The 144,179-nt window shown below is 38.3% G+C and overlaps 1 pseudogene; it reads left to right on the top strand.

Annotated features, from left to right (window-relative positions):
• The first annotated feature begins 27,983 nt into the window (after positions 1-27,983).
• Positions 27,984-108,451, top strand: LOC146601062 (uncharacterized; annotated as a pseudogene).
• Positions 108,452-144,179: the final 35,728 nt, after the last annotated feature.

The following is a 144,179-nucleotide window of genomic DNA, read 5'->3' as shown; positions in this document are numbered from 1 at the left end:
AGGAACTTGAAGCGATTAGTTTCACAGTGCATGAAAATTCCTCAGGTTCAGAGGGATGTCCAATCTGTTACACCGTGAGCTGTTGACTGGATGAGAACATGAGCAGCTCGGAGCCATAAGGAGATTGTGTTGAGTTATTAAACACTTGTGGTAAAGCTGCTTATTGTTAATTCCCCAATGTCCTGCTGAAGCGATCGGATAAGATCAGATCGGATTAGATCAAAGAGCCTGGGAACCAGCCTTTCGAGCAGATTCATTTAATCAATAAAGAGGGCCTCCAAAGAGAGAGAGAAGCAGTACCAGGATCACAAGAGATTAGGGCAGGGAAAATAAAAAACAACAGAGTATTTTCCTCTTATTTTTGAAATGTAATTCTGTAAGCCAAAGCATGATTGTGACTGCGTGTGTGTGTAAATTCTTATAACTGCACCAGCCAAAAGGATATAAATGCTCCCTTAAAACTTCATTACCAAGCAGACAGTTTAGAACGAAGTATTTTCTAATACAGTAATACTTTGTAAGTCAAGAGACTGTAAAAGTATTATTAAAGCAATCAGCACCATGAAATACCTACTGTGAAAAAAGGAAGTCCTATTAAGAGTATTTCTGCAGAAGCAGTTTTTATTTTAATGATCCCCTAAGAAAAAGGGATTCTGGGTGGGTTAATCTGCACAATTTCTGATCTCTCCTTCGTGCTAAAAGAAAAAACAGAATCAAAAAAAAATCCCCACAAGAAACACAACATCACATCAAGATATAAATGTACTGAATTAATAGCACTGGCAATGTTATGGAATGTGCGTTGTTATAATACATGTAATTACAGCACCAACGCTGCTGTTAATGCTTGTACAGTGAATAGATTCACATATAAGTACTTACAGAACCTTGCTAAATCTGTACTAAAAGCTAGAAGCTGTCGGTAAATGATGAGAAAGTTAACCCACAGGGGGRAAAAAAAAAAAAAAGGAAATTATGAAGAACAGAGAATCAATTGTTGGTTCTAATGAAGTCATGTTATAACTGCTTTCCAGTTACAGAGGGCTGGAATTTGACCCAAAACGATCTGGGGAAAAGGACAGACTCCCCTCAAGGATTATTAACCCAAATAGCATTATATATATATATATATATATATATAAAAAAACACTTGCTCTTATAAGCTGTAATTTATATTCAGAGTTAAATAAAGATATATATCTATAAATCCATTCTATAAAATGTAATTTTCCATCTAGATATGCTGATGACTTCAGGTCTTTACATACCTTTACCGATTGTTAATTACTACGGGATGGTTTAACACTATTTTCCAAATCATCATGCATGCATAAAATGACTGCAATCTAATTTGACATATTATTAGTGATGATTATTGTCATAGATAAATTAGATTGAACAGAAAATAACCTTCATCCTTAGCATGTTTTAGCTCTCAGAATTAATGTGATTTGGTGAACACATATAAATAAAAGTCTGATGAGTCCCTGCTGACTGCAGGCCTGCTGGTGCTGAAGTGTATCAATTTCGTGCAGATGATGAATTCCTTAAGCATTCAATGATAATCATGCTTGATTTGACAAGACTTTCTCATGCTATTTTAGGGCCTTAATTTTCTGTGAAGTTCTGTCAAGTGTTCATCAAGCACCCACTTATCTCCCGATCTTAACCTGGCAGCCAATCCCAAGGTTGCCTCCCAGTGCCGCCACCAGTCCCAGCCCATTAATATTCCCGCCACGTGACTGTCCACGGAGAGAAGCCAATCAATGGCTGATTAACATGCGGGTCACGTGGCTCCCAAGGAGAGTAAATGAGTTACACAGTAAGACATCAAACAAATTTTCATCTTGAAAGAGTGATTGCTTTTTCTGCTGCTGTGATGTTTGTCAAATTCGCTCTAGCCTTGTCCAATTAAGCTCCATGAGCTGAATGAGTAATGAAGAGACGTGAGCGCTGTGCCAGCACGACAGCTATGAGGAGTACCGCTGAACAAGAACCGCTACAGGAAAAAAAAATTACCAAAATGATTGAAAAATCACATCTGGATAACTGGAATAATTGCTTTCAAATTTCAGACGCTGTTTAGTAATCTCTAGTGCAAAATGTAAATTGCAACTTGCTGTATAGGGCGTTTGCTTTCTGTCTAACTTTGCACAGGAAAATGAGTTTGCTTTTTTCCATAATAAAATTATTTTTACAGCTTTTAAATAAATATACATTAATTGGATTATTGCCATAAAAAGTGCYAATGAACTTCTTTTGCAGCCTGTTAGAGACACGCCGGTGGCAGAAGAGCTGATCTTAAAGCATCAGACAGTATGGGTGAGGCTACTCTTTACTTTAAGAATCCGAGGAAAAAGAAACAGAAAAAGAAAGAGATTTAACAGACGAAGTGGGGGAGGGAAGCAAGTTTACACAGTGGATTTTAAAAGGAAGAAGCTTTACAGGACATCGATTTAAATATTGGGTGAGATCCTTAAATAACATAATTTGGCAGAGCTCCATTTACATCATTTGAGAAGCGGATCGAGGGTAGATTGATTATGGTGTTTGATTTAATTTGATTTTGTTTTATTTTATGTAACTGCTATGTATTTGTCGCTAAATTAAAATTGCTCAAGGAAACAAAAATGAATGTTTGAATAAAATTATAAGCCTGTTTAGCAGAAAGCTTTTAAAGGGGATTTCCAAAACTACTTTCTAGGACATCACTGAAAGTCTATTTAGTCAGAAAGTCAATTGCATTTTAGTGCTGATACTGTATTAAATTCTGGTGACATGTTTAGAGACGAGACCCTATGACTAATAAAGCTTTCATCCAGTCACTGGAAGGAGTTACAGTCACCTAATGGATTACTGGAGATATGAAAGAGAGTGTCGGATCCTACTTATTAGGTTCTAGCATGAAATTAGTTAAATTCCCAAGGCGTTCTGAAGCAATATTTTCAAGTTGGCTTAATAAGGGTGTTAGAGCATGCCAATTAACTGGCAGCCCGAAATAAACAGTCGTTGGAGGCATAAGACAGTGTTTGTATCTGCAAAGTTAATAACATTTTAAATGGGACTTCTTGGTACGGTGGCTCAAGGTGCTGTAAGGAGGCAGGACGTGGAACATACTGTACTCAAAAGACCGTGAGTCAATTCGCAGCGCTGCTAGCCAAGGACGGAGACTGCAAATGGAGGAGCATTGAATTTCTAAGAGTCAGCGAGAAGGGAGACGAGGAGGTAGGGGCCCACAGCTCAGCGCAAGAAGGAAAGCAAGCGACTCCAAGGGGGTGCAAAGCGGCTGAACCAACCTGGGGGGATGACTTGGCCCACGGCTGCCCTCAAGGTGCCACAGCAAGGACATGCACCTGAAGAGACTACGCGAAGGGGGCAGCGTGCAGAAAGCAAGGCCCCGGCATACCAACCCGCTCAAAGAGCAACTCGCAGCACTCTTTGCATAAAGCATTGYTCGTGCTAAAGCAGCGCGGTAAACTTCAGCGCTCAGCCCTGCCTCGACATGAAATATTAGCTCATTAGATTGCTGTTTTACTTGTTCCTGCTGCAGCCATGCCACAGAGAACTGACAAGCTTGAAACCATTAGCTGCTCAAATGTTAACAAAACAAAAAATGGTGAATATTATTATAAGCGACACCACTTGCTGACACCTTTAAATCAACAGCGGAGAAGGTGTCTAACTTTGTGTCAGTCACATTAGGCGGTTATGAATAAAAGAGTATTATACTTTCTGCATAACTTTGCATAATTAATAGTTTTCCRTGCAAACTATTGTTTGCCTTAATTGTTGTTTCAACAGCTGTTTTCATTAAATTGTAAAGCTCTTTGTGTCTAATCCTTTGAGCTGCACTATTGATAACAAGAGTGCTCTGAAGCTAGCTTTAGAGGAAGAGAGGCCCTGCCAAGCTGGAAAGCAGTCATAAAGTTACTTGAGAAATAAGGCCTACAGTGGGGCTGGTTGTGTAGCTAATCCATTAGGGCTTTTCAAAAGGACCTTGCTCTGTGCCCTTATGGCTAAATTGACCCAACAACCTATCAATGCCTTTATTTGCTGAGTGGTTGTCCATGAAAGGTCTCCGCGCCGGATCCAAGCTGTAATCAAAGCTTCCATCAGTACCAGGGCCCTGATGACACAAATGGCCAAACTTTCGACGCGGCTGGCCCGCTTCCAGCCACACCATTTTGAAGATACAAAGAGGCTGTGTTGTGCTGTGGAATTCATTTTCTTGTTTACTTCCTACAGAAACAAGAGCATAATCAGCACTCAGTGCATCGGATCAGACCGCTGAGTTGTTGACAGAAGCTTGGAGAGGCTTGCCAGCTTTCCACATGAAACGCCGGCTTTCTTCTCCGGCACCCCCTGCCGCCTGCGTCCCTGCCAATTGTAGCACATCAGAGCGGCCATTGAGATAATGACCGTGAAGTCTCATGATACACTTTGATGAAGTGTAACATTTTTTAAAGGATTTTTGTCTGTGCCAAAATGATAGAGACAGCTGACTAAAAATCACCCCATCAAAATCAAGGCTGATGAACAGCAGGCAGAGACATGTGCTTCCACAGAGAGAAGGGAGGGGAATTTACAGCCAAAGACTCTCTCAGTGACTACGTGCACCACAGATTCCTTTATTTTGCTTTTTAAATGATCCTTTGTTTCAAATGAATGTATGTGACTTTGCCAAGAGAGCAATTTCCCTAAACATTTTTTATTTTGCATCAAAAATGATTCAGCATTTCGCCTTTTCTGTGCGCAATAAATACCTTTATCACACAAATTATCTTTATTTCTTAAAGATCATGTTAAAGCAGCAAGGGAAGAGCTTTGCTCGATATTTCAGTGCGACCCCGACAGGCCACTTTTGCAACCTCCCCGGGTTATGTTTCGGAACAGCTGGGACTGAAATATCTCATCTACCACCCCTGAATTATCTGGTGGCAATTGGGTCAATCAACTCAGTTTATGGTAAAACAATTGGAGATGTGTTTTCCATGCAAACCAGAGGGAGAAGAAAAAGCAAGAGAGTCACTTCAACTTTTACCCCAATTACATCAGGAATACAATATTTTTCCTAACAGGAAATTCATTGCTAGCGATGGATTCATTGACATATACTGCTGGTTAGGAGCCTTGTTTTGGACTTCAGAGAAAGCTGCTAAAATATCTTGAACTGTCCATTTACTATGGATCTAGACCACCCCATTAGGCTGATGGAAGTGCAGTTAGGGGATCTTTGGGCTGAATCAATTTGAGCTGGAATTTTCCCAGTGTATCACAGTTACATAAACACCTGTGCAAAATATCTTTGAGCTGAATTAATAGCATAGGGGTGCAGGATGGAAGGAAGGAGAGAAAGCTCCTGTTTTCAGGAGCTTTGAACACTTCCTGCTTGTAGAAAGTTGGTATGAGGGTAGTATATTATTGTAAATTAATATAAATTCACAAAAATCCATGCYACTGTCTTTACTGCTACCAGTACAAGAGCTCACATATTTATTTTTGTGTCTCCCCAGTACTGTAATCATAGAATGATGCTACTTAAAATCTCCTTCTCTCTTTTGCTGCATTTCRTACTTAAATGCATTTTTGCCAAGCTCAAATTCTCAAAGCCTCCTGGAAATCTACAGTGGCAAAGGAAGATGCGGTACTCTTCTGGAATAAGAACACTGGCAAGACAACAAAGGCACAAACTTCRCTTTGAATCCAGGTATACTGCACGTTGCAGCCACCAGTCTTATTATAAATGAGCAGAACACGGAATTTTCCACAAGGTGTATGTAGAACATATACAACTTCGTTTGGTTCAGTTTTCTGAAAGCCCATGCTTCCCTTTGAATAAAGAGTACAGTCAATTAAAAAAAAAAGTTAAGAGGAAACTTTTGCAGCTAGCATCTGYGGAGTTTTAGCAGTCTTGTCTAGCTTTCTGGGGAATACTTCATTAAGGCAGAATATGCTACTTCAGTAGAAGAGGATACTGCTTTCTACTGTGCTAACATCTCTCCAGTAGAGTATATACACATACTGGCGTTTTGCTTTCTCTGGAGACTGTCTCCCTACTCTGCTGTTTTGATACAAAATAAGGTACTTCAGCCTGACAGTATGCATTCCTTTTCATATATGGGGGAAAAAAGGGGATAAAAAAACTAGATTTCATATGGTTTGTGCACAGCAAAAATGCAAAACTTTTTTTTCCCCTCCCCCCTCCAACAAATGCAAAGCAGCTAAGATTTGCTAAGCAGTGGACCAGAGCCAGTCTTGATTAATAAGCTTTCAGATTTGGCCAGTTTTTCAGCAGGTTTCAATAAATCAGACTCCATTTGTCTATCTACATTTCTAAGTGAGACCTCACCCAAGGGATGTGCTACGGCCTCCCACGAATGCACCAACGGATGCGCACTGGGCAGCTAAGGCCTACAACAATTTGAGCCATTGGGTGTTTTAGCATGCGTTACTCTAAGAAGCCCATCCGGGTCATGTTGATTGCCAACCTGGCGAATGGCCTGCACGCATAATGCAGATACCCTAGCACCAACAGCGGACAAAAATGAGCTGTGAATGCAAAGACACATTGACCTTCTTGCCTTCTCGGGGGCAGAACAAATACCCATCAGCTGATAGCCCAAGTGCCTCACCATCCACAAAAGGCCCACAGGTCTATTGACCATGGCACCTAAAACATGAAGTTTGCAGAAATGATGGCTAATTTGTTTAGTGGCATTAAAGCARGAGAACTTTGCTATTTTATAAAAAAGCTAAAGGAGCCAAATATCTGAACCCATTGTTCAGGAAGGTGCTGGTTTTGCATCCTGTGTGTGTGTTTGTCTGTGTGTATGCACAATAGTGAACACTATTCATATTGATTAAGAGTGTTATTTCTCATCTCCTTCCTTTCTTGAAAGAATGTCCCGAGAGTATTAATTTTGGAAAGCAGTTCAAACAATGCAGTTATTCAAGCTGGCCTCGTTTCTGCTGGCTAGTGGATGCCAGTGCACATAGAACAGGTAAACTTCCAGCAGCCTGGATGGAAATCAGAATAATTAGAACACTTAAAGATTTGTACCTTAGAGGCAAAGTTTTTCTCCCTCCCACCTCCATTTTTATTCACTTATCACAAAAATGGGTAGGAAAGGAAGGACTGAATTAGGCAGTTTTGCATCTCTGGGTGGGCATCTGTCACTGATAAGCAATTTTGATGTAACTTTGCTGCAGGGAATATTCAACAGTAATATATTCCTAGCTGTACCAGTGAATTTATTCATTATGGGTGCCAGCAGGAGAAAGCTGAATGAAGTCAAGGGAAATGAAGAAAAGGTTGTAGGGAGAAGATAATGAAAGGAAGAGGGGGAAGAAAAGACAATTAGCAATGTAGGCACATATGTTTCAGTGCTTCTCAGATTTCCTGAAACTGAGCCTAACTGAAATGAGTAATAGTTAGGATTCAAATGTAGTATCACGGCAATCCAGGCATTTTGGAAACCACTTCCCCACAGTGTCTTTAAGGACTACTTGACGTTGTGGATTATGGTTGGAATAAGTAACATCTGTTGTATTCACCCAAAGCCATGTATATTATTTCATTTTTTTAACTTGTGGTTTAATGATGAAGATTTTCCTCTTTTCTCGTATTGAATCTGAGTATATCAATTAAAAATAATTAAATGCACTCATTTATTTCTGGTTTTCTCTATACAAATAAACCCACAAATTCACAGAAATAGAAATCCTTGAGAGGAAAATAATGAACCAAGAAGTGCTAAGCACTTGCAATTTCTACAGAAAAGAGTCATATCTCAACATATGGTATAAAGTTAGTCTGGAAACCTATTGTGTTATGCACCTATGAGTATGCACTCAAATTGGAATAATTTTAACATAAAATGAAGCAGAAATATACTTGTTCATAGGGTTTTATGAACACTATTATTTAAAAATTTTTAAAGCGATCAATTGTTATTCACGGCACTGAAGATTAATTTGGAAACAATTCAAAGTCATCATAATTTAAAGCAATGAATCATAGTCATTACATTAAAAAATAAAATTCACAAAAATCTATGCTACTGTATTCAAAGGAGGCAATAAAATATTTTCCATAAATAAGAACCTTCTCTTTCCCCATCCCACTTTGCATGTAACTTTGCCAAATAAAACACTCGGCTACTAAAAGACACAGTATTCTAGAAAACAGTGTGGTCTTAATGCCAAGTTGATTGTATTTACCTTGCTGTGGACTTAAACCCTATGACATAAAATACATCCAACATATAGTAATGAAAAAATTTGAATATTTTTTCAGTGTCAGAGGCAGAACCTGCTATGTAAAAGATGCAGCAACCTGATCTCATTTTAGACTCTAATGTTATAAAATATATTGAGTACTTTAAAACTAGGTAATGTGTGATGTTATGTCTTTAATATAAAAAACACTCGAGGTCTGCAACTTCAACTCATACTCATAGAAAGTAGTGAGGGATATGACTGCTCTTCCCACTTCTTTCCCCTCCTTACCCCCGTGCACATACACACACATCTAAGCAATGCTGCCAGCTAGTAAGACCCTTCATCTATTCAACTATCACCACACAAAATACACAGTCATACACTTTGTATGTATATAGAAGTCATAGGACTGTAGAGAGAGACCTTTTGATTAGAGATGAACGCGTGGATATAGAGACATTACGTAGGTTGGTTTTACAAATCCTAATACCAGTACTGTTGATCTTTATTGAACTGTTTTGAATCGTTGAAAGAATCAAGTCTCTTCCCCCTGCTGTTTTTAGGCATTATAGTGGTATTTCAAGATGGAAGCAGAGGAAATATTTAGTCTTTCCTCAGTAATAGATGCTGTATTTTTGTCCAGTTGTCATTTGAATGCCAAAATTCTATTTCCAAGAATGAGATTAAGGCCCCAACAGGCCAATCCTTTATGCCTCCTCTGAAAATAAAAATGTCACTCACCAGGATGCAGGCTCACATTCCCTTCTCCTGGCTCTTATCAGGACCTACAATATGCCCCAACCACGAGAATAGGATTTGCTACAGACTATCAGTGCCTTGGCACTCAAATATCTAGACATAGTGACAGTGGGAATGAACTTACCCACTGACCTGTTACGCTCAGGGGAGGATTTGAACCTTTTCATTTATATTATATCATTATTGGTTATTTCAGCATTATCTGAAGTTAAACTGGAGTTATTAAGTGAAGGCAAATGCACATTTGCTAAGAGCAAAACAAATCCCTGGTGAGCTGAAGCTTCCCTGGAAGGAAGTGGAGCTATCAGCAGCACCAAACTGCAAGACAACACTGATTGCAGATCATCTAATTACATTCTTAGGAACAGCAGCTCTCAACTGAATGCCAAGAACAGGTTGTTGTGATCCAATGAGAGATTACAGTTCATATACACTATAAATCCCTTGAAGATACAGTGAGAAAGATTATTTGCTGTTGCACTCATTACAACGAAAGATTTCTAGTTGCTAGGAAAACAATAGGTTTGTCTCCGTGTTTTGGTTTTAAAGAATTATTTGTCTCTGAAGAACTGTATGCCTCTAGCAACTTCTGAGATAAAATACAGAGGCACTAAATGAAATCCTGACCCCAGTGAAGTCAATCGAGTCTTGCCATTGAAGTCTGCCAAGGCAGGATTTTGTCTTCTGTTGGGAAACACTGCTTGCAGCAATCAGATAGCAACCATTGCTGACATCTAGCAGAGGAGGCTCTAACTACTCAGCTGTCAGTAGCACTCAACTGTTTCTTCTTCTCTTCACGCAGACGCTAGGTTTTTGTTGCCAAAAACAGGTAAGTGCTTAGAAATAATCAGTGTTCAAGCTAGCAGAAATCATATGGCTGAGCCTGTTCCCCACACAATTTCCTGTAATGTAGGGACCACTGCCACCTTRTACCTGTTCCTTTAGTCAGATTTCTTAAGTTGTACAATGGCAGCATCTGTTCAGGACTAGGTTGTAGGGCTTAAAAGTCTCAGGAGAGACTTAAAAAATCTACCGGTGTGTTGACAAGCATGAGCATTCTTGCTCAAAGTTATATAGACATGGTTTTGGCTTTGGGACACACAATTAGCTAGAACAGCTTTGATGGGATAACTCCCCCATTTATCTTATGAGAAATCTATCTTAGCAAGAATCCTTTATTGCTGTGAAAACAAAAACACAAAAAACAGATCACTTCACTTTCCTTTATAGCACCACAGCTTAGAAGGAGAGGGAGTTGTTCACCAGAGGTTCAGGCTCTGGAAAGCATAAAAAATGTGTCTTGTTTATGATTCATTTCACCTTCTTCCTTTGAACTGTGCCTGCTCTTGCTTAGACAAAGCATCTAGACTCCACTTCAGCTGTAATATGGCCTGAAGGGGCTCATCTTTTTTATTTTATTTATTTTCTTTTAAGAGTACCTTTTGCCATTGAAAATTGTTTTGTGAGAGAATTACTGAAAAAGTCAGATCTTTTAGATGGTTGCATGAATTTGGGAATCCTTACTCTTAATCCTCAAATTAAKAATGCTTCTGTTCTTTACATTGTTTGTCCTTGAAAATCCTACACATACTTCGGTGCTTTGAGTGAAACAGATGCACTGAAACAGCACTGCAATCAAAGCAGGCCTATTTTTAAGAGACAGGCCTCAATTTAAAGAGTACTACAATTTGTTACATGAAATGATTTAGACAATTCTGTGAGCTCTAAAATAAGATGATAGAAGATAGATTCCTTTCAGTAAGTTCTTTTAAATCCCAAAGACTTCATGAGAAATTGGAACCTTCGCTAGAAAATTGGATATAGCTTCAGTAGAGAGAATGAGAATATTCTAAAACTTAAATCAATACTTTATCAAATTCGATTTAGGTATGTGTTCTGAAAGCTTCATCTTTCCAACTGTGGCAGCCAGATCACATTGTGGGCTGCTTTTTCTTTTATTTTTTTTTAGTTAAAAGTCTCACAGATTTAAGAAAAGGCGTATTACTCCATGCACACAAATGAGGATTTATGAGCACAGGGAGCAGGTAAATAACTTTGAGATTGGACACTACTTTACAACAAAGAGATTTTTAAAGGAATAAGGCTGTGAAAGTTCTGAATCTCTAGTCTATAATTAATTTGATAATTAATGGAGATATAATGCTCCTACACAGACTGCTCTTTCTGTATGAACTGTGCAAGAGATCGTCTTATTTGTAAGCCATCATCTTCACTTAGCTCTTAAGTTAGATTCTCAATAGATTTCATTCATTTAGCAGAGTTAGACTGATTTATTTCATCTGTGGATTTGGTTCTTCCTCTGTGCAATATGTTGAACTCAGTAAAAAGACTTCTCTCACTGCCTTGAAGTCAATGCAAACTATCACCTGTTTTCAAAGGATCCGGCCAAAAATTTTTCTGCATGTATTGTGATTAGTCTGATGTTAGTTTCTACATTCTGAGAAAAAGTCAGGATTAGTTTACAGGATTTTTCCCTTTACTCTAATATTCCAGTATTTCATAACCTTTCATTAAACTGCATGTGTCTTTCTCATCTTTTGCCTTGTTCTGATTACATTTAAATTCGTACAGTATGATGTTTTCTCTGCTGTTACTTGCTCAACAGAAATGGAGCGATTGCTTGCCTTTGTGATCTGTAAGCTCTTCCAAGCATACATTTGCTTTCTGCCAGCCACCCATATTCATTTGTTAATGCAGCTCCTTTTGTAGAATGAATATTGATTTAGAAATTCCCAATTAGAAAATCTGTGTGCCACTTTATTTATCTTGTACAAGAATGTGGAGCAATTAATCTGCTGAAATCATAAAGTCAGGTCACATCATTTATTCAGCTATAATGAGACAACTCATACAGATCAGGAGACAGGTAGTGAATATTTCTATTGACTCAGACCTCTGACCCCTGGCAAACAGAAGAATCTCATGGCTTGTCTTCTGTCAAAGCATCACATTTAGCAATGTGGCTCAGCATCTTGTCTCTCAAAATTTAATGTGGCATTTTCTTGCCAGAAGCCCAGCAAGTCCTCTGCTTTCCCTGAATATGTATTCTACCAATGGTTTGCAGTTTAGCAGGAAAATCTTGGAGGGGCACTTATTAACAGCCTCTGAATACATACCTATAGTGTACTGTTACACAGGATGGAATGATAGCCAATTGGCTTAAACCATTGAAGATGAATATTAATTGGTTATTAATCCACACCTTAGAGTATCTGATCAATAAACAAGTTATGTTTTTTTCCTTTTAAACTGTTGGATTTCAATTAATTTTTTATATAAACAGATTTACCATTCATGTAGATATACAGCATTTGATTAGCAGGATGGAATGGCACAAGGGAAGAAGGAAATGGTTAAAGATGGGGGAAAAAAATGCAGCAGGCTAAGCCCATAATAAGCCATAGAAGTAWTATATTAAATATTAGGAAAATATGTTTCAAAAAAGTTATGGAGTAAGGCAATTTGTCATGAGAGTTTGGGAGGCAATACTGCTGAAGAAAGTCAATGCTACATCAGATATCCAGTTATAGTGCTTGATGAGAAATGTTGAAATCAAATCTCATAGAATACGTGAGTCTTAGAAGTTCCTTCCAGGTTTATTATCATACTTCATTAGTAGTATATGATGAAAAATCAGGGAGAGTAGACAAAGGCGTAGACTATTAAAATCGATGAAAAAATGCACCAATAAAGTCCTATAATTTAATCAGCCCTTTCTAGTCCCTATTAACTAAACTTGGCCCATGATACCAAAGGGCAGAGCACAAAGAAGAAAATGAAATGTAAGTAGAATTATCATTATTGTTATGCTCTCAATTGCGGGTATTTGCATATTGGCATCAAACCTTCCTTTCTGTAGTGTTCATATTCTACGTATGCAAAGAATTATATAGTCTAAGGAATACTTTTACCTTCCCACCATCTAATCTTTGTGCACAGCCAATATCACTTTGCTCAGGTAGCTCGGGGCTAGCTTCAAAATAAGGAATGGCTATTAACAAAAGGGAGGACTCCGAGGCCTATTTGCCTTKAGGTCTCATTTCAAAGGGAAAGGGAATTAAGCTAATGTGCACAGCTTTGCCTCAAGCACCCACTCTGGTTTAGGGAGATCAGGTATGAAAGGCCATTCCTTTTACTTCTAATTTTCAAGGAAGGGAGGTTAATTAGGAAAGAGTGCTTAATTGGAATCTGCCCTTTTGCTTCTCCTTTGCATGGAGAACAGGCAGATGCAAGGAGGCCAAAAGGAGTTTCTCGTCCTTCTTTTTTATTGTTTGCTTGTTGAATTTTTCAGAAGTTAGACTGTTGGAGATATTTGTGGAGGAAGAAAAACTAAATGAATGAAAAGACTTTTCCAAAAGCAGAGCAGTATGCTGAGGAAGTTGTACTGTCCTAATAAGCTACAGGGAAGTGCTGGGATGGGAAGGGCTGCACTCAACACTGTGCTAAATAGAGCATCTTCCTCATGATGKATCCAGATGTCCGAGCACTACCACTCTGAGATGTGTTAGTATAACGTAAGAAGTACTTTAGCCATTTCAATTGTGAATGTTAAATAAATATTTTAGGACTTGAAAGGGAAAGCCTGGCTACTGGCTACCCTCTAGCTTTTTCTCAGGAGATAGGATTGAAAGTTGACCTCACATATCTTCTCTCAGAATAGCCCTACGAGCAGAGTTTTGAGGTGCTTTAAATGAATGCAGTAACACCAGTATCACTTGCATAGAACACAGCAGTTCAGCTCTCCTTACTCCAGTGTTCAGCTAGACCCTTTCCACATTTCTCTCTTTTAAATATTATTTTGCCATTAGAGTAAATCACTTATTAAAGCAGGTTAAACAGAAATATTGAATTAATTTTTGCTGCACCATCCAATCTCATTTCATAAAATATATTTAGCTATTATTTTCAAATAATAAATTTAGGAAGGTGAACAATGGCTACAGGTTTTCCTCCTACACTAATACACAAGTTTCTTATTAAAGAAATGCAATCTAACTTCCAAGAGAACTATGTTATTATATTTCTGCCAGGCATTTGTCTAATAGTTACTAACTTAGTGAAATCATTATCAGCCCAGCAAAGTTCAAACAAAGGGAACTGCTCCATCTAGAGTTCCATCTTGCACACAAGCATATTAAATATTTTAATCAATTATTTTACTGGCTGTCACTACTTATAACATTAGGTTTCTCTGACTTTTTTATTTAAATACTTCAGGAACAGTGAAATTGCCAACATTCTAGAAAGTCAGTGATTAATGTGAGCTAGTGGTCTCAGATTAATTAAAACTACCTSAGGGGAAGGTATATGCATAACAAAAGATAACTAATTTTGCAGTACAATGCCACCAGACAAAATTTTTTCCAGATGTGAGGTGCTCAGATTCTGATTTAAAGCATGAAGATGACAACTCCAGTAATGTTGTCAAAGCTAGTCTAATTACAGCACACGTTTCTGCATATAATCTATTTTCTTGAGAAGTTCCATTGGAAATGAATTCCATAGAATAGGTAGATATCACAGAAAACTGCCCTGGTAGATGGACAGATGAATGGATAGATGGATGGATAGACAAAACTTGCATTTTAACTTAACTGAAAATCCTTTAGATCTTGTACTCATGAAAAGGAAAATAACATTCCTGAGTTGATATCCTTTATGCCACTTAAGAGATCTGAATCTCTTCCTTGCTGAGAAAGTTTAATTTCCAAATAGAAAAAAAATATTCTTTTCAGATTTCTGCTTCCGCTGTACCTTTCCTCTCAATGCTTTTATCTTATTTTTTCTATTCTTCCTATATCYTTTTTTTAAAAAAAATAGTTGATCGGAACTGAATGTACCCATCAAAGTCAGAAAATTGGTAAATGCATTTTAATTAGCCAAATCAAGCACAGTACAACATCAAGGCAGTTATTTTAGAAGATATCTTTATCCAACTTAGAAAGCAAGGAGAGGAAAAGATCTGGCTCCAGAGATTTCCATAAACATATAACAATTTTTAGTAACTTGTGATAACTAAGAGATGAGATAACCCACAGCTCACATCAGCCATACCACGGCAGCCATCTCTGCCTGCTGTCAGTCTGTGCAAATAGGAGGCAATCTAAACTTACTTAGCTCAGTCAAGCTGAACTGAATTATTCGCAGTTGCAAAGGACTATTTGTGTGCAAACTGCACAGATCAGCTGGCAAATTATAGCTTGGATGCATGTTTCAAATTTATGAGCTAAGAACAGCAAAGGCTACTTCTGTACCGAGTCAACTGGGCTGCTGTGGGTAGTGTGTGGCTCTCACCAGACTATTGCCATTATTGCTGTCTTAGAGCTTGCTTATATCTTTAAACAATGGTCTTACATCTCCTAATCTGACAAGACTGTCTAATTTTGTCTTGTTGCAATGTGATTACAGCTAAACTTAAATATCTATGTCCTTTCAGGAGGCAGAAGATCCTCTTAGTGATACTCCAAAATTAAGCAGAAAAAAATGTAACCTCTGTCCCCTGTGGGATTATTGGAGATGAACCACTGGCAAAGGAAATAATAGAATAAATCTGTTACATTTTTGAGCCTGAATGTTCAAGCATGGGGATACCTAGCCATCTATTAATTTTTCTAAACGCCCAAGGCCTGATGCAAGCTGAGATAATTATTCTGAATCAATGCAACTACATAAAGGGACTCACTGCATAGATAGAGCTCATCTCAGATTCGTAAAGTCCTGGGTAGATATACACAACTGAACTATACAATTAAAAATGGCACTGTGCTTCTTACAGTTTTTAATCTTGCTCTTAATTGAACACAACAAATCACAGTCTGCACAAGCAATTATCTAACTGATCTCTACCATCTTTCCAAAAACGAAAAGCAAAAGTGTTTTCAGCCTTTCCTCTCACTCTCAGGATCATCAGATAGTAAAATAGCATGCAGCTAATTTAAGAAAAAATGGTAAGGACCCAACCAAACATCGAATTATGCAGGTGGTTCTTCAATGTTTCCATGGAATATTTATGCAGAAGTGAAAGCTTGCCCATTTTACATGCTGAATAAAAATCAAGTGTTAATTTATTTCACTACACATTTTCTAATATAACAGTAGACACACAGACACTTCAGAGGAGTTAAGACAAAAAATCCACCCTAGTGTCTTCCTTTTTTGTCTATGTAAAATACAACAAGGGCAACATACTTTATCTTTCTTGGAATTACCAGCAAATGGCTTTTTCTTTTGTTATATTATGGATGTCTTTTAATGCTATCAGAAAGGAACAGATACAAATCAGTAAGCAGAAGCTAGGAAAATGGATTGATGTAACCCCCTGACAGTATTGATGGAGCAGGGGCAAGCCATATTCAGATGCCCAGGCAAATAACAGCCTGGCCTGCATTTCTTTTCTTTTCTTAAATTTAGCTTGTCCTATTATAGATAAAATACTGCCTGGAAGAAGGCCAGCCTGTGGTCTTTTACAGATAATTTCATTAACGTTTCAAAGAATCCCACAATAAAACACAAACTTTATCTGCAACCAACCTACTTGCATTATGTTTGCCTCACAGAGTAGTTTTACAGGTGTGAGAAAACACTCTCACATTAGTTGTGATTTATTGACAGAATCATACTGAAGAACCCAGCTGACAGACTAGGTTTCTTTTAGAGAAAAAACAGAAAAGTTCATGTACGGAAGAATCATGTAAGCACAGGCAGAATACCTGTGAAGTTACTTGCAGCTACTGTGAATTATCCCGTGCTTCCTTAGTCAGAAACAGCAGCCCGGTAAGATTCAGACCCATTGCTCTTCTGAGGGATGGCTGYTCCTCCCCAAAAAAGGTTGTAAGACTCTGGAGAATGAGTTAAAACAGACTGGGAGCTGCATATGGGTTAAAATTTTTCAGTTCATAATGAACACTCAAGGATTATCTTGAAACGATATCTGCCTCGCAAACACATCCACTCCAACCATCGTGTCATTCCACAAAACATCTGCTTCAGCTTGACATCAACACAGAGGCAGGGCATATTTTAAAGTGGCAGTTTTCAATAATTTTGTTCCAAATAAAGTCATTTTTATGGGTAGTGAACCCAAGAGGTAAGTTCACTGTAATTTGATCCTCCTACACTAATTGAATCCTTTGTTCGATTGCTCATTTAATCTTTGATACTAATTTTGATACTATGAGAGGAGGGGGTGGAACCTTCTCCCTGCCGACTGCCAAGAAAGCTTCTCAGAGAGACTTTGCAGTCACTAACACACAATCCAGTAATACCCAATAATAGTGCATAAAAAATGATATGGCAATGAGGCCTTAGGAAATGGGCATTTTATATATATATATTTATTCATTTATATTTATATTTGTATTTTWTATATATATATGTATGTATATGCACACACACATAAACATACACACATATATGTACATATACACACAATCATGAGCTATATCCAGCCTCTGGTCTCAGGTTCTCCTGCTTTGTGGTTTACAGTAAAGAAAAGATTACTGATGATGGCTACTGATTTGAGTACTAATCCTATCTTTAAGTTTACTTGGCATTTCATAAATTCAAGAAAACACAGCTAGRTCTTACAAACATGATGAAGGAAAAGGAAAACAGAGTGAGCTGCTGTAGTAAAACTAGAAGGCCCTGTGTGTTAAGCAGGAGGTATGATATTTYGCCACATTATTACTTCTGCTAGTCCTTAGCTTCTGGCTTGCACTGAAAGACAGAGATTTGATTTGAAGGACTTCCTAGATTTCAAGACAAGGGAATCAACAACAGTCTAACCATTAATGAGTTACACACRGTACAGTGCTCTTTAAAAGACATACATGTTGCCTTCCAAAATTATTTGAATGTTGTTTGTATATTAAGAAGAAGCAATTCAGCATGTTTACAAAACYACGGTGACATTTGTGTTTCTTTCCAGCTAATACACCACCAAGAATAAATTAAACAATGTATAAAGAACATAAAGATCCAAACATAGGTTTTCTTCCTCCAATATTCCCCTTTCATAGTATAAAGACAAAAAAAAAATACTAGAAAAGTATCCATAGTCTGACACAAGTAGAAATAATGCTTTCTAAACTTCATACACTAGAAATTAGCCCCTGAATATTGCTTTATATTGGGTGAGTAGCAACCACAAAAGATTCACTAATAAAATCTTAATGATTTCAGCAAAGAGGGTACATATTTGACTTGGGTAGTACTAATACTGCACGAGTATTCACATTGCACTGAATTAACATGTAAAACTGACCCATTGACTTCAAAGGAGCTAAAACTGCACCAAGTAATACTGCAACAATCAACATGAGTGGGAGATTTCACTTACCATTTGCTTYGGGTCTTTATTCTTTAGTAGACTTGGAGGATATAGGTATTTTTTAAACATGATTAACATCCAATAAAAGTTAATCAAAGAACACAAAGCACAACATCATTAGAAATACGAATTCTTATAACTTAAGAGAGAATTACAGATAGATGTAAAACTTACTTGTTTGCAGGTTTATGTATTTCAGTTTTCACATGGCATTTTTAAACAATTGCTGATATTTAAATAAAAAATGTAATCAGAACTTTTGAATAAAACTCTTATTGATACATAGAAATTGGTCTCCAGCTGTGATGTATCCAAAATATTTTGAGTTATTGAAAAAATAGGTATTTTCAAAAAATAGTGAAGGTTTAAAGATGTATGGCATCACTATTTTCTAACTATATTTTGGGACTATGTTGCGATTTATAGCAGGACTCTGGATTATGATACTGTACAGTCACAGTCACGTTTGTGTTTTCTGAAAAACATTTCATTGAAGTACCCCACAAAAGTATAAATCATGTTTGTCAATCATACTTGTAAAATATTATTTYTGATAAGATACAGTTATATCACCCTATAATTTGGTAATATCATTAACATATGTACTCTTCCAGTAATTACACAGTCTATGATTTACAACAATTAAAATGGAGTTAGATGATCAATAATCTGCTTAACTCCCTCTTCTTTTTTTGATATGYCAGTCTCAACCAACTAACGTTCTACAAAAACCTGGGTTTTTTTCACTTGAATTTTCCTTTCGGTGTTATTTTTATAGATTAAATAAGTTATGTATGAGATCTTGAAAAGCACTTGCAGTTGCACTAACYGCTCTCACTCAAGTCAACTGACTCTTCTAGGAGCAGTTAACCGAAGTTTTGGCTGATTTCATGAGGAACTTCTTTCCTCATGTCACTTAGTTTTCTATTGCTATCATGCTTCTTCATGATCAGAAACTTATTTGCCCACATTAGTGTTTTAGAGTCTGTTATATTCAAGAAATTGTTTGTTATTTAGCACATTTCCCTTAAAATTAGCTAGATCAGAATGTTATTTTTTTGCTTGTCTAATTGTTTTGAGGGGTTATTTTTTTCCCATCTCAGGTTGTTCTGAAGAGTTTCTTACTGTTATTTCTGAAGAGTTTCTTATTGTTATTTCAACTAATCTTGCCCATTTTAGTCTTGCAATACTTGCACCTTTTCTTGTTTAACAAATAAACCAAGATACTCCTGAGCAAGATGTGACCATCAGGCAACGCAGCTCTTTATGCTTGCTGTAACCTYTTCTTGCTCTGTCACTGCTTCCTTCAATCTCTTTCCTCCATATAAAAATGTCTACTTGACCCACTTAAACAATTCGCAGCAAAAAGCATAGCTAAACTCATAGCATGTGTCAGCTACACTGCTAATGAAATAATTCCTTCTAAATTTCTTGCTTACTCTTCCTTTACTAACTGCAGACTGTTATATCAAAACTCAGTAACACCTTCACTCAGTTCCCTTAAAGCTCTTTTCTCCAACATAAGTAACTRCAGCACCTTCAGGACATGTCTGTAACAAATGCTTTCTGTTACCCGCTCACAGTGACATGACCCTGCTGARTACCTCACATGTGGAAGTACCACATGATGTTCTCCTGTTACCAAAGGTTGAACTACAATACAGTGAAGAACAGTGAAGAACAAGTGAGTTTGTGGTTCAACAGGAAATGAACACAGAGATCAATAAGAGACATGTTACCTTCTGGAAGTGTTACTGGTGACGTTATACACATCTTAACGGGAGGGCAGGAAGGGAAAAGGAATTTTTTTTAAAAAAGATGACACTTCCTCTCTTGGCCCAAATTCTAGGTCAAAATGGATTCAACATCCAATAACATAAATAAATAAATAAATAAATAAATAATCATAGTATATATATATATAAAGGTTCTGCAGTTTGAAAAATGTTTCTGACTGGACCAAAGGCTATACTGTTCTTTTTCTTGCAGAAGTCAGGGAGGAAAGGAAGTATTTGTTACACTTTGTGCTTTGCAAAATGTTGGTGTGGAGAAAAGGGTCTATTCAGTTGTCATGATTCACTGCATTTCACAAATGGCTACTTTCCTGGAAAGGAACAGCTGGAATATACAGTTTTTCGTCATTGCCTCTCCTCATATTCTTTAGCTATCCTATGCTAGAGACTGGTGCAAGGAAATTATGGCAGATGAATTTCTTTAGAAGCAAAAAAATACTTAAGATTGTCTATTGAACTACACTAGCCATCAGCTACCATAACCCCATTGACTATTGCACCAAAAAGAGTTTCACAGAAAACAATGTGTTCCACACAAACTCTGCTTTATTGAAAGAGTTTAATCTCTGATTTTTAGACCATGGTATAAATCTATACCAAACAACTGAAAATGGCAAGATTTCATACAACTACTAGATTACTAATACAGAACCTTCCTGYTTATGGATTACACAGCAAATTTCTTAAACAGAGAAATTTAGGATATTTAAAAGCTAAAATTCAAACTAAAATGAAACCCTCTACAATTCACCTATTACTAGATTGGCAGAGTTTCAGGCAAAACAAGAATTAACCATAGCAGGTGACTCCCAACTGCAACTTGTTAATCATTCTCTGACTGACTCATATTATTCAGGCTCATGCTTTGATATAGAATATCTTTGTTGTGATTACAACACATGATTCTGTAGTAGTAATTACACATGAATTGATTTTTTCAAAATATTTCTTTATTTTTATTCGTATAGTGGTTAACAGCCTGGACAAATACACCTTACATGAAGGCAGTTTAATTAAACTGTGGTTAAATCAAAACTAAATAAGCAACGAAAATGCAGTTATAGCTTTAAAAAAGTAAGAGTTACCGGGGCAAAAAATATTTAAGTTTGCCAATTCACCTCTMATGAAATCACATTTCCTGACGAGTTAGTGTGTAGCATAAAAACAAGCATGAAAAACCGGTAGAGTTTATCCTTTAAAATATTTTAAAATTAGAAAACAAATATGAAAGCAGCTGTACATGTATCTCTAGTATAAACTAAAATATATTTATATAACTTGTATTTATACTCTGGTATAAATTTTGACATTTAATACAGACCGTAATCACAAGTAACGATAATATCACAGAAATACACAATGGTTGAGGTTGAAAGGGACCTCTAGAGATCTCTTAGTCCAAAACCCCTACTCAACACAGGTCACCTAAAGAACCTTGACCAAGACACTGTCCAGGTGTCTTTGGAAAATGAGTGAGAATGGAGAATAAAAGCATTGTAGCAATGAAAATCCGCTCTCCAGCACAATAACCAGCTAGAACTCCGTCATTGCCGTGGCCAAGGAGTCCCTCTTGAGATGAGCAGTTTCTCCTGGCAGCTCTTCCCTCCTACAAGGGCTCCGTCTGCCCTTGCCTCTCTCACAGACGTTTCTCCCTGCCCCTCTGCCCGCCAGCCCRGGCGCGGGCACTGCTGGGTGCGCCCCTGCGCTCCCGGACCTCACGAGGCAGGGCCCACCGGACTGCTGCTGCCCAGCCAGCTCGCTCGGCCGGTGCTGACATCCCAATCAGCACCCCAGTGGAGGCACCTCTGCCCCCGCCCCCGCGCCCGGCCTCCTCCCACCTCTCCCCTTCGCTTTGGCTCTGGGCAGTTTCCGGGCCACCTCCCGCATGGGGTTGTCCAGGAGGCTGTCACCGCCCGCCTCCTCCTGCCTGTCGCCCGCACTCTGTCCACATCCCTCAGGAGGACCGGGCATGATCTCTTCAAGTCCTGCCTTCTCCTGCTTTTTGCCCTGAGCCCTCCTTGCAGCAGCAGCCCCAACTCCACCATTGCAGTGGCCGTGGAGCTCCTCTTGAGATGATCAGTTTCCCCCGATAGCCAACAGGGGCTAGAGGGCACTACACTGCTGCTAGTGCTTTTCCTTTTTTTTAAACATACTATTTAAAAATTTCAGTCATCTGATCTGTTGCTCTTTCTAAGAGCAATCGTTTTCAGGCCATAAAACTTAGACAAGATTCAGAGTCTTGCAGGGAATATAAGAAACAGGGACTGACCATCCTTCTTTTTTGAGCTGCAGCTTTGGAGGAGGAATAGGAAGATTTCCCAAATCAGCAACTGTCTGCGCCGTTGGTGTTGGCAACAGGGTTTTGGATTCTATGACCATGGAACATGGTCTGAAGACCAACAACTGGTGGGGAGAGATGGGATTCACCTCAACAAGCAGGGCACATTTGCCTTTGCAAACAGGTTGGCCAGCCTAGTAAAGAGGGCTTTAAACTAGGTAAGAGGAGGGATGGAGGTRTCATAGAGACAGGGTAGACAACAAAACACAAGTTGGGTTGGGGGGCCTCCAGCAGGTGCATGCAGCTGGGGATGAGCGTTTGGGACATGGCTGTGGGTGACCCCCATGCACCCTTCCTGGGAAACCTGCAGGCATGACCACCTCTTTGAAATGCCTGTACAYCAATGCACTCAGCATGGGGAGCAAACAGGAGGAGCTGGAGATCTGTGTGCGGTCGCAGGGCCATGATCTCACTGCAGTCGCAGAGGCGTGGTGGGATAGCTCTCATGACTGGAATGCTGCCATGGATGGMTATGTGCTTTTTAGGAGAGACAGGATAGGAAGGCGAGGTGGTGGAGTTGCTCTTTATGTGAGAGAGCAGCTGGAATGCATCGAGCTCTGCCTAGGGGTGGGGGTAGGAGGAGGAGGGGGAGGCASTTGAGAGCTTATGGGTAAAGATCAAAGGGCAGGCTAACACCGGGGACACTCTTGTGGGTATCTACCCAGGCCACCTGATCAGGAAGAGAAAGTTGATGAGGCCTTCTATAGACAGCTGGAGGTAGCCTAATGATCACAGGCCCTGGTTCTCATAGGAGACTTCAACCACCCCGACATCTGCTGGAGGGACTAAACAGCAAGACACAAACAGTCCAGGAGGSWGCTGCAATGTACTGATGATAACATCTTGTCACAAATGGTGGAGGAGCCTACAAAGAACAGTGTCCTGCTGGACCTTGTCCTTACCAACAGAGATGGACCRGTTAGAGACGTGAAGGTTGGGGGCTGCCTTGGCTACAGTGACCACGAGATGGTGGAATTCAGGATCCTGCAGGAAAGAACTAAGGCAACAAGCAGGATTGCAACCCTGGACTTCAGGAGAGCGGACTGTGGCCTCTTCAGAGACCTACTTGGAGGAGCCTCATGGGTTAAGGCCCTAGAAGGAAGAGGGATACAGGAGAGCTGGCTAGTTGTCAAACATCACTTCCTCCAAGCTCAAGAGYGGTGCATCCCTATGAGTAAGAAGTGCAGCAAAGGGGGCAGGAGACCTGCATGGGTGAGCAAGGAGCTATTGGCCAAATTCGGAGAGAAGAAGAAAGTACAAGAATGTGGAAGAGGGGACARGCTACTTGGGAGAACTACAGGAATGCAGTCAAAGTATGTAGAGATGCTGCGAGGAAGGCTAAGGCCCATCTGGAATTGAGTCTGGCAAGGGATRTYARGGACAACAGGAAGRGCTTCTTCAAATACATCAGCAGCAAGAGGAGGACMAGGGAAAATGTGGGCCCATCACTGAATGGGACGGGGACCCTAGTGACAAGGGATACAGAGAAGGCAGAATTACTGAATGCCTTCTTTGCTTCAGTCTCCACTGCTGAGGGCAGCCCTCAGGAATCCTGCAGCCTGGAYRYGAGGGAGAAAGTCYRGAGAAGGGAAGACTTTCCTTTGGCTGAGGAGGACAGGATTAGAGACCTTCTGGGCAGGCTAGACATCAACAAAGCTATGGGCCCAGATGCATTGCACCCACAGATCCTGAGGGAGCTAGCGGATATTGTTGCCAGGCCACTCTCCATCATCTTTGAAAGGTCCTGGAGARCTGGAGAGGTGCCTGAGGACTGGAAGAAAGCCAATGTCACTYCRGTCTTCAAGAAGGGCAAGAAGGAGGACCCAGGCAACTACAGGCCGGTCAGCCTCACCTCCATCCCTGGAAAGGTGATAGAACAGCTCCTTCTGGATGTCATCTCTAGACATATGGAGGAGAAGAAGGTGATCAGGAGTAGCCAGCATGGATTCACCAAGGGGAAATCCTGCTTGACCAACGTGGTAGCCTTCTGTGATGGAATGACTGATTGGGTAGATGASGTGAGAGCAGTGGGCATTGTGTACCTTGACTTCAGCAAGGCTTCCAACACTGTCTCCCATAATATCCTCCTAGAGAAGCTCAGGAAGTGTGGGTTAGACGAGTGGACAGTGAGGTGGATTGAGAACTGGCTGAAAAGCAGAGCTCAGAGGGTCGTTGTCAGTGGCGTGGAGTCCAATTGGAGGCCTGTGGCTAGTGGCATCTCTCAGGCCTCAGGACTGGGTCCCATCCTGTTCAACTTTTTCATCAATGACCTGGATGAGGGGACAGAGTGCCTCCTCAGCAAGTTTGCTGATGGTACCAAGCTGGGAGGAGTGGCAGATACAGCTGAGGGCTCTGCTGCCATTGAGAGAGACCTGGACAGGCTGGAGAGCTGGGTGGAGAGGAACCTCCTAAGGTTCAACAAGGGCAAGTGCAGAGTCCTGCACCTAGGGAGGAATAGCCCCATGCTCCAGTACAGGCTGGTGGAAAGCAGCGCTGCAAGAAAAACCTGGGAGTGCTGGTGGATGACAAGTTGACCATGAACCAGCAATGTGCCCTTGTGGCCAAGCAGGGCAATGGTCTCTGGGGGTGCCTTAGGAAGAGCGTTGCCAGCAGGTGGAAGGAGATGATCCTGCCCCTCTACTCAGCCCCAGAGAGGCCTCATCTTGAGTACTGTGTCCAGTTGTGGGCTCCCCAGGACAAGAGAGACATGGAGCTACTGGAGAGAGTCCAGCATAGGGCTACAAAGATGATCMGAGGGCTGGAGCATCTGCCCTAGGAGGAATGGCTGCGAGAGCTGGGCCTGTTTAGCCTGGGGAAGAGAAGACTGAGGGGGGATCTSATTAATGTGTACAAGTACCTGAAGGGAGGGTGTCGAGGGAACAGGACAAACTCTTTTCAGTTGTCCCATGTGACAGGACAAGAGGCAATGGGCAGAAAMTGAAGYRCAGGCAGTTCCRCCTGACCGTGAGGGGGAATTTCTTCCCTGTGAGAGTGAYGGAGCACTGGACCAGGTTGCCCAGAGAGGTTGTGGAGTCTCCTTCTGTGGAGATCTTCAAGGCCCGCCTGGATGCAGCCCTGTCTAACATGCTGTAGGTGACCCTGCTGAGTCAGGATGTTGGACTAGATGATCTCCAGAGGTCGCTTCCAACCTTACTGATTCTGTGATTCTATGATTCTGTATTTCAGGACTAGCTGCAGTGCTGCTACTGACTGTGCTGACGTAGCAGCCGGTTGCCTTCTACCACGTCTTTTAAGTTCCGCCAAGACCAAATAAAGAATGTTGGGCATAAGCAATCGTTTTTACTCTTAGGGTTTATTTGCTTTTATTTGTAATTCTCCTATCTCACCCATCCCTTAGCTTTTCCAGTCTTCCGTGACTCTTCAACTTCTGYTTTTGCAAAAAGATTTTGATAGCATGCTGAGGGTCTGTAGTGATTTCCTGAGCTTACATTGATCAGCAGCACAGTGCATCTTCCCCACTTAGTAGGGCATGGAAGAGCTTGCATTAGTGGTGTCCCTTGCTGGTAAGTACACAGCACAATACGTAATACAGCAGTGTAAGACAGTCCCATCTCAACCTGCCAATGTGTACCTGAGTGAGGCGTATGGGCAAGAGAGAAGCATATCCTTGATGTAAAAGGAAAGTCTTGGCCCTCTTCTCCTCCCACAATAGGTCACAGTGTCRGATGGACACATATAACAGAAACAAGTTTAGGGGAAGTGATCAAAAGTGTCATCATGAGGATCCCAAGCATCCTGTAACTTTCCACTAAATGTGTTCCTGTGTTAGCCTTGGTGAGTCATCAGGCTTTTGTGGCTACAGTGCTTTGCGATCTGAGCTTACAAAGCTGCATGGTGTATGACTGCGGGTAGTGCAGACAACAGTACCAGCTCATCCTCTTTTCACAAGAGCTGTAAATGTGTGTTGAAGTGCTTTTAAATTCCATACTCACAGAGAAATACAAAAAAAGTCCGTTATATTAGAACCACAGCTTAAAAATACAAAAAAAAATAAAATAAAATAAAATAAAAGTTGCTAGCCCTCCAGCTTAGGGAAAAAAGCTCAAAAACCCAGTCTCACAAGTCACAAGTCAGAAAACAGCAAAGCTCCAAATTAGTTATTTTTAAAACTCAGAATTTTTAAGTCAAATTTATTTTAGAGAGTCCCAAGTGTGGAATATTTGGAAATTCAGGGTGAGCAATACACAATAAAATATTACAGAACTCACTGAAATTCCGTACTGATTACATTGCATAATGCTTGATGTCTTTTATCTGTTTTTACTTTCATRAATTTCTAGGACTTTAGATGTAATTTAATCTAGTATGGATTGACCAGGAAATAAGTATCAGTTTCATGTTTTGCTCCAGTGTAACTAATAATTCACTTTTTGTACATCAATATATGGTCTTCTAGCATTTTATTCCATGCATGTGCACACTTACTGTTTTATTTGCTCTAATTTACAGCACCTATTGTATATACCAAATTTTACATTTATGAATCCACAGCCTATGGCTGCCAGTCTTTGAACAACCTCTCTGCTTTAAAAGAAGACTGATGAAAACTCCTACAAGCAATCAGCAGGAATCTGTATTCATAGTGTCAGCAACATCAATACTCTCTTTGCTAGTAGAAAAACTGAGTTTGATGCAAACTCAACAGGAACTGTGACTGCTCAGCCCTGTAGTAAATGGACCTTAAGACTGTTATAATAATAACCTTGGCATATGCATCAAATTCCCTGTGCAAGGTAACTGTGAGTATAGTACTAGATTTAAATAAATGTCATACTTTGCACTGCCAGTTAATCACTTTGCAGCTCATTGTGGTTCTATCTGCTATAATATGTTTCAGCAACAGCCAAAATTACAAATATAGGCCTCCCATCTTTTATTAGTGATATATCACATGTCTAGTGGGCCCTCTTGACTTTGAAACCATGATGTAATCAGCTCACACAAACCATTCAGAGTCATTAGAACTGTTCAGAAAAAAATAAGTATGTTGTGTATTGATGCGGCATATATGAATTAGTTTACCTGTGTAGTCTTTAAGCAAAAAAAAAAAAAAAAAAAAAAAAAAAAAAAATTCCAAAAATAAATCTTGAAGAATTACTTTAAAGCAAAAAAAAGGCACCAAAAACTTAAAGGTGCTTGTAGAACTTTATAACAACATGGGTCATGCACCAGTGCTCATGTGTGACAAAACTACGACTTGAAAAATATCAAGCCTCTAATACCAGATTTTCTAAATATTTGCAGAATTGAAAACAAAGTAGCTGCAACATAATCAAATATTTCAAACATTTGGTATCTGAGAATTATCTGAGAATTAAGGATAAGCTTGAGCCTTTTTATCCTGAATATTACTGATATTAGTAACAAGCACTTTGGCAACACTCTGAACCAAAGCCTTTGACTTTTTCTCCAGGCTGCCTAAAATCTAAGCTCAAATTCAGCTCAAACCTGACAACACTTTTGCCTGATTTTGTCTGTGTAGTCAATTACTCCATTACGGAATATGACAGAAGACAAACTGACAGCTGTGAAGGCAAGAAAATACAACCTCCTAGCTCTCATCAGTAAAGCAGCTGTAAAAGGTATGGTCTTCAGAGAGCTCAGCATTGTATCATATTAGCTGTACRTGGCTGGTACACTGATATTTCATGTTATCTTTTGGTTAGGGAGTCAGGTTAGGGAATCATCTACACCAGATTTCTARGGGATCAGAAATAGGAAGAGCACTGATACTGTCTTTCTTCCACTTCTGACTTGCTTTTGCTCCTACCCTCCTCGAAAAGAGCATTTAATACCATTTATTCCGAGTCTGACATGAACTGGCTCCCCACAGAGCTCTCATCTCCAAGAAAGAAGACCTGTTCCAAGCTGCTTTGTTCCTTACAGAACACTAATTTTTCATCTGTGGGAAATCTTTCCACAGAAGGGAAATTTATGCCTTCTATCATACAGAAAAATATGCTGTGCCTTCTCTTTTTCTGAAGAGAGAATGGAGTTAATTAAAAATCAAAATAAAAATTAATGATTGCTCAGGAAAATGCTTTTTAGGCTATGATTTTATGATGGAAAGCACTGAAAAGAAACATGACCATCAGTTCATATGACCTGTCTCATGAACGCACACACAATAAATACAGCTGTAAGCATGAATAAGTTTGTGACACAACCACCACCAGCCAGCATTCAATAAGCCTAGAAGGTCACCTCCCACTAYCACAAGTGTGTTTGCAGCACCTCAAAACCTTGATGCTTCACAAACCRAATAACTTAGTTCCTTGACTAATTTGAAGCATTAAATAGTCTTGCTCCTGCTTCTCTCCATTCATCTTCTCTGCTGAATAATACAGCAATCACATTCTTTTTGTGTGGCTAGCCTTGTAAATCAGATTGTAATCCAAATTTGCTCAGATCCATCAATTTTTGGTTCTGCATTGTAATGGCAGTGGCACTCCATTTCCATTTCTGCGCAGCAGAAATTTATATGTGTAAAACCAAGTGCATTTATGCAATGTAACCAACAATATTCAGTCTCTTCTCTCTCTTTCCCTTCCTCTCCCTTCCTTCTACAAATAACCATTACTGGCTCCAGACAACTCCTGAATTGTACCTGACAGTTAAAAACAGGGATCAGACAGGGTGAATGATTCCACTGAAATTTAATCTGATCTCATCTTTCCTTGTGTAGGAAATGACTTGATCTGAACTGCAATCAGAACACAAAAAATGATGTTTCTTTTTCAGGATTTCTTCCTCAGTCATGATATATTCTCACTTGAAATGCTTGAATTTAGGACATCTACCAGATGGAGGCTTTCAATCACAAGGCATTTTTTCTCTTTTTCTCTTTATAAATTACAATTAATAGGACAGTTTTATTAACATCCTATACTAAGACAGTGATGATTTTTTTCCTTGTAAGGAGTTGTGAAGATTCTGTATATGTGTTTATTAATAACACATATAGCAAAATAAAATTTGCTGGAAGGTATCATATAGCCACTGGCAACCTTAGCCGCTGAACTTCAAACGACATTGAACAAAACTTTCTTGTRTTTCATTTTTGCATTTGACATTTCTAAAGTTTTTTCATTTGATTTTTAAATTCAGTTCACATTTGAAGCGGTGCTGTGGTGCAGGCACACAAAAAATGAGCTTAAAAGCAGTACTCAAACTACAATTTGAAATGGATCCTTACATTCCTGGCCTGGTTGGTACTTTTTTTTTTCTCAGTAGTCCTTTTCTAACAGTTCTCTGGAGGTCTCTTACTTCACTGCCAGCTGCTTGGCAGCAATTTTCAGTGTGTTTTTGCAGTAACACTGCATCGCTCTAGTCTTAAATCTTGAAGATAATCATGTGGGTGAAACCTGTGTGTTCCTGTGTTTGGTACCCCAGAATGAAAGTTTAAATGAATGAGATAGCAGCAGAACAATTTGTAAAGTGACATTCAACATTTAAACTTGTATGACAAATTCTAATGCTATAACCACACAGGAGAAATTAAAAGTGTGAAACTTGTCACAGTCTTAGTCAAATCTTCTTGAACTTGAAAATTCATATGAGGCCCTAACGCACCTGACCAATGTTAGCGGGCACTGTGCAGTGCTGCTGCTCCTTTTAGCAACATGAGCTACAAAGCTACATAGAAATGGAAGCCCTGCAAAAAGTACTGATGAAATTTCCAGGATCCTCTATAGTTTAAACGAGCTCCTTCACATGATTCCTTCTTTATGGTCTTTCTGAGCTTCCAAACTAACTCCTCTGGGTATCATGACAACTGGGACCAATAAGCAATATAGAAATAGCTCTCACACATTTTTAAACTCCATGACCCATTAAATATGGAATTTTTTATCAGTTATGTATATATATTTGCATATTCATATGTATTTATTTTGTATATTTAAACAGCACGCATGACAAATGTAAATATATACTTATATGTGTCAATATACCTAAGTCTAACATGTGGAATATATTACAGTTATATAATTTTATTTCATTATGTAATCTATATTACATAAAGATGTATATATTATATAAATTGTATGTATAGGGAAAGTCAGCGCAATAATTTTTATATATCCTCTCTCCCAAACTCCTTTATTTATTTATGACTAAGGGTCAAATGTTGACCCTATACACACAAAAAATACAATCTCTATTACTGTCAAAAGGAACAGTACTTTAGGACTATTAGCATACATGAAATTAATCAACTCGAAGAATGGTAGCCTGAAAAATCAGGAAAGAAAAAACCTACATAGAGGTCAGAATATGAATGGGATAAGGGAGCGAAAGAAATCATAGTACCAAAATTATAAAGGAGGGGGGCAATGGAGGAAGAAAGAAACAAAGAAATGCATCTTTTCCTCAATATTTCCTTCCCAGTTATTTTTAACATAACCTGAGTTCTAAGCAACATATGAAATCATTTAAAGTAGAACTTGAAAACTGTCATGGACTATTGGCCATAGATACCATGACTCCTGTTCTCATACAAATTCCTCACTTACTGCATTGAGATTCTGTCAAAAAATAAAAGCATAAAAACAGCAYATCTTTGCACACTAGCTGGAATTTTTCATTCTTTAACCCATTTCCTTGTACCACCTATAAATGGAGAAAGAGAGATTTTTCCACTCTCTAAAAAACTTTTTTTAAAAAAAGAAAAAGAAAAACAATGTATATATATTCTTCTGGAGTTCAATGACCTGAGGATGTTTCTGATTCAAAACTGGCAACCCTAAACCACATCAGATATGAAGTTCATTTATTCTATATAGAAATCCACTCTCTCTTTGTTCTCAAAATTTTAAAGTATTTTTTTTTCCTTTACCTGTTGATAAGGAACATTTATTCTGCTGCCATTCCAGCAGGAGGGCATAAATGTGACTCACAGGGAGTTCTACATTTGGAATAAAAGCTAAACATAGTCTATTGCTTTTTAGGAATGACAAACATCTGCAACAACTGCTATTTCTTCTTGAAGCAAGGGGATGGATTCCAGTTATTTAGAGTGTTCATTTTCAGTATTTATATGGGAAGTGGAAATTTTTAATGTATTTTCTGTGACAAAGGAGCATTTCTGAAATATCCAAAACAATTTGATCTGATCTGTAGATGAAAAGTCGGAAAACATTTGGTTCAGAGTGTACACATAACAGGAATGTAATAATATTCATATCGACAATCATTTAAAAATTGTAAGAGAAACATTTTATCCTTGTTTTTATCGAAATAGAAAACTTAGACAAAAATTATGAAACAATCCTATATCAGAGTACTTTTATAAAGGTGGATTTTATTTCAAAAGAAAATATATAAACAAATCCACTTATTTGTCTGACAAATATTTTAATACTCCAAAATTAAACAGTTGCATTTTGTATTTTGCAATGACATTTTGCTATTTTTAAAATATAAAATACATGAACTAGAAGAAACCAAAATGAAAACAAAACATTCTGACAAGCTTGAAACAGTTTCAAGTCTGTTAAAATTTCAAAGGGAGAAGGGCAAACTTTTCCTTATCTAGGGATTTTGAAATGTTTATTTTCACTACAACTCATTAAATCTGAAAATTCTTCACCAAACAGAGCTTTCAATCTCCCAGCAATCCTACTACCCAGCAGGAAAACAGGAGGGATGTCTTAAATGGTCACAGCTGTTTTTTTGCTATTTACTGATTTGATTTAACTAGTAATGATTTAATGGGTGTTAATGATGTGGGTGGAGAGGACCTGGGGAGGATCCCACATGAGCTGCTTTCATGAAGCTCACTACCAAACCCCCAAGTCTGTGCAACAGCATGTAAAACACTGGAGAAATCAAAGCAAAATAAAGCCTTCCAATATCCTGTTGTTTTTTCCCCATACTTGGCATAGGGAGGGAATAACACTTCCCCTGCATGCTTTTCACTTTCCCTGTTGCACTCAGGAAGTTCAAAGGAACTTCATAAGGTGGACAAACGCTCCCCTACCTGTGCACCATCTTCATTTGAGGTAGGTAAGCAATGGGCTGTGAAATGTGAATATTCATAGTTAACAGCAGCTGCTCTTGCACTTTTTTTGGCATTTGTCACCTTCTCTGCACTGCCCGAACACCAGCACTGGAAGATGAATGTCAAGCCCCAGCTAGGGTCGTTACACTACCATTTCCTCTCATGCAACAAAAACAAGTTTTTAACTCATTTGGTGACTGGGGAAGTTCAGCAGTCAGATTCCTCCTGCAAGTACAGCTCTACGGAAAAGGCCTCAGAAGAGTTTCCAGAGCTTTATACCAGACAGCAAAACACGGTCCCTTAAATTTCCCCTTATTTTCTTTAAGAAACTAAAATGGATTTGAATTAACTCCATCCATAGTCCCTTGCTTGCAGTTGCATTCCACATCTTTACTAGAAGGCCTATGTCAAACTCATCTAGTACTATTTCATATAGCAGCGATCTGCCCTGCCAAACAAAGCTTGTACCAAAAAAGCATTTCAGTTTCTGCATTCTCCAAAGCATGCCCTGGGAAGTAAGGCTGGCTCAAAATTTCCCTGAGGTCTTTGGTTTCCTTTCCTTTAGCAAGGATAAAGTATAAACAATGAGCGGGAGAGTGTACTTGCAACACAAAATTAAGTTTTCAGTCTCAGAAAAAAATGGCATTTTTCTGTACTTGGTTGTTTTGACTCTTGCTGTAATTAGCCCTGCTACAGTATTAAGATGGTCGAAGATCTCGTCCTGCAGAGATTTAAGTGAGGCTTGACTTCAAGCAGCTCTTTAGTTCCATTAAAGTTAGTAACACTCCTAAAGGACAATAGATAGAAGTAATACGTTCAGAAAGCATCATTATAGATTTTTAGGAAGAAATTCACCCCTGATGCTATAAGGACTTACAGAAAATGATTCAAGAGATTTCTTCCAGGTACAAAAACAAACCAAGACAGTATCTTTCTCTGTGTCAAGCYTGGTCTGTCAGTACTGCTTTGGCCCTACACAGCCAAACAGTATTTTAGGGGGAACTGGGCAATATAACTTAAAAAAGACTGAGCTAGGAGTTAGGTTCTGAGTTCCAATCTTGTTCTGCTACAGGCAAGTCACCTCTGCTCTCTGGACATCTGTTTGTAAAAGCGGGTTATGATTCTTGCCTTCTTCAAAGTCCAATGATAAAAATACACACATATTTTAGATAGCTCGTACGTAAGCAAAGAAAGTGCCTTTCTACTGTTCAACACACCATGCAAAGCAGAAACTTTTGCAAAAGGAACAAGCCTAACATATAATTATTAATTGTAACTTCTGTACGTGCTACCTATTAACCTGAAAAAAATGGAGAAAGAGAAGAATAGAGAGATTAAATTAAAATCAAGAGTTGATAAAATTATTGATATTCTTTCAAAGTTATAACTATTATTATAAAATAAATACACTCCTATTAAAGAAAAATCAACACGAAGAAATTATAATCTTCATCATTTTCAAGTGAGAGTTTCAGAATCTTTCTCACTTACTAGACATCAATAAAACTATGTGGGTAAGGGAGGGGGAGAGAGAGAGAAAAAAAGTAGGAACAGAATCTTTGCAAGCAGGTCTTTYTGCAAGAAAGTAATTGAGCCAAATTAAATTATATTACATCTAATAAATATGCATATGCACAAATTAATATATATAATATGTACATATGCATATCCAAATCTGGTAAACACTATGCATTCCTGATTTACCAAATATGGCATAATATTCAGAACCTCACTAGGTACTTTTAAATAGCAGAAATAAAAACTTTCAGCAGAATTATGCAGATAAAAGATGTCCTAATGTAATGCAGGTATAATATCTTGTGTGAATACAAACCTGAAAATATGTTCTGTACTTTTAAAGATATTTAATTTGCATCTAACTGAACCTACATGAAACTATTATTTTATGCATTTTATACATTGTTTTTTAAAACTCTTCTAGAGTTTTATTTCTATTTGTTTCAGCTTAGGGTTTCTGAAAGAGAACTTACCCTGAAAAACGGGTGAGTAATAACACCTGTCATGTTTACCTGGAACTTCTTTGAAATTCAAGGTCACTGGTTGATGTCTAGTAATGATATTTTTCATTGATGTCAAATATGTTGATAACATGAAKAAAATTAATTACATATTTAAATGAGTCCAAAGTTGTCCAAATAAATGCCCATTCTACACTGTCTAAAACTTTTCTTTGTCAATTCTATTGGCACYGACAAGGAAAAGAAAATTTTAAGTCTTCAGTATTTTCTCGTGTAGCAGCTATTCATGATATATATTCAGAGGAGATAAAAAAACTGGTTCAGTCTGAATGAAGAAAGATAGAATTGCTAAATTATTTGATTTTATGCATTATTTTTCATCGTTGCATAATAATTTGCTGTTATCATTGGAGGTAGTATTTTTAATAAAGTTGGGGGGTCATTTTTAATAAGGCATTAAATGACTATAAACTTACCAGATGACTTTTTWACATTAGTGAAAGATCAGAAGTTCTCAGAGAAAAAGAGGTATCTTGAAAATTTGCTAGCAGAGGCCCATTCAATATTTGTTTCCACAAAGTCTACTTCTTCCTTAAAGAACCATTTGTACGTTCTGAGGGTTACTCATAGAAGTGACTGTTGAACATTACTATTGCAGCTTCCATGTATTTAAAACAAAATGCAACAACATTATGCTAAAAAAATTCTTAAGGCGGTAAAGTCAAACACACAGTTATGCTGTCCCAGAGTYTGAGTCAATATACAATCTTAAATTTTGCTATTTTACAATCCCGAAATATACGAATGAGTCTGTCCCTTCCAAAGGGCAAAGGACTTTCTCTGTTCCCAGGTTCAAGKGCCTGCTCCAAAAAGGAGACAACAGAGCTTCCTAACGGAAGGSTTAACCATCTTTTAAGGAAGGAAGACAGTATTGGATATCTGAACTTTTTTTTTCAGTAAAATTATAAAAACAAACTAAAGAGACCATTCTATAATAGAGATTCAGTGTGGAAAATTTCAACCCAGCTGGTTAAATTTTGACAAACATAGCATCAAATAAGAACAGTTTAGCCATGAGAATTTTTGGACAGCCTTGATGCTGGCAGTGTTACCAGTTTTGTTTATAATGCTTCATATTGTCAAGCCCATGAGTAAAGTTAAGCTTCTGAAATAAATGTCCATGGGATCAAAATCTTATTTTAAATCAGCTGTAAACTAAATTTGTGCCTTAACTTTTTATTCGGTATAACATGATTTTTTATGAACTTTTTCTCCAAGAAGATAGGTAATATCCAAATATAAACGTGTAAATATTACCAATCCCTTCTGTCAATTTAAAAATCAAGCCATGATAAATCTGACTTTTAGAATTTTTCCCCTTCTGCCGAAAGTGTTCAGAGAACAAGGCCATACAAGCTCCATCCTTTTCTCAAAATTCATGTGTTTGTTTCTAGTAAAGAGGAAAAGCTTTGTTTTTTCATTAGGAGATGGATCTCTTGCTGTAGAGATCCAATTTAATTATTATTTACCTCTGAGTACAGATTGCAGAGGAACAAGAGAACAATTAACTTGAGTAAAGAAAAATAAGTCCCATATAGAAAAGAATAACTTACATTGAATTAAAGGGAGAATAGATGAGCTCTGTATACATTCATTCCGGGTATCGAATGTCATTTCCATTGATCCCTGCCTAAGGATGCTAAAACGCTTCAGCCAAACTCTCCTGATAGAAGCCACTACATTGCCCCCTGATGATTCTTTCCGTGCTGCCATTATCCRCCATTGTTTGCAGAGAATATATTAGAATATCAAGACAAGCATTTCCAATATGTGTAGAAAGAGAACCAGCCCACATGCAAACTTTTATCTGGCCTGAAATAACAATTGCACAATTTYAATGCTAAACCACTGAAATCTTCTCTAAAATCTGAAGTGCAAAGCTTTTTCTCCATTTTTTCTAATTGAGTGTAAAAGTCTTGTTTCCCACTCAGAAATCAGTCACTTTAGACAGGACACTCCTTCAGGAACTTCATCAATCCAAGCAGTAGGTGTCTGGCCTGGCTTACTTGTCTCTTCTCATTAACAGACTAACGAAAACTGCAGAGGCAATTAATGCATCTAGGATAGCTATCCAAGACAGTCAGGATGAAAACTCCATATGGCCCCTTATAGGGCCCTTCTTTTTCTCTCCCTTGACTGTGCAGGAGTCTAAATGTCTTAAGCCCATAGCTAGTTAAAGATACACAACATGAACCAAGTCATTGATTTGGATGAGGGAGAGTATATGTATTGTACATAATCAAAGAGTGAGATCTTTAATAATTGTCTCAGTATTATTCTAGGAAAATCTTTTAGCAGTATAATTTTTAAACCACCTAAAATTGCACTTAAATATACTCTATCTTACTTCTAGTTTCTCTACCTTATTTCTACATCTTATACATTTCACATATTAAAGCTTGTTTAAAATTTTCCTGTATTTTTTCAATTATCTAAGGCTGTAAGCTTGTTTTCATCTAGTACTATTTGATCCAGATCAGGATTGACCAGATCATTAACAGACCATTGATCCAGATGTATTGTGCTTGACTTTAAGATAATTTGTTCTATTTATTTCCAATATGAGTAGYGGTATTTTGATTATCATCTTCCAAAAGAGTTTTTGCAGAAATTTTTGTATGTTCAAAGTCATAACACTGTCTGGCCATGCTTTTCYGTAGCAGCCAGGCTGGTCTCCAAAGAATCCTGCCATAATCATCCTGTCSGTTCCTCCCTAATATCTCATTTTTTCCTTTGTTCAGTCAGGAGATCTATAGTCATTTATTTTTCAGTGTTTTTTTTGGGGGGAAGGTCTATTGGAGACAATTGGAGACAGAYCACAGTAAGTAGAAACAAGCCTTGGATTGCTCACCTACAAAAGTTATTCACAACATTGATCTCCAAGGGAATTATAGGTTAGTTTAGGTGAAGTGGGTAACTGTTTTACAGAATGAAGCAGTTTTCTGCCTGAAAATGTAGCTTTATGGAAGTCAAACCACTTTGACAGAGAAAACTTGAAATGATTTGTTTTTACTCTCTTTTTATTTGTATGACAGAAAATGTTGTTTCCACAATGTCAAACTCTTAATTTAGACTTTATCATTTTGTTTCATTCTAGTTTAACTTTTATGCTACAATTTGTAATACATTTATATAGTTTAAAATCAGGCATATATTTTAGGCTTGACATTATTGATACTTCCTACTAAAATTTTTCAGTATGTTCAACTAAGGAAAATTTTAACACATTTGCATTCGTTCCCATTCAGAACTTTAAGAAAATCCTACCAAGAAAAAAAAAAACTAATTAAACTCATAAAAGAGAAAGGATAAGGGACAAATGGTCCCATAATTTGAGTTTGTAATGCATCCAAATTAAGGGCCACAATTAAGATTGTATCCTTAACTTCAGATTTCTTTTGTCTTGCGTTATAGTGCTCTCATGTTTTATTACTGTGTTCTCTTCAGGAAGTTTTTCACTGCATTTAGTATACAGCTATATTGATTCTTATTTAGAGATCTACCTTTAAGAATCAAGTCCATCATTATCAAACTTCCATGTTTCAAATCGAATACAGGCATATGTATACTAATACTCAGTGATACTAAGTACTACTGCTACAATCAACTCAATAAATATATATTATATATATATATATATATATACATATCAACAAAAATGAACGGTATTAATTTAGGAATTAAGCATACATACCTACCCATACATATAAAAATGTCTCTAAGAAGCAAAAATGAAAACCTAGACTGTGAAATTCCATAAGTTTTGGGTTAAAGTCGTACAGAGATGAGTACTGAGAAGAGAGATTTCAGTTGTATTTTGGTGATTTGAATGCTTTACAATTTTCATGGAATAAGTTTGAGAAGATACCGCTTCTAAAATGCAGCATGCTAAACAAGTGAGGAAGTGCAACTGTTTCCAACTGACAGCAATCCACAGGGTCTTTGCAAAAACCGAGCAACCCACTGCCTTCGCATGGCTAGTTTCATTACCTATTGCTCCAGTTAACTGGAAATCTGTATCTTGAGAAGCATTGTATTTCAATTACCACAATTTTGATCTGCAGTATTTTGGGGACCAGGAGGTGCGAGGTGACCATTGATCTCTAATTTTTTTAAATTTGTGCAAAATAAAACAGATGATTAAATTAAAGGTGTTTTCACTTCATRCTGAAATTTTATCACAGACTATTTGCCTTTCCTTCATTATTCCTGCATATGTGCATGGAAATGGCTGAAAAAGATTAAAAAAAAATAATTTGTGGAATGTAAATGCATCCTGCCAACTTTGAGCTCGTCTGTTTGTTTGTCCCAAACCTCTTTATGCCAGTTCTACAATCATCTCCTGCCAAATTTGGCTTTCAAAATTAACATATTTTGTATATGACATATGTTCGAAATTAGCACAAAATGCAGCCAAGAACTGGAAATTAACAGGGAAAAAAAGTTATTTTAGCAAACATTTGGGAGTCAGGGAACACTTTGTTGGCTTAAAACATTAGGACAGGCTATTGTCTATTAAATTAAATTATTTCAATACGTACCCTACAAATTGTCATCACCACACTATCTGTTTTGTTAGGCATGCCTCATTGCTCCCCTTTTTCATACATACATGTGTATACGTACTTTTGTAGCTACCAACAAAGAAAACCATCACACACTTTTCTCATGTTAAAAGTAGCTGCAAAATCTTGAAAATCTTACAACCATGCCAAAGCCAAAATCACTGCTTCTTTCTAAGAGCTGGCATATTGTTCGTGTCACACACATGCGCCAGGCGCGCCACCATGGTCACTGGGCATTAGCTCTAATCTTCATCACTGCTGCCGGTTTGGAAACAAAACAGCATTTTCTTTTGGTCACATGAAATCCCTCCAGGCACAAGAACTTGGACACTTCCCCGTGTCTTGCACCAGGGTGGGTGCAGTGGGCAAGTGCCAGAGCCCCCAAGGCTGCTGCTGCAGGTGGGCGAGGGGGTGGGCAGACGGACGGACAGCACAACCCCAGCTACTCGCCTTGGCATCCTTCAGCAGAGTTTACCCAGACATCTAGTGCAGAAGTTACCTTCACGTATTCTGGCTGAATTTCATAATCCTCCTCTCTTCTCGTTAAAATATGTGAATCATGACACTGGTGCTGGCGAGAAATAGAAATAGAAACTAGGGTTTTCAGAGTGACTAGTTAGTAAATGTTTTCTGTTTCTGATTATTGTTACTTATTGCACCTTCTCTGGCCTTCAAAAGTGCAGTAAACATTACAGTCCTCTTAATTCTGATTCTGGGCACAGGTTAAGATGGAGAATCAAAGCTTGTCAGGCACTTTATAAGTCAAATTTTCATCCAGCCCATCTTTTCTCAACTGTTCTGGCTCACATTATAATCACATCTCCTCTCTACCCCTGTTACAAACAGTCCTGCAAGCAGTATACCAGACTTCTAGCTAAGTCCTAAGTATAGAGGAACTAGAATGATTCCAACAAATTAAGGCATTTAAGGCCAAATCATCATGGGGTTCAAATTTGGTGCCCCTACTAAATTTAATGGAACTGTGATGATTTAAACCACTAAAAAAAAAAGGGGGGGGGGGGGGGGGCTGTGCATTCTGGATAAATCAAAATTCAAATTTGTATCAGCTGGTGTATTCTAACAAATGCTCCCCTTCTGTTGTTAAATAATGTTTTGGGGTATAAAATTTACAAGTTTGCATAGATACAATTGCAAAAGACCTCAAAACCCTACAGAAGAGCAGGAAATATTGTTTTCTTTATATTTGCTTGTTTCTCCTATCCAAATGTATGTTTTAAAACATCAAAAACATACACTTATACCTATACATATATATACTTATATATGTATATACATATATATGCATATACATATATATGCACAGAATGAACCTGTGCAATTCTGCTAACTCTATTAGAGTTTTCTAGGGTTGAATGGCAGCATATTAATTTTAAATGTATGCACCTCAATGGCCATGTGCCTCTGGCAATAGCAGCAAACAAAGAGGAAAAACTTTTTTGATTAAAATCAGATCAGTTGRTAGACAACTCTGAAGAAGAGGTGAGGGAATAATCACTACTTCGTAGCAGATGGAGAAGACTCCACATTCAGTGAATTACACTGACATGAAGAAGAGCCTTTGGGAGAAGCAGCAGTTCATCTGACTGCACAAAAAGTATCACTAGCCTCAGACCTCCCATTACATACAGAGCTAAAAACAACAAAGTGTTAACACAGTAGTACATACAATTCCTCCAGAGAAAAATAGTATCCTGGGCTGCACTGGGAAGAGTGTTGCCAGCAGGTGGAGGGAGGTGATCCTGCCCCTCTACTCAGCCCCAGGGAGGCCTCATCTCGAGTACTGTGTCTAGTTCTGGGCTCCCCACTACAAAAGAGACATGGAGCTACTGGAGAGAGTCCAGTGTAGATGGACAAAGATGGTCAGAGGGCTGGAGCACCTGCCCTATGAGGAACGGCTGCGAGAGCTGGGCCTCTTCAGCCTGGGGAAGAGAAGCCTGAGGGGGGATCTCACCAATGTGTACAAGTACTCAAAGGGAGGGTGTCAAGGGGACGGGGACAAACTCTTTTCAGTTGTCCCGTGTGACAGGACAAGAGGCAATGGGCAGAAACTGAAGCACAGGAAGTTCTGCCTGACCGTGAGGGGGAATTTCTTCCCTGTGAGAGTGACGGAGCACTGGCACAGGTTGCCCAGAGAGGTTGTGGAGTCTCCTTCTGAGGAGATCTTCAAGGTTCGCCTGGATGCAGCCCTGTCTAACATGCTGTAGGTGATCCTGCTGAGCAGGGAGGTTGGACTAGATGATCTCCAGAGGTCCCTTCCAATCTTACTGATTCTATGATTCTAATTAGCGTATTTTATGGATGTTAAATCTTCAGGCTACATTCTGCTCTGATGTTACTTGTATACAACAAGTCTGCTGCAGGGATGAGCCTGTGCCAGCTTTGGTCCTGATGTTCAAGGTACACAGATGGATCATTGTGAGATTTCTGTTTGTTTTTTTAATTAAGGGCTTGTGTGAAGTAGGTGAGTGTATTTTTGGTTAAATCCTTTTCTCACATAGGATTAATCCATCTATAAAGCTATGGTRAATGAAAGAAGGTTTGAACACTTTGTTTGATCAGCAAGAGCAAGTCAGCTCACATTAAAGCCACTTTGGAGATACCATTCTCTGTCATGCCCTCACAGTGTTAGTGTATTCAAGATAAGAATGATACAGATGCTATCAGAAGCACAATCCAAACCTGACAAAGTGACAGAAAGATCTTAATACAGTTAGGGATGCTGAGACCATGCTCTGAATAAATACAGTTTGATTTCTTAAAATTTAAACAGTGAGTTTAGCAACAGCTGTATCTTATTTTCAAAAAGTATATAGACATTGTGCATTTTCCTAATGCAATAGAGTGCTTTCTAATACATTATGCAAACTCATGTTTAGTTCACTTCCTGAACTCAAATGGCATGCTGAATATTTGGCTTCAATTCATTGAACTCCTATTCCTACTTAGGAAGATTTATCTTTTCGTATGGAGCCTTAATTAAGACAAATTCTACCACAACAGTTGCCACACATTTTTTGCCATGTGCTGTGTATTTAGTTCACCCAGAGCCTACTTCAAAGGAGTATAATTTGAGCATTACATCACTTCTGTCATTCTGGCATTATCTGAGGCCTGTTTTATTTTCCATTTCTCTCCCTCCCACCACCACTAACTTATTAATACATAGGAGAGTGCATGTGTCTCTGTTTCATGCTCCGATTACCATCTTGCTTGCACTGCTGGTTTTGCATATACAGTAAATTCTAAGAGGACAGTCTTTGCAAAATGTGAAAAAGCAGAATGACAGTGCAGGAGATGCTGGGCTAGATTCATAAGCAATAATCAGATTTACTGGCTCCCCAATATTTCTTATATTGAATTTATTTAAATCTCTGACTCACACATCACTTATGAAATGGTGACCAGAAGCCTATGAATCAGCCTGTCTGCTATCAATGCATTGTTATGAGCTCATTATCAAGCTGATTTTGGGGCACTTCAAACAGATTCCAGCTGGATCCTACAAATTATTTTCCAAAAGCTGTTTAAATATTAACCGAGGGCTGTCCACCTTCTTGTTTAATTCAGAGCTGAACAGTGCTCAGAGGTTTTATGTTTTCTTACTGATAGAAAAATCAGAGAAACTGGAAAAAAAGAATCATGAATGCCATTTTTGCCTCTGCCAATAGGTCTTCTCTACACTAAGGATGTTTGCGGTGTGTGGAGGGGCTGTACTACCTTACCTGCACAGATGTAAATGTCCAGGCTAAATCTGCTTTGATGCAGACATGCTCTATTATCAAGCACTGCAATTCTGCACCTGAGTCACATATTTTAACCTGCATTAAGCCCATTCAGATGTCCCACAATATTCCAGTATGACAATCCACTTGCACTCCTTCTTCTCTCAGAGAGTCTCCTTCATGGGCTTTTGAAAACCAGAGAAACTAAATACAGAGACACATATACAACATATTTTACTGTAACAAGATCTCACAGACAAAAGATTTAATGGGTTGCAGAATACGTCAGGGTACTCCTTTGCAAGGGCTGTGGGGCAGGGTGGATGTGGTGGAGGAGCAGAAAGAAGTGCCATTAGGAAGCTCTTTACTTTCTGGCCTGTAAGGTATACATTTCTTGGAATTAAAATACAATCTAAATTATCACATAGACAAAGCCATTAGGAGCTGAAGAGCCTACAAGAGCTACTTCCAACAGTGCAGTTCTGGCTTATATGAGCTCCTGAGTAGGTGCAGCTTATCCCAAGGCACACTAGGGAATGTTATCAAGACAGCTGCTCCGAGGCAGACCTCCCCCAGTTGGACTACATCTGACTTGGTATGTGCCTAGGCAAGTCACAGGAAGCCGCATTTTCAAAAATATCTGAGAACCTATGATGCCAAGGGGGATTTTAAAAAGCTTCCAGGAGCCTAACTGCCACCACAATTAATTAGGTACTTGTCAAACTCCCAGCAGGAGACAATCTGTGTCTTAGGCATCTCTGTATCTTTGAAAGTCAAGCCCCACACCTCTTTGTGTCTCTGCTAATCCTCTCTCATGGGACTGCAACATTTAACTATCACAAATAGATACAGTGATATTTAATTAATGTTTGTAACAGGCTGTTAAAGATTATAAAGTCTCGTAATACACACAATGTTGTTGTTCATATTYTTCAAATAGCTGGAAGAATTTCTGATGTTCCTGAACTGGCAATCCAGATTTATCTATGCTGTTTCTTTTCATTATATCACAGAATCACAGAATCGCTAAGGTTGGAAAGGACCTCTGGAGATCATCTGTCCAACCTCCCTGCTCAAGCAGAGTCACCTACAGCATGTTAGACAGGGTTGCATCCAGGCGGGCCTTGAAGATCTCCACAGAAGGAGACTCCACAACCTCTCTGGGCAACCTGGTCCAGTGCTCCATCACTCTCACAGGGAAGAAATTCCCCCTCACGGTCAGGCAGAACTGCCTGTGCTTCAACTTCTGCCCATTGCCTCTTGTCCTGTCACATGGGACAGCTAAAAAGAGTTTGTCCCTGTTCCCTTGACACCCTCCCTTTGAGTACTTGTACACATTGGTGAGATCCCCTCTAAGTCTTCTCCTCCCCAGGCTGAACAGGCCCAGCTCTCGCAGCCTTTCCTCATAGGGCAGATGCTCCAGCCCTCGGATCATCTTTGTMSMYCTACGCTGGACTCTCTCCAGTAGCTCCATGTCTCTCTTGTCCTGGGGAGCCCACAACTGGACACAGTACTCAAGATGAGGCCTCTCTGGGGCTGAGTAGAGGGGCAGGATCACCTCYCTCCACCTGCTGGTAACACTCTTCCTAATGCACCCCGGAGACTATTGCCCTGCTTGGCCACAAGGGCACATTGCTGTCTCACAGTCAATCTGTCATCCAGCAGGTCTTTTTCTGCAGAACTACTCTCCAGAAGGTCAGCTCCCAGCTTGTACTGGTGCCTAGAGTTATTTTTCCCTAGCTGCGGGACTCTGCACTTTCCCTTGTTGAACCTCTAAATGGCAGCACAGTCCTCAGCTGTATCAGCCACTCCTCCCAGCTTGGGATCATCAGCAAACTTGTTGAGGAGGCACTCCATCCCCTCCTCCAGGTCATTGATGAAAAAGTTGAACAAGATGGGACCCAGTCCTGAGCCCTGGGGCCACTAGCCATAGGCCTCCAACTAGACTCCATGCCACTGATGACGACTCTCTAGGGGGGCGAGGGGAACTGAACTTTCAGCCAGTTCTCAATCCACCTCACTGTCCACTCATCTAACCYACACTTCCTGAGCTTCTCTAGGAGTATGTTACGGGAGACAGTGTCAAAAGCCTTGCTGAAGTCAAGGTACACAACATCCACTGCTCTCACCTCATCTACCCAATCAGTCATTCCATCATAGAAGGCTATCAGATTAAGCAGGATTTCCCCTTGGTGAATCCATGCTGGCTACTCCTGACTACCTTCTTTTCCTCTATTATCTGGAGATGACATCCAGAATGAACTGTTCCATCCCCTTTCCAGGGATGGAGGTGAGGCTGACTGGCCTGTAGTTGCCTGGGTCCTCCTTCTTGCCCTTCTTGAAGACCGGAGTGACATTGGCTTTCTTCCAGTCCTCAGGCACCTCTCCAGTTCTCCAGGACCTTTCAAAGATGATGGAGAGTGGGCTGGCAACAACATCCACCAGCTCCCTCGGTATCTGTGGGTGCATGCCATCTGGGCCCATGGATTCGTGGATATCTAGCCTGCCCAGAAGGTCTCTAATCCTGTCCTCCTCAGCCAAAGGAAAGTCTTCCCTTCTCTGGACTTTCTCCCTCACATCCAGGCTGCAGGATTCCTGRGGGCTGCCCTTAGCAGTGAAGACTGAAGCAAAGAAGGCATTCAGTAATTCTGCCTTCTCTGTATCCCTTGTCACCAAGGCCCCCGCCCCATTCAGTAGCAGGCATTTTCCCTGGTCCTCCTCTTGCTGCTGATGTATCTGAAGAAGCTCTTCCTGTTGTCCTTGATATCCCTTGCCAGACTCAATTCCAGATGGGCCTTAGCCTTCCTCGCAGCATCTCTACATACTTTGACTGCATTCCTGTAGTTCTCCTAAGTAGCCTGTCCCCTCTTCCACATTCTGTGTACTTTCTTCTTCTGTTGGAGTTTTGCCAGGAGCTCCTTGCTCACCCGTGCAGATCTCCTGCCCCTTTTGCTGCACCTCTTGTTCATAGGGACGCACCACTCTTGAACTTGGAGGAAGTGATTGAATAGTAGCCAGCTCTCCTGGATCCCCCTTCCTTCTAGGGCCTTAACTAATGCAAGCTCTTCCATGCCCTACTAAGTGGGGAAGATGCACTGTGCTGCTGATCAATGTAAGCTCAGGAAATCACTACAGACCCTCAGCATGCTATCAAAATCTTTTTGCAAAARCAGAAGTTGAAGAGTCACGGAAGACTGGAAAAGCTAAGGGATGGGTGAGATAGGAGAATTACAAATAAAAGCAAATAAACCCTAAGAGTAAAAACGATTGCTTATGCCCAACATTCTTTATTTGGTCTTGGCGGAACTTAAAAGATGTGGTAGAAGACAACCGGCTGCTATGTCAGCACAGTCAGTAGCAGCACTGCAGCTAGTCCTGAAATACAGAATCATAGAATCACARAATCAGTAAGGCTGGAAGGGACCTCTGGAGATCATCTAGTCCAACCTCCTATTCTGACTGAATTCCTGTAATTCTCCCAAGTAGCTTGTCTCCTCTTCCACGTTCTTGTACTTTCTTCTTCTCTCTGAATTTGGCCAATAGCTTCTTGCTCACCCATGCAGGTCTCATGCCCCTTTTGCTGCACTTCTTACTCGTAGGGATGCACTGCTCTTGAGCTTGGAGGAAGTGATGTTTGAATACAAGCCAGCTCTCCTGTATCCCTCTTCCTTCTAGGGCCTTAACCCATGAGGCTCCTCCAAGTAGGTCTCTGAAGAGGCCACAGTCCACTCTCCTGAAGTCCAGGGTTGCAATCCTGCTTGTTGCCTTAGTTCTTTCCTGCAGGATCCTGAACTCCACCATCTTGGCTGGTCACTGTAGCCAAGGCTGCCCCCAAGTTTCACATCTCCAACTAGTCTTTCTTTGTTGGTTAGGACAAGGTCCAGCAGGACACCATTCCTCGTAGGCTCTTCCACCATTTGTGACAAGAAGTTATCATTGATGCATTGCAGTAGCTTCCTGGACTGTTTGTGCCTTGCTGTGTCATCCCCTCCAGCAGATGTCGGGGTGGTTGAAGTCTCCCATGAGAACCAGGGCCTGTGATCATTAAGCTACCTCCAGCTGTCTGTAGAAGGCCTCATTGACGAATCAACCATAGACCTCATGCCCCAACAACTTATCAATCCTATCAAATTCACATCCAATCTCATAAAGCAAAATTATGCTCAAAGGATTTAAGTGTCTTGGGTTGTACCATACGCTGTGAAAGTTATAATAAATGAGGTACCTGAGTTGCAACCACAGCCACTGTTGAAGACTGTATTTCCTGTTATGCTTTTCCTYCTCTGCCCCACTTTTTTTTACTATCCTCTTTATGTCCCATCTAATGTACTCTCTTTCCTGTTCCCACACACCAACAGCTTTAATACTCTTTTGGAGTTTCCAGCAGCCCTAATAGAAGGGGAAAGAAATCAACCCAAATCAAGACAGCACAGCTGACACCTTTGCTTTGGGAAAAAGCATTCTGAAATGAATACCAAACTTTTAACTTTTTCTACTTCCAACATAAATGCTTATTCAGTTCCCCCCTGTCTGTCCACCCTTCCTTTCCCCAGCTGTGCAAAGAAGTAGCTGCATCTGTGATCTCTCTTCTTAGACACCTCTTTGCAGTGATAAGCCACCATATATCTCTGGAATCCCACATTCTGGCTTTTTTTTAGAAAGGAGACATGGGTTTTGTGGGGAAAGTACCTGTAATAGAGTGAAGGAAAGGAAGAAGGAACCCATTTGCAAGACAGCTGAAAATATCTAAGAGCAAGTCAAGAAACTAGTATAAAAGTCTTGGTTCATTTAAGGCATTTCTATTTTGGATGTCACAGTTCAATTCTTTTTTGAGACTGGGGTGAGCTTCAGACTTCATCTATGGAACAAACTGTAAAACRTTAGCCCTCATAACAACCAAACAGTAGGTTGAGCTGAGCACTCACTGTAATAGAGGCCTTTCTTCTTTTTTTCCTCAACATATCTCTGTCTTGGCCTTTAAGTTCACCTGCCAAGCTACTTTCATTTATCAGACCTTTTTATCACCTAGCCCTGAATGTTTCTGTGATGGAGTGGTGCACTAACTGATCATCCATTGCTTGGAGTGTTCAAGTATTTGCTGTTAGGTTAGAGAGACCAAACAGGTTTGCTACCTTGTTAATTTAGTTTTTTAATTTTACAACCTGCTCTCTGTTCAAGCAAACTCCTTGAATTTATGCCCCTTCATCTCACTGGAAATCCTCAGATCTCAAGATCCCTAAGTCTTGCTTCTAATGTWCTCAAGGGATAGTTTTTACTTTGCAGGCTCAGGCAATGAGTATCAATTCAGGGCTAAATGTGCTGCATCAAAAGATAATGGTCTGTGATAGGGAGAAGGAAAAAACACCAACTTGGAGAACAGCTTCAGAGTAATTTGCAGGAAGTGCATTTACAGAAAAAAAATCATTAATTCCCTGGCCTAAGAAGAGTCTTCCCAAAAGTGCCTTCTTAAATAGGTGAAATTCTTGGAATACCTCGTATCATGATGAGTTGCATGAATCCAGGGTACAGAGGGTGTAGAGCTTATTTCTGAATAAGCTAACTGTAAAAAGAAAGTTATAATATTGGCATTTCATAGTCAAAAATTCCGCAGACTGAAAAGCAAAATCCCAATAAAAGTGAGATAAATAGCACTTATATGGAGGTATAGGTTTTTCTTTTATATGCTAGCTACATTAGCACCACCTAGACTGGCAGCTTTCCCAGATCAAAAGCTACTAATAGCATACTCTATTACTTTAACCAATACATTTTTTTCAAATTATCCACTGTGCACTGATGTGCAAAAGAAACATCAATTTCTGATAAAAAAATGTCTGATATTATCTAATGAGTCGAAGCTAGAGGTCATCTTGAGAAAGCAATGTTTAATAGCAGCCTTAAAGTACTGAACTAAATAAATATCCTTCATTGTAGCAACCTCATGACCATATTTATTTTTAATTGCTGGAATAAATGACTTCTGCTTAGATGGTTTAAACAGATATGCTAAGACTTTTCTAGGTTTATTACTTAGTGCAAGTGCTGATGTGCAAACTGCAAGACCCTGAAGCGCATGCATAATCAATAATACATCCAGCTTCTCTCTGACTGAGTTCAATTGTAGCATCTATCAGACCCTGCCTCCCAATATCTTACCTTGAAATAATTATTCAGGCATTTCAGGGCAAGCTGCACTACATTAACTTCTTTCTGTTAGCAAGAGCACAGAAAGAAAACACTGCATGCTGTACAGATACAGTGTAGTGCAATGTCTTCAGTAACAAAATGACCCACCAAACTATTACTACTCATTGGGAACAACAGTTCTGTGCTCATTTTCACACTTACACATCCTTTATATAAGCCAAATTAGTTAAAAATTTAATTTCACATCTATCTTCTTTTTATGGTCATGTATAAAATACAGAATATTCTGGACACAGGTAAGTCCCTGCATGTTTTATATGGTTTAGTAATTTCTCCTTTGTTTTAGGATGTTTTTCAATTTGCATTTTCTAACTGAAAAGGGAGAAAGGGAAAACTGATGCTTGATGTAGTTTCAACTATGAATTAAACAGACAGGATAGATTTTTGAAATCAATAGAAAAAATTCTGAGCCTCTGGTAACTGTGGGAGAAGTGCAGTCTTTGGGACAGCTACTACATTATCTGAGTACAGAAGAATACTCTGAAGTCTATGAAGATCAGTATATGGAGAAGATAAAATAGTCAGTGCTAGAATAATTCAATAATTAAGTGATTGGCTGTATATTTCAGACTTATACAAGGACAGATGAAGCCACAATATGATTCAAAACATTTGTAAATGTTGCAATATTGTTTAATCATCTCAGTCAACAAGCAGTCAACTGATGGTGACTCTGGCCTGCATTCTTCTAGGTAAAGACTTCCACTAACCTATTGTTCACACAGATGGTTCACTAGTTAGCCAGTCTGAAGAGCCAGAAACATTTTGAAAAGATGGCAGACCCACATTCTGCTCTTTCTCTGTTACATGGGATTCATTTAAAGTACACCAGGATTATTATGCACTAACTGATTTCTACAGTTAAACTGAAAGCTGAAGGTCAGTTTGCCAGCGGTGTTGTCTGTTACTCAGCCTCACACTGCCAGGGTACAGCACTCATTGATACAGTGCCAAGTTTCCAGTAAAAATAAATAAATAAATAAATAAATAAATCTGTCAATTCTTTCCATCATTCTATTTCTATTCCTTTCTATTTCATTCTATTTCCACCATTAAGCTAGAATTTATAGAATTTAATTTCAGGCTGGATTAATTCTTAATCCCCAAATGAGTGGAGAAGAACAACTGAATCAAAATATACACAAGTCTGCAATGATCTGGCCATTGACATGAAGATGATGATGTGATGTATAAAACAGTTACAACTACTGTAAGCTATGCAGCAGCATATAAGACCCTTAAGGCAGAAAGGCTCTGAGTGCAATATGATAAAGTTAAGCATAAGTTTAACTGTTCTGTCCTGATGGATTCTAAACCTATTTAACGCTGTTTATTTTTGTCTGTGTGGTTTTATGACCTCTCCTTCATCAGAACAAAGTTATTATCAGGAATCAACTCTGACTTCCTCTGACAAAATGTCAGTATCTGATACTAGCTTCTATGCATTTTGGAATCTCTTTTTTTCTAATCACTTCCTCAGCATGTCCCTCAAAGGATGCTTCTCATCCCTTCTCCAGCTTACTCTGGGTACTGTACTACACTTGGTCCCTTTTTTTTTATTCTCTCCACATGTGGGGTATCCACAAACAGAAACTCACCTGAAGTCTCCATGCCAACAGCTCAGAGACCCATTTCTCCTCCAGGAGCTGTACTCATATTCCTTCATGACTGCCTAGCTATTGCCTGAAGACTTGAACAATGTTTGACCATCTCCCATCTTTGAATTTCCTTTCCTTCTTTCTTGATCCCCTTCAACCTCATTACCTCTTAGCCTGTTACACAGAGTCACAACCAGGGGACATTTTTCAGTTACTGAGATTCTCATAGCCAGTATATGTTCCAATTTTGTTACCTTCTTCTGAGAAACAGCTCAAAGAGATTTTTCCATTCCACAGAGCTATTTGCAAGATCATGTCATCTCTTCTGGATTACTTTAACATCTCGCCTGTGGCCTTGACAAATACAATCCTCTCCTTCTTATGGATATTCAGGATACTGTTGTGCACTTCATTTTCCCACCTGCCATATTAAACGCTGTGACSCCCTTCTGTTCTTGCTAGTCTTTCACTTTTTCTGTTTAATTTTTAAGGCCATTAAGATTTAGCCTCACCTTATCTGTTTTATTTACATCATCATGAAGAGATTGATTTGCACATGTTTGGTCAGCCTGTAACACCAGTGTTCCTGTCCTACCTGTTGGATTTTCATGGTAAAAGAAAGCAAATTTGTTATTCCTTGAGTATAGGGCCAAACAAAACATATTGTAGTTRTATCCCTGGAAATATCTGAAATAGCACAGCAATTTATATATTAATACGGTCGCTACCATAAAATATGATTACACTAGATAACTTTTCACTTATTTACAGGAAAATACAACATTTCATTATCATGCTGCAGATTTTCAAGAATTCTCCAGGAGTTCAATATTTTTCTGCCTTTTATTGGCTAATAGAAAATTATTGTTATTCTAATGGCTTACAAGTAATGTAAATAGGAATTCTTAAGAGAATCTGCTAGAAAAGAACAGATAACCTTTTAATTGTGCTCAAAGTAATATTGCAAATCTGTGGTATTCTCATCTAAAATCAGCAGAGACTTTCACTTGTCTTTACATTTTAAAACCAAAAATATGTTTTTAAAAGCAAATAGTTTCTCTTATTTCCTTTTAACTGAGAATCAATACAGATTTTCCGCTGGGGGGGAAAAAAAATATGAGAATTAGAATACTATTTTCTCCTTTGCTTCAAGAATTTATTTCTTTTGCTTTTTAGACTGACTCAGTCAGAGGGACTTGCACCAACATGTGTTCTAACATTTTCCACTTCATATCTCTTTCAGACTCTAGCATAATCACCAAAATCCCTGAAGTGCTACAGATTATGGCAACTTGATCATTAAGTAGCAACCTCCTAAACTTCTAGATTCAGTAGCTCTGTTTTCTGTGCCCAGATTCTCTGCAAGTTTCTTCCATTGCTCGTTATAATGAGCCTAATCGGCATGTGAATGCAAAAGAGATTTTCCCAGTGGTTTGTTCTTGCACTGGTTATTACAGAATATTTCAGTTTTATAGATTTATTCTATTTCCAGAAATAAGAGTTATGATCACAGGGCAACTGAAGTTAATAGCCAATTTAGGTGGTTATTACTAAATAGCTTCTCAATTAGGTATTAGTTGGCTACCAGTGTTGATAAAGTGAAATCTTCCCAGGTAATATAACACGTTACACAGAGTTCAATTGAAGCTGCAGAATACCTGCCATCATAAACCATTTAATAGTGCTCTTATTTTCCCACCTCATCTTTTTGATATAGCACACCATGTTTAATTTGACATGAAAATGATGCAGTTTTAGTACTCATTCAAAAAGGAGCCCACCTTTTTCAAGGAGGATTTAAAAATTGAATTTAATAGCACCAACTAATTCAGTTAATTGCAATCTCTTCTATTTCTATCTAGTTACATTCTGGGCAGGGTAGGGGTGCGTTCATGTAGTTTTGACAGTAGTGTAGATGATGGCTTACAATAATTTCTGTGAACTGCACAAATATTAATCAAGGCCAAAATTCCTTTGTGGAACAGAAAGATAAATTTGTCCAATTGGGACTATATGATGTTCTACTAAAAACATTATCAGACCAGCTGTACTCATGTGCAAATTCCAGCTTTTATTCATCCATGCAGTGCGACAGCAAATATAGTAGAAATCAGATGCAAAAATAAGTTAGCACATGCAGCCAAACCTGTGAAAATTAGCTAACCAAATTATATTAAATCCTCCATCTGTTTGTTACATTATCCTGACAATGACAGTGGTAAAACAAATTTGCTGACTGTATTTTATAGTGTGCTGTCTATATTTTTTCTAATTTCCAGACTACAACCTCCAGTTATTTGTATTGTACTATTATATTTACACAGATATTCTTTCTCTACCACTGCATATTTAATAATCATGTTATTAGTTTTATGATGATCTTTAAACAGTCTGAATGATGTGGTAATTATCTTTTAATCACAATATTCATCTGAATGTTCAGTTTATAGTAAACAACTGTGAAGTACAAGTCCTCTTTAATTTCTCTGGGCTGTAGAAAACAGAAGTGAGTGAACTCCTTCTTCTCCTGGCAGTACACATCGCCTTGAAAGGTTAAGCTCCAGATTCACAAAGGAAGACAGTCAAAGCAATATTGTATCCCATCACTTTCTTCCCTTTAGGAGCTCAGTTCAGAGAGTGATAGTCACAAAGTTGAGTAAGCCATCCACATCTGGATACAATATATAGGGAGAATCAGGTCCCTAGACCCTACCCCTTGAGTGCAGTCCATCATCAAATGGCAGAGGTATCTAAATGAGCCCACAGGAAATAGTGAGATAAGGAAAGTACCTGAGATCTGTCTCATTGCCCTGTTCTGGAGAGACTACACAGGGCACAGCCCAAAGCTGCTCATTCTGCTCTGCAGATGGAGGAGTGGCCTGCTCTTTGCCTCCAAAAGGTGACAGTGGCAGTGGTTAAACTGCTTTCTCACAGGTGAAAGACATAGCTAGACCTTCTCCAGCCTCAGGCTGTTCAACTGCACTTCTTGCCTCCTAGGAAAAAAACTAATATTAGTCTGTGCCTTACATTATGGGAAGTTACCCTCCATCTCACCTGCTGAAGTAAGAGTATAATGTTTAGAAAGCAGTACAGTTTTCAGGGAAACCATAAAAAAAAAGATGGAGAAAGAAAGGAGATTTCTTTCCCTGAGGGAACCTTTTCCATAAAAGACAAGCATCCTATGTTTCTGGCCCCAGCTCTAGGGACTACTCAGGCATCCTGCATTAGAGTCATACAATAAGGTAAGTCAACAATATTTTAGAAAGAGATAAAAGTCTACCAAAACCAAAGGTGCCCACGGCCTCTTAGGCATCTAAGTGCTTAGGGAAAGCTGTATAGGCACAAGGACTTCAGCATCCTTGAGCTGCACTTAAGGTGCTCCCTCTTTTTAGTTCTGGATTCAGGCCCTAATGGCCCTGATATTGAGCAATCTGTGAAAACACATACACAAATACCCTGTAGAATAGGGTTTATATAATAGGTATTASGTATCAAATCCCAAATGTTTCTCTCATATGTAGAAGAAAAAAGTTCTTTTAGAAATGAAAAAAAAAGAGTAGATTTTCTTGCAAGTATTTACTACTGGACCTCACCAAACCTTAATGCAGTTGACTATAGATTCCACAGGAAAAAAAAAATGGTCCAGACCTCAGCAAGTTTTTCAGAACACCTCTCTTTTAGCACAATAGATATAGAATGGGAAAATCATTCAAAGTAAGCTGACTACCCTTTAACAAATATTTACAGCACAACAGTACCAATCTTCTCATATTTCACTGGTTTGCAGATGYAGTAAAGTGAAAGAGAGAGGGTGAGTCTCAGTCCTTCAGAGCRTTCCTTCCCTTTCCCTCCATCTATCAGTCATTTCCCAGCTCTTGCATCCTGTCACAGCTTGTCTTCAGCTCTGCACTGACACAGCTTCCCAGGGCCACTGCAGCAGTAAAGCAGCATAATGGCACCAAGAAGAAAGAAACATCTTAAGAAAACCACCTCTGGATGCAAATATTTCAAGGCCTGAAGGGACAACTATGATAATCTAATCTTCTCCCAAAACGTTCTGTCCAGCAAGTTGTGCACCATGCCTGTAACTTCTGATTAATCTAAGTATTTCAGAAAGATGAGAATTTAACATCAGAATTTCAAGTCATAAAAAAATGATTTGCCTCTGCAAAGGTTATTCAAGTGGTGAATTAAAAATGAAATAAAGATAGCTAAATTTTAGAACCTATAATTGAACATGAAGACCTACCTATTAAGAATTGCCAAGTTTTGTTATCCAACAATTAGGATTTTATGGCTTCTTCTAGCAACCTGAAGAGCTGGTGGCTTAAGGAACACTCTTCTGTATGTGGACACTTGCTTATGATACTGAAGTCTCTCTTTAACCTTTTTAGGTAAATGCAGTAAATGGAGCTCCTTAGCTGTCTTTCCAACCTGACTATTTCTTGCTGCTCTTCTTAAAATCTTTCCCAATGCCTTAGCATGCCCTTTCAAAGCAGGAATGCCAGAATTCTTGTTAATGCACAGCAGAGACATAATCCCATGTTTATACTCTGTGGAAATTTCTTGTCTATACATCTAACAAAAGTCTTTCCTCGTTGGCTATACCAGCACAAAGCAGCTTGTGTTCGGTTGATTATCTATGGTGAATCTCTTCAACATTGAGGCCCTATTTCTCATCTAGGCTACACTTCTTTTTCTGTTTCTACATGTGTGACCTTGCATTTGGCAATGTTCAGATTCACGTTGATCAAGTGAGACCACTACACTGTGTGATTCAGACCAGCCTGTTGTATAACTGACCTATCATCATTACTTCCCTCTTCACTAGTTTTTGTATCATCTGCACATTTTACAAGCGATGCTTTCATATTTTATTCCAGTTCATTTACGAAGGTATTGAAGATCAGTGGGGTGAGGACAGATTTCTGCAGGTCAGAGCTAGAAGCAACCCCAACAGGAAGATGATTACTCTTTTACAATTACATTTTGTGGTCTATCAGTTAGCCAAATTTTAATCCCTTTAACACAAGTTGCATTGATTTTGTGCAGTGCTTTTGGATTTCTTTTCTTCCATCAGATCGTGGAGCCAATTCAAACAACTCACAGTCATCTATTCTTCAGTACATTGCATGTACTGACCAGTCATTAGTCATGAAAACATGACTGTTTTTCAAAACATCACATTGGATGATTGGAGGAGTAGTATAATGTAGGCTGCTTATTCTTTCACAGATATCCACTTGCGTCTCTTTTTTTTTTTTTTTTTTTTTTTTTTTTTTGATTATTTGGTTGCCACCTTTTTGCTGGTTTGGTTTGATTTTTAGTCCTGTGACCACCAACACAAAATATGGGTCTAATAGACCCTTGTCTGAAACACTACAGCCATTCTTATTAATTAAACAAGTTCTTATTCTTAATTCTTTATATTCTGTGTCAATTTTCCCACATTTTTGCTCAGAATCAATATCAGTATCACTGATAAACAATAAAATCTTGAATTATTAAGCACATRGAAGATAAAGCCCGGAGAGCATCTTCCTGCTATTTTTTGAGTTACAAATCATTTGACTTTTGTTGCGTAAGTTTTATGGCATACCAAATAGTCCTTGTTACTGCATGTTACCAAGAAAGTYATGTTCTTAGCTGCCAAATCATCTACTTAACCTTTTCAGTGACCTCACATACCTTTCGCTCCTTTGCTCTTTCTCCTGCAAATCCTAACTGTTTCCCATTGCTCTGGGATTCTACAAAAAGTGAACATCAATATACACAAGATCACCTCGGTGAATTCTTTTAAATCATTCAGTATTACTATTAGAAATGTTTAAAGTTAATAGTTCCCTCTTAAGATTCTTTCAAGCTTTTAAGGGACCCAAACATAGTTAATGAAAAATTATTAATCCTGCTTTCAGTAAAATTAATGGTATTTATTATCCTATATTTTTTTCCCAATCAAAAAGAAAATATTTACTCAACGATTCTGCCTTTTCAGCCTCATGAGTAATTTTCCTGTTTTTCTCCTATATTGCTCTCCTTCCATTCTTGGATTTCACTTGGCCTTGTTAGAATTTTAAGAATCAYTTATTATCTTTTATGTGGCTGATCATATACTCCTAACTTCCATAATGGTTTTCTATGCCATTTGTTCACTTATGCCAACTGCTGCCTTGTGCTCAATGTTATTGAGACATCATTCAATTTCTGCACTGCAAGTTTAAGGAAACTATTCACAGTATATAAAGTTGAATAAGCACACGTGTTTTTACAAGAAGAGAGTCTTAATCTCAATTCAGTCCTAAGGTGYTTTATTTATGGATGTTAAGAACAGGAGATTTCCAAAAAGAAAAGAAATATTACACTACTTTGCCGCTTTCCATGGTTATCCCAAGAATTAAAATTGCTATCTTGTAATACAAGCTGAAAAATATATGTATATGTGTTTAATTATTATTATTGTGAGCTAACAGGAGCATGGATGCTCTCCTCATCGAACTATATCTAGGTACACATTTAAGGAGATTACAGCCAAATATGAACTTTTTCACTTGGAGATAAAAATTGGTATCCACTGACAGAACTTTCTTGGCGACACTTTTTCCATTAAAAAAAAAATATATTCAAAATTGTATGCCTAGTGGCCTATCTATGCACATCATTTGCCTATACAAACAGACACCAGTTAATTTAATATTTTATAAATGCCTACACTGAAAATCTTTTACAACATATTCTTCTGATTTTTCATTAAAACTAATGCTTATTTTTGCATTGTAGTACAGTTTCTTATCAGGTTCGTTACATGTGAGATAACTCCATATGTTGCCCAGATCATTCACTATGATAATGAACATGTCAAACTCRTTATTGCTTATATACAGTGAGTTATGATTTATGACTGCAATTTAATTGTTTTACTAAAATGGAGATAAAGAACTGATTTGATTCCACGTGAAATACAGACTTGCTTCTTGCAGAGCCTTCATGTTTAGGGTAATGGCATAATATAAAGTTACAGCATCAAATTTACATTGGAGAAAATGAGTGTAATTCTGCTGATGTACGCATAATAGCTCTGACTTACATCAATTCTAAACTATATYTTTAAGTGTAGCTGGGTGCATTTTATTCAGTGAATGATTTATTCACCAAAAAGTGGGTTGGCTCTGAATTATTCACAGATCTGGTGAATAATTTTGACTAAAAATGGCCAAATGGTTAATTTTGCATCTTCAGGTAGAAAGAATTTCACATTTTGAAGATCAGGCTCAACAGAGGAGTAGGCAACAGTTCCACCTTGGCCACTGGTGGATCTGTTCTTGTGATGCTCTCTTACCTCAGAGGCTAGGACAGTTTTCTCGAATGAGAGAAACTGCAGTCTCAAACCTTTCTAGGCTTGCTCCAGGTAGCAAATTCAAATCAAAGTCTTTCATATCACAGGAGGCTATWTGGTAGTTGATTATTTGATAGTTGATGTACTTTTGCTGTAACATTTTCATTGTGTGTGTTCCAGTTTGAACAAAACGCTTCACTGTTACTTAGCTGAGGCTCTGGAGCTTGACTGATCCAGCTCCCAGGCTGGTGCTGCACCTGTGGAGACTTCAGTTATTCCGCGACAGCATTCTCTCAGCGTGTCTTTCTGAAGCTGCTCTATAGCTACGAATTATATCAATATTCACTAGGCCAAAGAGGGAGCGGTTTTAGGTTTCAGCAAGCATTTTTCAAAGACATGAAATTCAAATTTTTTACCCCCCAAAGCAGTTTCAAATATCTTGCAATTGTATTTATTATCTAAATGCTGGGCTTAAAACATGAGCCTCTCAGACCACTCTGTCACCAAGAGATCTTGTCCAGGGGCAGAGCTGAAGACCCAAGGCAAGACAGCAGGAAGGTGACTCCCAGCACGCTGCAGCAACCACACGTGGGTGGTTCCCTATGTATATCCCCACCGCCTCTGGTGGAGAGCAGCTGGTCCCAGTGCTGCTATTGCTCCTCCTCATGCCCCAGGCAGTTTGCACTGCATGAACTACTTAAAATAGTACTTTAAGGTCACAAATCCATTCCTAGTGTTTCTCTATGGCAGTGGAACAAACCTTTCTTTCTCTAATGGTGGTCAGTTAAGATAGGGAAAACACGTGAAATTAGTTGTTGCAGAAAGGAGAAGAGTTTGAAAAGCAAATTATTCCTGGACTCTCATTATCCCTGGCCTAGATGGAAACGGTGCTCCGGCAACACTGCAGTTTCTGACATCCATGCTAGGATCTCTCTTTGCAACAGCGTTTCTACATACACTCCGTATTTCAGATGAGTTCAAAACTAGATTTGAAAACAAACCAAACAAAAAGTGTCCTGATGTTGTTAAGTATGTTCCAGTTGGGTAAGGTATATAAACTCACTGCTAGTTAGTCAGAAACACTAGATAAAAACACTTGGTTGATGCTCTGCTCCTAAACTCCTCTTTTATTTCCCTCATCTAACAGAAATATGATGGAAATCTAGTTCTCCAGAGTATTGGTGAGTCAAATTAGTCCCTGGGAAGCCTTTCAGAAGCCTTGCCTTCCTCACACATTGGATATTTCAGCATTACAACCACTATTCTCCATGGAGAATTCCCAGCCTGAGCCAGTTCACGACTGCTTTAATTCCTCGACCTGAAACAGGACTTTCCTAGACAAACATGAATACAGACCCAGACCTCTAACTTACAGACTGCCTTGAAAACATCAGAAGGAAAGAGAAGGGAGAAGTAAGCAGAAATCCTCCAAATCTGAACTAAATAAACAAGTGGAGCTTTTGGAAAGTGATGGAGATTGGAAAAGCTGGCGGCCCAGGATTTTGCAAACCATTTTGAAAGATGGTCACCAGTTCGTTACTATAATTACAAACTAGAACGAATAGATTCATTCAGTGCCTGCTCTAAGGAACAACTCTCTTGCTCCTTTGCCAGCTAATTGTTTTAATAATACGTCAATATTTTAAATATTTTAGGCTGCTTCTAATTGAGAGAGGACATACAAATTAATAATTAATGAAGCATTACAGATGATAAAAGCAAGAGATACTGAAACAACTTTCCACAACCTTAACAGTGCTTTTTCTTACTGGAGAAAATATTTTCAAGTTTCAGTATTAATACCATCACATGTCTTCTAGGTTTCTTTCAAAAATTTTAATGTCTTCCAATGAACAAAAAGAAGAAAGAAATGGGAGCAATTGTAAAGGACTGCATGAATGGAGCTTACAAAATACAGTAGAAATACATTGGAAAGTTCCAAGAAATCAGACCTGATAACTTCAATCTTCAGCTTTTACACAGAAATTACTGTAATTATGACAACATGGTAGTGAATTCAGAACAAAAATTCCTGCTTAGAGTGTATATAAGTATTAAGATGTTATCATTTGAAACACTTATTTCGACCTTCTTATGGTCACACTGTGTGTCTTACTGAAAAGAGTTAGCCTTTGGAAGGAACAAGGATTCTGGTCCTTGACTCCTGTTATCTCAGAATGTAATATTAAGTTACTAAGTTAAGAGATCTGGTTAAAGTAATGTAAAACCTGTCGCCTTCTTATTCATACCTCCATTCAAGATCAGGTATTAAGGTACGGCTGGAAGTACTGCTGTCAAAAGGACAGGACCACTCCTGGAAGTCAGACCTGTAGTTTGTGTCTACATTACAGTACAGAAAATCTTCATTTCTGGAGAAATAACAGTCTGCCAGTGACATGACATTCAGTAACAATTCCAAATCATTTTGCAATTCAAATACTGGTTCTAGATTCAAAATTTAATCAGTCTGAAATGAAAATACATTTTTCACTAGAATCAAAGCCAGCCCAGGCTATTGCAGATTGTCAGGCTTCCAGAAAAAAATCCCTTTTCCTTGCATTAGCCCACTGTAGATAATTTTATTAAATGGTAAGTCAGATGATCTTTTTTATCCTAGGTTCCCACTGATTAAAGAACTGAACATATATTGTATATCCTCCTGGAGCCTAAGTTATGAAGACTTAAGCATGAAAATCGTAGGAGTTCTACTTTTAGTTAAGTAATATAGATGACAAAAATGAGTGTCGGACTATATGACTGTTAAAATATATATATTAATAATATATCATTGTGAGTATCTCATTGAAAAAGATTAGCCTTTAGAAGTAAAGAGGATTCTGGTCCTTGACTACCTCAGAGTGTAATAAGAGGAGGAAGCTAAGGAAGTCTGGTAAAAATGATGTGAAAACTGTCATCTTGCTACTTGTCTTAMATGCAAGATCAATGTACGGGTACACTTCTGCAGAACAAAGACTTTTAAGGAGGTCTTCACTGTATTTGTGTGGAGGTACCTGAGAATAAAATAATGTATGAGACAGTACATAGTACTTCAGTGAACAACTTGTTATTCTTAATTACATACAAGTTTCCTTCCAGCTAGGGTGGAAACAGCATAAACTACTCCATAGGAAACTTTAAGCATATGTAAAACACCAAAACTGTCTGAYACTGATTTCAATGGATCCTGCCACAGTTTCAAAGTTCAGCACATGCTGAAATACTAAACTGCATTTTGGCTTCAGCACTTCAAGAGGAAATTCTTCATCTCATGTAAATTGTCATAGTCATTTTGAAATCAGTGGAGCAATGACAGTTTAAAATGATCAAGAATCTACCCTCAACTTCAGAACTACAAGCCAGCAAGCCAGAAGCAGTGGATCAGGCAACAACATTTTAAATTTATGGAAAATCATCCAAGCAAGCTAAATATCAGAGTGAAGTGATTATTTCCCCTCCGTTCAACATTTGTGAGCCAAATTTGTGAGCCATTTGTCAGCATCAGGAGTTCTGTATTCAGATATAAGAAAAATGTTTAAAAACTGGGGAGGGTGCAGGGGAGAGTGACCAAGAGGTTAGAAAGGTGAAGCACATGACATACCAGAGACAGTGAGGGAGTTTTGCACATGTAGATTCAGGAAGAAAAAAATAAGGGGATCTAATTGTGTCTTTGACTACATAATTGGAGCTTATAAAGAAGATGGAGTCAGACTCTTTTTAGAAGTGCACAGTAGAAGGGCAAAAGCCCACTGTCTCAGGAGAAATCCCACTAAACACAAAGAAAAAATCTTTGCAATGAGGATGGTCAAACACTAGAGCATGCTGCCAAGAGAGGCTATGAAATCTCCATCTTTGGAAACATTCAGAATTTGCCTGGGCAAGATCCTGAGCAAATCTGTCTAACTTTGAGGTAACCTTGCTTTGAGTAAGGGATGAGACTAAATGATCTCCAGAAGTACTTTCTGTCCTAAGTTATTCTTTGATACTATTATTCTATGATTGTTAATCATTTAAACTTCCTCTTAGAATTTCTAAAATATTTTTGCTACRTTAGTAGCACCATATGGGTTAAAGATGATGAACTCTGTGAGCTTCATCTCATATTTCCAAATAAATTTAACAGTATGTTTGACTGTGGAACTCCTGAAGTAAGTCTTTGTAATTTCCTTTCATGCAGCAGAATGTTTCTAATGCTAGAAAACACAATGCTGAATCTGATTTTGGTTGATTAACACTGTGGGTGGCACTGGATTAACCTCAAGAGTCAGCACAAAATGATGGAACAAAATGAGAGAAAGGAGAATATACTTCACTGTTTTGGCAAAAGTAATTCTCTTAGTCTCTCTGCTAAATTGTGATGTTGGAAATGTAGTCCTTAAAAACAAAGAGGGACCTGACTGACATCAGGAACATGCACACCAGAAAGCCTATTAGTCTTTTTACATTCATTGAAAGATGTATATGTATTGAATTTATTATAGTGGGTGCCTGTTAAGGCAATGGATTTCTTAGGAATGTGATGAGGAATGGATTCTAAGTTACATTTGAGAGAAATTCAAATTAACTGAACCAGTTTCACTGAATTTATTCTGGATTTATAATAGTATAATTGAGAGCAGAATTTGATCCTTCATGTTACTTATTAGTCAATGCAACTATATTTCCATTTTTTATAGAAGTGAGAAAAACTTTTCTGTGTGGTRTCAAAAAAGTACATAGCAGCTAGCATCAAACCACCTGAACAATTAGATATGTCTCAACACAAAGATCTTTCCCGGGTTTCACAAGAGAAATATTACTTTTTCTTTACCACACATCTGCAAACTATAGAGTGCTGCAAGACTAGAGCAAAGTCAGAGATCAAACCAGGCTTGTTCAGAGAAGTTTTTAAAGGAAAAGGTAAACCTATGTAGACATACATGAAATCTTCACAAGTGGCCCTAAAATGTTAGTGAAAGAATCCTATCAGGAGCCTGGGGTTTGGCTTTCATGTCAGCTCTGTGATTTGGATAGAGGTTCATAGACATAAGTCATGGATAAATGAAACAACACACACTTTCTTTTTCTGAAGACATCTAACAATTCACAAAAATATCAATTTCTAATGTAATCATCTTTTTCATATTTCATCCTTTTCCCAGAAAAATGACGAGTCTTCATTCTATTAAGACTATCCCTCTCTGCATCTTTTTCAGGGTCATTCCTAGAAAGAAAATTCAAAAACATAGATGGGTATTTCTTCTTTTTTTCTCCTTCTTGGGAATTGGAATGAATTATTTTAGACTCAGTTTGATCATTCTGCACTCTTTCTGTCACAGAAAGGAACAGCTTTAATGGTTATCGAGATAGAAAGACCTAGAAGATAGGATCTCTCCAAATATCTCCTAACCTTTCTAATCTGACTATCTTTTTCCCACAGAGAGACCAGAGAAACTTGTGACCTGCACAGAGTAATAGGCTAGTTCACATAGGGTCCTCAAAGGGAAGGAACTCCAAAAGATGAAAAGTAAGATCAGTAAGTTGCAAAAAGCTTTACCTCTACTTTACAATTCATTTCCAAAGTCGTTAAGCAGCTCTGGTGCCAGGCATCAGGGAGAAAAAGGAGAGATACTTCATCCCTTTGTAGCTCAGCTTTTTTGACTGGAAAGCAGCCAGAGAGACTACTAAGTGATAAAACTATCACTGATAATTCTGCTGCCACTACCACTTTGTCATTATCTCACCGTGATGAGGAACCAGATCTCTGGCTTCTTTCCAGAAGGACCTCCACTCTTGAGATACGAATAAATTTCAACTGGCAAGGAGACTGGTCCAGACCACAGAGCTGCGGCCAAGCTCCTTGTTCAGTGAGTGCCAAACTCAGGACTTGGCCAGACTAACATTGGAATGAAAACCTGCAGAGCAAACTCTTTTCCAAAGTTAAACAGAACCACACTGCTACAAGTCCCACCACTGCTGCATGGTCCAGTTTTCACATCAGGAAGTGGGACTGCATGCTGAAGCCAAACTGGAAAYGGCAACCAGAATGTAGTGGAGTTGGTAAAACAACTTTTTCAACACTTCAAGAAGAAAAAKGTTGAAGCTTTAATCTATTTCTTTAAAGCCAAAGGAACTAAATGCCATGCACAAGGGAAGGAAAAAAACTGTAGGAAGTGCTCCAGATGAAGTGAATAAATAATTTCCTCAGGAAGGATATTAGGAATAAGTATAGATCTTTGAGGGAACAGAAAAAGGAACCGATTAACAAAGAAAGCTGTGTTTCAGAGACTGAAAAGCATAGAGATGAAATGAGAAACTGGTAAAGGTCAAGCTAAACTATTCTGCAAAGTATATCATATTAGCTATGCACAAATATATTCCTCTACTATGCTTTCCCTGACTCTTTATATAGCCCAAACCAAAATGATTTTTTCTATTCCATTTTCTGTGAAAATTGCAGCATTGAAGAAATGAAGATTAGGATAAGGTGTGTAAAGAGAAATTATTCAAACAGRGAGAGAAGGAAATTTGCAAAAATACAATGGATTCAGACAGACTGGAATGAGTTGCTCTTCTCCATTTCAGAACAAGAAAGAATAGACACATGATGCTGCAGTAATGGGTACTGGACTTTAAATACAAATCTACTGATTCCAGGCAATACGCTGTGACTGGAAAACAACAAATACGCTTGTACTTAAGAAGTGAGAAAAAGTGATCCTGGCAAGGTGATCCTGGCAAGTAATGTCTCATTGTCCTGATTTGAATGGTCTATTCTGGCTTGAACAGACCAAAGAACAAATGTTGAAGGATGAATTAAACACTGGATGTCATTTATTGACACTCCAATAAAACATATGATATACACAAAATTATCACTTAAGGTGAACAAAAAGGGTTTCACAGAATAGTTAGGCAGATGAGAATAGTGGATAGTTTTCATATCTGAACCAAAGAGAGAGGAAAAATGAGTACTTTTGAGAGGTAATTCTGTTCCTATTCCTACAGAGTATGATCACTGCACAAATTGTGAAAAAAATCACAAATTGTGATCGCAATCACAAACTGAAAAATTCTAGGAAATTCCCAAGAACAAGCTTTGCTAACAAACTGAAATTCAAAATCAAATATTCTCAAAATAAGATACCAAAAAAGAAAAAAAAAAAAAACACACTGGAGGCAGATCAATCATTTCCTTTAAACTAGGGAAGTTTGAGAATATGCTATGCGAGGAGCTTTCCCAACTAATACTTGTCCCCAAAAGAAAACTCTTCCACAACAACTCCTGCAGTTCTACCATTAAATGGTGGAGCTAAATAGCTTGGCTTCCCTATTAGCCTTTAAATATCCTGGACATATCCTGGATTGGGATCCTGATCAGAGGAAGTGATTCAGTCTTTTCTCTTTAAGGATCACCCCTGAGATGCACTGGCTTGGTGTTTTCCTAATTACTCAGAAATCACCCTTAATGTAGGCCAAACTCAGAAAGATGAAATAAAAAAATGTATTAATTGGCTCCAAACATGTAAATTGCAAAGCTTAAGGAACAGACAAATAGAAATGAAATGAAAGCAGGTGCTTATCTGTTACATGAATTAAAACCAAACGTTTTATTCATCCTGAAGCAACTAGCTGCCACACCACAGATTTATCGCTAATGATCCAGCTTTGAAGCCCATCCAATATCTTTAGTGTTCATTCATAAAGAAGAATCTAGATTTAGGAAATCCTTTTCTTTTATACCCTAAACCCTTTAGAGATACTCAAATTGAAATCTGTCAGTCCTCACAGGCTTTCTTATTTGTGCCTAATCAAAAGGCAATTTGGACATTTTTTCATTCCTAATGATTGACTGCCCCCACTTTTCCCAGAAAAGCTAGCGGCAGGTAACGGTCACCACTGGCCTATGTGGTAGCCAGTGTCTGCTGGCAGCTGTCTTCAAGCATAGCTGAGTCTCAACCAAACTGAACTGAACTCAACCAACTGAAACCATGAGGTCATTTTCTAAAAGATGTGGCAGTATCTTCTAATGCTTTTTTAGCATGGCAATCCTTACATTTCATACAAATACCTTGCTTAACACTCACAGTTAAATTAGTCACACAACTGTCACTCCTTCGAGTGGTTCATCACTAACCAGACCCAAAATATGAATCATTTTGTGATAACAGCAAGACTGTGGCAATAATGTTCAGRGAAACTGCACTTAAATCTTGTCTTTTGAAGGATACTATGGAAGGAACAAAAGAAAATTGTTTTTTGAAGTAGTTGTAGCAAAGTTATCAAAGAACATGAGATCTTTGTTACTGTATTATTCACTTCTGAAGTTGTAGGAKATACTAATCATAGTATCCTAGCACAATATGATGCATTTTAGCCAGAAACACATTCTTAATACCATCTATAGCACCACAGAAGCAAACAAAATCAACYATCCTCAAAGGACAAAAGTGATGGAAGACAAACACTTAGACAAATAGAACTGAGAGAAAGGTACTAAACACTAGCAATAACCAAAAAAAAAAGTTTTATAAGAATTATAGTGGGATTATATGAGTCATCGACATCACTCAGCATCAACCCAAGTCTTGATCTGGTAGAAGGATGATCAACAGCCTCTATCTCCAATAGGAAGAAGTGCAACAACCCTCCAGAGCCAATGTGGAAGGAGCTTTTCCTCATCTCCACTACCAGACTAGCTCAAACCCACCCTATTTGGGAGAAGGGATATTTGCTACTGTCTGGCTTGTACTGTGCCCAATTCATTCTTTTTCTGTCACAGTAGGAAAAAGGTAGGGCTTACACTTTGTTGAGGTGATATTGTTCTGGCAATCTTATCAAAAGACTTCACGGTTGCTTGCCTAATTTCAGTCCTAGCTTTACCACTTACACTCAGAGCACGCATAAGCTGTCTAGGTCAATGCTTTCAACTACCAGGAGAATTTCATCTTACAGGAAGATGAAGGAAGAGAGGTTATCCCTGTTATCCTTTGTCCATGTTTAAACTAAGTAACACACACAGACTATGAAACCTTGAAGAGAAAAACATATGTGTGTGTGTGTGTATACTGTATAAAAAATGTTGGCTTTGAACCTGAACGAAGATGGAGGTACATTACACTATTAGGCTTAACTGAACTTGGCCAGTAATAATCTGTCATGTATCTCCAACAGGCCACAAAAGACACTCCTGGAACTGCATACAACAGAAGGAAAAGCAAATGAAACACCAATCCTTTTGGCCTGAATGGCAGGAATCAATGAATATGCTCAGCAAAAAGGCAGTCAGCCCTGCCAACAGCCATGTCACCAGTTTACATCCTCTGTCAAACAACTGCTCTTCTAGCCACCTTGGCAGAAAGCATCCTTTTTCAGGAATTAATGGTAGTATAATTGGCAAGCAGTGGCCTGTGTCTCCTGTGAAATGGAGTAATGACACAATTCACATCACAGTGACACTGCCACCAAGTCCTCTGGCACTCCCCAAGGCTGGAACAAAGAGGACTTTCACATTTCTTTGTATACGGAGTTAACTAGCAAGGATCTTTTGATCCACCACAAAAACGAGGTGCTCAGGTGCCCCCTGGTCACTATTCATTGCTATGTTAGTCAGATACTTACATATCTCAGAAACAGTACTCCAGAGACAAATGAGCTGAGGAATATCAATGACATCACAAAAATGACGTTAAATGGAAATTTTGGACGATGATAGCAACATAAAAAACTTCTTCCCTCTCTCCATCTCTTTTTCTTTTTCTTTTTGTAGCCTGGTTCTGGACTAATCACACACCTATTCCTTATATTCCTGTTCAAAAYAATTTAAAATAGTTAAAAGAGAACCTTTCCAACCAGCTTAAAGTAAATTATCAAATCTGCGTCTTTGCATAAGAAAAACAAGAAAATGATATTCAAAGCCCGCCTGGATGCAAGCCTGTCTAATATGCTCTAGGTGACCCTGCTGGAGCAGGAGGTTGAACTAGATAATCTCCATAGGTCCCTTCCAACCTTACTGATTCTGTGATTCTATGATACGTAATTCCTTGCAAGTTCTTTTTAAAGGACATCAAAAATAAAACTTTGAGTGAAGAATTTGGGGGGCAGAATTGTAATAATAAAAATAGGAAAGTAAGAGAAGAAATTTTTCCAAAAGGGATTTTGTGGCTTTTGGCATTGCTAATAATTTGTGTGGAAAAATAATGTTTTCATATGTGTTTAATCCCATGCCAAGACAGCTGCTGGTGCAGTAGCTATCTGCAACAAATTAGAGGGCAGTTAAAGTGAGATTTTCCACAATCAAGAACAAAGCAGGATCAGTTAGCATGAGGACAGCTTGTTCTTGTTGCTAATGTGCTTAAAAACTTGCTGCACATAATTTGAAACAGCTTTTGTGTGAGGATGATGGCTCTGGTTTCCGAGGTCTATTGCTAAATCAAAACCAAATGGAAAGAGTTGAATAAGAAAATGACAAATTATACACTGACGTCTCCTGCTCTGGCTAAAGAGAGGGGCTTTTTTTTCATCTCTGCTATTGATTTAAAAGTTAATTTCCCTCAATATTAAAATATTTAATGGATGACAGCTGACTGAAATCTGGAGCTTGCAGCCAGCTATATGCTGAAGGAAAGCTCTCAATAACCATGGTGGCAGATATAACACACTTACAAATTATTTAAAGATGTATTACCTTTACTATTAAGGAAGTGGATGTTAAGAAGATTCAATGCCTTTTTAATGGCTGAGCTGAATTTCAAGAGCTTTAATGAATGTAACTTTTTATTTCACTGCAAGGTGAAACATGCTGGCTGCTGTCTTTGAAATCCAAACAGCTCATGAGGTATCAAACTAAAATTTTAATTTGAAAATCCAATTGTATATCATGAATTATGCTTAGAGAAAAGAACACAAATCATAGTCTGTTTCTTCCTTTTCTTAGTAACTTGCATGCTATGTGTGTTATTAGAGAGGAAAGCAATCCTAGATCACTTAAAATCAAGGTAAGAATCCCATTGATTTCAGCTGGACCAGGGTTTACTGAAGTCCTGAATTGCAAGACAAATAATAGCTGGAAAAGAGGAAGATAAAGAAGAGAACTGCATTAAAATGATTACATTGCTGTTTTGGAAMCCAGTAAATATTGAAATCATAATCCTCCCTGAATCTTTGAATTTAGAGAAAAGACACCCTTTGGTTGATAATTATTTTTTAATATGTTCATATTACAGAGCTTATGCAATACCTGATTGTATTTGCTAACTTTGGTAGGCACTTATTACTGTTGAGTGTTATCTTTTCTTGTGCTTTCTGAAATGAAAAAGTGCCAATATAGACATTACTTTTATTAAAAGAGAATCACTTTTTCAAAAATTAACTTAAATTTGGGATGAGTTTCAGATAAACATACAGAAAAAGACAGGGAGTTTTTAGATTGAAAAGAAAAGTGTACTCAGGTGTACTATGTAGCCAAGAATTCACATAAAATGAAATACACCAATGTTATTAGCATCAGGCCTGSGTACGCTCCTATACAAAGAAATCCGACCTGCTTTTGGTTTTATAAACCCCAGAGACACTTGCTTTTCAAAGATACATGAGGCCTCCCAACGAAACACTCATCAGTTTTTCTTCACTGCTTAAAGTCGGATGTACTCTGCTAACTAAATTGTGAAGCAAGGTACGAGCCTAAACAATTGTAGCAACACTACTGGCCTGGTCTGAGCTAATTCTATTCTACTTCCATCTCCTTGGATCAAAAATGAAAGTTTCAGTGTTAGAGAATATAGATGCATAAAGGGGAGCTTAGAAGAAGGGGAAAGTAGATGCTTGAGAGTTAATGCTTACAGAGATGAATAAGCAAAGCAAAAGGAACAGATAAGAAATATCTGAGAAAAGCAGGAGTGCAGAGTAACAACACATAAGAGAGAAAAATGATCAGGATAACAAAAAGCACATAAGGCTAAAATCTAAGACACAAATACAAAAAGCAAACTTGGAATTGACTTGTGAGTTTAGAGGAAAGAAAAACTGAATGCAGAGTAGAAGAGGGTAACTATAGTTTACCTACATCTTTGCAAGCCAAGCCCAAATTCCAAGTAAAGGACAAAGTGAAAACATGGCTATAGAAAGGTGTGTAAAAGGGATACAGATGGCCAGACTTGAAATATCTCAAATGATTACTCCTGGTTGTTTTTAATGGTTGAGGCTATTACAATTTTAAAAATAACAATGGAATTGAAGCTCCTGAACCTGTAAGTGGACAATTTTCAGTGGAAACCTGAAAATTCTTATTTTGTTGCAATCTTCAGTATTTACAAGCTTAATGTTAAGAATCCAATTCTGAAATTATCTATCCTTATCTTCAGGTTTTCTTTTACTATGAGTTAATTTTTGCACACATTTAAAAGATGTACACGTTTACACACACTTCAAGGGATGTCCTGCAAGGATTTTATTTGTCAGACTACTAAATTTATTTCTTCATAGCATCCAGCATATCCATTCATTGTATCATATTTTAATCCTAAAGTACACATGGCCTCTTTTCCTTCCTCATCTGTTGTCCAAAACATCTCATACTCACAGTCAACTGCACTAAAACTTGAGCAGCACTCCACTTTCCAGATAACTGGAAACTTATTCCATTCTGTTCAAATATTACTTGTGAAAACAATGAAAAGAAATAGAAGAAAATAATAAAAAAGAAGTAAAGATCCTGCCTTGATACCTGAACAACCAAGAGCAGAATTTGATTGGAATTTGCTACTTTTTTTCCCCAGTATTTGCTTTACCTGAAAGTCATTTGTAACTTTAAAAGATGCTGGGTGATGAAAGAGGAAACCCCATATTAAAAGTTACTTCATCATATAACAGGGAATGAGAAAAAGATTGTTAGTAATATGACTTTTGCATTTAGGTCAGAAAAAAATGGTATCTTCAATGCCAAAGTTGCTTTTTATGTTGACATTCAAGTCTATGGCCCTTGATATATGAGAAAGCCATCTGAGAGAGTGTATTTTCAACAGAATCTGGTATAATACAGACTTTGAAGAATGCTGAACACATATACAGCCCTACAGTAGTCAATGGGCCTAACAAATTAATAAATAACCATGCAGAAAGTGATTCTTTAGGGAGTGATGTGACAGTGGCAGGCAGTCCCTATCTCATAGCGATATAAATTTGCTCTTGCATATTTTTGAACTAATGGGCAAAGGCTTCAGTCACTATAAATTGAGCGAACTACTCTGGCTTCCATGCAACCGCATCAATTCGTGTCAGCTGAGAACTTAGCTCTAGTGTACCCACGGGACTACAGGAACAGCCCTCCCATTCAGGCTGATTCAAGAGTTGCCAAAACATTTTAACTCTGTACTACTATAGATAAGACCTCACTCTGCTTACCTCTCGGAAGTGGGCCTATATGATTCCAAATGTATAAATCTTCCTGAAGAGTTGATGGGATCAGTTTGCAATGTTTTCAGTTAGCTGAAAACATAAGCTAGACATTAAAATTGTAAGCATATCAGGTTATTGGAGTTTCTGGAAGGACTATTTCAATTTAACAGGGATTGTTGTCATGTTTGCCTTCCCTCTTTTGCTATTGAAGTTCACTACAGCATATAAGCCCAAGCTCAAGCCTTCTGAAGTAAGATAAATGTCATAAAACAATGTGCTGTACTTTTGCCAACCTTACACTTGATCTTTTTCCTTCAAAGTTAGTATTGTTACACAGTGGTTAAATCTATCCTATTTTTTTAAAGGAAAAGTGTTTAGCTCTTGTTTTCTAGATTATCAGTTTGAATCTTGCTACTTAAATAAGATAAAAATCAATTGTAGAAGGATTACATCCATTTCCAGGTAACGCTAAAGTTTATTTTCAGTGCCAATTGAATTATATGACTAGATGCAGCCATCATCTGTTTCTATTTTAAATGACTATTTGTATAAATGTTTCAACAGCAAACACTGCAAAATCCTTTTCCTTTTGTTGTTCCAACTCCAAGACTTCATCAACAACAAAAATACTGCCAAAATAATGCTCAATCTCTTCAAAATGCAGATAGATATTTTTTCCCAGCCTAATTTGAAGGTCCTATACCACCAGATACACAAAAAATATTTCCTTCTTTGACTACCAAAGCTTACAACATTCTTGATGACATGCCTCACAAGCTGTTCGCAAATCTGTTTCTGTAYGGCTTTCCCTACATTGATTAATAGCGCAAGATGAGTTCTCTTATACATAGCAAAGCCTTTCCGCCATGGAAGTATTACCCAGTCACTCTGGAGTACTTGACTTTCACAAAAGAAATGCTAACCCAAACCATGGAAAAGAAGTTCTCTATTTCCAAATATTTTGGGGCCAGACTGAGAAGGAAAGGCGTAAAGTTCTGAACCTTTACTTCAGCGAGATTAAGAGGATATAGAGCTTCAAGGGCAAATATAATTCCAAAGAAACTAGCAGGCTTGTTCAAGGGCTGAACCTGCATCTGATTATTTTGCTGAATCCAAGCTTGAGTACGAACAGAAGATCTGCCCCTAGAGAATGATACGAAATGAAAAACTCCCCCATGTCCTGCCCTCATCCAACTTTGTGTCTTATTATTAGCTTCCAAGCCAGCAAACGTGCCTTGCTCTTTTTCTGTGTACCCTCCCACTGCTGTGCCCCCTCCATTCGGGGAGCTCACCTTTTCTCCTTTGGTGCTGTAACAGCTATTTTATGCATTTCAACATGTGCCCCTTGAGAACAACCTCATGGCTCGCTGACAGAAAGCAGAGTGAAGAAAGCGACAAAAGTGTTTTTAATTAGTGATTTAACACATAGCAATTAACAGGTGTAAAAGTACAGGTTAGCTGGTCTCCAAAGGGACTGCTCTTTGAAATTAGCGGTATGGTTGTTACTATGAGGTTTTTGCTTTAAAAAGGGGGCAGATGCTCCTGAAGGTTTCAGATGACATGTGCCAGGGCACGACAGGCTGCTAGACAGAGTGTTACTATCAAGATTTTCAGACAAGAAAGGTAAAGCCAATCTTGCCCTACTTGTCTAAGCCTTCCTTCTACTCTTCAGGTTAAAAATACTGTCAGACCAACTGAAGATGTTCCTATTACAGGCTTATACCATAATAGTATTCCACATTTCTTGGGAAAGCCATAAGTCAAATGGATGTAACTCCTCAGGTGGCTTTAAAGCGTTATGTGCTCTCTTCTGAAAAAGGACAAATACATTGAATTTACTTGCCAGGGCATCTCCAGAGAGATGTCCATATGACTGAAAAGTGACCCTGCTGAAGCACTGCTGGTACACACTTAAAATACAGACAGTAGAAATTGGTACTAACTTTTTATGTGCAACATTCTTCAAGTTTAATAAGGAGAAATAATAAGTACAGTGTTTCTGGCAGCAAGAAACTTTTTTTTTCCCCTCTCACAACTGGAATCTTTTGAGGGTGGGAAAAAAGGACTCTTAAAATAACAGCTTTTTAAACTTTTGACATGTCTAATAAGAAGAAAACATAAAGGTTCCATTTTATGCTACTGCCTGCTGCTTAACTAGAGTCAAAAGGTCATTTTTTGACACACTTCTTTTGTGTGCGGCTCTGTAGCGGTGCAGAAAGGGAAAGYGGTCAATATTCGAACTAGATATTGAACTGTTGCTCTCCTTTCTGCCCCACCCCATCACTCCCTCCCAGTCCTAAACCAGCCTGGGTTTTCAGTGTTGGGGCTTTAAAGCATGAAAGGAGTCTGCTTAGAAACTTTCTTGACCCCAGAGATTTTTCTCCATTGTTTCGCATGTTCTTCTTGCGCAAACATAGTATCACTGTATCCTAAGGTAGGTTTCCCAAAATACAGTGGCCCAAAAGACGCAGGGAAGCATCTAGGATAATACTTTTTTTTTTAACTGCCATAATATTTCTTTTATATCCTGCTCTGATTTACAACTGTATGCACAACTCRCAGATATATTGCATTTTTGAAATATTATCAGAAGACTTTTATGTGTCTTTGTTTTGTTCCTTCCTCAAATACAAAAATATATTAAACTGACCCACGATGTAAAATGTTAAAAGCTCTGGAAATTTATTTCCTTCCCACTTTTAGTTTTCCAATATCTCATTAACTGAAAATGCTTGTGCAACCATTCAGGCTGAAGTCAGTAAGCCGGATGACTGGATCAGTATGAATGGATATGGAGTAGGTGGAGTCACAATTACAAAATCCTGGTACATGACGAACATATTTAACTACTTTCTGCTCTTTCCTAGAGAAAAGCTGCTATCATGGCCTTTATTTCTCATTCTCCTCCCAGCTACCTCTATTAAAATTTAAATAAAAAAAAATCAAATGATCTGTTGATAAAATCAGTAAAAATATGTTTTGCAGTTTTCATGCAAAATCTGTTTGTAAAAGTTTGTTGTTGTTGTTGCTGTTGTTGTGTTTTAATAAAGGATCATCTCTATACTGTGAAGGATACGGCCTACTTCTACAAAGAGCATTTTGTTTTCAGTGAGCAATGTGGCATTTCAAATGCTGGTGTAACACAATTGTGTCTAAGCACAATGCTAAGAGCTTCCACAAAAAGAAACATTTGGACATACCAATATCCATTTGGTTTGAAGCTTAAAAACAGAGTTTTAATCAGTCATTTTGCAGTTATGATTCTGAGTATGGCTAATAGTGTTACCAGCCAGGAGAAAAAATTAAAATTCTGTATTAACAACAGTTCTAACCAGGAAAAGTGGACTTTCCAACAGCTGTTTTCTGTTACACACCGCTGTATTCTTTAGCTGAAAATTATATAGATCACAAGAATGGTTAACCATGGCGGTTAACCATTTCCTCAAGCAAAGCTCACTGGGGTCCTAAATGAGGCAATGCAGTTTGAACAAGGTCTTACAGGCAAACAAATGAAAGTTTCTCATCAAGTTTAGATGAGCGAGATAAATGAAGAAAACTTGCTAGCACAAACCTGAGCTAATACACCTTCCTCAGAAAGAAAATATACTTCCATTACTTAATATAGCCCTGGCACAACCCCATAAACTCTTCCCTTGTGTCTTTTCTCCCTGTTGGAGCCTTCCCAATGGCTATTCTTGATTAACCCCAGTTGGATATTTTTCAAAGAGTAGGTTGAAGTAACACAACTATTTTAGCACGTAGTGAAGCCACATCATTCAGAAAGATCAGTGTTAAGAGTCAGTCAGTACCTTCTATTGTATGTTACTGTGGAGTAAATTAAACTTGTGATGCTCAAAGTCCGTTTCTTGGCTGACGTTCTTACATTATGGAAAATCACATGCTTTCAATTTTTTAAGTCCTTAACAGATGACAGTAACAGTAAGAACCAAAATCACTCAAGTCAGTCTCTGAAAGGGACCTTTTTCTCTCCTCTCCTCTCCTCTCCTCTCCTCTCCTCTCCTCTCCTTTTTTTTCTTTTCTTTTCTTTTCTTTTCTTTTCTTTTCTTTTCTTTTCTTTTCTTTTCTTTTCTTTTCTTTTCTTTTCTTTTCTTTTCTTTTCTTTTCTTTTCTTTTCTTTTCTTTTCTTTTCTTTTCTTTTCTTTTCTTTTCTTTTCTTTTCTTTTCTTTTCTTTTTTCTTTTCTTTGTAATAAGAAGGCATCACTTCATACCATCTACTGAAGTATAATAATGTTTTGAATTTTTTTTTAACACTTAGAAAGACATTACGGGTGCCTGTTGTTTTCTGGAAGTCAAAGCTTCTCTGCAGTGTCCTACTTGATATAGAATACCAAGCTGTGTAACTTATTCTTTACATCTCATTAAGGTTTAAAATACAGTTCCAATTTAGATTTCAATGAATTGCTTGAATTGCTTTCTATAAGCCAAATGCTGTGAAATTATTAAAACATGTGCATGGAGAATTTACAAAAGACACACTAAGAGATACAACTGTCTTGCAGAAATGTCTGTGATGTCTAAATTATCCGTTRGTAAACGTTTAAGAAATTATTATTGCAATCAGACATGTTTAGACACATGCTGTCCTCAACTCTCTTTTTTTCTAGTTATTACACTTCCAGAAGGTAGTTAACCTAATTTGAGGARGGAAAATAGTTGGATTCTGTTATTAAAAACAGTTTGCCCATAAATCCTAATTTGCATGACAATTTAATCAAGCTTTTTCATTCAGAATAGTCAAAGTTTTCCAAGGCCACTGAGCAGCATCCTGATTTAASTTCCACATTCTTGTTTCAAACTGACATTACTGTGCTGTTCAGCACCAGCAGGGTTTGAAGTTGCAACACCATCTGTGACAGTCACACCTTCTCACGGATGAAGTCAAAGTATCACAATATATTCTCAGTATTCACACTTGTTTCTCAGTCACTTAGAAAGGTTGCAGCTGCACTGAAAATGAATTCTGTACAACACGCTAGAAGGGTAGCTGAACTACTTGCAAAAATTAGTCAAGGCATGGTGAAAACTTTCCAATATTAGTATGCGTGGGAGTCTTTATATGTGGCTAGAGCTTTGTCTGTCATTTAATGAGACCAAATTCCCCAGGAGAGGAGGTAGTCCAGTATTTATTCTGCCAGACTGTAGTGATCCAAAGCACAGTGCAATTAGATTGCCTAAGACAAAAGAAGTAAATACGAATGAGAAAGAGTAGCTAAAATGAAAAGAGATGGAACTAGACTAGGCCACTCCACCTAATCACTTGCTTACAAATCTAAGAGCTGGATTTTGTCCATGCACCAGCGGGTTTCATGGCAGCAGGATCAGKCCCATCACTTTCCCAAGATACCAGATTTGCACACTAACAGCATCTCACCAGGCATGTTGCTCCATGGAGGTGTTGTTCAGAAAAACAGCAGAGAACACTATAAGCACAAAGCTGGCCGGGTGCACGCAATGCATTGGAAGGGAGGAAAAGAAGTTTTCTTGCTTCACACACATCAGTCCTGGTAGGTGTTGCTCCCAGTGACACCAAGCTGTGGCAGTCAGAGAGCATCCTTCTAAAGAAGTGGGTCCCTGTTCTTTCCACCCACTTCCCTACCCTCTCTGCCTATACTCCCAGAAATAAATGTATAATCTTACAGTTTTCAGAGTGCTTCCAAGGGATACTTGTGAAGTATTACTTCAGCAATGGAAAAGAGCAGGTTTTCACTGATGAGTACAGTCTAGCAAAAATATACTAAATGCTTCTACTGCTCACCACTCTTGTCAATAGCTTTCTTCAGCTTTTTTCACCCAGCCTGGAGTACTCTGTCTGTGCTCACACAGGAGCTTTGCACTTATATCAGATTTTCAAAATGCAAAAATTTCAGGTTCAAGTTGGCACTTGTTAAAAGCTACGTGTAGGTACACATCTCCTAGTTCCAACACATCTCAAACAGAGTGTTTACACTGAGTATTTAAAATGGGTACAAATGTCCTAAGCCAGCACAAGAAGACATTTAATGCCTTTGAAAGGAAATTTCATCCCAGCAGGTTTATAATGAGTGCAAACATACTGATCCTGTGAGTAGGCCATCTCAGATGGCTCCTGCAACACTGGCTTCATTGTTGCTGTAATTAAGACTACAGAACAGGATTCATGGAGATAAGCTACATATTGATTTTTTCTAATGGCTTGATAATGTTTTGGCTGCCGTGTGATCTTTGAGAAAGTCAGAGACAGAAAATTATGGCTTGTATTCAAAAATCACCGCTGGTGGCTGAGACCAAAGGTTTTTGAAATGACACCAAACAGCAATGAACCAGGACACACAGTGCATTCAGGCTTTTTCTCACTCATCTGCCTGGCTGTTGYATGTACAACCATGAACGTTCATTCATAAGGGCTCTTTCATTTAAGCTTAGCGTAACATTGTCCAGATGTCAGAAATGAAGTAGTAGATGGTATATAGAGCCACAGTGGCCAGAAGTTGTTTGAACCCCCCATCATGCCCCAGAGTGCAGCACAAGTATAACCACAAAACCACTCTGTAGTTACAGCAACTGCTGTGATAATCTTTTGAGATGTGGAATGAATGTGGTGCTATTTTGCTGTCCGCTCCAAGGTCTCCCTCAATGATAATGGTCTGATTTTGCTTGGTTTGGCTAGCGTAGCTGTTAGTCTCATGCTGGCAAAGTCAATTTGACTCTGTGAGACATCCAGTTCCTAACTCCCTGCTCTCCCTTGGTTCTAGTAACACTACCATCATTCAGTATTCATTCATACTATTTATTCACAGTTAMAAAAAAAAAAAAAAAAACACATACATACACAACAAAAACACAAAAATACCATGATAATTTAGAGTTCATTGCCCAATTAACACATTCTCCTAAAGCAGCATTAAAAATACCTTTAATAAATTTTACTCCCAAAACAACCCAAACAATAAAATGTTAAATTGGGTTAAATAAGATTAACATATAATTTTAATTAGACTAGATATTGTATACTAATTAAATTCCAATTAATTATTCAGAGTTATGGAACATTAACAGATATCTACATATTTCCCMAAAACATTTATCTTTTCTAAATATGTTGTCAATATATCAGTAAGGRCCCTCTTCTAGTTGGTATAAATGTCTTCCACTCTAGGAGGACAGCCAAAAATGGTTTATTTTTTTATAGCTCATGGTATTTAATGTGGTCTAACAGGCAAACCAATAGGCAGTGTTTCTTCTCCTAGTTCTGTCTCTTGGTTTCTTCAGTTGTAAAATGGAGGTTATAATACTTCCCTATGTAAAATACTGAGGTTTATATATAACAAAATGCTAAACAAAGATTAAGTATTATTATTACAATGGTATGCAGAAAGGGGAATATTACAGTTCCAACTGATATCAGCATCAAAGTATTCAGTGTCTTACACACATACGTTGAAGTACAGACCCCGCTTTACATAAAGAGACTAAGGATGAGAGAAAAGAAATAGTAGCATCCTCATTTGACACCTAGGGCTAAAAATTCAACTCTKTATTCAGGGTTAGAGCTATTTCAGCACCCAAAGTCACATATGACCTGACATTAGTAACTGGAGACCTTTCAATGGCTGATCTCTGCACCAGGAGGCAAATAAACACACACATAAATGTCACTCGTCACTCACAAGGATGAGGAACTGGAGACGCAATGGGCTCACAACATGTACTCTTAGCCACAACCCGTGCCAGTTGGTTCACGCTCAGCAAGAAACTGCAGTAGCAGCTGGCACTTTCTCCTAAAAGACAGAGTGGGATGATGGCCCCATTTATATGACCATCTCAGTTGCCACAGATGGAGGCAGCTGTCTCCTCTGAGTCTGGGGTGCCAAACTCTTACCTCTTTCCACCTCAAAGGGGCTGTCTTCATGATGGGACTTACCACGCTGGCCGAAGAAACCCCACTTTATGAAAAGGAGATACCAGGGCTAAGTGCACAAGGAGACAACTAACTCTAGCACGGACTGTGCCACAAAGGTTGCAGAGGGGAAACCTTGGATTTCAGTTGTTTCTCTCTCCTTACTCTTGTAAAAACACTGCTTTTTGGTGACTGAAAACCTGGCAGAGACATCAAAGCTTTTCCACGTCAGTTATCAGCTGGTGACGTTACCAGTCAGTGGTGGCATTTGAAATGAGAGCAAAGACAGCCTGAGCATGTTCCCACTYGCTGAAGACGGGCTATGCCTTACATTTCTGAAAGCAGCCATCTTCTAAAATGCATTTCCATAGTAAAATAATAATTACTGCAAAACTGTTGTCCCTTCTGCTTTCCCCCCCTTTTTTTTCTAAACTGTAACAAGCTTACAGAATCAAATTAGAAAACTATTAATTTGAAATGTTTATATATTGGGTTTCTCATGCAAAGCAGAGATAAACAGAAGCAGAGCAGTCTCCTAGCCCTGCAACCAGAATCCTGAAAATGGCACATGTAGATCAATCAGTCACTTCCAAAAGCTTCCATCTGAAATAACCAGAAATAAATACAAAACTTTCTGACTAGTCCTTCCCCAATACTTTTCAGTCAGAGGAGATAGCTGCATATTTGGTGGCTATTTGTTGCATGTAGGTAGAAAAAAAAAGAAAAATCTGCATTAAAACGTATCAGATCTTTTGCTGTCATGCTGTCAACTGTGCTCTATGTTTGACATCCTCATGCAATTGCATCTCTACGGCCTATGCCAATGTCAGCTTTTAAAATCCATTGCTCTCCAATATTGTCTATTATTTCAATTGTTTTCATAAAGATCAGTTCAGTTTCTTAAAATATGATTTTCTTAGTAATATTTTCTGTCGACTTTCTTGCCGTCTGCAAAAAAGTGTAGGTGATTCCTCCTCCTATTTCTTAGATCTTCTCTCTCTAATTGAAACAGATTAATAATCATTATCAAAATTAAAGTACCAAAAATGAGCTGGCAGAAAGTGAGGATTTGTGTTCTGTGGCAAATTCAAATATTCAGAACTAAAAAGAGTAATTCTCACAGGAAGATATTAAGGGAAAAGTCATGAAAATGAAATTGTTTTGTTTTGCGTTTCTCCAAACACAGGGAAGTAAAGCAGCCCACCTGCTCCCTCCAATTTCCCGAACTGCCCCCACTCTCAGGACTCTCCACAAGTTTRACCTGGGAGGCAATGAAATAACATTCTCCAGGATGCAGGAGGGACTCCTCCTTCCTCTACATGCTTCTTCCCCTTTTCTGATTGAACAGACGGCCYACAAAAGAGCTTTATCTGCTTTTATTCGGGTAGCCCACACAGTACCCTGACAGTACTGCAAGGCTTCAGGCTCCAAGGCAGCTCCCTGAGTCCCCAGCTCTGATGAACCTGAGAACTATGATATGACCATATCAGAGCTATGATAGTTGTAGGGCAGGAAATTTTCTCACAAAGTATTTGCTCATGGCAAAATCTTTTTTTTTTTTTTTTTTTTAAAAACAGCAGTGTTATCCACTGTGTTATCCAGTGTATGTGTATGTATGCGTGCATGTGTGCATTGTATTAAACTAGAATTATTGCCCCTAAAGCAAGTTCAGCCTATTCACATTCCCGGATGGGAAAAGCTATGCAGAGATAAAACATTAGTTTATTTTACATTAGTAGCAGCAATGAGTAGAGGYGTAGTATGGCTTTATGCTTCACAGCTGCCCCAAGAAGAGACACGTGATTTTTTTCCCCTTCATCTGATGTGCTGATCTACTTACCTGCCTAAAACGCAGCTTTCTCTTTATGCTTCTTTTTCTAGTCTGGTTTGTAGCCTGTCATTGAACTCCTTTATTGACACTTACAAGTTTCATGTTGTGACTGTGAACTATATGAGTCCCAACTGTAAATAAGAACATAGTTCATTTGTTTTCTATGAGGCTCATTGAAGCTGATGGGACTTTTTACAGTGAGTTCAGTGGGAGTTGGAATGGGGCCCATTTGTTCTGAGTTAGTTTTCCCTGTAGTCCAGTTTCAAAGTAACATTTGTGAAAAAATGTTTCATGGAAAAAGTGATGGTGTAATAATGCAATTTGCCACACATTTATTACATCTAACAGAACAGCCATGTAGTTGCAACATTATTACCATGAAATGCTTTTATTTCACAGTACTTGTAAAATAACCTTATGTTCCGTGTTCCATCCCTTTCTCTCTTACGCACAGTCTCATATGATAGCATAACTGAAATCTTACCTTCAGACTCACACTTTTTCTCCCTTGCAGTTGGGAACGGCAGAATTCCCAGTCAAGAATCTCCTTATCTTTATATGAAAGATGGCATCATTTCCCACATACATTTCCTCTCTGACCAAATTAGACATTTTTTCAATCCCTCAWTCAGGATTCCATTCAATTTCTGCTCTTTTTGTACATACATTAGAGATCCATTATTCCCTTTTAGATGTCACTTCTTCAATTACAAACRGATCATAATTCTTAAGGAAAATGATGTCCTTTGTCTCATAATTTCTTATGTTTCTTTCTTTTTTAGAAGACTATAGAATTTAATGGCAATAGAGTCAATTGATTGAAAATGCAGTATATACAGCTTTAACACTCTATAAAATTGAAAAAGGAGTACCTTCCCTTTAGAACCATTATTGTAGGCAGAAAAGACTTTTTCTCTTCTACTTATGTCTATATGATTTTCTTAGGACAAAACAATCCCATCTGCATACTACATTTTATATCATAATCATGCTAAATTTCCTAGTACATGTTAGCATTCCCTAGGGACCATATACATTCTATAAACATACCTCTTATGGATATTAATTTCTATATTGACACTTATTTGATTTTGTATTATTTAACCTTTTTAGCTTATATTTACTTTACTTTATTCATCATAATTACTCTTCTTCTGTTCTGTGAATATGATTTTTTATTAAGATTTTCCTATTTCATAGTAGGAACTCACACCATTAGAGAATTACTAGGGCTGTTTATTTTTAACACCATAGTTGTTTATTTTTATCATCTGTACATTTCTACTGTTTATGGCACTGTCAATTCATGATGAAAATTTAAAAAAAAACTTCATTTTAGTATTTTACAATAACTTATTTCTTCAATTCTTTATTCTTCTGGAAGGTGATTAGAAAAGGCCCCCAGTTCCAGCTTAGAACACAGATTACTGGATGGTCATAGGCTTCTCTTACAGCAATGAAGATGTTGGTTTGAAGCCTCTGAAACAGAGATGGTCTAGATCAGACCTATAACCACCTGTTAACCTGAATGTGGACACCTGTACTAGTAATTCCTTCTTTTCCATCAATGCTCACTCTAAAGGAGCCACCACTACACATCGTAAAGSTGTAAAGGAGCCTAGGCTTCGCTACCGAGCATGGGAAAAGAYGATGGCAGAAGTAGGGTCGGTAGAAGGTCAGGTCAAGCAAAGCGCACTGCGTTTGGGCCCTCTTAAAATCARGCTGTCACTGAGAGAGTTTTTACATGGTGGTTTTGGGCCTAGGTTCTGGGCTGTGGATTAAGCCAGACTTCTGTTCTACACATCTAGACAATTTTTCTTGAGCTCAMTCGAAGTCAGCTCCTAAAAACAAAAAGTTATAAACCATCTTTCAGACAATATGCAGAATTTAAGTTAGAATGAACTTTATTTGCTTAATCCCTTGACCAACCACTCTAACTTCGGAGTGTACATAAATACGCAAGTTTCTCAGGATACGATACTGCCAAGACATAATGTATTTCCAAGGCCTCATTCAGACCTTTYCATATCTGTTCCTTGACCCTCTTGTTTCTGTTTAACCACAACATGTTCACCTTTAGAAAGCCTAAGGTTTGGTACTTCATTCTCGATCATCATCCTCCACAGCTGTGGACCTCTTCACATGTTTTGTGAAGCTGAACGAGCTCTGCAATGTCTCTCTGCTACAGCAGAACTCATAGAGATAGTAAATACTGCTGGGGCAATGTGAAGCAGAAGRGAAAGAGTCAATCCAAAGGGAAAATGAGACAACAGCAGTGTTAGAGATGCACTAGAGTATTTTGAATATTTATTCGTAAAGTTGTTGACCCTCAGGACCACCTAAAATGACAAGAGAGTGCTCAAGACAAGGAAAAGCCTGTAGAGAGAACTGCAAATAGGAACATAGTGATTTTGGAAGCACTTGTCTAATTTAGGACCAAAAAACCCAAATCTTTTTCAAGGATTGGTGTAATTGGGAGGGGCTAGTGAGGTAGAAGTGTTTAATACTTATCTGAACTCTACCTTTCAAAGTCAGCATGTATCTGCCATCATTTACCACTAAATAAATGCTCCTTTATTCGGGAAGTTGCAACGCCATAGAAGGCCTAGCCTGCAAAACCTKGCCTGGTAATCCAAATGCTAATTGACTCTTTAAAGATGCAGTGAGAAGGCAAAGAAAATCTAAGGCTTTGAAAGGACACATTGAAAGCATGTTAGCTAAGCTATTCAATTTGCAAGCTGGTAGAAACAGACCTCTGTAAGGAGAGAGCTTCAGGCCCCAAAAAGGAAACAGATGTTAACTGCAGAATATAGGCAAGGCTGGAATTAAAACTCAGCCCAGGTGTTCCACTAGTGGCAGTCTAGCTGGTTGCTCACATCTACTATTTGATGCTATCACTTCTTTTAAAAGATACTTCTGTAGGATGCAGGCAGTACACAGTAAAATAGCACTTTCGGGGAACCTTATAAAGACACTTATGTAGGCCTCAATGACGGAAAGCTCAAATATCGAGTACGGTGATGTATTACAAATCAAATATTCTGGATATCTATTTTAATCTAAGAGGAAACAGAGCTCTCTACTCCAGTCCTGGTGAAATACCTTTGACTTACTGTAATATGTGAACTTTTTAAATCAAAGGATTAAAATGAATGAGTCTTTACTTTAGTATTTACTTACAACTAAATGAACTAAATAAATAGCATACTTGTTATGTCTACAAACAAGATGAATTAAGTGAAACAAGCCAGGCTATGTGGAYGTTGTGAAGTCTTTGTTTTCAGCAGAGCTTAATTCTGGGAAGAGCAACATACTGTGATAAATAACAAAAGTTCCTTGTGGTTAGTTACTCATTTGCTGAGCTCTGGTTTGGGATCAGAGGGGTTATGTAGCAAATGATGCCCCAGCATCTCTCCTCTGATTAAGAGACCTTCTGTGCCATACACACCCTCTGCACCCAATGGGCTAGAGAAGAAAGGGAAAAGAAATTGGTTAGAAGAGGGAGGAGGACTTAAATATTTTCTTTGTATCTTGCTGTCTAGCAATTGGCCATTCTTTGTGTCTAAGCAGACCTTCCTACCTGCATCACTTTTAAAAGGATGCCCCTTGCCTTCAAGGCATTAACACTGACCATAATTAAGGCAGAACCCTGTTGTTGCCTTTTTGTTCCTGAAGAGCTGCTCACAGTAAGGCACTTAGATAGTTAAGCCACCCACAACCACACCACAACTATTTGTTTATTGGGAAGGAGAATATGGACAGACCTACAAAACTGGCATATGTATTATTAACACCAGCTTTGAAAGTGTTGTGGTTGAGCTATGGTAAATATCACTGGTAGCACAATATTGAAGAGTTTGAGAAGTCATCAACCAATGCTTTAGATGTGAAACACATGATATAACCACAAGCTGCACTTTATGAAATCTGAAACTGTAACATGAGGAGTGACCTAATTTAATTCATGTGGTTCCATGTGTTTGATGTTAATAGACCCTTTTTTACTGGGGGGAAATAAGCCCTTTAATAAAATACCAGCTATACCCTGCCAAGTCATTTATCCTTGGGGACTAATTCCTTTCACATTATGATTGATAATTCACGGATTCCACAGGGGTTTCCTGTACCTTTTACATATCCTATTTGAAGCAGTAATTAACTGCTAGTTTCCAATGGTTTTCTATCTGCAGGTATAATGAGGGAGGTGGAGTCAGACCACTCACATATGGCAGAGCAATTTTTCAGCCAGCAGCAAAATGAGGATGCCAGAGATGTAGGCACAGCCTCACTTTCTAGTGCTTACAGGCAGGATTCATCTGCCATAGTTCAAAGGCTTGTTCTTGCAAAAGTATTTTATAAACTCTCTTTAATTGGTTTACTCTGTAAGTAGATCCCCCCTCCTTTTTTTTTTTTTTTTTTTTTTTTTTTTGTTCTGTGTATTTCTCCCCAGAGAATCAAATGCCTCAAAAATACCACTGGATGATTAGATTACCAGCATCAGTTTTGAGAACATTTCTGCAGACTTTCCAACCTGATATTATAGGCCTTTTAATGTGGCCAGTAACAGTAATTAATGACAACTGTGTCTCTCTCCTGCTTCCTCACAGTTGTGCATTTCCATCCATCAGCCCTTCCGTGATGTCATGTGATTTCTGTTCATCTACAGGCAAACATTTTAAAACAGGCCTTTGTTTTGAATCAGAATGAAAACTCAAAGTATCMAGCACTTTGTTTCACCATTTGAGATCAAAACAGATTTTGACATCCCAAAGTCAAAACATTTGACCATAATCACTTTAATATGTTCCCAGACTGTTTTGGAGGGCATTATATGTGTTTTATTACCAGTTTCTAGTGGCTTCTACTTCCCTGAAGAACTGGCAGACCATTCTACATCTCGTACATTTTGTGAGCAATCAGTATTTTATTCTGATTCTCCAGATGATAAACATTTTTTACTATTGTGCAAATGGGAGTTTTCCTGTGTAAAWTTTTTTTTGAAACATTTATTTGCCACCCAAAATTCACTCCCAAAGAAAATTCCTCACTAGATCTACCTAGAAAATGGTCCCTTTAGAGGAAAATAGGAATAGCAAATTRGTATCTGCAGTCAAGTGATTCTTCTTCCACATCAGAGCAATATTGATTACTCAAAATACTTAGATTTCAGTCAGAATATATCTGTTTACATTTTAAATTTTTCATTGAAAAGACAGTCTTTTTTATCAAAGACTTCTCTATGCCCTGGTCTAAAACTCACTAATGATACACATAATACATGGGCATAACACAGAATATGCAACCAGTGATGGAGGATGAGTACCATGGGCTAAATTAGCCCTCATCTGATTTATTTTTTGCCTCCTAGAATCAGGAAAGAGTCAAAATGGTACCTTACCAAAAGTCTTGATATTTTTGTGCTTACTTTAGGTCATTAGAAGGTATTTAAGTGCAGCTTAATTTTCTTCCTGAAATAGTCACAGATGCAAACACAACCAGCAGTGAGCAAAAAATTGAGTAAATAAATGTAAAAAAAAAAAAAAAAAAAAGAGAGAGAGAGAGAGAGAGAGAGAGAGAGGGAGAATGCAAAAGACAGGAGATGGAGCCATCAGTTCTGAGATAAGGCTATTTCATAGGGAATAGCCTAAGGTACCACTATGGCTGACATAGAGACGTGATTGTCTAGCAGCTCAAGCACAGTAGTGTATGGGTGCTATATCATTTTACAGGCTGAGCTGGCCCAGGGGCTGATAAGAAATCAATCATGATAAGTTTGACACAAAAGTACTGTCCAGGGACATCGTGACTCCAACCCTGCCTCACAATGAGATGTGTGGGGAACTCTTATCACCTCCTTCTTACCTGTTCTTGAAATTTCTTCYTCCTTTGATCTGCATATATGTCTTCTGACAAAGGATAAAGAGAAGGTAGAATTATTGAATGCTTTCTTTGCTTCAGTCTTCACTGCTAAGGGCAGCCCTCAAGAGTCCCAGAGCCTGGAGACAAAGGAGAAAGTCTGGAGAAAAGAAGACTTATCCTTGGTCAAGGAGGATTGGGTTAGACATCATTTAGGCAACTTTAACACCCATAAGTCCACGGGCCTTGATGGGGTGCACCCACAAGTGCTGAGTGAGCTGGCAGGTGTTATTTCCAGGCCACTCTCCATCATCTTTGAAAGGTCATGGAGAATTGGAGAGGTGCCTGAGGACTGGAAGAAATCCAGTGTCACTCCAGTCTTCAAAAAGGGCAAGAAGGAGGACCCAGGCAACTGTAGGCCAGTCAGCCTCACCTCCATCCCTGGAAAAGTGATGGAACAGTTCATTCTGGATGTCATCTCTAGGCATGTGGAGATAAAGAAGGTGATCAGGAGTAGCCAGCATGAGTTCACCAAGGGGAAGTTGTGCTTAACCAATCTGATAGGCTTCTCTGAAGGCTAGATGAGTGGACAGTGAGGTAGATTGAGAACTGGCTGAAAGGCAGAGCTCAGAGGGTTGTCATCGGTGTCATGGAGTCTAGTTGGAGGCCTATAGCTAGCAGTGTCCCCCAAGGAATCCCAGGGGTCAGTACTGGCTCCAGTCTTGTTCAACTTTTTCATCAATGACCTGGATGAGGGGACAGAGTGCCTCCTCAGCAAGTTTGCCGATGCTGCCAAGCTGGGAGGAGTGGCTGACACACCTGATGGCTGTGCTGCCGTTGAGATAGACCTGGATAGGCTGGAAAGTTGGGCGGAGAGGAACCTCAAGAGGTTCAGCAAGGGCAAGTGCAGGGTCCTACACCTTGGGAGAAATAGCCCCATGCACCAGTACAGGCTGGTGGCAGACCTGCTGGAGAGCAGCTCTGCAGAGAAGGACCTGGGAGTGCTGGTGGATGACAGGTTGACCATAAGCCAGCAATGTGCCCTTGTGGCCAGGAAGGCCAATGGTCTCCCTGGGGTGTATTAGGAAGACTGTTGCCAGCAGGAGGGAGGGAGGTGATCCTGCTCCTCTACTCAGCCCCAGGGAGGCCTCATCTCGAGTACTGTGTCCAGTTCTGGACTCCCCAGGACAAGAGAGACATGGAGCTACTGGAGAGAGTCCAGCGTAGGGCTACAAAGATGATCCGAGGGCTGGAGCACCTGCCCTATGAAGAACGGCTGCGAGAGCTGGGCCTCTTTAGCCTGGGGAGGAGAAAACTGAGGGGGGATCTTATCAATGTGTACAAGTACCTGAAGGGAGGGTGTCAAGGGGACGGGGACAAACTCTTTTCAGTTGTCCCATGTGACAGGACAAGAGGCAATGAGCAGAAATTGAAGCACAGGCAGTTCTGCCTGACCGTGAGGGGGAATTTCTTCCCTGTGAGAGTGACGGAGCACTGGACCAGGTTGCCCAGAGAGGTGGTGGAGTGTCCTTCTCTGGAGATCTTCAAAGCCCGCCTGGATGCAGCCCTGTCTAACATGCTGTAGGTGACCCTGCTGAGCAGAAAGGTTGGACTAGATGATCTCCAGAGGTCCCTTCCAACCTTACTGATTGTGTGGTTCTGTGATAATTACTACAGATGGACAGAGAACTAAACAAAGCAAACACATTCTGCAACGATTACTCTGATTTAAAACCTTGGGATAACATCACTTCAGGACAATACCATCATGCTTCCTTTCCACACAGTTCATCAAAAAGCAATTGTTTTAAGTACTACCATTCTAAAAGTTCAGTTTCTCCTATCCACGCTCTCCCTAACTATATAATTTTTTGTGCATTACATGTAAAGGTGGTACTAGTAAAAGATGACAAATAAATTGTCTCCAAAAGACTGATGTCATCTATCTTGGCACACAGTGGGCCACATCCTGATTTCTTTTCCACGGGCCTGAATTCATGTTCATGTGCTTGAAGACCAATCTGCGGTGGTAGTCACTAGCTTGAGAGACTAATTAAACTTCTACAGCCATTTATTTTTAGCCTGTCTGCTGAGGCTATCAGCCAGATTTTTAAAAGCATTTCAAGTGGTCATAGTTTTATGATTTATCTGATAGAATATAGATCTAGTCAAAATATTTTTGATGGAACAGCTTTCCATCAAAAGATGAAGTTTCATGAAAATTTTTTTCCCCAGTGGAACATGTCAATTTCAATTAAGTTTTATATGGGGAATAAGTCAAAATGAATAATTTAAAGTTTTTTATTTGATTTAGATAAAGTAAAATATTCTGTTTGGACTTTTTATTAGGAAACCATAAAAAAAAGACAACAGAATTGGAAATATCTAGTCCCTTGGCCACTTTCAACTACATCAGCATCACTCTCCTACAAAGCCATACTCAGTAATTCCTTCCCTTGTGACTGTGAATAGTGATGTATACTCTCTGGGTAACAGTTATTTGCCCATTTTTGCACCAGCTTTGCTGAAGTATCATTACGACAGCATTTCCAAGTTGGCTTGTTAGTCAGTCACAGGATACAGTATCCACAGCCTTATTAAAGTCAGTTATGACACCCAACGGCTTTCCCATTTATAAGTCTTGTTATCATCTTTCAGAAAATATTTGACTTGGTTTGTTCCTAATTAATGTATCAGATGTCTGTATCTGTTAGATACCTCCAGGTTATTTTTCGCATGCTTATGAATAGTTTGATTATTTGTTCCATGTTTTCCGGAGACTGAAGCTGAGTTGACTGAAGTATTATTTTACCAGCTCTTCTTTTCCTCCTTTAAAAAATCAGACATTATGTTTTTCAGTCTTCAGGTATCTCACTACTCCCCCAGAAATCAACCCTGATGTTGTTGCTCCTATATCTTTAAGTATACTAGAATGGAACTCCACAGACCCAACTCAAAGCCTTCTTTAACCAATTCTCTCCCCCTTCTAGGCTAGTTTCATTGCATCCACACCATGGAATTATAACACTGAATTATTCTGAAACTAAATATGTGTTAGAATATTTAAATATGTTATATATTGCATATTTTTCAATAACATTTCAGTGTTAGCAATGTTACCTATATTACTAAATCATTTATCCAGAATTACCATACCGTGAAGTATGGATATTAATACTATGACATATCAAAGTTCATATCAAATCAGAATGAAAGCAAAATTATATACAACTACAAAATGAAATACTACCACCTCTCGTATAGAAATTCTGTTTTTCAGCCATCACTATTGAGAATGGTTTGAGATTATGGACTAACAACCGTGAGATAAAAACAAATGTCTTTACTTTTGCTGTTTTGAATTCTTTTTTTTTTTTTTTTTTGGTGGGTTTGTTTGTTTTAATTTAGTTTTCTCCAACATGGTTTTACCTAGATCTTTATTTTAAGAAAATTCTTTCCTTCTTCAATTGCCTTTGAAAACCACATTCTTTAAAAAATCGATGAATAAACTCTATTTTAGGAACAACTTTTTCAAATGGTCCATTTAATTTGTTCTTAACTGTCTTTTAACTTTTAACTGTCCGGAGTAAAGACTTCTTTTGCAGAAAAGTGAGTACCAGCCAACCCACTTTGATTTCAATTACTTGTACAGGATAAATTTGATTAATAACGAGAACAAAGAGAGAAGCAGGAACTAGTGAAAAGAGAATATACTGCTGCTTCCTTTGTTTGTTTTAAATCACACCCAAAACCAGAAATCAGAGCATCATTTTTAATATTTTCATTCTATTTAGATATTGTTTTGTTCCCTTAGCAAGAAACCTCATTTGGACTAACTACACCGACTTACGGGTCCTTTGTTCTAGATGAAGTTGTTGTCACATGAAATGGGACACACTTCTTATTATCTTATACATAAAAAAATTATTTTTAGGTTCTGATATACACATAGTAATTTTTAAACCTTCAGTATTATAAAGCTATAACTGAATAGCAAACTAAAAATATTGAGATTGATTGAGAAAGACCCCTGGTAGTACTATTCTTTCCCCTGGGTATTCTGTTTAGAAAGGTGCCCAAGACATAAAGTACTGAGGAGCACCTCTGATTAAGTCCAAATTACAGAATAATGCATACAAAATCAACTCAGTGTATTATACATTAATTTCGGCAATGCCATTTTAAAAAGAAAATAACAAAAGACACCCATTACCAATGAGCACAAAGGATCTCATTTTCAAACCATCAAAGCACAAGGCCACTTGCAAAAATATATGCCCAATTACATGCTTAATCTGCATGCACAATTACTGTGACTTCATGTGACACTCAGGTATTGAAACTCAACTGACCATTTGCATGCACACAACCCAATTTGCATTTGCAATCACAGTAAATGTACATTTGAATTAAGTGTGTAATTATGCATGCATTTTTACACATGGCCCTGAGCTTCTAATATTTGGGAAAATCAGACCCTGAAGGGTACATTCTTCTCTTGAATACACAGAACTCCTACTGCCCCATTAAAAGGGTAACCAAGAGTAGAATTTGCTTCCATATGTTGTCTCAGCATTCCTGTCTTATAATTATTTTTGTGCACTACCTAAAGCTAGCCAAACCCAGAAGTTTTTCCTTAAATAATTAAACAATTTAACTGCATCTCTTATCCAGCCTGCATGGAAATAGACAAGTATTTATCAATCCCTGAAAGTGAAGTTTATAAATTGAAATGACAAGAGTTACTTAAGTAACACTGAGAACTCGGTGCCACAATATAATGCACAATAAAGCATTCTTGTGCTCCAAGGTCCTTTCTTGATCCTGTGTTTCATACTCATCCATGGGCAGAAAAGGAGGAGGAAAAGAAGAATCTACAGAAAGAAACCTAGAAGGTATAGATGAAAATGAGAAAGAGTGTGGGATCCATTAAGGACTGAAGGGGAGTGATATTCAAATAATAGAGCAAATAACCTTTGATGGTCTAGTAGGGAGCAGAAATGAAGTCAGATGCATAAATGATAGGAAGTCAGAAGAAAAGGCTTTAGCAGAGGACTAGAATCTTGTATTCAGGACAGAGTGCAACAGATTAAGAAAATCAAACCATGGAAGATAAAAGACGGCTAACTCAGTGGGACTGAACTATATACAATAATAGTATTAATACAGGAGACACTTAGGAAGTGCTTTTCAGCTGCAGGCCTCAGAATTATTTATGTAATTGGGTGTTATTACTATCACTTTACTGAAAGAAGAACCATGGCCCAAAGAGATTATATCACATGACAAGCACCACTTTTAAATTGAGAAGTAGAATTTAGGTTGCTTACCTTTCTCTCTACAGTTTTCCTGAGAACCCTCAAAGAAGGAGCTACGATGACAGCCTGGTCCTTTGTGCAGCATTAAACTACTGCAAAATAGCACATTTCCCCAAAGGGGAAATTTGTGCAGCCACAGGAGAGAGGAAAATATTTTTAAAAACAAAAAATTCTAAGCTCTCATGCACAGAAATTGTTAGGGAGTTTCAGAGACAGCTGTAGTGTCTGAAAAGCTACTCTGAATCCTTACAAATACAGCTTCAAATTGTAATTGTTTCTTTAAATAACTAAAATTTTATAGAATCATACAATGGTAAGGTTGGAAGGGACCACTGGAGATCATCTGGTACAACCCTCAGCATAGCCCCATACAGCAATTGAACCCATGACTTTGGCACTAGCAGTACCATGCGCTAACCAGCTGAGCTAAACCTGCCCCCTAAATACGTCTGCATGTGTACAGCAGGGATCAGTGTTTATGTGAATGTACCCAGCCTTGAATCTGGGCATGCTATCTAGATGGTCAGTTTTAACTACAGGCATACAAAGAAAATTGTTCCTTGCTTATTAAGAAAAGTTTCCAAAGACCTAGGATTTCTACAATAAAGAATGGTTGCTGTCCTGTTAAACAACTATTTATATCTACCCATTAAAAATAACAATTGGTACTTGATATGCAAAGTTGAGTACCTATTAATGGAAGCACATTTTACTTAGGCTTAACTACAAAGAATCACTTCCCACCTAGTTTTAACTGTGAATCTCAAATGAATAAATTGCCATGCATTTAAGCAGTTATCCGTGCTCATGGCTTCTCGTGCAGTTAGAAAGGAGCGCCAGCAAGCCCAGGCAAACACCGCAGAGAAGGGGCATAATAGCACCATTGCACCTGCTCTGCCTTAGGTAAGGAAGCAGTTCTTGCCTAATAATAATATTCAAACAGGTCTGCAGCTAAAGACTTGGACATGGGCATGCCAAGCACAGAGATGTGCTACTTGGGCATGTGTGTTCCTTTGTGCTCTCTTGCAGACAATATTGCTAATCTTTACAAGCTTAACATCATCTCTTCCACTGCACCTCCATCTGCTGGTGCTCAAGACATGACAGGAGTTTATGAAGATGACAATGAACCTTAGAGCCATGCTAGCACATGATAGAAGTTGACAGAATTAACCAAGAAGCTCCCTCTATGGTCCCTTAATTTATATTTCTATTAACAGTTCTGAAATTTGGAAGACAAGGGTCATCTTTTCATTGTATGCTTAAGCTATATCTCATATCAATATGAGTTTCTGCAACACAGATGTAATGCTGACAGCAAATGTCACYTTTTTAGTAGTCTGCAACAGATATTTTTTAGCAGCACAAAATGGTGCCTTTCAGAGGTGGGGGTCATTTGCATTATTTTTGTAGTTCTGACTACAGAATGTGTCAGAATGTGTCCAGCAGCATGAAGAAGTTGTCGTGACTCTTAAATCAAAACGTCTCTGTAGTGCAAATTTCAATTTCGTATTCRCCAAAATTTGGATTTCCTTCTTTTAGAATTACAGTTTCCCTAATGCTTCACTTGGGGAAACAATATAACAAATGGCCCCATGCTGATCATCCCACAGAAAAATCAGAACCAGTGTGTTTATTGCTGATCTACTTTGTGTAGGTAGGAATTGTTCCAGCAACTGTGAGGGTGTAGGGTAACACAACTTGTTCCATCTTTCCCTGTCCCACTCTCTATCAGACATAGTCCTTCATGAAGATGCAAAAAAGAAGAGCAGCCACAGCATAATTTATTAAATAACAACACGACCATAGTCATGTTGTTTTGCTCCATCATGGCACAATACATTTTGGAACAGCAACTGGCAGGATAACATCTGCAATCCTGATGAGATGCGATGAGCTCCAGCAAACGAGTTAGCTCCTTCCTGTGTTCTGTTACATTGGCTGCAAGATGAAAAATAAATGTGGAATATACAGGAAAGTGCCATACATTGTTTTACATTGAGTGTTTTACATTGGCTCACATTTGTTAGAGTGATTAACAGAACTAAGCTCTGAACAGCAAAGATACCAGGAGAGAGACTCCTATAGTAAAGGAGCCTTCCACAGTCTACTCTATTTCATGGAAAATAACTAGGAACAGCGAGGTTCACAGGGAAATAAGAAAAAGCTACTGCATTTTTGAGACTCTTAACACATTTTTTTTTTCTGTTCCTAACACTAATTTGCTTAACCCTTGCTTTTGTGGCAACACATCAGACCTTGAATGATATTCAAATGTAATTTTTCACATAATTTCTAAGCCTCCTTTCAAAACTCAAGTAGCAATTTAGTTACCTGGACTTTATTATATATTCCTGCTTCAAATCTCACCTCTGATTTGAACATGTTTTGTCTTTCATTTCAATCCAGTTTTTATGACTCGAAACCCCGTGCTAGAATAGAATATGGTAATAGAGGCAATTAAGTCACTAAGTATGCAGCACTACTCTCAGGTTAAGGTTTCACACCTGGGTGTCATTATTCTCTCCCATATCAATTTATTATTTAAGGACTTATTATTTGAAAGCTCTTACAGTGCTCTGCAATTAGAGTAATAGAGATTCTGTCTGCATTAAGTGTATTTATTTTGCTCTCCTAGCTTTTTGTGCTAGAATAATTAAGTCCGTTTATAATGCAGTAGTGGCAAAATACTGTGGAACTGCTGATATTTCCCAGCCCCTCTTTAATCATCTGTGAAAAAAGAATATTAATACAGTGCATCTGTATTATACATACAGAACTAGAGAATAGAAATGTGATAAAAATACTGATAAATATTTCAGTTTTATTTGTACTGGTAGAGTAAATTGATTTTTGGAGTAGAAACACAACAATTGGGCAGAAGAAGTCACACTGCAGCTTATGAAGAAAATAAAATTCCACAGTTTAAAAGCAAAAACAAAACCCATTTAACTTCACTAATATTAAATATATAGTATCTATGTTATGGCATTTACATTATCTTTTTAGTCAAACTAGGACTTTGCATCACAACTCATTGCAAATCTAAAGTTCTGGAGACATAGCTCTGGAAGTTTTCTAATTTAAGTAGAATGGGCAAATGTTATTACTTGCCCATTTGAAGTTCATAAAAAGCAAAATGACTCTTTTCTGAAGATTATCTTTCTACTTCTTAGCCTTAACCAAACTGCTCCTCTTTTACTGATGGAAAATGAAAGTGGCTACTTAATACAGAGAGAGCAAGAGAGAAAGAAACACGAACACACACATATAAACACACTTCCACGAAAATATATGCGTTTATGCACACATGTACACAGCATCATACCTATATGTGCATTTGCACCTGCATGCTCAAAAAACTAGAGTTTTACTATTTAGATAAATACAGGAGAGCTTCAGAGAAATGAGCTTAAGCTTACAGATTACCTGTAAAATAACATAAGCTGTAATTTGAAAAGTAGTTTGAATATTACTAATTTATATATGAAGTAGCAAAAAATAGTGGACTGTAAAGAAGTGACATAGATACTTTCTGTGCCCTAGGATTCATTGTCTGATGATCCCTTTTAGCAGCTCTTAAGTGTTTATCTCACTATAACTTAACATTTATTCAGGTATGATTTTCACTATCCTATATCTCCCTCCAAAACAGAAAGTAAATTTATTTCTATTGCTATAAACTAACTTGGCTAGATCCATATCTGTTTAGTTATGAATATGCTTGTCTTTTCTCTGTCCTACTTTGCATTTTATGTGCTTGTAATAAAAAAGTCAATAAAAATACTATTTAATTGTGAAAAAAAAGAGGAGAGAGAGAGTCAAAAGCACACCAAAAGGCCCTGTCAGCATCTCCTAACCTGACAAGACAAAAACGGAAATCTGAAACTAAGCAACGTTTGTCTTTGTGGAGCTCCCCCAGTACTCTCAAAACTCCTTTTCACTTGATCTTGATTTCCAGAAGGAGTAGAGATAGAACAAATGAAGAGAAAGGCAAACAGAGCATTTCTGCAAGTCAGAATATTTTCCCTAGGCTAGCAATACAAATTGAAAACATGAAACAGCTTCTGGCAGAAAAAGTTCGCAAATGACAAGCAAATGTCGATGTGCATAATACATGTTTGTTTGGGATGACTAATGCCAAATGAAAGCTATGCTCTGGAAATATAATTTAATAAATATATGTGTATACACACATACGTCTATTCTATGCATAAATATGTTATAAAATATAACTTAATAAATATAACTATACCGAGAAGTATCAGGAAATTCTAAGTAGCAGTCCTCTGTTGTTAAACAGTAAAGTGATTTTGTGCAATATCTAAACTTGGAAATGATGAGTGTAGCAACCTTCATTGTCATGCAATAAAAGATCTTTAAAAGCTTCTCTTCACTTTTCCATACAAAAAGTCCTTCTGTTACAGATCACACCCACCATATGGTTGATAGTACCACATTTGCCTTAACAGTAATGCCTCTTCACCGGTGCTGCGGCCAACCCCATTATCACTTACCACAGTCATATTCTGTCATGCCTGAATGACATTCATCTATTGCAATTTTAGGGCACCTGTCATTGTGATATCTAAGCTCAGGCATGATATGTAGTAACATGCACTGCTCAGGTGCACAGTAATTTTCTTTAAGCATTTCAGCCATTTTTGAGTTTTCTCTATGCTTTATAAAAAGGGCAGTATTAAAATTAATAGTCTTAAATTTTCTTCTGGGAATTATTTCATTCATTGACATTTAGAAATGGACTTCCAGCAGTTTTATTTGAGCAACCACAAGACCGCAAGAGCATAAAGAGATTAACAGAAGTGAAAGATAGAGCTAGAATAAAGCAACAAGTAACCCCAACCTTCACCCAAAACTCAAGACAAATCTTAATGAAGGTCAAAACAGTTTGTAACTTCCAATCCCCACCTTTTCTCTTGCATTAATTCGTGCCAAAAACAAATGTTAAAATAAAAACATTGTTAAAATAAAAACATTCTTCATTTGCTCTTTTTAGCATAAGTGAAGACCATAAAGGAGAGTTTCCAAAGTAAACAAACAGCAATTTATCACCAAGCTTTCACAGAGACAAGAATAGCTGCACGTCTTATTTTTATTCGACTTCCCATTGAAGAATAGGTGCACTGCTCTAAGGATCTCATAAAAAAGCTGTCCAGAAAAGGACAGAAAGCAGAAAGGGTATTGGCTCGAGCCATTGGCATTCAGAGGACATTTATACCTGGATTTACCTAATTTTACCCATTCAATTGATGTGCTTTCTATAATCAGTCAGGGGAAAGAAGAACACCAGTGAGTGATTCAGTCCACCCAAACAAAATGCTTAATATTACGGAGAAAGAATTCAGTGCTTTTCCACCCATTCTTCAAGTGACACAGAGAGCACAGAGAAGAGGGCTGAATTACATGACTGGAACAACTGCCTTAAGTCACAATCTTGTCAAACAGCTTACAGATTAAAATGAAGACACCGGATGGGCTTTTATATATTTCAGATTTTGTTTTGCTTTGTTTGTGATGGGACTTAAGAATAATTTTCTTCTCTTGGTGGTGCCAACTAGACTTATGCTGGGTACAAATTATGCTAAAAAGCTGATTAAAAAGTATTGCACTTTTGAATAAAATTAGGCAATCAAGTATTTACAAAATTGACAACATAAGAGAAATGTCTCGTCTCTAAGGAAATCCAGCATTGTGAAGCAAAGTTAAAACAAGGCTCTTAACATGGTATGTCAAGATTCTCCAGAATATATTTTTTAAAAGCATTATCCCAAAATTAAGAAGGGAAGCAGTAATATTGAGCCACATTCATCCTTTTTAGATTCTCTACTTTTTAAAGTGACAGTTTGAAACATTATTGTTTGTCAAGAGGGCTGCTCCGTATAATCACTCCTCTCATTGTCAAATATCATAGAACAGTTTTATTCATAACTTCTAACTAGTAGTTTGTAAAAACAATTCCCTAGTTTATTCACAACTTAAAAAACAATGCAAGTAAAGCATACAAAAAAATCTGTGCACATGGCTTCTTTATTTATGGTAAGGGGACAGCAGTAGAAGGTCTTTTTAAGCCTGGATTCCTGGAACAAATGGAGAGCTGGAATCCCTCCAAGGTGGGGAGATTTTTGAGAATATATATTGGGAAAGTGAGATAAACACTAAATAGTCAGATAAGAAGTTGGAAAATACATTTCTTCCTTTAAAAGTCAGCGTTAAAGACCATAGGCTGCTCTTTTGGGAAATTAAAACCAAGTAATTTAATACAGTCGCAGTAAGAATGTTTTTCAGGAAGATAGACAGGAAATGATCTTCAGTTCTTGATAACATTGATAAAAATTTGCTATCCCTGTAAAGATTCCCTTGCATTTAATTATTTTTGAAGTGTGYATGTTATAGCAATTGCTCTTGAACACCTGCTTGATTTTTGCTATGTGTAAATACTCAGCCCACAATTTCTTCAACTTTGAATTAATTAATTTCCAAAAGAACTACTGATTTTCTACCCAAAGCAATTAATGAGACAGTCTAGCTTGACAGTCCCTCAAACAAGATACTAAACATAAAAGTTGTGCTCCTTTCCCGACTGCTTGTCCCTGGGCGTATTTCCAGTGACTTCAGTGGCTCCCGGATTTCCTTTGGTGCATGTTGCAAGTGCCAAACTCTAAAGCTAAAATAAATATGCAGCTTATACAGAAATGAAGGAAATAAGCCAGTAGCCTCTTGAGTTGTTAAATGACAAAACCATGAATTATTCTGTGCAAATTGTTAAATGCAATCTAACCCTCTGAAATAATTATCTACCTCGATCTGGCTGAATCTTGAATCCTGGGACTGGAGAACAACAACCATCTTCCAAACAAGAGTTTATCTTCTGACAGAAGAGAATACAATGTTAAAACTAGGAAGGTAACATATTAACCATGAGCAGAGTGGAATTGGGTGATGGGTATCTTCAGGTTCAGCATAAATATGCTGAATGTAAACTGTGTATGATGCCAGCCCCAGGGGAATGGCACCACCAGGCTGCCAAAATGCAAGCCAATTAGACAGGAAGCAGCAAGTTCAAAGGATTTTACTAAGCCTTAACCATATCCTCCCTCAAAAAGCGGTGATGATCCAAATCTTCTACAGAGGATCCAGCACCATTTTCATTTAACATGTGGATATCCAGACTCTTAAGAAATGAGGCCACAGCTGACAAATTTTTGAGAGTTAAGGAATCTCATTTAATAAAGCAGCCCTCTTGCATCTGCAGTATCATTTTTAATCTGTCAGTCAGAGAGTCCATCTTGATCTGACGAAATAGTCCTATTATAGGTTGAATAAAGTGCAGGAAAAAAAGATGAGAAAATACATCCCTTAATTACTTACATCAGTAATGTTTTCAGTAGAATCACAGTACTGAAAGTCTTTTGTTTTTACACATCTTACAGTTTATCCCCTTCAAGTTTTCCTTCAAGTCTTAAAAAGCCTTATATATACTTCACAGTTCAGTGCATATTCCTGCTTAAATGTATAAGTTTAATACTCGGAAAATTAACAGTMTGTAACAAAAATAAGAAGCAATTAAATAAAACTGAAAATATATTTTTGCTTTGCAACAAGCTTCATGGAGTATATTAATAATCTTGACTTTCTTTTATCCACAGGAAGATTGAATTAGACACTCTGCAGAGTCCTCCAGCTAAACAAGTTTCATGAGCTTAAGTTTCCTATTAGTTCTCAACCATTTTCAACCTCAAATTTAATGTGTTTTAATATGTTTTTTCCAGTATTAAATCTTTCAAAAATCCTACTCATTGACATATAGAAAAGTGTTGCCTATGAAAGCTATTAACATCTAAAGAGATTAAAATGATATTTACAAACTGCACATTCTCCAGACTGTATGTTTTTCTTGTTAGCTGAGTTTTTCTTTCCCTAACTGCCACTGCTCAGTTGCAAAATTTGATGTGCCTGTAAGTCCTTTCATTGTCTAAACCTACCGGACTTTTGGTCTGAATGCTAAATTGCCAAATGCAGCAAAAAGTCTTATAAAATTTTAGTATACATTAAATAATTATCAACTTTACATTTGCAATTTTTCCCCATTTTGTTTAATGTCTCCTCATTCTTTTGCTTTAATATACTGTATTTTAAAAGTCCCAATTTATCATTCATTGTATCTTTCCTCTTACTATAGTTAAGCTCTCCTTCCTCTTTACAGGCAAAGCTTTTCTGTGGCACAATTCATTTGACACTGACACCGGCTATTTCAAATCAAAAGAAAGGAAGAGAAGTACAATGACTGAAGAACATTTTGATACAAAGCAGTAAAAAAAGGTTGATGATAAAATCATCAGATTCAAGAAAGAATCATTAATATTCCATGCAAAAAATAGAATACACAAAGAAGAGAGAAAGAAGATTGATATTTCCTTCAAAACCATACTTCCCCCCCATCAAAATTTCCATAGAAAATAATAATTTCAGGGAAAAAAAATCCACTGAGTATTAGAGACAGACAGACAGAGAAGGCAGAGAAACAACTTCTGACTTCTGATTGCTCCAATTTACCCCTAAATTTCTACCCCATTTATAACTAAAATACAGTTCAGAGAGAGAAATTAAGAAGACAAATGATGGGGTTCAAACCCAGCTACTATTACTTATTTGTACAGTGACAGGACCTTTGTGGAATTACTACCTTGTTTTTGAAAATCTCAGCTTTCACATTCAAAAATGAGAACTAAGTTATTTTACTGTTTTAGTTTTGGGAAAATACTTGGTGCAGGTTGCCTGAAATGTGCAACTGTAGAAGAAATGAAACAGTTCTGAGACCTTTCTCCTCACCAAAGCCCTGGCTGGGAAGAGGCAGGAAAATGCCCTCGTCTTGGCCGATTCCTTCACATGAGTAGATCATTGGTGTATATGGGGGAATTGGCACTGCCAGTGTCATAGGGAGAAAGAATACCTTGCCACCTTGCTATCTTGCTTTGTTTATCTGCATAAATTAGATATTCATTGATGATCACTGACAAATCCATAGCTATCCCTGTAGGAATATATAATAGTGTTATTTCCACAGGAAAATTCATATCACTAACTGCTCCATTGCTCCTGTCAGGAATGAGCAGGGGCACCATAAAGCTGCACAGAGTTCTGCAGTGGTCACCCTTCTTCACAGTCACATGTGGGTGACATTTAGAAGATGGTACTACCTCTTCACTCAATCTCTCCCAGTCCCAAACCTTCACTGGGAAAAAGTAAATCCAAAGATTATAGCAGAATCCCATTCTAGCATTCAGGAGGGCAGCCAAGCTCGATTGACACAAAGTCTAGCACAGTCAAGCTCCACATGCATTGAAATGAACCACAAGCTACTGCTAAACAAGAGGCATAAGGCTGGTGTTTGGAAAAGTATCACTCACCATTCTTCCTCTTACAGAGATTGCTTCTTAATTATCTTACATAATAGCTCAGCTCGGGTTGTAAGATCAACTCCAACGAAATGCTGATAGACACAGTGCACTGAAGTCTAGGCTAAAAAAGAGGTGCTCATGGTATGTATGTTCTCCAAGCCATTCCCCCTCTTTCCCAAAAGCCCTCTTCACCAGTTCTTCTTGCCTCCTTCCCATCTCATACACTCCCAAGTCCTACCTCCTCTACTACTATTCTCTTTCTTCTTGCTCACTTCTATTCTCTCTCTACCAATTCATTGCCTCTTTCTCCTTGACTATCTCTCTGTTCTCCACACTATTTTCAAGCCATGGAGGAGAGATTCCTCCCTCTCACACTACCTGAACACCAGTATGGGAGTAATGAAGTAAAAGAAAAATAGTCTCTCTAGTCAGTTTTTGTGCTTGGTAGCACAACACACCTGAGCAGCAATTGCAGGGAAAATCTTGCTCAGCGTTCAAGCCCTGGACTGAAAGCATGTGTTTCAGATGTGCAGAATGGTACATATGCCCGCCAGTCATCATGGAAGAGCTGTGAGGAGCAAGGGCATGCTCATTTTACAGCTACAATCTCTTATTGGCAAAGTTTAATGTCTTTATCACACGTGCAAAGATGTTCATCTCTTGCCTAAATATAGACAACCTTCCATAAGAATAGCAAAGTACCTCCACCAAATTTCATGTACCACAGTCAAGGCACTACCTACCATAAATTCTTACCAAAGCACTTGTAAAAAACATTGTAACRTAGTATATTATAATTAAACTTCAGCTGATTCTTGAAAACAGCTGAAACATTTTAGCTGAATAGTCTCCCAAAATTTTATTTTCTTTTTAAATTTGCTTTAGGCAGACATTTAGAATCAAAAATTTTAGTCTCAGTAGACAAAACTGTCAAATTTATAATCAAATGAAAGATGATCTTACAAGGACAAATTATTTTGGAAGCTCACCTATCGCTGGCTCTGCTTGCATTGCTTATAATCCTAATGACTTCATATAGGTAGCATTTTGACCTCACTTACTCTCCAGGATTAGCCCCTCACCATTCAACTTCCACGCCTATCTCAGTTAATACGACCTATTTGTCAGAGCAAGACAAATGAACCATTAAACAGACCATTCCAAAATCAGCAAATAAAATCGCTATAAAATTTTGGAAGGGTTTCTTTTTCCTTTATTTTATACTAATACCAGATTCTTTCCCAAAGGTGTTATTTTGTCAAAACACTTAGAAGGCACCTTTTAAAATGACTTTTAAAGGCCTGGTCACATTTAAATTTCATTGACCTCAGTGAAGATTCAGCAGCTGATATAATCAATGCCCCTGTAAGGACTCTAGGTTTGTGACTGATGCCAGCAATGTAAATCAACAGCAGTCTACTGCTTAAAGATTGAGGGCAAGGGGGAGTACAGAGAGAGAAGGGGCAGAGGGAAGAATAATAGTACTAAAAAAGAATAGTAAAAACAGCAACAAAAGTGAATCTGTCGGCCATTTAACAAAACAGRATGAAGAAAGTCCTGTCCCATATCCTGCTGCAAAACATGATGAGGTATGAAAAAGCAAGAAAAAAGTCAACATCTTCAACATTTCAGCACAAGATTAGGAGATCCTGAGAAACAGATAAAATAAAATGAGTGGAGTGTCTTTTATTTTGTATTTATCACAATATCTTTCAAATAATTTTCCATGAGAAAGGATTATAGACAGAGAAGACTTATTCAAGCAGACTGTATGACTGGTCTTACTAGAAGGCCTCATTTATCTCCATTGGACGAGGACAAGACCTTTATAATTTACTTGTGGCTTCGTTGCTTGTGAATTATGATTCTTGCCCCCTTCCTAGTGGGCACCAATCTGTTATCCCAACAGCCTTCTGTTGCTCTTACGCAACTTCTTCTCCTGCTTTATTGATATGTGCCAGACCATCTCTGTTCTCTCTTATCTGCACCTCACAAACACAAGCAAATGTGCTTTCCTCTGACATAAAACAAGGCTAGCTGGTAATATAAGGCATATTCAGCTTGAGTCCTTTGAGTATCTTTTGTATCCCTTTATATCCTTTAGAATTCGGGTACTAAATTATTTCTTACAGCTGCAAATTCTTTCGATAGTAGGAAAAAAAGCAGCTCATGAAAAGGTACAAAAACTTATGAGTTAGTATGCAATCAACAGACATCATATATGCAGATGGTTATTTGCTAGTTACTCTATCTTCAGAAATCACTCCACAAAAATTACTATACAAATACTTATTGACAAGAATGCACTAATACATGAGACAGAAGTTTGTGACTCTCTCAGAAACAGGAGAGGTACATGACCGGCTTTGTGCAATAGTTTTCGATATCTTCCAGTCCCTTTAAAACAAGAGAGGTATACTAACCAGTGGACTCTCTTGACAGAATGGAAAGTCAGAGTTAAAGTTGATTATGAAATACATATGGCTAATGCTGATTTGCCAAAATTATTATTAAAAATAGTAACTGTGCTGTTACATTTAAACTTAGAAGTTGCGTTTTTAATTTCATGTTTTTATTTGGTGGCATTTGGTTCACCAGTGGAGCAGCTTTAGAAGTTTAAAAGGGATTACAATCATATCTGAGTATTTGTAATGTTTCACTGTACAATATTATCTAGTCTTATGCACTCTAAGAGGGCAGAGTTAAGGATATTTCAAGAACCATAATTATTTATTCTATGCTTGCAAATTAATGTTCTCTTTCAATAAACCTTTCCTAAGCCAGTATTAATAGTAAATAAAATCACGGCACAGCCTGTTCAAAAGAAATGCATCTTACTCATTCAAAGCTGCAAGGGACATTTTAGCTAGGCTAAATTTAGTTGTGTGAGTTGAAACCCGAACTGAGTGTAGACTGGGCTACATGTTAATTATATTTCTTCTGTTAAGATGGAGGTTGTGTAACTTAATGTGTTCTCTAGCTTCTCTTCTCACCTGCCCATCCAGACCCATTTACCTGAAGTATCATTTATTCTAGTTAACTCCACCTGCCCACCTGTAAGTAGTAGCTGAACCTAAAGGGATAGAGGCAATAAAAACTTATCTGAAAATATTAAATAAAAATTGAATGCAAAAAACAGTTAATTTTTTTAAAAAAGAACATGAAAAATAAGAAGTTTAATTTTGCATATTAAATGGATGAGTTGAGTTCATGCCATTTACTTAGGCCACGATAGCTTCATGCAACTGCAGTTTCAGACATATCGTATTTTCTTCAAATTGTAGCTTAGTTATTTAAAAGTGTGGAGGTATTAYGCTCAAAGATAAGGAGGAAAAAAGCTACACCACTGAGCTTTCCTTCCATGACAGAATTGCTACCCAGTATGTCGTTTAGCATCAAAAAGAGGGAAAAAAATCTCAAGTAAATGTGATATGTTAACCTCTAAGGTAAGGGAAAATACCTTTGAAACTAATTAAATCTTTCTGGTTAATGAGGTTCTCTGGCATGTCAGAGGATATAGTTCAGCACAGCTTATTCACTTTCTCTGCTGATCACTTAATAATAGCTCAGAGCAAAATGCCTTGAAAAGAATGTTACTCCTGTAAAACTGAGGAATTGAACACTAAGCTGGTAAGAGAGAGAGAGAAAGGAAAAGTGCAGTCTCCCAGGCATTAATATTACATTGGACAGGGGCAATAAATAATTGACAGTTGTCATCTAGCAGTTCCTTCGTTATTCATGGGTTTAGAGTTAGTTCTTTATATCGGTGCCATCTAATCTTGTTACATCACTTGCACTTCTCAACTCCAACATTAATGTGTCCGCCAGTGACATGTGATACACACTGGCTTTTCAGAGGTATCACAGGCTGCTGATCTGTACCGGTCAAGAGCAAGGTAATTGTCATTGGCAGACAGAAATATTACTGCCAGACTGAACAGTGTAAATAATACAAAAAAAAATATCCTCCAGCACTTCACAGAGAAGTCTCTGTAATTAGGGAGAGATCTCTTCAATCACACCCACTGTGTATCACTCCTGAATTAGAATAGCAATAGACTAAATGGAAGGGTTCAATTCAATCATACTGAGCACCTGCACTCTTTTGATTATATATCATGCAGCTATCAAGCAGGTGTGTGGGTTACACTGAAAAGAAATGGAAGGTTACAAGTAAGTAGTTTAGATTTTGCTTCTGTTTCTACTTTTAAACACCTGTAGAGGAGGCATGGCAATTTAGCAGAAGTATAAGACAAGCCTAAAACCACTAAAATTGCTGTTTCTAATTGCAAGCCAATAAGCTGAGTGAACTCTTTGAGAAACTCATCAAGAGGAATAGCTGTAAGTAAGAGTGGAGCTTAAGGTGCTTACTACGATGACAGGAGGTCTGTATTATATTTAGGCACAAAATGCTATGCTGGGTGTCAGTTAAGTTTGCACACAACTTAGCTAAAAAAATGAATGTTAAAGCACATTTACTGCTAAACACCATCTACRTAGAATCATAGAATCACAGAATCGGTAATGTTGGAAGGGACCTCTGGAGATCATCTAGTCCAACCTCCCTGCTCCAGCAGGGTCACGTATAGCATGTTAGAGACGGTTGCATCCAGGYGGGCCTTGAAGATCTCCACAAGAGGAGACTCCACAACCTCTCTGGGCAACCTGTGCCAGTGCTCCATCACTCTCACAGGGAAGAAATTCCCCCTCACGTTAAGGCAGAACTGCCTGTGCTTCAACTTCTGCTCATTGCCTCTTGTCCTGTCACATGGGACAACTGAAAAAAGTTTGTCCCTGTTCCCTTGACACCCTCCCTTCAGGTGCTTGTACACATTGATAAGATCCCCCCTCAGTCTTCTCTTCCCCAGGCTGAAGAGGCCCAGCTCTCGCAGCCGTTCCTCATAGGGCAGATGCTCCAGCCCTCGGATCATCTTTGTAGCCCTACGCTGGACTCTCTCCAGTAGCTCCATGTCTCTCTTGTCCTGGGGAGCCCASAACTGGACACAGCACTCTAGCTGAGGCCTCCCCAGGGCTGAGTAGAGGGGCAGGATCACCTCCCTTAACCTGCTGGCAACACTCTTCCCAATGCACCCCAGGAGACCATTGGCCTTCCTGGCCACAAGGGCACATTGCTGGCTYATGGTCAACTTGTCATCCACCAGCACTCCCAGATCTTTCTCTGCAGAGCTGCTCTCCAGMAGGTCWGCCMCCAGCYTGTACTGGTGCATGGRGYTATTYCTCCCWAGGTGYAGGACCCTGCACTTGCCCTTGCTGAACCTCTTGAGGTTCCTCTCYGCCCARCTYTCCAGCCTRTCCAGGTCTMTYTCAACGGCAGCACAGCYMTYAGGTGTCTCAGCCACTCCTCCCAGCCTGSTATCATCTGCAAACTTGCTGAGGAGGCACTCTGTCCCCTCATCCAGGTTGTTGATGAAAAAGTTGAACAAGACTGGACCCAGTACCGAGCCCTTGGGAACGCCACTAGCCACAGGCCTCCAACTAGACTCCATGACACTGATGACGATCCTCTGAGCTCTGCCTTACATTCCCTTACCACTAGCACAAGTAAATCTTCACGAGTATAAAATGAGCTTAACCTAAATTCTGACCAAGTAGACAACATTAGGCTTGCTCCTAACCTGAGACATTGTTGATTCCCCTCACTTTGAAAACAGCCAAGAAGGGAAAAGGTAGACAGATACTGATTTATCCATCACTGAAAGGAAGAAACAGGATCAGAAAAACCAATCTGCATCTCAGCGAGACATGTGGGCCAATCCAACTTTTGGGTGAGGAGGCAGCATGGCTGGGGAGAATTAACTGAATATAAGAAAGTGTACAGATTTCAGGAGCACAGAAAGGAGTGGAGAAAAGGGAACAGATGGGAGAAAATGGACAGAACTTGCTAGGAAAGGAGGTGTCCTATGATCTCTGTCCAGGATTCCTCAGCACAAAGTGTTTCCACCAGGATGAAAACATTGAGGTGTTTTCCACTACTACACAAATCAGAATATGATCTGCCCTTGACTCTAGAAGGTCAGGCTTCTTCCTTTCTCTCTCTCTCTCTCTCTCTCTCTCTCTCTCTCTGTGTCTCATTTGGTGTTGACTGTATACTATTCACAGAAGCCCTAATCGGAAATCACATGTGCCTAAAATTTTTACTTCAAGTTCTTAAGAACCTTATTAGCTCTAAACACATGCTAAAATGTTGCTGGCTACCAAAATATTAAACATTTTTCCTGAGTGGAAAAGGATGTGATCATGTAGAGCTGGCAACTGTTTTTCTGGGGCTGGACCAAACTGATCTTAATCATTACCAGAGATCATTCCCCAGTGGCCTCTAAGGCCATCTAACATGGGAAAGAGTGGCTGAATCTGATCATTTAACCTACAGCTGAGACTTAAATTGAGGAGCAATTTTGCAGATATATTTATAAAACAATGACAGTTGTATCTATTTTAGTGATGGCTTTGTCCTAGTATGCTGGAATTGCCAGAGAAGTGAAGGAAAAAATCAGGCCCATAACATCCTTCTGCAAGATACAAAATGCACTTTGGGTAAGAAAGTTTTCTGAAAACACATCTGGCATTGACCTCTCCATACTACCACTGAACCCAAAGGAGGTTTTACCACTGACTTTGTAGATATGTGTTGCTTCTATACAGAAAAATAAGTGCACAAGAAAAAGATGTCTATTTAGTAATTTTTTGCGGACTGTGATAGCAAAAGTTACCACRTGTGTTTTCACTTCATTTAGGCCCAGAAACTTTTATTATCCATGAAGACAATGCCTAGCTGTAAGATCAGTGAAATCCTGTAAAAAGCCTTCCATAGGAGTCGTGTAAAGAAAACAACTAACCAAAAAAACTGTCAGATGAAGTAAAGTCAATTAATGAAGAGGACTGTAAACAGGAACTGGACCTGATGATCTTAAAAGTCCTTCCTGTTCTTTTCCTAGACAGTGCCTTGTTATAATATTTCACTGTGAGCTACTAAAGGCCCAGGCTGGTGGGCAGAGGCAGACAGACAAACCCAGTCCTGTGCTCACCAGGAGGCTGAGCAGGTATGCAGCTAGGGTTGTGGAACACCAGATTGGACTGCTCTCTGCTCCTCATGCAGTAGGGAAAATGTGGCAAAAACTTGACGCCACTTGCTAAATTTGCATTACTATATACAAATCTGACAAACAGCCAAATATGCCATATAAATACTCATGGACAAGGATTGGTGTTATTAGTATGTGCTTTCTAATAAGTAGTAGCCCCTACGTACCATTTTCAAGCCAGCACATGAAGATTTAACAATGAGAATAAGACTAATTTTGTAAAAATGTTCCTTTAATATCTACGTGAGTTTACTTGGCCTTTCTCTTATTTTTCTGTTCTTTGGCTAAATAATAGTTTGTATCTACAAAGGCTTTTTTGCTGAACTAAATACAAAAGAGCAGTGTGAATTATAGCAAATCCTTCAAATATCAGGTAAATTGCAGTAAGTGCCTTTGCCAGTGGCAGTTTTTTCATATTTCAGTGCACATAATAACACATGGCAAGGTGTTCCTTTGCTGATTTGGACTAACCTTCCTGGTAAGTTGTGAACAACAAGCTYATGAAGCAGGTATGCTTATGGTATCTTCCTCCTTCAATTATATGGTAATTCTGGGGCTCTTCCTCTGGGACTGCATATTAATGCAAAATTTGATCACAAGTCACCAATTATTAGGCATTTCACAGCTGTCTTACATTTGTCACAGAAAACCTGATTTTCTGCAGGATGCGCTGGAATTTCTTTAAAAAGGAAACACTACAGACTTTCTAACCTGACACAGTATAGGCATGACTTTCACCTAGTACAATTAAATAGCTTGTATTCTACATATTTATCCTCCTGGAAGAGTTCTGTAGGCCTTCAACAAAAACAATGATCATATACTAGATTCCTTTTTTATTGAAAGTCTTTTTGTTGATATCACTAATAGTGACAGGTGAGTACACCACCTTAAAAAAAAAAAAAAAAAAAAAAAAAAAAAAAAAAGGAGGCATAAAAACATGGTATTTTCTGTTTAGTTCTAAAGGTACTTAGAATAATTGCCACACAACTTAAGTGGAGTCATCCTAACCCAGTTTATAGGACTTTAAAGCTAGGCAGTTGATATAGGTTAGTAACAGGCACTTCTGCTTTGATATTCATTTTGCAGATATAAGTCTTGTATATTAACATATGACCCTTACACTTCATTAGTCTTAAAAAATACATATATTTTTTTAAAGGCACATGTCTTTGGAAGATGATTCAGGTCTAGATCTGTAGAGTTAAGAAAGGGCATAATGAGGCAGCAGTCCCTTCAATATTTTCACCCATGTGCAACACCACAGGAGGTACCGAGAGGCCACTGTGCTCTTCAGGCCTCCCCAATGCTTTGTCTGCCTTGTTCCAAAGACATGTTAAAATTGTTAGTTGCAATTCAGACAGATGCCTGTGTTTCCTAGGTCTAATTCTGGGAATGCTATAGGAACCAGGAATCAGTCACTACATTGTTAAAGTGAATCCTACACATATTTTACCATAATTTGCTTAACAACATCACCACAAAGCTGTGACTTTCCACTACAATAAAGATGAATGCTACTCTTTACTGCATGTTTCAAAATAAATGGATTATATTAACTGATGTACAAACCCCCTCTCTCTCTGATTACTTTTAATTTGTACATTCATAATGCCACGGATTACTAATAACAGTTATCAATCATTTTCTCTGAAAGAGTTTGACACTAAGTACTAGAGAGCACAGTTAGTTATAACAAAAACACCAACGCAGATAACACACAAACACAATTGCATTTCCCCCTTGGGATTTAATAAAAAATACTCCCAGCTCACGTGCTATCTCGTCTCCCCAAAATGGACTGAAACCACCTCTGAGCACAGACGGAAGAAGCCCCTGGTGTTCCTTGATGAATCCTTGCCAGTCAGCTGCCCCACTGCCTTCCAGCCATAAAATTAAATAATATCTCACCTCACACACCCTAAAGGCAAATAATCCTACAGACCTCCATATACATTATTTCAATTCAGACAAAAAAGCCACTAACACTTTTATACTAATAATTGCAATATAATTAAAATAAAAAGTTGGGAACTACGACTCTGCCAACAGACTCAGTGCAAAAGAAAAGGTCTCTGTGAGGTCCTGAGTACCAAGACACACCAAGCTTTATTTGCTTGATGYGTCACCAAAATCCTGAGTGACAGATTCATAAAGGCTGCCTGAAATTTGTCACCAAAGAAAACACAGCACAGAAAAATGTAGCAGCTTGGAGCAGCTGCAAGAGAATTAAATGAACATCCCAACACCTGGAACAACCACAGACAAAGGGACATGTGGGGCACTGCATTTTTAGAGCTGAATTGTATTAAAATTGCTTGTTGTTTCCTTTCATTTGCTATCTTTTCCTTCCCTTAGTGACCCTGCCACTTTTGCAAAGATCACAGCTGTTGTTACCTCTTAAAGTATGTGGAGGCTGCTCCAAAGTGAAAACTGAAAACAAATACTGTGTGACCCTGAAGTAAAATTCATTGCCTGGACTTCAGAGAATGCAGTCAGTTTGGTCCTCTCACTCCAGGCACCAGCCTTGGGCATCTTTATTTTCACAGCCTGAAAGGAAAGACAGGCAAGACAAATTCTCTGCCTTACCCCTTTATACCTCCTTCAGGGAGCAAGCCCAGACTGGAGGAGAAACAGGATACACTTCCTCAAGGAAAACACTGAAAAAAACAGCAGCAAAGTCAGAGGTCTCAACTCCTTGCCTCACACAAAGAATATCGTTCACTAGTTAGCAGTTACGCATTCTCTTTGGTGGACTAATGATGTGAGCTAACAGACTACAGCATAGTTTAAAACTAATATCAGCAGGAATATTTATTGGGTTAATCAGGTCAAAGCCACCTGCCACCTAGAACTTCATTAAATGTCATCTTTGCCATTAAAAACAAATCCTAATTTGACTGGAAGGAGCGAGGGGATGTCTCCAGCATGGGGAGACACAGCAACCTACTTTGTGTGTTGACTTTCTGTGTGTGAGATATATAGTCGGCATTTCTAATGAATCTGCTTGGAGCGGCTAGAATATTATGATTTATAGCACCTTCCCACTCTCTATCATAGCATTTTATTAGATGGATGGGAAGCCAGTAGTAATGAGGTTAGGAATGAGAAAACATCCATCAAGTTTGGCTACATCTTCTCAGGAAAGACAACACACTATCTCATATGTCACAGGCAGTGATCTAGGTCACGATGGTATAAAATGCATGATTAAAACTAAGCATTTGACACTAGATAATAGGCATCTAGTTAAAAAATAGCTCTAGTGTTCCCAATTTTTAATTAAACCCAACTCATAAATATGCACTGTGGTAAATATACTGCAGAATGGGTCTTGTTTATATTCTATCACATAACAATTACCTCCAGAACGAACCCTTTATTTCACTACATGGTGTTATTAGGCAAGAGACAGTCTAAAATACAAATGTTAAGCCGGTGATGTTAGGCAGACACACAATGATCCTATCCACTTCAATTGCTTGCTCTCCTTCTCACACTTGCCACTGCGGTTATCAATCTAAAATAAAGCACCTTTAATCATTTTTAGCAATCTTTCAAGGCACCTTTGATTGCCTCAGTAATAACAGGGAGAGAGGGGGCCTCTTAAATATGGAAGAGTAGTGCCTTGTAAATCTATCCCTCTAACAGGTTTATTCTTTTCCATGTGGCTCATTTACGGAAGAATTTTTATGTGTCTTTGAATAATGTAAAGCTGACAAATTTGTGTACAGAAGCCCCATACAGCATGCAGGATATCTAACCATGTGCCTGACTTACGCACGTGAGCTGTCCAAGGTGCGTAAGCACTTACTGGTCGACTACCAACTCAACAACTGACGAATAAAGAAATAACGCAGGTCCCTCACAGCGTCAGGAGGTACATTCCCACATCGAAAGCTAATGGCATTTGGGTCAAATTCCCTAGGACAATGAAATCTTGAAGTTGTGAAGTTGATGGGAGGTTTTCCTTGCTGTGCTCAGATTCAGTGCCACACATAGGAGGGAAGCCGAAAACAGGGCAAGCTGGAGAGCAATACAGTGGCTCAGGGTTTCATTTAATGGTAAGGTAAGGTCCTCTGCTCTGCTTGTTGTATGTCCAGATGGAAGATAAAGATACAAGGATATTGATTTCTACTTATAAGAGGAGAATACAAAAGAGAAGCTTTTGTCCATTGACACATATAATATCCATCATCTGCCAAAGTTTCTGTCTTCAAAGAGATTATTCTCTCTCTCTCCCCCCCTTTTTTAAATGCCTTTAAGTGGGTTGTTTTAACAGGACAACATTTAGATGTGAAAATGTAGAAAACAGCATCTTTACAGCCTACTCAGACAAAAATCACCCCTACAATAGTTCTCATTGGCATTGTCACTGAATCATGAAAAAACAGCAAAAAGACTAACTAGCAGCAAACACTCTTGCTGCTGCCAGATACTAGATGCGAGACTCCGAGACATATTTTAAATTATAGTAATAACTATAATTGATAACTGATCCACGAAATGAGGTACAGCAATATCTACTTCGTTGTGAGCAAGAGACAGCCACTGGCCTGATGGAGTGCTCTGACCTAATCTCTTCAGTATTTTCCATTGTAAATGAGATTATGTTTATCATGTCAGATGTCAGACCCATAGAGCTATCAAGAACTGTGCAAAAAATATTCACATGGATGTTGAGACAAAAGGAAGTATATAAGAGGAAAAGAAACTCACAAAAAATGCATTTTGATTTTTTTCTAGAAACACACCAAATGTTCCTTTTTTAAAGTTTCGTAGGCAGAAAAGGTGACATTTTATAATGGTGACACATCTTAGTAAATAGGGTGAATTTTCCAGTGTGGCTGAATCATGAAATCTTATAATTTGTCTGGAAGACTTGAAAATTTGTGATTTCTGCTGTAAAATGCTATTTTTTCTCTCTAGGGAGACCTTTAAAGTGTTTGCTAGGGGCCTCCAGAGAGCTGAATATTCATGTGATTCTTCTTCTGTTTCCACCTGCTGCAATGGCAGACACCTATAAATATATGATATGTAATATATGATACTTTCCAAAGCTAATTTTTGCATATAATCAAGGACCATACTTGTTGCCAGACCCTTTTCCTCAGCAGAGGGACAAGAAATGCCCTTCTAAATTTCACAGAAAAGATGGTCGGATCCCTAACAAAAGAATCTTTCAAAGAAAATCTGTTGTTTCAGAATATCAAGGACAAAATTTTTACATAACCCGTTGTGCCAGCTGCAGAGTACTAGCTTTGTCCATGATGCAGGGTAGGCAGAGTGCATGCAGAGCTTCATTCTGACCAATAAGCCTAAAATATGCATTAAAATTTGCTGACCTAATTCAGTCCACTACAGGTGGTCTGCCAGTGCAAACTCCAAAAATAATCTAGTCCAGTGTCATGCATTCAAGTGATTTTGTTCTATCTTTTTTTTTCTTGTGATCATTTTATATTTATTAAAAACTTCAAAATATTGCAATGATTTCAACAAATTATTGAAGTCTTATTGAATGGAAATGGCAGCATCAGCAACCAAGTTCCCTTTTGTGATGTATCATGGTGAAATATATCTTTATGATACATTTAACAGCTTTCCATTTGTACTGGATTTTAATAACAGGACTAATTTACCTCAACAAAGAAGATAAACTTTACTAGAAATAAAAGGTGGGCTGAAGTGCCATACCATACCAGTGCTATATGAGCGTGCTTCTGACTTTGGTATAAGACCAAAACAGTATCTTAAACGAAGCAACTACTGCACAAATAGACCACCGGGCTGCCTACTTGCAGTCATCATAATCCTCACAGAAGGAGATTTATTATGCTGGATTTTATTATGCATCCGTTTTCCAGAGGAATAAATTACATGCTTCTATTACTGTGTTAATATAGTAGGCARCCATGGCTGCTGTTGTACACTCCCTTGGAAATATCTCTTATACAGTGCCAATTAAGCAGAAGGTGGGAATGTTGGCAAGAGGATTTCAGCATTGCAGCTAAAGGTCAAACCGACTACCAACCATCTAGCATTTATCTAGTAATGGATTGTGCAGTCAGCACTGGTTTTGAGCCCAGCTTCTGCTAAGAGAGTTGAATATACAGTCTTCTGAATGAGAGCAGGTGCTATCAAAGGAGCTGTCCTAGTATTTAGAAGATACCTTAAAATAGTTACAAAGCATGTCCATGACCTCATGTGACCTAGCTAGCTTTTGTATTTTTTTCCTTTTCTGAGTAGTGTTAATGCTTCAACATTGAGCAAGTAAAAATTTATACATTGAAACTTCGCTATTAACACTATACACAGACTCCCATGATAGCTTTTTCCCTCCTTCCCCTTTTTCCGATGGCAAGAATTCATAACATTGATCAAAAAATACAGCAGGTCAGGTATCTCAGGTGTCTTTTAGCACCAATGATGAAAGTTTATCTTCATTTTAAGATTTTTCAGAAGATATCTGGAAATTTCATTTCTCTCCTATATTTACTAATTTTTAATGTTTAAATCTTCATTTTTCTTCACTTCTTCACTTATCTTCACTTATTGCCTTCAAGTCACTACTCAGACCTATTTGCTGACTAAACTTTATAAATGCCTAAGAAGGGTCTGAATGAATAAGGCAAGGTCTGGGATCATTAATTTAAGGCTAAAAACTGATGGTGAATCCAGAGACACTTTAGCCTTTCTAAGGGAACACGTCAATAGATATTAACTTGCCTTCTTATATATCAACAGAGACACTCTTACCCTGTAATATTCGTAGTTATGGCCATCACCAACAAAAACAAACCAATCCCAAGGTTATTCCAGGAATAGACTTCAGCAGATACAAGGCCTCACAAATGTTGCACACAATTTCAGCAAAGAAGTTGGTGGTCCTTCAGAGACTGAGATGCAAACTCATGTGTCTCACCCCCCAGTGCTATTCGTACCTAGCCTCTGCTCCCACTGCGCTCTGCACATTCAGACTATCTTTGCTCCTGACCCAGATTTCCCGGCTATCCGGCCCTCAAAAAATTAATAGTAACCTCCCCTTCCAAATTCTTCACAGGCTGCAAGAAAGGGGAGAGACATTTCTCTCTACCACCCAAAGGCATAGATGAGGAGAATTCATCCTTTGAACTCACTTGTTTTTAAAGTCACTTTCCCACATTAATACTGTCTTTTAATCCATGCAGATCTACGTAGTTTTTGAAGAGAAAAACACATTTCTTTGCTATTTAATTTTACTCTTAATTGGGATGAAAATGAATCTTTCAACTTCTCCTACAAACCAGGCAAAAGGAGTCATTTTATACTTATTTCCCTGAATCTGCTCAGTAACAACATTCTGTCTCATTTAATCACTGCTAACAGAAAAGCATTAGTTTTCCTCAGGAGCTGTTGAGACTTTGAGGGTAGGATATCCCAAACAGGTCTATCATATGACAAGTCTGGCCAGAAACTGCAGACATTCCTGCTTTCCAGGAYGAGGTGTCTTCCCTAGATACCCAAATGCTTCTGTGTTAGAAAACTTCCAAGCAGCTCTGATGATTAGCCTTATTCTTAGCACATGTTATATGATGCGACATTTATTCTAGCTTTCCACAAATCAGCTATTTAAGGAAAGAGAGAGAGCTCCTGCCAAGCACACTTATGGTTTGGACTTAGATCTTATCCAAGATAATAATTTTATGGTTGCCTGTCTCCACCCACATAGTCTTCACTGATCTCCTCAAATTGTGAAGCATGAAGCATCCAAGCAAGTAGAAAAATGAAATTTTCTAGTTATTCCAACAGAGAAGTTTGTGCTTCTTTGGCACATGTCTACACCATGGCAGCCTGCAACAGCAGTGCCTGAGAGCTCTTTAGCTTACACAAAGCATTGTATGTGCTAAGAGGTTCCCAGTACATAAGCAGAAGGAGCTGTGCTCCTAAAGAGCGCTGCACATGCATCCTTGATTGCACGTGTTCTCTGACTGGGTGGGTACCTCTCATCTCTGTCTCTTTGAAATTGCTAAAAGGAGCGACTGAGTACTAAGGCTTTGGTCAGCCTACAACTGGCAGCAAAAAGAGGAGAGAGGACGCAACAGTTCACTGCTTGTTAAAGCAATATTGAAAACTGGCACCAAAGCACAGATTTTAAACAGGTTCCTTATATCCCTATCTTAAGAAATAAACAGGTTCTTATAGAACTCTACCTTCATGTTGCYGCATATGAGTTCGTATCTACAGACACAATATATTACTGAATGCTTAATGACACTTTTACCTGTTAAAGCACTTTCTGATGGAGACCTGAGTAGCTCCTAGCAGGCACCAGCAGGCACAGCTTTGCACAGAGTGATGACAGATCATGGTTAGCACGAGGCAGGTATAAAAGGAATATGTAAAATTTTCTGTTCATGCTTGCGCTGATCACAGCAAAACTATCAACAAATCTCTATCATGAGGAGTAGGTATTTTGGTTTTAGTATTTTCAGAATCTGAGTCTTACTCAGACCCTTAGGGGCAGTAAAAGGGGTAACTTCTCCATCCTGCAGACTATAATAAAACCTCTAGAGGTCTTCAGTGAGCCCCCAAAAACTCAGAGTGCAATCTTGTAGTCTGTAAAGTCTGAGAGTCCTAAAGACCAAGATTAAACACTTCTAATTCCTCTCTCTAAAAAAACTGCTATCTTGATAGTGCATTAAGATCAATGAGGAGAGGGAAGGGAGTCTTGTATTTGTGCAGATAAAAATAAGAGAAAAATAGCAGAGCTGAGGGGTACTTCCATCTGCAAGCCCTAGGAATATTACAAGAGTGCCTTCCTTTTACAGAGGATGATGTCACTATCGGCAAACARTATGAACATTTTCTTTTATTTCCATTGCAAACTTTTGGCAAGAAACACTACATGAGAGAGAGGGTGGCATCTCTTTTGCTAGAAAACCAGGTTTCTGTAAGTGTCACTTTCCTTACAAGAGTCCCCTTTGTGCCACTGTGTTTGCTTTCTTTACAGAGAAAACCTAAACAGTGAGAACAGTGGTGCGTAAGCCCTTCAACTATTGAGATATTGAATTCTGATCTTTAATAAACCAACACTGATTTACTTCACTGCTTCTGTTTGCTTAGTTAAGCTCCACTGCCATAGGAAAAGGCACAGATAATTTAATCAAATTGCTTTTTTCATTTGATTTTTATTAATGCAGCAAGCAGGTATTGAGCTCTGTGAATTCTCTCCTTTCTCACCAGCAGAATATCCCTTCTTCCCTGAGAATGGAAGTTTGAAACAACAGCAAAAAATAGCAGTGAAGTACAGGAGCTTATACACAGATGACATGAGGTCTGCTTCAGTGGGACAGGCTCTCCTCTTTCAATCTCACATTAAAAAACACTCTTTGTGGACTAGAGAATGTCATATTTAAAGAGAGGGCTGGAAATGTTCACATTTCGCTGGGGCTGTGATAAACATGACATTCGCTTCTTCTCAACTAGAAAAATCCCACCATCTTGGGATTGTAGAACATCCCTCCAGCTGCTTCATGCTATTCAGCATCCGGCACAGCCTGCTGTTCCTAGCGTTCTCCTCCCCCCTAGACAAATACAGTACTGTTCAGCTGTCACAACCGCAGACCTACACATCTCTTACATCTTTTGTTTTGTAGCTCACAGCAACATTTTGCCAAGTCTCTCCAAATTATTTCATGGTCAAACCTTCAAAAAGGCACATACACTCGTTTCTCTGAATGAAGCTGTCATTATGATTTTGACAAACAGCTTTAAAATAAATTTAAACATTCTGAGAGGATAATTCCATATTGTGCCCATCCACAAGTTCTTTAGACATCTGTACTTTGTGTACAGGGGAGCTAATGAGAATCTTGGAGATGGTGTTGCCCAAACTGTTTCCATTTATCTGTTTTCCCACCAGTCCAAACTGTTTATCCTACTGGGTTATGCTACCTCTATTGTATTTCACTGCATTCCATTTTGTAATGCCAAAGACTAAATGGATACACACATAAGTGTCACAGACATAAATATAACGTAATTTAAATGTCTTAGATTCTCTGGTGTGTCCGTATAATTGTATTTTCAGTTACAATAGTAGAGTATCTATCTTCCTCCAGGGATAAGCAGCCTGTTCACATTTTCTTTTATCATCAAAAGAACACACAAAGTACTGACAATAACTGTCAAAATTATGCTTCCTCAGGGATGGCAGATCTTCCCCGTGGTGATAAACCTCATAGGACGCGATAGGGAAAGAAGAGGAAGTGATAGAACTTATTCTTGGTGTGGATTTTCCTTTATCAGAAGAAATGCTTGGAAAGCAGCAGTATTCTATGGAGAACAGAGATTCGTTTTCAAGTAAAATAAAGATCTTTCTTGCAGGCCAGTTTCCATCTCACAACTCCTAACTCCGTGCAGAAAGAAATATAGCTTCAGTATATTTCCTACCGTATTTAACTCAATGAGAGTCAAAATTGAGTTAGTTGTGCTAGAATTGCAGGATGATGCATCTCCAAGTCTCTCTCAAAGGTTTTTTACATCGGCCATATTTGCCCTTAACTCTGTATAGATACTTGTATTGCTGGCCTCTTTTTTCAGATTGACCCCTGCTTACTTTTCTATCTATAATTATTCTGTTTAAAAGTCTCTCAGTATTCATCATATATAAATTGATGGGGTTTTTACCAAATCTGCTTTCAATGAAGTTAGTGAGAGTTTTATTACCTATTTCCCTGAGAAATAGTATTTACAGGAACATCCTGTAAATTCCATCTTTGTCTGTCTTAATGATCCTGTCCTAAGTACAAGCAGACAAGATAAATACAAGGAAAAAAAGTATATTCAAAGCTGCATGAGAAGCCATTCTTTTCCCCTAGTTTTCAAACTTAACAAAAGAATGATGCACTTAATGAATAATAGCCCACTAATCGGAAATGTGAAACACTGTAAGTCTCACAAAATCCTTAAAACTAGCCTAGCTACAGCTGACATTTTGAACTAGTTTTCAGTCACAATGCTTAATTTTTCCTGAAGTGTGAAATCATCTTTAAAGCTTGCTAAGTTATTGTGCGACATATCAAGATTTTTTTTTAATTCAAAAAATTATATGCCCTCAATATTACAGAACTATTATAAACAACAAGATTTCAGCATTCCAGCATTATAGAGATAATGCCCAGAACAGACAGGCTTGTACTATGTACTTTTACCATCAACCACAAAGTGCAAGATGCTCCCGTGTTCTAAGCCAAAGCCAATATTTTCATAGACAAAGCTGCAATATCTACCAGTTATTTTAAATTACCATTTCAAAAAGCAAAAATCTTATTTTCTTTAAGTGTCCTGAAAGAAATAACTAAAACAGGAATGCAGGGACATTCACAATGAAGAGAAGCGCTGAACTTCATTATTCTCAATTCCCTGATTTGCAGCATTTATCTAATGTGCGGTAGCATTCTTCCACATCAGTTCTGAAATATCTAGTCATGTGTAGACATTTGTATTGAAAACGGAATATTAGACCGATTTTCATCTCAAAGCTACAATTTCTTGATTTTTTTACTGATGAAAAAAATGKCTGGGTACTGTTAACTCACTGTTTTTTATAGTTTAATTTCCCATGAACCCAGCAACAAAAGAAAGACAGACTTAAAAGAGCAACTTTTTTGGAAGACTGTACAATAAATAGAACTCCAGAAATATTCAATGTATGCTATAATATNAAAAAAAAAAAAAAAAAAAAAAAAAAAAAAAAAAAAAAAAAAAAAAAAAAAAAAAAAAAAAAAAAAAAAAGAAAAAGAAAAAAGCATTGTAGCTTTATTTTTAATTCTATTTCTTTTTTAGGATTGCCACAAAGCCATACAGAGAAAAACAAATAGTTTCCTCAAATGTTTATGTGAACTTATTCCTTTTACAAAGTAAGCCTGTCATAAAACTCAAATGTCATCTGTCATAGCAAACAAGCTGTCACCCCCTTCTAGCAAAAGGCTGGGCCTTTGGTCTGCCTACCTGCCTGCCTTATGGGACTCCAGGGTATTACTACAAAGATGGGACATTCATATTCAAAGCCTGTCTCCAAGGATCCTCCCTCCCATTTACAGTCAAAACATCTGCTGCTCCCCCATATGACAAACCATACTTCTAATGGTAAATATTTCAAACAAGAGTTTTCTGGCTGATGTTCTGAACAGCTCCATGTGGAGCCTACAGGCACTCTGCACCGATGTGAGGCAAGCTTGAGGGGCGCTACTGGAAGAAACTTGCCTGACAAGTTTGATCATGAAACAAAGACGCACATAACACTTCTTGTGTAACTCCTTTCACTCTTAATGCCTCTAGAAATGACCTTCCTGTGAGCTTACAGACATGCTTTCAAAAATCTGCACTTGCCACCAGAAGAGTTTACTACAGTCTGCGGGTTTTGCTTATGTTTTACACAAGAGAGGAGAGGAATATGATGTGTTAACTATTTGTAGAAAGGTCTGGACTACAGTATTTTTTTTTAAATAAAGTGTCCCACAACATTTTCAAATAGTTCAGTATTCCCCACCAAGTCTTTTCAAAGGCTTATGCAGATATCCCCATATAGGATTCCACTTTGGGGGCTCAGGGCAGCAAATGAAGCATTAGAGCAAATATTTTGTGAGTCTCTGTGATTTATGGTTATGTTCAAAGAATTCATATTTTCCCAGTAATTTTGATATGATTTTGTAAATGATTCTCGGCATTTGTTTTAAACACAGATCAAAAGCTATCTGGTAAACTCAGTTTATTTTAATCATAAGAGATTATGCTGCATAGTTAGATTCTCACTACCTAATCCTCCATTCTCTATGCTGCATCGTTATGCACTCTCTCAGTCTGCAATTCCGAGGCATAATCCCATACAAGTACAGTCATTAACTTCAGTGGTAAACCTGCCTGGGGAAGACAAACAGGATCAGGCGGTTGTAGTTTAACAAAAAATTCAGTGAATATGCCACTTCAAAGCATGCTGATTTGACATGAATGTTTACTCGCAATCTATATGTAAAGTTCTACCTGAATATAAGGAAAATTTTCTTTACTATGGGGGTGACAGAGCACTGGAACAGGTTGCCCAGAAAAGTTGTGGAGTCTTGTGGAGAGAAATTCAAAACCTGCCTSGATGTGATCCTGTGCAATGTGCTCTAGGTGACCCTGCTTGAGCAGGGGGGTTGGACTAGATGATCTCCAGAGGCCCCTTCCAACCTCAACCATTCTGCGATTCTGTGAGATTACTTATCGCAGTAGTAATTACATATGGAGCAAAACACAGAGTTATCATGCAAGAGTAGCCTGCATTTTACAGGACAGTCATTTGTGAGTAAACTTGCAAAGCTAAGGGAGTTATGGATAAACCCTGTTAGCAAATAAATGGTTTTGATACTCGCATACAGCTTGGAAAATGCCCCATGTCATGTCTCACAGCCTGAAGGTGCAAAGGCTGTTTTAGAGGTGCTCTCTGCTACTACCTAGAAAAAGAGTTGAGTATCTCCATTGTCTGTGGAATATACTCCAGTATTAACAAGAAGAGTACGGAATAACCAGCGCAGGGAATCATTTGTATGCATTTGAGTGCAAAACTCCAAAACTAAGAATACACCAATCTTTTATTTTAGAGAAAGACTATGTCAGCTATTACAGTCATGTAAAGATACCACTGAAGCACAAAGCAATATTAAGGTAGTATGAACTTATGAATGCCTTAAAATCCTAGTAGAAAACAAGTTAGATGAGGAAAAAGTGAAGTTTCCCTGTTTTTCAAACATTTACATGTTCCACAGAAGTTTTTTTCCTCACCACCTACTCACCCCTTTTCCATTTCGGTCACTTATTGTCTCTGTAATTTTCAGCCTATTGCCTGTTCTGCTATCTCTGGATCATTTCCTATTTCTCCCTGCCATGAACTGGCTTCTTCTTTCCTAGGTCCACAGCTTTAGCCTACAATGTCAGGACTATGTCCTAAAGTTCACTGAAGAAGACTTCATAAACAGTCACTTATCTTTATTTGATGACTTTTTTTATTATTCTTTTCAAAGCTCTGGTCTTCCAGGAAGCTTCATTTCTCCTTCCTCATGGGACATCTAAAAGTATTAGTTTTTAAGCTATTACATTGTTTTTCCTCTACCCAAGATCTAGCTCTCTTTTAGTTAAAACCAGAACAATGCTGTCCCTTCGCTTCAACTCTTCCTTTTTCAAGGTGCCTTCATGACTTTTATACTTTGTTCAACAAGTCCATCTCCTGCCTCCTTCAGTGCCATCTACCCATACCATATTTTGTACTATGCTCGGTGGTTTTGTATGCCTTATACCTTTGAATCAATATCATTTCTTTATTTTTCCATACTAAGATGCTGCAATCCTCTCTCATCCTTTGGCACTTTCATCTACACTCCAGTCCTTTCTCCTGAGGATCTCTCCTCCTCCTCTGTGGATATGTGGAACCCCTACCTTCTCCTCCATTTTCAGAAAAGTGATCTTTCTTTAACCTCTCCATTTCTTCTCTCATTCTCCTTCAATCCTCCGCAAGCTTGYTTTCAGTTCTCCTCGCCAGTGAAACGACTCTTACTAATGACGTTTTACAGAGCTACTGTAAATAATTTAGGGGCAACGTTAATAATGCACAGCAGAGAAGAAGAGGAATTAAGAGGCACAGGAAAAGAGAAGTTTTCAGCAGAGAACCGCAACAAGGTTGAGAGAGACAAATACATTTCTCCTTATTATCTGCTCTCCAGAGAAAAACGACCCATACTTTGAGAGTGATATATAAATGGAAGAGAGATGAAGTCTGATGCTCAATAAATGAACAAGGGAGAAAAGAGGTTCATAAAATGGATCATGATAAAGTTAAAAAGAACATTTCTAAACAAATGTGAATGGGCTTTTCTTTACTACAACTTAAAAAAAGAGAAGAGCGACTAGTGGTCTTAAGCATGGTTTATGGATTCATAGTACTCATGATAGATAAGACAAGCAACCAGAGATCATTATGTGCTTTGAGTGCTTCCTATTTTTGAGTCAATACTTCTCTCAGATACCACACACATTTGAACTAGAAATAGTCTGTTATTTCATCAATACTAACTGAAGCAGCTTGATTTAAAATGCAGTATTTCCACCTGTAATTCAAGTATTTGAAAGTTCTATGTGGTTCTTCATATAGAGTGGCTAGCAAAGTACAACAGAAGACAGAGACTGCTTTCTATAGCATAGCAACTCTAGTGTACAGGATTGCCTAAAAGCTTTCCAGAATGTTTGATTAAAAATAATTTTCTTTTCCTGTGGAAAAGCTTGCTTTCCTGAGAGGAAGATGAAGAGACTTTCTAAGAGAAAAAAACTCAAACCTGCTGCTCTGGAGACAGAAGTAAAGCTTACAAGGAGCCTTCTGCAAGGTGCTGGGTCTGATTCAAGCACCCTACTCCTGAGACCATAAAAAGCTGCAAGAACTGTTTCAGCCTCTCATCATCAACAAGGCTGGAAAATTCCTGCCAATATCCTTCTATCTGCTGGTTAGAGTTTCTAGGCAGCCAGCCAGAAAATCAGACAGGTGGTTTCACCCAACATAATCATTATTCTTAAAATCCCTTTGTCATGCTGACATTTTGGCATTAAATCCCCTGCCCCTCTTCTTTTTAAAAACAGATGTAATCTTTCCACCTTCTAGCCTCCCAGAGAAAACAGTGTTTCTTTTCCAACAGGGCAAGTGAGTTAACAAGACTCAGATGTTTACCAAACAGTTGGCTTAATTACCCCCAGATAAAACAGGAACAAGGGTCCCTTGCAACCGCATAAAACACTAGTTGAACAAACAGAAAAGCTGTATCTTTCCTGTTAACTGCAAATCTAGTGTATGCAGCAGTAGCCTGATTTGTGATACTTCCTGAATACACATCATTTTTTTCTCATACACGTGAGGAAATACAAAAATATTAAAAGTCTCTGAAAAAGGTTCTTTGTGCAGAAATTTCCCCCTCAACACCCCTTCCCCTGAGGGAATTACCACACTAAGTCACATGTGAATTCACGACACATGACTGAGATTACTGATCCACTTGATGTGTCAGCTGGCTAGCCCAGAAAATAAACTTTGTCTCTGATATTTTATCTTGCTTAATGTAGTTTCATATAAAGCAAACATTTTAAATAGTTTTGTGAAGTGGAGGAGTTGGTAAGGAAGAGCTTGCAAGCAGCTACAAAATTTTGTATGCCTGTATTTCCAAACAAAGATGCCTTGTAAGTGAGTAGTTTGCATAAATTTTATTGCACAAGAAGGAAAGGCTTAATTCAGAAATTTTTGTTCTATTACAGATTTTAAAGTTTCTCCTTAAGTATGTAGGTTATATAGATTTATTTTATATAACTGTGTTACACTAGAATAATTACATTAAAGTAAAAAACAAATCATTTAAACTTGTGCTCTCAGACACTCTTATTTCACCTTAAAACAAATTCACTCTAGATTAGTTAAGGATTTGATTAAGATAGCCTAAAAAAATCCAGCTGAAACCAAACTGAGAGCATCTATACAGACATACATCACCACTGCCTAGCAAGTCAGGTATTGACACAAGAAAGCAAATAGCAGAAAATCCCTAGCATATCTATAGCTCAAACTGGCTAACATGAGTCAAGGACACATTTTTGGAAAGAAGCTGTGCTCTGAATTGTATCAAACTGATGCAATTATTTTACAGGAAATACATGAAGTAACAAGAGTCCTGAAATCATTCATGTATAGCTTTGCTCTAAGTTAGAAATGACCACTATTCTTATTCTATTATTACTTCTTGCTTCTGGGACAGGAAACATTCCAGACTATACACACTTTTTCTTACTGTTACCACCTCTCAGTTAACCTGGTAGTCATCTAGATGCTTGGTAGTCTCCCTCCCATAATTTATGAGTGTAAGGATCCTCTACTGACTAAAAAGCTTTGGGAAGCTACCCTCTCTATCAACATGATCCTACAGCTTCTGCAAATAGGAAGCAATTTCACTGAGCCTGTGTGGAGGTGATCCATAATTCCTTGTCTTGTCGTTAAAGAAACCAGGGAGATGCCTTAAAATCTTAAAATCATAGGCTTTAAAATCTGAAGCCACTGCAAGATTATTGGAGAAAACAGATGGCAGTAGTGCAGATAGTCTTATTTCCCTGCTTATCTGAAAATTTAATATTTCACTGTGGAAGCAAAGCTTCTTATCACCTGTGATATAATTTTTTAGAAGCAGAGCATGGAGTCTTTTTCACTTAAATCTCCTCTGAGTGTATGTCTTCAGCATGGGAGGAGCTATCCTCCTAAGCAGGGCTGTCTAACTGAAACAGGCTAAGCCATGTTAGTCAACAGCGCAGACAGCACATCATTCTTGCTAAATCTTGGGAACCACATAATGAATTCCAGCCTAGGCTACTAGGCCAAAACACAAGTTGGCTTTGCCTTTACTCCCCTTTTAGCCTAATCCAAGTTAGAGGCTAATCTCCTTTTTTTTTTTTTTTTTTTTTTTTTTTTTTCTTAATTTTATATTTTTTTTTTTTTTTTTTTTTTTTTTTTTTTTTTTTTTTTTTTTTTTTTTTTTTTTCCCTTCAGCCAAGAAATTTAGTATTAGTGATGCAGGCACAGCATCTGGGAGCTTCTGCATTCCTATATGATATCCCTTTCTCTTCTTCTCCCTCGTCAGAATTATGTACTATATTGCGTTAACAGGGTCTTCAATTCCTTTAGTATCTCCATAAACTACCACAGTAAATGTAAAAGCACTACTTTTAATCTTTCCACAATTTTTTCTTTTCTTTTTTTTTATTTTATTTTATTTTTTTTTTTTTTTGGAGTCTGTTCCTAGATGGGATACTGAGTCATCACTGAGAAAAAATCCCTAACAAGCTCTGAACTACTCCAGGCTGTATATTAATGTACTCAACTTACTTACTCCATTCTGACAAGCTTGGAATTTTGTGTCTGTGTGTGTGTATGTATGTGAAAGTTTTGAAAGCACTTATAAAAGGATCTTGGTTATCTGAAGAGTTCCTATGCATGCAGTCTTTAAATACTCTTCATTTTAGCCAGTCAGTTATGAAACAGGCAAATAATGAATAAGGTTTTGTCTATTTCAAATACATCTAACTGCTACTGTGTTAAATTGCCATTTCAGATGAGAGTTGAAGCCATCATGTGCTTCTTTGCTGGTGCATGCATCAACCCCTAGGGCAGCACCAGACTAAGAGAGAATTTCATGGCCCCTGTGTGCCCAGCTCAGGACTTCTGGGTAGCACTTGGTACTGAAGTTCATTATTTCAGCATTAGAAGGTAGTTAATATATATATATATATATATTTGTGACAAGCATCACTACTGCAGCTTTGAAAATAACCTCCTAACATCTGAGTAGTGCTTCTTGGAAACCAGGTCCAAATCTTGAAAAGGTTGAATTTGACTTAACTTCCCTGGCAAAGCACATGCTAAGAGAAAGTTGGAGAAAATTATTTTCCAAATTTTACTGCAGTTCCCTCACAGCATAGCAGGTGAGTCAAATCATCCTTCCAAACATTCTAACTTTCAATGAAACAACTCTCTTCATAAAATATTTAGCTGATCTGTGGTTTTGGATACATCTTTTGTTAGAAGTATAGCCAACTTCTCACCATATACCTCAGCAGAAGCAGTGTAAATTCTCTGAACATATACTATTTCTTTATTCTGAACTTCAGAGATCTATCATGGCAACATTTGTCTTTAAATGGCGTGTGAAGCTGCATGTCAAAACCCAAGACAATTTTACTTGGAATCAAATCTTTTCATCAAAACTTCTCTAGCATATGCCTAGAAGAACCAGTATGCACCAGCCTAGAGGAGCCAGTATGCACCAGACTTGCTGTCATGAGATATTAAAGAACAGAATTGTTGAGTAATTAAGGATAGAAGGAATCTCTGCAGGACAACTTAACAAAAGTATATAACGATCATACCTATACCTAAGTATCTATAACCAATGCTGTATCTTAACATTAGTAATAAGCAGTCCCACCATTTCTGTAAGTTCCAAACTTGATTACACTAATACAAGAAATACCATTTACAACAGAAATTCCAAAATCCATTCTTTTTGAAGAAACAGAGAGACACAAAGGTAGACAACACCACAACCACCAAGTTTGTAAGAGCATATCCCTATCACCCTTCAGGAAACAAAGAGCCTATTACCTACTTCACTACRTCTAGCATGCAGGACCAATTTGAGAGTCTGGAGGGAGGGAGCAACTAACAGCAACAGGATGCCTCCAATCTGGGCTAGCCATTGGGGTATATCTAAGCCTGAAAGACTTACACAGCGCATGGAGATTCTTATGGCCTCACTAGCTTCCATATTCACATGCTAACACTAATGAAGTTTCTATTTGCTTTCTAAGGTTTTGGTGTGAATTCACTAATTAACCCAATACATTTTCTAATGAATATTTTAATGCAGTTTGATATGCTGCATATGCAAATTGAGCCTACAGAGTATCACCTGAAGAACTTCAACGTTTGATTGATTTGCGATGCAAGTTTTGTAATACCACACTTTGCCTTCCTCCACTTCAGGCAGGTGGTTTCACAGGAATAATCACATCCACAGCTCAAATCATCATGGAGGACGATTTCACACAGGCAGGGAAGGTTAAATACTTTTAAAATGCAAACAAGATGAATTTTTAAAAGCTTCAAAATAGCTTTGGATCCAGCAAGCCCTTTACCTTCCATGGGCATTTCTCTTTAACAAAAGATCCTCTTAAGTTATGCAGCCTTCTCATTTGTCAGTTCAGAGATTTCTCTGTCTCCTCAGCCGCAGAGTCTGTATAATTTAAGGTGACTCACTGTACAGGAAAGTTCACCTTCCATTAAAATGTTTTCTTTAGTAAGCACTCTCCTGGAAGTGCCATAGTGTAAACATGAGTGGCTACGAATACGAACATTTATTAAATAGCGCTGATGAATTTTTCAATACCTAAGGGAGAGCAATTCACAGCTCAATCATTCAGGCCATTTTAAGTGCAGCACAGGACAATTCCACTACATCTTCCATTAATATTTAATTACCCATTTTATTCTGTTTACCTTTTTGGTTAATATATAATTTAAAGCCCTTCTACTAAAAAGGAGGGTGAAAAAAAGAGAACAACTGTTAGTCTGCTTTTAACAAATCTCTGGTGAGAGCTTTTGCTTCATTTAAAATTCATTGCAAAGAATTTTTATTTAATATCAGTAACACAAACCTCAGGTATTAAAGTAAAACTTACGAGCAACTGTTGCATAACAATCCTGACATTGCCTGAGATTTGACTGACACCAGCTTCTGCTTGGCAGCTGTTGACACAGCACCCCACAGCCGGTGATGATGCCACATACCCTAAACACTGGAAGAAAGCACAAGAAAACCTAATGTGACACAAACTACTCTTACTGCACAAGAGTTACTCCACAGAAGGTCATATTCTTCAAAGTCTGGCTGGAGACAGAGAAGAGACTGAAAATGATAAGGAATGCACTTTGTTCCCACTTACAAAAATCGAGATGCTGATTGCTGGCTACATTATGTTATGTTTTGGTGTTTATAGCAGAAACCTACTGGATTACTAGCCCTGAAAATATTTGGTACTGTAAATGGGATATGAAAGCAGCAACTATGTGAGTGCATAACACTTCTTTTTCATTGATAGTCATCAGGACATCACAGCTTATCACAGTCAGGAAGTTCATAGAGAATGATTTCTAATAGTAGAAATAGAGCTGCTCATGAATTTGGAGCAGGATCTGCTAATAGTGGTGGCACTTAGACTTTGGTTACTATTTTCAGAACCACACACAAACTCAGGTTAACTTCATACTGAGCAAGTGTGGTGGTTCTGAACTACTCAGAGGCTATAGGTCTGACCAGAATGCTTGCACTTCCCATCGTCCTTTATATATATATATATATAAATATATATATAAAAAACACATTAGGGATTTACAGCAGAAGATACTCTGTTGCTTTCCTTACCTCCTGCCCTAAGATGTGTTCTGTGGCACTCCAGGCCCACTGTAATAGCTGCATTTAATATCTCCTTTGGCTTTGCACAGGGACCATTGCATAGGCAAATAAAACCTTTTAACTTCAGACATAAGGAAACAGTCACCTCACTTACGAGAATCACATTACTTTTGTAGGCTTCACATGCTTACCAAGCAAGTTATTTGCATATATTAATACCATTTCTTCTAAACAGAAGAGCTACCTTTCAAAGAATCTCTGATGGCTTTATAGTAATATTAAATCCTAAGTATTAGTGTGCATGATCTAAGTTTTAGTTTTTCAAAACCTGGCTMCTGGGTGAGAGACACAGCAAAGGTATCATATGCTCTGTCCTGGCAGAAAGGCATTTGGCTGTTTTAAGTATAGATATGGCAGATCACCTCCCAGTCAATACCTGCCAACTATGTTTTCAATACGGTACACAATGTGAGAGAAGATGAAGCCATGAGTCATGTATTTTTTAGTGATGTAACAAAATGGAGATGACTGGCATATTTTCGGGAATATAACTTCCACTACCTTTCACTAAGTCAATTTAAGGGCAGAGGATAGAGGTAAAAAGAGATCAGACACAGAATGCTGAGTTTTTGAAAAATAAATAAATAAATAGATTTAAAGGAATTAAATTCCTTAACTTTTTTCTCACCTCCTCTTTCCATTTTCTTTTCCAATCACTTTAAGTATATCTACATAGCCTAATGCTATATCTTAGAAATAAGCCAGAACTAGATGAGGTACTAGACATCTAGCTGCATTAAGCAAGCATTTTGTCTAGGTCAGATATGCCTTGCTTTTCAGAATTAAGTATAACATAAAGAATTAGCTTATTTGTATCCACAGGATTGGAGCACAACATGTAACACCCCAATTAAAGTGAGAAAATGAGAAAATACTATACATAGGTAGCATGATTAACCCTAGTTAACATATTTTTAACAAAAAGAAAAGAGAAACAAGAAGCATGAAGAAGGTAAAACAGCAGATCTGCCATCTTCACTGATAAGACTTATCTGGTAGAATAAATATAACTAGAAATTGTTCAGATTTGCTTCTAATATGTGTCCATCAACCCAGGGAACATAGTAGCATAKTAGACAGCATTATCTGTGACCTTGCTTCTTAGAATTAATCTTACTGCAGCAGAGTAAGGCTCCCACTTCACAAGTGAACTTACTGAGAATAAATAGCTTGTCATTAGGAAGTAATAGCTGGGAAAGGACAACGCATTGGCAGGAAGTGTCTATGGTTAATCACCAGATCAGGAACAGACAGTCGATATGATCATGGGGAAGGTGGCACTGTGTGTTTGAATCCTTGGATGTGACCATACTTTTAAAAAGTAACCCAAATGTGCCTCAGATTTAAAGGAAAAACATCTCCACTGAAAGCAAAGCAAGATCCGTTCCCTCACTCTGGTTTTAATGGGAGACATTTTGAATCTTCAGGACTTCCTCACAGCAATGCCTCAAGCCAGGTGTGAGGCAAGGAAGCAGCAAGTTCCACATCAGCCATCCCAGCCCCGAGGTTGTGTTTCCTGCTCTGTGCCGCGCTTGCCAAGGGCCCCTCCCTCCAGCGTGGCCACTTCTCACGACCGGCAGGGAAGCAACACATGGTGCCCACCTCCACGCCAGCACTTCCCTCTACCGCAAGCTCTGGCCCAGAGCCCACTGCCCATGGCCTCATTTCCCTACTAGCTGGCTTAAAATACTGGTGCTCCCCAGCGTGTGGCACAGTCAAATTGAGATACAAGCCTGTGTTATCTGAACTCAGCAAAGTTATTCTTAATCCATATATTCTAAGGCTTATTAGTAGTAGTAGCTTCATTATAGCCTGCAAATCTACAGGAGCTTTCCTTTTTTTCAGGTTGGGGGTTTTGTGCCAAACCTAGTTTACTGCTCTACATAGGAAATAACTATATCTTATTTTTTTACTTACATTTAGCCAGACACTAGAATAGACTTATCAGTTAAAACCTAGCAGCAACAGAGTAACCTATATTATTTTAAAAACGCTAGTAATATTCATCTAATAATCAGAGAAGGGGTTCCTTGTATAATAAACATCCATTTTAAACCAAGAATTGAGGAATTTTTGGAAGCTGCTCGAGWTGGTTATCCAAGAAGCAGATTCTTTTTAGTTTGGTTTATAGATGTTTTTCTACGTTTATCTAAGCCATAGGTAGACCCTGTATACTAATGACTAACTTAGGTCTTCTCATAGAGCAAAGCTGTTTACTGACATTAGTGAACAGAAACAGAGTGGAAAAAATTAATTCCTCTTGTTTGGTCTCTCTCTGTTTATGACTTATTAATCAACCAAAATATTTTTGCCTATCTTCCCCAGGACAAGAGAGACGTGGTGCTACTGGAGAGAGTCCAGCATAGGGCTGCAAAGATGRTCCGAGGGCTGGAGCACCTGCCCTATGAGGAACGGCTGCGAGAGCTGGGCCTCTTCAGCCTGGGGGAGAGAAGACTGAGGGGGGATCTGATCAATGTGTACAAGTACCTGAAGGGAGGGTGTCAAGGGGACAGGGACAAACTCTTTTCAGTTGTCCCGTGTGACAGGACAAGAGGCAATGGGCAGAAATTGAAGCACAGGCAGTTCTGCCTGACCGTGAGGGGGAATTTCTTCACTATGAGAGTGACGGAGCCCTGGMMCAGGTTGCCCAGAGAGGTTGTGGAGTCTCCTTCTGAGGAGATCTTCAAGGCCCGCCTGGATGCAGCCCTGTCTAACATGCTCTAGGTGACCCTGCTGGAGCAGGCGGGTTGGACTAGATGATCTCCAGAGGTCCCTTCCGACGTTACCCATTCTGTGATTCTGTGATTCTGTGATTCTATTGTTTTCCGATTTTTTTTTCTTTTACTACACTGTAAATTTCTAAATTTCTTTTCTCGTTTCTCACACTTCTTTTCTAGACTTGGCATACCACTAGTTAAATGTAGTCTATTCACATTGCTTGTTCTATTAAATACATACTTTTAGAGTCTATTCTCTTAAAAAGCTGAGCCTAAATGAGATACATCCTTCCTTTTTAATATCTGTAAAGACAACTCCAAAGAATATTTAATGTCCTGATATTTTCTTATCTATTGCCTCTAATTTCCTTGTCATTACCTGAAATGTAATTATCAAAACTGTTTGTCCAGCTGACTTCTCTACTTGTAAAATCTGTAACTATTAGCATCCATTCAATACTTGTTACATAAGAAAGAGCCATTAATTTTTATTACATGCTTGTATTTTTTWAAAAAAATCTCTCCAGCCACTTCCAAGGATTAAGCTACCGGTATAGATTTCAAGCACAGTACTCATGGTTTAATATAAGAGAAGACCATTTGAGTCAGTCCTCCCATGCAGATACTAAAATACTCTGCAGTTATTAAAATACTTTTTGAGAACTGATGCTCTGTTCTCAAACTAACCATGTGCATATCTTTTATCTGACGGTTTTTCTCTCCTAAAAAGATGAGCATGCTGGCTGCACACCATCCATCAAAAACCCCACTCTCTGGAACATGTGTTGAGGTGCCAGGATCCTGTACTGCTTGAAGATGACAAGCAATGGGGCAAATAGCAAGAGAGTTGAGCTCTTCTGATGAAAAGGGATATTTCCTAATTTCCTAATTCCTTTTCAGTATGCATAGACACAAGAACTGCAGGCACCACCACAAGCATGAACAAAGGCACCTAACCTCACCCCCAGCAGTTGTGTCAGAAGTGTCCCCCAGTAGGGTTCAGCATGCTGGTCCTCCAGTGTGGGAAGTCTGCCCCAGTGCGTGGACCTGCCGCCGCCACACTAGCAGATCAGGAAGCCCTGACCCCAGTGTGGCACCCTCTGCTCTGCCCCCTTAGGAAGAGAAATAAAACACTATCATCACTCCCTGTGCTTAATAAGAAAGTTTGATTCAGAGGACAGTCACACATTTGAAATGGGGCAAATGCACACACCAGCAGAAGACGGGCACTACAAACCTTTTCTTGTTCACAGTCACGACAACTCTGATTAAATATAAAAGAGAAACACTACTTTAAATGTCACCAGAAACAAGCCCTGCACTTCAACAGCTGACTCATCTCATGCAAATACATGGCCTCCTTCAAATCCAGTATCTCCCTGTTTATCCTCTGGCTGTCATGGCATGATCACACTGCTAACGTGGATGCAATCGGCAGCAAGCGGGAAGCGTTCGGAGGCCCCACACATGGGCACCGAGACGCTCCACGAGATGCAGCTAGTACAACTCATGCTTTTTGTTCCCAGATACACGCCCCTGCACATCTTTATAATATTCCTACACATTACGTGTTCCTACATGACCACCACTGAAGTTCATACTGAAAAATAGTAACTGAATCAGAGGAAGAAGAATGGGACTCAATGCTATTCACAACAAAATCATTTATTTCTCTTATGCATAGTCTATTCACACACAAACAGCACATGTGCTCTGAAAAAGATAGAAGTACACTGAAAAAATTCAAAAAAGTACTGTAGAGTGTCATTTTTGAACTACATAGTGACATAGTCATGTAGCAACACAGATTTCCAACCAGAGTAATTCAGAAATGCATGGAAATCTTTCTTTTCAAATGTGCAAAACCACTCTTCTTTGCCATCAAAATAGAATTGACAATCCTCATACAAAAACAAATTTCCAAGCCAGAGTTACGCAGAAATCAAAGGAAAAGAGTTAAAGGAAAGTTCAAGGAAAAAGCATTTTCTTTAGAGAGTTATAGGAAGAAAACTTTAAAAAAGAAGCTGTTCACTAACTAACTGAAACTAAGGGGTAACTGATTCCCCTCCACACTAGTGACACTTTACCTAGCTTTGCTTCAGGGTACATTTGAACTTTAAAGTTGGAATTCTTCATTTTGAAAAGTGTTTTCTTTTCAGGGAGGTTCTACTACACTTTTAAAGATGACTATATGGCTTAGGAACTTTGCTCTGCTAGTGTAGGTGTTCAACATTTGGAGAGAAAAATGAAAGGGTTTTTGTGTTTTTGTTTTAAATGAAGTGAATCTAAAATACTGAATTGTCCAGACATCAGGACGAAAGTTTCCTCTGGAGAGGAAAAAATTAAATATGATTACTACTATAACAGCAACTACTGACGAGTGTCTTAACAGAGGAAGCTGTGTATTTTCCCTTTTCCCTTATCAGTCTCTTATTGGACTGGTAAGAGGAAAACCCATAAGACAGGTCCTACCTCTTATATATCCAGAGTCCAGTCTGCATGTGCAAACTGCATATACGTGTTAATTAGATACTTTTTGTGCTAATGTTATAATGACTCTGTATTAAAAATTAGAACTAACTTCATTATGTAAATTCAGATGTAGCCTTTGAAAATAACTGGAATAGAACTTTTAGGAGTCTAGGATAATCCACCAACGTGTATTTTAACTTTTACTGTAAAATTCTTTGCTTATGCTAAATAATCAGCACATTTTCTGTATATATGACCAATGATGYAAATATATTACAGTAATCTCACATACATTTCCCAAAAAAGGAAGAAAAATATTTTAAAATTCAGAGATTTTAACTTTGTCATTTTCTCATCTAACTTGTATTAATGCAGTAATATCAATCCATCTGTTCAGCACATGAATATATATACCCACTTTATATACATGCATACTGTTAATATTATTTATTTGAAGCAAATACATAAAGAGATTCTTTGCATATTCTTGGAATGATCACTGGAAATAAAATAAATGACTCTGTACTGAATATTTCCTTGGGCTAAATTAGAAATTCTCTTATGCATCATCTCTCTCCAATTAGGAATAAAGATGTATTTTTACAGTTCATTCCAAACAGTCCAGTTTGGTGAGAGCTAAGTACCGAGCTGCAAACAGCAGTACACACTGCTCATTTCTAACATAAAATGTCTGGTAGTAACAGTAATTGAGTTAGTTTCTTTTATCCTAGACATGTGATAAAACATAATTAATACCGTGGGTACTCTTCCTCTGGGTCTGAGAGTAGGTTAGGGCAGTAAAATGCACCACATGTATCTAATTTAAACCAAATTATGGAGAATAGAGCATACAATTAAAACAGATATTTATCATTTTCAAATGAGCTTATGAGCAAAAATGGCTCTTTCTTAGTTTTAAATATATGCTATCTCCTTAGTATAAATCTACATGTTTGGCAGAATATACGTTTTCCTACTATAAGGTTGATACACAGCAAACACTTCAACAAAACCTAAAGCATAATGAAACAATGCTTTATTGTAGCCATYTGTCTCCTCCCTTGAGTTTTTTATGATTTTTACAATCTAGTTTCAGGGCTTCGTAAGAAATAATATTAGGTAACATTAATAACAGTATTTAATTAGATGATTCAGGCCTCAATTTGGAATGAGGCTTCAGCAAGCTTAAACCCAGTTGAGGTATGCATGAGTTGGAGAAAAGGGTCAGAGTAAACACACCAGAAGGTTATTTATTCTGCCCTGACTGGCTACTAAGASAGAACAAGGTGTGCTCTGCTGTTATATACAGACATTGGTTCTTCTTATTTCCCCTCCTCCACCTGGCAGACAGGAAAGTTACAGCCAATGCTAATTTAGGTAACATCTAAAGCCTTGCCTGACAAGGTAAGTTCAAATTATGAAGCAATCCCTTCACATACAAAGACCTTGTTATTTAGATTAGTGGTGGATTGGCTCTATCTGACAGCTTGTTTGTTAAGGGTGAGCTCTCTGTATTTCCAATGCAGGCAAGCTATATCATCATTTAAAAAAAATAAAGATGTCAATGCAGGCAAGCTATATCATCATTTAAAAAAAAGTAAAGATGTCATTGCTTTTATTTGTCACCTAGTTCATGTAATATTCCTTCTTGGTTTTCTTCATTGTTGACTTCTTAAGGAAATAGCTGCAAGTGTGTACCTTCGAGTGAGACACCTAATTTTGTTATGGATGAACACAGTGTTGTGACAAAACAGTGGCACAGCTGTCATAACAGCTGTCACACATTAATCATGACAGTGACAAATAGCATAATTACTTTATCTGGAATGTCTAGCATGCACGCTCAGTATGCACCACTGCCGCCTAAGCATATCAAGCATGGTTTAATTAAAAGACATCAATACAGTTAGTTAGACATGGTCTTGGAGACACTGATACAAAATGAAAATAAAATTATTTATAGGTTCCTTTCTAGGGACACTCAGTGACCAATTACTTAGTGGACAGGGTAATTTGAATCTTTTTTCCTAATCTGTTCCTTTGATGGCAATTCTGCATGGCAAATCAAGCTACCAGCATGAATATGTTGCTGACCCCAAACCTCAACTATGTACCACGTTCAACCATTATCCCTCCTTCCAAGATAGCTTAAATGTTCGCATCTGTCTCACATCTTCTGGGTGCGCAAAACACAGCAAAATGACAGGCTTCTTTGTACACTGAGTAAAATTTAGYGTTCCCACAGAGTCTCTGGTAGTGAGAAAATAGGGCACCTTGGGTCACAACATGCATGCACATTGGGATCTGCAATTGCACCTGCCAGGGCTTAGGTATTATATCACAGGGACTCATTATAAAGATAACTACCATTGCAAAATGCAAATCCCACTCAGGCTCCAATTTCAAACAACTCAAAGAATTAGGAGCTACATTTTCATTTCAGGTCCATATCCAGTTCATTGTTTCTTTACTCTAGCATCACTCTCTGAGTCCACATGTGCATGAAGGCTTGCAGCTGCTTTGTTTAGGCTTTTCTGAAGGAAAAATAACCCCACAAAATACGGTTGCCAAGGCTCACTTCACACAGCAAATTCCACTGGTAATTACCAACTCATAGTATTTTTACTTTTTGCTCAAGATTTGTTAAGCTCTGCAACKCATTGAATTCACTTATTGAATTTCTAGGGGCAGTTCATGAATTGTACTGAAGCTGACTCAATGAAATATTAATGAATCAATTTCCATAGACAYAGATTCATTATCTCACTGGATGGCATCAGAAAACACAGTCCTGCAGGCAGTATCCTTCCACCTGCCTGCCACAGGATTTCATTTTATTATTCAATTTTTAAAAGCCCACACTCAGACTTCATGGTAAGTTTACACCASCAGTTTTTCAGTCTCTCGCTCCAAGATAAAATTAACAGAAAACACTGTAATATTATTTAGGTGAACATCACTAATCCATCATATGTGATTTCTCATTAACCCTCAAAGAGAGATTGTCAGTGATGTGCCAGGGATCACAGGAAGCACAGATTTTTCAAATACAATAAAGTATTTCCAACTACAAAAGTTTTTTTTTTCATTAAAAAAAGGGGAAGATGGCAAAATATTTTACTAATTGGCTTCTGGGGGCAGGAAATTAATATTAATGAATCCAGGACTTAATGACTGGATTTAAGCTTTCACAGAACTGTCCGTGGAGCTAGAGACACCAGACATGCATGTAACAACTTGAACCCATTTTAGCTACATGTATTTTTAAGATAGTGCTTTGAATAAGGAGCGGGTCACCCTGTGGTACCTTGCATAATTATTCTCCTGTTCCCCAAAGAATTGCTTGCACCTGAGTCTTCTCTCACCTGTTCCAGGTTCATAACTAGCATCACTGCACTGACTTCCATTTTCTGATGAGGAGGAAGCTAATGAGGAAAATCTTTATTCTTCTCTCTGTGTGCACCAGCTAGCCCACAGTAGCACTCTCCCTCCTTCACAATGGTAACCAGCAGGCTTTTGGTGTAAAAACTAGCAGCAGTCGATTGTATTTATCTCCTTGACTAAGAGGTTTATTATTTATCTTCCCCATTGCAGTGCCCATGTGGCAGCCCTGATATTGAGCAGCTGGACAGATTGCACCCTGGAGCCACATCTGCAGCTATATAGATCAACACCACTTTCATTGCCTCAGTGCTGGAGAAGTTTATCTTCTGTCAGCTAGATTTACTACTGACTTCATGAATTGTTAAGGGTTTCCCCTCTCCTCCYTCCAGTTTGATCTTCAAACTGCATTAGTGTAATATGGCACTGATTGTTAACAGCTGATTAGTTAAGCATTTGTTTACTTTTTTCTAATTAATAGGGATTTCCAGTTGGGTTTGCAAAGATGAATCTTGAATGGTGAATAGAATAAACAGTGGTGCTTGGCAAAGCTAGGAAAGAGCAGTAAAGGATTGCAAGCTATACAACAATACAAGAAGATATATCCAAATACGTGAGTGTGTCATGGATCAACCGTGAAACAATCACGGTTGTTTCAGTCACTTCTTAGTATTAGATCTGACYAGGCAGTAATTACTCACATTAGGCCTTCCTCCCTGAGGAACTAAGCAAATCAAATCCAAAACAATTTGCTTTCCTTTCCATATGTAAGGGCAACAAATTGCATTCTGAGCCTGATGGCAATGACACCTCCAATGGACAATCTGTTGCACTGGCAGGATCTTTTTCTAAGAATTTATTCAACAAACAATAATTTTCTATAAACCCATGTGCCTATGCACTATCATCAAGCTGCCATCCGGATAGCTGTCACACTAGCAAGGCAGAGGCCAAGAAAGTGGACTCGTTCCTTAAATAATGGTTATGAGATTCTAGCTTTTCATTTCCACTAGGCYAGCAAATTTTGGAGCAAGTCTCTCCATTTTCTTGTGACCCAGTAAAGCATCTGGGTTTAAGCCTTAACTRAAAAGTACCTGCCAGTTAAGAGCCRGCTACAATGAGCAGGTAGCAAACTGAACAAACTGAACAAACTTAACACAAACTAGAGTGCCCTTAACTTGTCTCTGTTTTCTCCTCAGTATTGGTAGACTGCAATCATACGAGCAGAAGGACTGTTTTTTTCTTTCTCTTTTATTCCATTTCTTGTAAGTTTGAAAATGTTACATTGCTTACCTACTTTAAGGAAGATKCTAAAGGAAAATAAGGAATTCTCAAGGTATTGCAGCTCAGTTCAACTCTGGAAGCACAGGCAGYCTTTAGACATAAGATTATTGTGCTGTTAGCTCCTCTGTTTCCAGCATAAAAAAGTTTAGTGTAATTCCCATACTTTTGATGTCAATCTCCATACCACGTGATATCARCTCAAATCTTACTGAATGTAGATCACCTTTGCACTAACACATTTTCACTTTGCTCCCTCAAGCCTTTTTCCCCAGCTATTATCTTAATGAACCTAAAATTGGGAAAGTCTTGGGTCCTGTATCTGCCCACCYTTAAAACAGCTATACAATTCCACAGTTCCACATTAGCATACTCTTTACATTTCTACAAGATCAAGTCTCCACGGGAACAAGACGTGTTAGCCCAGAGGAGAACTCCCAGAAAAACTTGACTATCTGTACATAACATAAAAGACTCTGCTGTAATAGGAGTCAGAAACTAAAAGTATTTTCAGAAGGAATGGAAAGAATCAGAGAAATAGAATTTGATCTGCAATGAATGGATCCAAGAATCTTTTTTATTGCTTGGTATAAGCTTATATGCAGGGCACTGGGCAGACTTCCACTGAGAGCAGCAGTTTCTAAGTCACAAGTAGGAGAGGCAAAGAGAGAAGTCAAACATTCAACAGGCTTAGATAACCAACCAGTTTACACAGTGCAAGGTTTCTCTTTTTTTCATTTTCCATAATTTCTAGACATTTAAACTGCTCGGTTTTGTCAGCTCTTTGAAAAAGATATTCTTATTCCAAATGACCGTTTGCAGCAGCTTAAGAGATTTGCTCATGTGTGTAACCACAGTTCAATCTGAATCATATTATCTGAGACCACGACTGAGCTGTCAAAGCAAAATTAAACAATCATTTCTGACAACAAGAGAGACCTAAGCAGTCCTCCTTTAAACATTTTGTGTTCAGCAATGGTATATTTTTAATCATGGGTGGTTAGCATTTCATCCTTGCTATCTGGAATATATTACATCTTTCAGATGTTGAAATCAAGTACTGTAAAATCGTGAATTAAAGCAGGACTGTGTTTTGCATAGTGTAACACATAGTTAAGTTGAGCCTTGTCCATAAAAATACAGTATGAAATATCCAACTGATTTTTTCTTCATCTACATAAATACAGTACAGAGAGTATTGCTAATGAAGTGGATTTTAGGTCACTTAGACACCTTAGGAAAAGGTTACCACTTTATTTTAAGTATMCCATCAATCATTATGAATTAGTGTGGTGTTCTGTGCAAAATTACTGATCTTAATTCATATGGTATTCATGAGTATGTCAAATATATGCCCAGAGAGCTATCTATGTAGACAGAATACGTTAAGCATGACCTATTCCCACTCCTGCTAGGAAGGGTGCTAGTTTTAATGTGAGGGATGCACATCTGTGCTTTCTTTACAGTTCAGTCTGCACAGAAAGACTGAGCAACAACAKGCTCTTGAGACATTCACCTTTTTAACAGCCTCTAGTCAGCTGCCTCATCCCTTACAGTTGGCAGATTGTGGCCATATGGATCCACAGACATGATTTCCTGTTGARTCCTTGTGTCTTCATGCACACTGTAGGGCGACTTGACAGATCTATGCCATGTGCATGCCTCTATACTTCTCACCGAGATTTCCACCACCTGTGTTGTTCTGCAAAAGCTGCAGCAAAAACTCTACAACTGTTCAGGACATCAGTACATTAAGACAATTTCTGCACCATAAATTTTGTTGTTCTGATTAGCCCATGTTTCTTGTAGGAGATATTCTCCAGGTCCTCCTCCTCCTCCTCATATTTAGCCACATTCCTTCTCTGATCTCATGGTGGTGGCCATTCTACATGCAGTTGCACACTTCTGTAACTACACCATCCAAGGGAAACATAAAGGAACTGATTTTGCTTCATATGCACATCTAACTTGGAAATAGAAATAATGCCTATCTGCAGAATTCTGTTAAAATTAAGTGTTATTTTTGGAATTGAATAWGGAAGGGAAGGAAAAGAAAGCAATGAGTTGATTTCCACTGTGTTGTGGTAGTAAATGTTCTCTATGGATGAATGGGTCCAAGTAACCTCCAAAGTYTGTGGAGCTCATTAATGCAGAGCAAGAAGACTGGGAAGTCTTAAAAAGAGTAGGCCCCACAAGAGTCTGGATCATAATTTGAATGTTTCAGGAAAAAGAAGAAGAAAAATTCTTGACAGCTGTTTTGAGATCCATGCTTTCATTGCTTGTCTGTAGCTCTGTCACACACAAGCCTGATCACTTCACTGCTTTCTGGATTAAGCTTTTCATAACTGTGTTAAAGAAGGATGCACTTACATTTTTAGGTCAGCCCTGCAAATGACTCTTGAAAGCACAGACTCTGTTCTGAAAATGCTTACATGCATTCAAAGAATAACTCACAGAAAATTAAATGGACATATAAGTATGTTCAGGCTAAGGACTTTTCGAATACATTTTTGCTTAGGCACAAGGTTACCTGGTTCCAAATCTAAGCAAGTGTGTGTCCCTGCCTTAYGTGGATTCCTCCATCTGAGTGTCGCTAGCTCAGGGATTTCTACTTCCATGTTCTTTGGGTGCTATGTCCATGCCCTCAGAGTCATCATCAAAAGCAGCAGCACTCAGAGTCTAAAGCTGCATTTGAAGTGTCCAGGAGTTAGGCTTTTAAATGATTTAGCTGCTTTGAAATTGTAATCTATTATCTCCATTTTTGTCAGTGAAGCTTGATGCACAGTCATTAATGCAACATGGATAATACGCAAAGAACACATTATTACTATTCACTTTATTATAGAGGAAGAAGACAGATTTGGAACCGAGGTTTTAAAGTTTGTGCCGTTCTGAAACAAGCACCCCCCTAAAAGGAGAAATCACTGATCAGCAGATATAGCAGAAGAAATTTCAATTTATATCCTTGCCATATAATATATATCACAAATATAACCTCATTATTGCACTAACTATCCAAGTGTCATGATTACATTGAGAATGTTCTCTTTATTCTCTAATCAGGGACATAAGCACGCCTAATAAATGAGGATAACAATCAACCATCCCTTGGCTTAATGCCTAGATGAATGGCCTAAATGGATCCACTCCTATAACATAATAACAGACATGCTTGCTCACTTCTCTACTTGATTGTTATTGTAAACAATGTTATAATGATGATGTAATAACAATCTGATGATTCACAAACAGTAGCAACCTTAGCATAAAAACTATTTTATAATATCGTCCTAAACCAACTAGCAGTAGTCTGTAGTTCTATCACATACAGGCCTGATTACTTCATTGCTTTTTAGATTAAACTGTTCATACCTGTTGCAACCAAAGGATGCATTTATATTTTTAGGTCAGTCCTGCAAATGCTGTCTTGAAAGCACATACTGAGTTCTGAAAATGGTTACATACATACTTGTATGTATGTATGTATGTAGGTAAGTTCTGAACATGATAGTATACTATCTTACAACAGTAAAAATAAAAATTATTTTAAAAAATAAACTTAAATTTACTATAAAATTTACTTTAAAATTTACTTTGAAAATTATTTTTGTTTGAAAACAAAAATGTTTGACTTGTTAGAGCAAGATCTTGCCAAGCACTTAAAATGTACGTGACTGCCCCAGGACGTGGTTTTGCTGAGCTGGCTTTTTGTAAGAGACAGTGATCTATCAAAGCCTTTTTATTTTGTAGAAAAGGATTTGATCTCTAAGCACACTAACTAGTTATCAAAAACAACAAAATACTTCAGACCGCATTGGCACATGTAACGTGCATGTCCTCTGTTGATCATATACACACTTGTAGTATTCCACTATTCTACAGTTTCATGCTGAAATCTTCGCATTTTTTTTCTCTTCAAAATTACAAGCCTCTGTAGTACTGTTAAAATGATTGCTTCAACAAAGAATGTTCCCTTAAACCACCCCAATTAAAATAGTTTCAGTGTTTATCTGACACTCACATTCTGCTAAGAAGAGAATATGTGCCATAGAAGTGACAACACAGTCAACACAAGCAGAAGACTTAAATTAGAGAAGTAGGGCTAAAGTTTGCAAGCACCACACGTCCCCAAACGAGGCCATTGCAAATGCAGTGACACAGCTAATTCAATACCAGTGCCCAGAGCAAAATACGAAAGGATAGCATGGATGAGGTACAAATAGAGAAATATCTCTAGAAGACCTGCTAAACTGGGAGCATGTGGCTTGGCTTTCTTGAGATACAACAGCAGAAAGTCAGCCAAGGTCCAGCTCCAACTGAGAAAGGAATATGCATTCTGTGCAGTGTTACGAGGGGATCTTGGAAAGCCACACAGGGAGGGGGGTGCACTTATGGCTAAAATAGCCGTAACAGATGTCTGTAAAAGAGCTGCTTGCAGCATACTGCCTGCCACTCTCTTGCCTGGAAAAACATCCAAGTGGCATTCCCCGAAGGGTTAA

This window comes from Rhea americana, unplaced genomic scaffold, assembly GCF_003343005.1.
Source record: "Rhea americana isolate MKP2758 unplaced genomic scaffold, rheAme1 scaffold_11, whole genome shotgun sequence".
NCBI lineage: Eukaryota > Metazoa > Chordata > Aves > Rheiformes > Rheidae > Rhea > Rhea americana.
The sequence above is the reverse complement of the archived record's forward strand: the minus strand, read 5'-3'. Positions and strand labels throughout refer to the sequence as shown.